The sequence below is a fragment of the Chiloscyllium plagiosum genome, unplaced genomic scaffold (assembly GCF_037043375.1).
Source record: "Chiloscyllium plagiosum isolate Xiang-an unplaced genomic scaffold, Cpla_swu_hap1 HiC_scaffold_45, whole genome shotgun sequence".
Lineage (NCBI taxonomy): Eukaryota > Metazoa > Chordata > Chondrichthyes > Orectolobiformes > Hemiscylliidae > Chiloscyllium > Chiloscyllium plagiosum.
The window spans coordinates 13,745,334-13,878,938 of NW_028270183.1; the positions used below are offsets into that span (position 1 = coordinate 13,745,334).

A 133,605-nucleotide genomic window follows, 5' to 3' on the forward strand; every position below is an offset into this window, starting at 1 on the left:
CTTTTTCCCAGTCTGTGTTAGTCCTTCTCCCACTGTGTGTTATTCCTTCTCCAAGTGTGTGTTTGACGTTCTCCCATTGTGTGTTAGAGCTTCTCTCAATGTGTGGTAGATCTTCTCCCAGGAGAAAGTGAGGACTGCAGATACTGGAGATCAGAGCTGAAAATGTGTTGCTGGAAAAGCACAGCAGGTCAGGCAGCATCCAAGGAGCAGGAGAATTGACGTTAGACCTTCTCTCAGTGTGGGTTAGACCTTCTCCCAATCTGTGCTGGACCTTGTTCGAGTGCGGATTATAGCTTCTCCCAGTGTGTGTTAGACCTTCTCCCAGTGTGTGTTAGTCTTTCTCCCAGTGTGTGTTAGACCTTCTCCCAGTACGGTTAAGACCTTCTCCCAGTGCGAAGTAGACCTTCTCCCAGTGTGTGTTAGACCACCTCCATGTGTGTTTTAGACCTTCTCCCTGTCTGTATTAGAACTTCTCCCAGTGAGTTTTAGACCTTGCCCCTCTGTGTGTTCGATCTACTTCTAGTATGAGTTAGACGTTCGACAGTGCAGTTTAGACCTTCACCCAGTGTGTGCTAGACCTTCTCCCAGTCTGTGTTCAACAATCTCCCAATGTGTGTTCATCCTTCATCCATTGTGTGTGACACCTTCTCCCAATGTGGGTTAGACCTTCTTCCCAGTGTGTGTTAGACCTTCTCCCAGTGTGTGTTCGACCTTCGCCCAGTGTGTGTTCATCCTTCTCCCAGTGCGGGTTAGACCTTATCGAAGTGTGTGTTAGACCCTCTCCCAGTAAGTGGTAGACATTCTCCCAGAGTGGGTTCGACCATCACCCAGTGAGTACTAGATCTTCTCCCAGTCTGTGTTAGACCTTCTCCCACTGTGTGTTATTCCTTCTCACAATGTGTGTTTGTTACAGCTTCTCCCAGGGTGTGTGTTAGACCTTCTCCCAGTGTGTGTTAGACCTTCTCCCAGTGCGAGTTTTACCTTCTCCTTGTGCGGGTTAGACCTTCTCCCCATGTGGGTCAGACCTTCTCCCAGATTGTGGTAGACCTTCTCCCAGTGTGGGTTAGACCTCCTCCCAGTGTGGTTTGACCTTCTTCCAGTGTGTTAGATCTTCTCCCAGTGTGTGTAAGAGCTTCTCCCAGTGTGATTTAGACCATCTCCCAATGTGTGTTAAACCTTCTCCCAATGCGGGTTAGACCTTCTCAAAGAGTGTGTTAGATATTCTCACAGTATGGGTTCAACCATCACCCAGCATGTGTTATTCCTACTCACAGTGTGAGATAGAGCTTCTCCCAGCCTGTGAGTTAGACCATTTCCCCAGTGTGGGCTCGTCCTTCATCCATTGTGTGTGACACCTTCTCCCAGTGTGGGTTAGACCTTCTTCCCAGTGTGCTTTGGACCTTCTCCCAGTGCGTGTTAGACCTTCTCCCAGTGCGGGTTAGACCTTCTCCCAGTGTGTGTTAGACCTTCTCCCAGTGTGTGTTAGAGCTTCTCCCAGTATGTTAGACCTTCTCTGAGTGTGTGTTAGACCTTCTCCCAGTGTGTGTTAGACCTTCTCCCAGTGTGTGTTTGTCCTTCTCCCAGTGTGTGTTCAACATTCTCCCAGTTTGTGTTCATCCTTCATCCATTGTGTGTGACACCTTCTCCCAGTGTGTGTTAAACCTTCTCCCAGTGTGTGTTTGATGTTCACCCAATCTGTTTTAGACCTTCTTCAAGTGCGGATTAGACCTTCTCTCAGTGTGTGTTATAGCCTTTCCCAATGTGTGTTAGACCTTCTCCCAGTGTGTGTTAGACCTTCTCCCAGTGAGTTTTAGACCTTGTCCCTCTGTGTGTTCGATCTACTCCTAGTGTGAGTTAGACGTTACACAGTGCGGTTTAGACCTTCTCCCAGTGTGTATTAGACCTTCTCCCAGTGCGGGTTAGACTTTCTCACAACACGGGTTAGACCTTCCCAGAATGTGTGTTAGACCTTCTCCCAGTGAGTTTTAGACCTTCTCTCAGTGTGTACTAGAGCTTCTCCCAGTGTGTGTTAGACCTTCTCACAACACAGGTTAGACCTTCCCGGAATGCGTGTTTGACATTCTCCCACTGCGGTGTAGACCTTCTCCCAGTGTGTGTTAGACCATCTCCCTTTGTGTGTTAGACCATCTCCCAGTGTGTGTTAGACATTCTCCCGGTGTGTTTTAGACATTCTCCCGGTGTGTGTTAGATTCTCTCCCAGAGTGTGTCAGACCTTCTCCAAGTGCGGGTTAGACCTTCTCACAAATCGGGATAGACCTTCTCAGAATGTGTGCTCGACATTTTCCCAGTGCGGAGTAGACCTTCTCCCACTGTGTGTTAGACCTTCTCCCAGTGTGTGTTAGACCTTTTCTCAGTGTGTGTTAGACCTTCTCCAAGTGAGTTTTAGACCTTGTCCCTCTGTGTGTTCGATCTACTCCTAGTGTGAGTTAGACGTTCAACAGTGTGGTTTAGACCTTCTCCCAGTGTGTGTTTGACCTTCTCCCAATCTGTGTTAGACCTTCTTCCAAAGCGGATTATGCCTTCTCCCAGTGTATGTTAGTCCTTCTCCCAGTGTGTATTAGAGCTTCTCCCAGTGTGTGTCAGACACTTTTCCCAGTGCGGGATAGACCTTCTCCCAATATGTGTTAGGCCTTGTGCCAGTGCGGGTTAGACCTTCTCCAGTGTGTGTTCATCCTTCATCCGGTGTGTGTTCGACTTTCTCCCACTGTGCATTCGACCTTCTCCCACTCTGTGTTGGACCTTCTCCCAGTGTATGTAAGAGCTTCTCCCAGTTTGGGTTAGACCTTTTCCCAGTGTGTTAGATCTTCTCCATGTGTGTAAGAGCTTCTCCCAGTGTGGGTAAGACCATCTCCCAGTGTGTGATAGACCTTCTCCCAGTGCGGGTTAGACCTTATCAGAGTGTGTGTTAGACCTTCTCCCAGTGTGTGATAGACATTCTTCTAGTGTATTTTAGACGTTCTCCCAGTGTGGATTCGACCATCACCCAGTGTGTCAGACCTTCTCGCAGTGTGTGCTAGACATTCTCCCAGTGCGGCTTAGATGTTCTCCCAGTATGTGTTAGACATTCTCCCAGAGTGGGTTCGACCATCACCCAGTGAGTATTAGACCTTCTCCCAGTCTGTGTTATTCCTTCTCACAGAATGGGATAGACCTTCCCAGAATGTGTGCTAGACATTCTCGCAGTGCGGAGTAGACCTTCTCCCAGTGTGTGTTCATCCTTCTCTCAGTCTTTGTTCAATATTCTCCCAGTGTGTGTTCATCCTTCAACCATTGTGTGTGACACCTTCTCCCATTGTGGGTTAGACCTTCTCCAAGTGCGGGTTAGACCATCTACCAGTGTGTGTTAAACATTCTCCCAGTGCGGGTTAGACCTTATCAAAGTGTGTGTTAGACCTCCGCCCAGTGTGTGATAGACCTTCTTTCAGTGTGGGTTCGACCATCACCTAGAGTGTGTTAGACCTTCTCCCAGTGCGGATTAGACCTTCTCCCAGTATGTGTTAGACATTCTTCCAGAGTGGGTTCGACCATCACCCAGTGAGTATTAGAGCTTCTCCCAGTCTGTGTTTGACCTACTCCCACAGTGTGTTATTCCTTCTCACAGTGTGTGTTTGTTACAGCTTTTCCCAGGGTGTGGGTTAGACCATTTCCCAGTGTGTGTTCATCCTTCTCCCAGTGTGTGTTCAACATTCTCCCAGTGTGTGTTCATCCTTCATCCATTGTGTGTGACACCTTCTCCCAGTGTGTGTTAGACTTTCTCCCAGTGCGGGTTTGACCTTCTCCCAGTGCGGGTTAGACCTTCTCCCAGTGTGTGTTTAGCCTTCTCCCAGTGTGTGTTAGAGCTTCTCCCAGTGTGTGTTAGACCTTCTCCCAGTGAGTTTTAGACCTTGTCCCTCTGTGTGTTCGATCTACTCCTAGTGTGAGTTCAACGTTAGACAATGTGGTTTAGAACTTCTCCCAGTGGATGTTAGACCTTCTCTCAATCTCTGTTAGACCTTCTTCCAATGCGGATTATAGCTTCTCCCAGTACAGTTATGACCTTCTCCCAGTGTGTGTTTGACGTTCTCACAGTGCAGGTTTGACCTTCTCCCATTGCGTGTTAGAGTTTCTCTCAGTGTGTGTTAGACCTTCTCCCAGACTGTGTTAGACCTTCTTCCAGTGCGGATTGTACCTTCTCCCAGTGTGTGTTAGAGTTTCTCCCAGTGTGTTTTAGACCATCTCACAACGCAGGTTTGACCTTCCCGGAATGTGTGCTTGACCTTCTACTAGTGTCGGTTAGACCTTCTCCCAGCGACTGTTAGACCTCTTCTCAGTCTGTGTTAGTCCTTCTCCCACTATTTGCTATTCCTTCTCCCAGTGTGTGTTATTCCTTCACCCAGTGTGTATTAGACCTTCTCCCAGTCTGTGTTAGACCTTCTCCCACTGTGGGTTATTCCTTCTTCCGGTGTGTGTTAGAGCTTCTCCCAGGGTGTGTTTGTCTTTCTCCCAGTCTATGTTCAACATTCTACCAGTGTGTGTTCATCATTCATCTATTGTGTGTGACACTTTCTCCCAGTGCTGGTTAGACCTTCTCCCAGAGTGTGCTAGACCCTCTCCCAGTGCAAGTTTGACCTTCTCCCAGTGCGGGTTAGACCTTCTCCCAGTGTATGTTAGACCTTCCCCCAATGTGTGTGAGAGCTTCTCTCAGTGTGGGTTAGACCTTCTCCCAATCTGTGTTAGATCTTCTTCCCATGCGGATTATAGCTTCTCCCAGTGTGTGTTCGACCTTCTCCCAGTACGGTTACGAACTTCTCCCAGTGTGTGTTTGACGTTCTCCCAATGTGTGTTAGAACTTCTCCCAGTGTGCGTTAGACCTTCTCCCAGTGTGCGTTAGACCTTCTCCCAGTGTGCGTTAGACCTTCTCCCAGTGAGTTTTAGACCTCGTCCCTCTGTGTGTTCGATCTACTCCTAGTGTGAGTTAGACGTTCAACAGTGCGGTTTAGACCTTCCCCCAGTGTGTGTTAGACATTCTCCCGGTGTATGTTAGAGCTTCTCCCAGTGTGTTTTAGACCTTCTCACAACTCGGGTTAGACCTTCCCGGAATGTGTGCTAGACCTTCTCCCAGTGCAGGTAAGACCTTCTCACAATGCGGGATAGATGTTCCCAGAATGTGTGCTAGATATTCTTCCAGTGCAGAGTAGACCTTCTGCCACTGTGTGTTCGTCCTTCTCCCAGTCTGTGTTCAACATTCTTCCAGTGTGTGTTCATCCTTCATCCATTGTGTTTGACGCTTTCTCCCAGTGTGGGTTAGGCCTTCTTCCCACTGTGTGTTAGACCATCTCCCACTGTGTGTTAGACCATCTCCCACTGTGTGTTAGACCATCTGCCAGTGTGTGTTAGACCATCTCCCAGTGTGTGTTAGACCTTCTCCCAGTGTGAGTTTGGCCTTCACCCAGTGCGGGTTAGATCTTCTCCCGGTGTGTGTTAGACCTTCACCCAGTGTGTGTTAGATCTTCTCCCAGTGTGGGTTAGACCTTCCCCCAATCTATGTTAGACCTTCTTCCAGTGCTGATTATAGCTTCTCCCAGTGTGTGTTAGTCCTTCTTCCAATGTGTGTGTTAGACCTTCTCCCAGTACGGTTACGACCTTCTCCCAGTGTGTGTTAGACCTTCTCCCAGTGTGTGTTAGACCTTCTCCCTGTGAGTTTTAGACCTCGTCCCTCTGTGTGTTCGATCTACTCCAAGTGTGAGTTAGACGTTTGACAGTGCGGTTTAGACCTTCTCCCAGTGTGTGTTCGAGTCTCTCCCAGTATGTGTTTGAGCCTCTCCCAGTGTGTGTTAGACCTTCTCCCAGTATATGTTAGACCTTCTCCCATTGCGGGATATACCTTTTCCCAGTGTGTGTTAGACCTTCTCCCAGTATATGTTAGACCTTCTCCCATTGCAGGATATACCTTTCCCAGTGTGTATTAGACCTTCTCCCAGTATATGTTAGACCTTCTCCCATTGCGGGATATACCTTTTCCCAGTGTGTGTTAGACCTTCTCCCAGTATATGTTAGACCTTCTCCCATTGCAGGATATACCTTTTCCCAGTGTGTGTTAGACCTTCTCACACTGTGTGTTATTCCTTCTCTCAGTGTGTGTTAGAGCTTCTCCCAGGATGTGTTAGACCATTTCCCAGTGTATGTTCATCCTTCTCCCAGTCTGTGTTCAACATTCTCCCAGTGTGTGTTCATCCTTCATCCATTGTGTGTGACGCATACACCCAGTGTAGGTTAGACCTTCTTCCCAGCGTGTGTTAGACCATTTCCTAGTGTGTGTTAGACCTTCTCCCAGTGCGAGTTTGATCTTCTCCCAGTGCATATTAGACCTTCTCCCAGTGTGTGTTAGACCTTCTCACAGTCTGTGTTAGACCTTCTCCCAGTGTGGGTTAGACCTTCTCCCAGTGTGTGTTAGACCTTCTCCCAGTGTGTGTTAGAGCTTCTCTTTGTGTGTGTTAGAGCTTCTCCCAGTGTGCATTAGTCCTTCACCCAGTGTGTGTTAGTCCTTCACCCAGTGTGTGTTAGAGCCTCTCCCAGTGTGAGTTAGACCTTCTCCCAGTGAGTTTTAGACCTTGTCCCTCTGTGTGTTCGATCTACTCATCGTGTGAGTTTGACGTTCGACAGTGCGGTTTAGACCTTCTCCCAGTGTGTGGTAGACCTTCTCACAATGCGGGTTCGACCTTCCCGGAATGTGTGTTAGACCTTCTCCCAGTGCGGGTTAGCCCTTCTCCTGGTGTGTGTTTGACATTCTCCCAGTGTGTGTTAGTCCTTCTCCCAATATGTGTTAGAGATTCTCCCAGTGTGGGTTAGATCTTCTCCCAGTGTGGGTTAGACCTTCACCCAGTGTGTGTTAGACCTTCACCCAGTGTGTGTTATTCCTTCACCCAGTGTGTGTTAGACCTTCTCACACTGTGTGTTATTCCTTCCCCCAGTGTGTGTGAGAGCTTCTCCCAGGGTTTGTTAGACCATTCCCAGTGTGTGTTCATCCTTCATCCATTGTGTGTGACACCTTCTCCCAATGCGGGTTAGACCGTTTTCCCAGTGTGTGTTAGACCTTCTCCCAGTGTGTTTTAGACCTCCTCCCAGTGAGCTTTAGACCTTGCCCCTCTGTGTGTTCGATCTACTCCTAGTGTGAGTTAGAAGTTCGACAGTGCGGAGTAGGCCTTCTCCCAGTGTGTATTAGACCTTTTCCCAGTCTGTATTAGTCCTTGTCCCACTGTGTGTTATTCCTTCACCCACTGTGTGTTATTCCTTCACCCAGTCTGTGTTAGACCTTCTCCCAGTGTATGTTAGAGCTTCCCCCACTGTGTGTTATTCCTTCTCCCAGTGTGTGTTAGAGCTTCTCCCAGGGTGTGATAGACCTTCTCCCAGTGTGGGTTTGACCTCCTCCCAGTGTGTTAAATCTTTGCCCAGTGTGTGTAAGAGCTTCTCGCAGTGTGGGTTAGACCATCTCCCAGTGTGTGTTAAACATTCTCCCAGTGAGGGTTAGACCTTCTCCCAGTGTATGATAGATCTGGTCCATCTGTGTGTTCGATCTACTCCTAGTGTGAGTTAGATGTTTGACAGTGTGACTTAGATCTTCACCCAGTCTGTGTTCAACATTCTCCCAGTGTGTGTTCATCATTCATCCATTGTGTGTGACAATTTCTCCCAGTGCGGGTTAGACCTTCTTCCCAGTGTGTGTTAGACCTTCTCCCAGTGCGTGTTAAGAGCTTCTCCCAGTGTGTGTTAGACGTTCTCCCAGTGTGTGTTAGACCTTCTCCCAATGAGTTTTAGACCTTGTCCCAGTCTGTGTTAGACCATCTCTCAGTGTGTGTTAGACCTTCTCCCAGTGTGTGTTAGAGACTCCCCCAGTGTGTGTTAGACGTTCTCCCAGTGTGTGTGGTAGACCTTCTCCCAGTGCAGGTTAGACCTTCTCCCAGTGTGTGTTAGAGACTCCCCCAGTGTGGGTTAGACCTTCCCCCAGTGTGTGTTAGAGACTCCCCCAGTGTGTGTTAGACCTTCTCCCAGTGTGTGTTCGACCTTCACCCAGTGTGTGTTATTCCTTCACCCAGTGTGTGTTAGACCTTCTCACACTGTGTGTTATTCCTTCCCCCAGTGTGTGTGAGAGCTTCTCCCAGGGTTTGTTAGACCATTTCCCAGTGTGTGTTCATCCTTCATCCATTGTGTGTGACACCTTCTCCCAATGCGGGTTAGACCGTTTTCCCAGTGTGTGTTAGACCTTCTCCCAGTGTGTTTTAGACCTCCTCCCAGTGAGCTTTAGACCTTGCCCCTCTGTGTGTTCGATCTACTCCTAGTGTGAGTTAGAAGTTCGACAGTGCGGAGTAGGCCTTCTCCCAGTGTGTATTAGACCTTTTCCCAGTCTGTATTAGTCCTTGTCCCACTGTGTGTTATTCCTTCACCCACTGTGTGTTATTCCTTCACCCAGTCTGTGTTAGACCTTCTCCCAGTGTATGTTAGAGCTTCCCCCACTGTGTGTTATTCCTTCTCCCAGTGTGTGTTAGAGCTTCTCCCAGGGTGTGATAGACCTTCTCCCAGTGTGGGTTTGACCTCCTCCCAGTGTGTTAAATCTTTGCCCAGTGTGTGTAAGAGCTTCTCGCAGTGTGGGTTAGACCATCTCCCAGTGTGTGTTAAACATTCTCCCAGTGAGGGTTAGACCTTCTCCCAGTGTATGATAGATCTGGTCCATCTGTGTGTTCGATCTACTCCTAGTGTGAGTTAGATGTTTGACAGTGTGACTTAGATCTTCACCCAGTCTGTGTTCAACATTCTCCCAGTGTGTGTTCATCATTCATCCATTGTGTGTGACAATTTCTCCCAGTGCGGGTTAGACCTTCTTCCCAGTGTGTGTTAGACCTTCTCCCAGTGCGTGTTAAGAGCTTCTCCCAGTGTGTGTTAGACGTTCTCCCAGTGTGTGTTAGACCTTCTCCCAATGAGTTTTAGACCTTGTCCCAGTCTGTGTTAGACCATCTCTCAGTGTGTGTTAGACCTTCTCCCAGTGTGTGTTAGAGACTCCCCCAGTGTGTGTTAGACGTTCTCCCAGTGTGTGTGGTAGACCTTCTCCCAGTGCAGGTTAGACCTTCTCCCAGTGTGTGTTAGAGACTCCCCCAGTGTGGGTTAGACCTTCCCCCAGTGTGTGTTAGAGACTCCCCCAGTGTGTGTTAGACCTTCTCCCAGTGTGTGTTAGACCTTCTCCCAGTGTGTGTTAGACCTTCTCCCAGTGTGTGTTAGACCTTCTCCCAGTGTGTGTTAAGAGCTTCTCCCAGTGTGTGTTAGACCTTCTCCCAGTGTGTGTTAGACCTTCTCCCAGTGAGTTTTAGACCTTGTCCCTCTGTGTGTTCGATCTACTCCCAGTGTGAGTTAGACGTTAGACAGAGTGGTTTAGACCTTCTCCCAGTGTGTGTTAGACCTTCTCACAATGCAGGTTAGACCTTCCCGGAATGTGTGCTAGACATTCTCCCAGTGCGGAGTAGACCTTCTCCCAATGTGTGTTAGACCGTCTCCCAGTGTGTGTTAGACCTTCTCCCAGAGTGTGTCAGACCTTCTCCCAGTGTGGGTTAGACCTCCTCACAACACGGGTTAGACCTTCCCGGAATGTGTGCAAGACATTCTCCCAGTGTGGAGTAGACCTTCTCCCAGTGTGTGTTAGACCTTCTCCCAGTTTGTGTTCGACCACCACCCAATGTGGTGCAGACCTTCTCCCTGTATGGTTATGACATTCTCCCAGTGTGTGTTAGACCTCTTCCCAGTCTGTGTTAGTCTTTCTCCCAATGTGTGTTATTCCTTCTCCCAGTGTGTGTTATTCCTTCTCCCAGTGTATGTTAGAGCTTCTCCCAGTGCGGGTTAAACCTTCTCCTAGTGTGTGTTAGACCATCTCGCAGTGTGGGTTAGATCTTCTCCCAGTGTATGTTAGACTTTCTCCCAGTGTGTGTTAGGCCTTCTCCCAGTGCGAAATTGACCTTCTCCCAGTGCAGGTTAGACCTTCTCCCAGTGTGTGCTAGACCTTCTCCCAGTGTCTGCTAGATCTTTTCCCAGTCTGTGTTAGTCTTTCTTCCACTGTGTGTTATTCCTTCTCCCAGTGCGTGTTAGACCTTCTCCCAGTGCGTGTTAGACCTTCTTCCTGTGCGAATTATAGCTTCTCCCAGTGTGTGTTAGTCCTTCTTCCAGGGTGTGTTAGACCTTCTCCCTTTGAGTTTTAGACCTTGTTCCCTCTGTGTGTTCGATCTACTCCCAGTGTGAGTTAGACGTTAGACAGAGTGGTTTAGACCTTCTCCCAGTGTGTGTTAGACCTTCTCACAATGCAGGTTAGACCTTCCCGGAATGTGTGCTAGACATTCTCCCAGTGCGGAGTAGACCTTCTCCCAATGTGTGTTAGACCGTCTCCCAGTGTGTGTTAGACCTTCTCCCAGAGTGTGTCAGACCTTCTCCCAGTGTGGGTTAGACCTCCTCACAACACGGGTTAGACCTTCCCGGAATGTGTGCAAGACATTCTCCCAGTGTGGAGTAGACCTTCTCCCAGTGTGTGTTAGACCTTCTCCCAGTTTGTGTTCGACCACCACCCAATGTGGTGCAGACCTTCTCCCTGTATGGTTATGACATTCTCCCAGTGTGTGTTAGACCTCTTCCCAGTCTGTGTTAGTCTTTCTCCCAATGTGTGTTATTCCTTCTCCCAGTGTGTGTTATTCCTTCTCCCAGTGTATGTTAGAGCTTCTCCCAGTGCGGGTTAAACCTTCTCCTAGTGTGTGTTAGACCATCTCGCAGTGTGGGTTAGATCTTCTCCCAGTGTATGTTAGACTTTCTCCCAGTGTGTGTTAGGCCTTCTCCCAGTGCGAAATTGACCTTCTCCCAGTGCAGGTTAGACCTTCTCCCAGTGTGTGCTAGACCTTCTCCCAGTGTCTGCTAGATCTTTTCCCAGTCTGTGTTAGTCTTTCTTCCACTGTGTGTTATTCCTTCCCCCAGTGTGTGTTAGAGCTTCTCCCAGGGTGTGTTAGACCATTTCCCAGTGTGTGTTCATCCTTCATCCATTGTGTATGACACCTTCTCCCAGTGTGTGTTCAACCTTCTCACAGTGTGTGCTAGAGCCTCTCCCAGTGTGTGTTAGACCTTCGCCCAGTGAGTTTTAGACCTTGTCCCTCTGTCTGTTCGGTCAACTCCCAGTGTGAGTTAGACGTTCGACAGTGCAACTTAGATCTTCTCCCAGTGTGTGTTAGACATTCTCACAGTGTGTTAGAGCCTCCCCCAGTGTGTATATACCTTTCCCAATCTGTGTTAGACCTTCTCCCAGTGTGTGTTATTCCTTCTCCCAGTCTGTGTTAGACCTTCTCCCACTGTGTGTTATTCTTTCTCCCAGTGTGTGTTAGAGCTTCTCCCAGTGTGTGTTAGACCATTTCCCAGTGTGTGTTCATCCTACATCCATTGTGTGTGACGCCTTCTCCCAGTGCAGGTTTGACCTTCTTTCCAGTGTGTGTTAGACCTTCTCCCAGTGTGTGTTAGACCTTCTCCCAGTCTGTGTTAGACCTTCTCCCAGTGAGTTTTAGACCTTGTCCCTCTGTGTGTTCGATCTACTCCCAGTGTGAGTTAGACGTTAGACAATGCGGTTACGACCTTCTCCCAGTGTGTGTTAGACCTTTTCCAAGTGTGTATTAGAGCTTCTCCCAATGTGTGTTAGACCTTCTCACAACGCGGGTTAGACCTTCCCAGAATGTGTGCTAGACATTCTCCCAGTGCGGAGTAGACCTTCTCCCAGTGTGTGTTAGACCGTCTCTCCCAGTGTGTGTTAGACCTTCTCCCAGAGTGTGTCAGACCTTCTCCCAGTGTGGGTTAGACCTCCTCACAACGCGGGTTAGACCTTCCCGGAATGTGTGCAAGACATTCTCCCAGTGTGGAGTAGACCTTCTCCCAGTGTGTGTTAGACCTTCTCCCAGTTTGTGTTCGACCACCACCCAATGTGGTGCAGACCTTCTCCCTGTATGGTTATGACATTCTCCCAGTGTGTGTTAGACCTCTTCCCAGTCTGTGTTAGTCTTTCTCCCAATGTGTGTTATTCCTTCTCCCAGTGTGTGTTATTCCTTCTCCCAGTGCATGTTAGAGCTTCTCCCAGTGCGGGTTAAACCTTCTCCTACTGTGTGTTAGACCATCTCGCAGTGTGGGTTAGATCTTCTCCCAGTGTATGTTAGACTTTCTCCCAGTGTGTGCTAGACCTTCTCCCAGTGTCTGCTAGATCTTTTCCCAGTCTGTGTTAGTCTTTCTTCCACTGTGTGTTATTCCTTCCCCCAGTGTGTTAGAGCTTCTCCCAGGGTATGTTAGACCATTTCCCAGTGTGTGTTCATCCTTCATCCATTGTGTATGACACCTTCTCCCAGTGTGTGTTAGACCTTCGCCCAGTGAGTTTTAGACCTTGTCCCTCTGTCTGTTCGGTCAACTCCCAGTGTGAGTTAGACGTTCGACAGTGCGACTTAGATCTTCTCCCAGTGTGTGTTAGACATTCTCACAGTGTGTTAGAGCCTCCCCCAGTGTGTATATACCTTTCCCAATCTGTGTTAGTCCTTCTCCCAGTGTGTGTTATTCCTTCTCCCATTCTGTGTTAGACCTTCTCCCACTGTGTGTTATTCTTTCTCCCAGTGTGTGTTAGACCATTTCCCAGTGTGTGTTCATCCTACATCCATTGTGTGTGACGCCTTCTCCCAGTGCAGGTTTGACCTTCTTTCCAGTGTGTGTTAGATCTTCTCCCAGTGTGTGTTAGACCTTCTCCCAGTCTGTGTTAGACCTTCTCCCAGTGAGTTTTAGACCTTGTCCCTCTGTGTGTTCGATCTACTCCCAGTGTGAGTTAGATGTTAGACAGTGCGGTTACGACCTTCTCCCAGTGTGTGTTAGACCTTTTCCAAGTGTGTATTAGAGCTTCTCCCAATGTGTGTTAGACCTTCTCACAATGCGGGTTAGTCCTTCCCAGAATGTGTGCTAGACATTCTCCCAGCGCGGAGTAGACCTTCTCCCAGTGTGTGTTAGACCTTCTCCCAGTGTGTGTTAGACCTTCTCCCACTGTGTGTTAGACCTTCTTCCCAGTGTGTGTTAGACCTTCTCACAGTGTGTGTTAGAGCCTCTCCCAGTGCGGAGTAGACCTTCTCCCAGTGTGTAGTAGACCTTTTCCCAGTCTGTGTTATTCCTTCTCCCAGTGTGTTAGAACTTCTCCCAGGGTGTGTTAGATCATTTCCCAGTGTGTGTTCATCCTTCATCCATTGTGTGTGACGTCTTCTCCCAGTGTGTGTTAGACCTTCTCCCAGTGTGTGTTAGACCTTCTCCCAGTGCGTGTTAGACCTTCTCCCAGTGCGTGTTAGACCTTCTTCCTGTGCGAATTATAGCTTCTCCCAGTGTGTGTTAGTCCTTCTTCCAGGGTGTGTTAGACCTTCTCCCTTTGAGTTTTAGACCTTGTTCCCTCTGTGTGTTCGATCTACTCCCAGTGTGAGTTAGACGTTAGACAGTGCGGAGTAGACCTTCTCCCAGTGTGTGTTAGACCTTTTCACCGTCTGTGTTAGTTCTTCTCCCACTGTGTGTTATTCCTTCTCCCAGTGTGTGTTAGACCTTCTCCCACTGTGTGTTATTCCTTCTCCCAGTGTGTGTTAGAGCTGTTCCCAGGGTGTGGGTTAGACTATTTCCCAGTGTGTGTTTGTCCTTCTCCCTGTGTGTGTTCAACATTCTCCCAGTGTGTGTTCATCCTTCATCCATTGTGTGTGACACCTTCTCCCAGTGCGGGTTTGACCTTCTTTCCAGTGTGTGTTAGACCTTCTCCCAGTGTGTGTTAGAGCTTCTCCCAGGGTGTGTTAGACCTTCTCCCAGTGCGGGTTAGACCTTCTCCCAGTGCGGGTTAGACCTTCTCCCAGTGTGTGTTAGACCTTCTACCAGTGTGTGTTAGAGCTTCTCACAGTGTGGGTTAGACCTTCTCCTAATCTGTGTTCAACCTTCTTCCTGTGTGTGCTTGATGTTCTCCCAGTATATGTTAGACCTCCTCGTAGTGCGGGTTAGACCTTCTCCTAATCTGTGTTAGACCTTCTCCCAGTGTGTGTTAGACCTTCTCCCAGTGCGGGTTAGACCTTCTTCCCAGTGTGTGTCAGACCTTCTCCCAGTGTGTGCTAGACCTTCCCCAGTGCGGTTACGACCTTCTCCCAGTCTGTGTTTGAAGTTTTCCCTGTGCGTGTCAGAGCGTCTACTAGGGTGTGTGGGATAGACCTTCTCCCAATATGTGTTAGACGTTGTGCCAGTGCGGGTCAGACTTCTTCTGGTGTGTGTTAGAGCTTTTCCCAGTCTGTGTTCATCCTTCATCCAGTGTGTGTTACACCTTCTCCCAGTGTGGGTCAGACCTTCTCCTAGTGTGGGTCAGACCTTCTCCCTCTATGTGTTATTCCATCTCCCAGGGTGTGTGTTAGACAATTTCCCAATGTGTGTTCGTCCTTCTCCCAGTCTGTGTTCAACGTTCTTCCAGTGTGTGTTCATCCTTCATCCATTGTGTATGACACCTTCTCCCAGTGTGTGTTCGACCTTCTCCCAGTGTGTGTTAGACCTTCGCCCAGTGAGTTTTAGACCTTGTCCCTCTGTCTGTTCGGTCAACTCCCAGTGTGAGTTAGACGTTCGACAGTGCAACTTAGATCTTCTCCCAGTGTGTGTTAGACATTCTCACAGTGTGTTAGAGCCTCCCCCAGTGTGTATATACCTTTCCCAATCTGTGTTAGACCTTTTCCCAGTGTGTGTTATTCCTTCTCCCAGTCTGTGTTAGACCTTCTCCCACTGTGTGTTATTCTTTCTCCCAGTGTGTGTTAGAGCTTCTCCCAGTGTGTGTTAGACCATTTCCCAGTGTGTGTTCATCCTACATCCATTGTGTGTGACGCCTTCTCCCAGTGCAGGTTTGACCTTCTTTCCAGTGTGTGTTAGACCTTCTCCCAGTGTGTGTTAGACCTTCTCCCAGTCTGTGTTAGACCTTCTCCCAGTGAGTTTTAGACCTTGTCCCTCTGTGTGTTCGATCTACTCCCAGTGTGAGTTAGACGTTAGACAATGCGGTTACGACCTTCTCCCAGTGTGTGTTAGACCTTTTCCAAGTGTGTATTAGAGCTTCTCCCAATGTGTGTTAGACCTTCTCACAACGCGGGTTAGTCCTTCCCAGAATGTGTGCTAGACATTCTCCCAGTGCGGAGTAGACCTTCTCCCAGTGTGTGTTAGACCGTCTCTCCCAGTGTGTGTTAGACCTTCTCCCAGAGTGTGTCAGACCTTCTCCCAGTGTGGGTTAGACCTCCTCACAACGCGGGTTAGACCTTCCCGGAATGTGTGCAAGACATTCTCCCAGTGTGGAGTAGACCTTCTCCCAGTGTGTGTTAGACCTTCTCCCAGTTTGTGTTCGACCACCACCCAATGTGGTGCAGACCTTCTCCCTGTATGGTTATGACATTCTCCCAGTATGTGTTAGACCTCTTCCCAGTCTGTGTTAGTCTTTCTCCCAATGTGTGTTATTCCTTCTCCCAGTGTGTGTTATTCCTTCTCCCAGTGCATGTTAGAGCTTCTCCCAGTGCGGGTTAAACCTTCTCCTACTGTGTGTTAGACCATCTCGCAGTGTGGGTTAGATCTTCTCCCAGTGTATGTTAGACTTTCTCCCAGTGTGTGCTAGACCTTCTCCCAGTGTCTGCTAGATCTTTTCCCAGTCTGTGTTAGTCTTTCTTCCACTGTGTTATTCCTTCCCCCAGTGTGTTAGAGCTTCTCCCAGGGTATGTTAGACCATTTCCCAGTGTGTGTTCATCCTTCATCCATTGTGTATGACACCTTCTCCCAGTGTGTGTTAGACCTTCGCCCAGTGAGTTTTAGACCTTGTCCCTCTGTCTGTTCGGTCAACTCCCAGTGTGAGTTAGACGTTCGACAGTGCGACTTAGATCTTCTCCCAGTGTGTGTTAGACATTCTCACAGTGTGTTAGAGCCTCCCCCAGTGTGTATATACCTTTCCCAATCTGTGTTAGTCCTTCTCCCAGTGTGTGTTATTCCTTCTCCCATTCTGTGTTAGACCTTCTCCCACTGTGTGTTATTCTTTCTCCCAGTGTGTGTTAGACCATTTCCCAGTGTGTGTTCATCCTACATCCATTGTGTGTGACGCCTTCTCCCAGTGCAGGTTTGACCTTCTTTCCAGTGTGTGTTAGATCTTCTCCCAGTGTGTGTTAGACCTTCTCCCAGTCTGTGTTAGACCTTCTCCCCGTGAGTTTTAGACCTTGTCCCTCTGTGTGTTCGATCTACTCCCAGTGTGAGTTAGACGTTAGACAGTGCGGTTACGACCTTCTCCCAGTGTATGTTAGACCTTTTCCAAGTGTGTATTAGAGCTTCTCCCAATGTGTGTTAGACCTTCTCACAATGCGGGTTAGTCCTTCCCAGAATGTGTGCTAGACATTCTCCCAGCGCGGAGTAGACCTTCTCCCAGTGTGTGTTAGACCTTCTCCCAGTGTGTGTTAGACCTTCTCCCACTGTGTGTTAGACCTTCTTCCCAGTGTGTGTTAGACCTTCTCACAGTGTGTGTTAGAGCCTCTCCCAGTGCGGAGTAGACCTTCTCCCAGTGTGTAGTAGACCTTTTCCCAGTCTGTGTTATTCCTTCTCCCAGTGTGTTAGAACTTCTCCCAGGGTGTGTTAGATCATTTCCCAGTGTGTGTTCATCCTTCATCCATTGTGTGTGACGTCTTCTCCCAGTGTGTGTTAGACCTTCTCCCAGTGTGTGTTAGACCTTCTCCCAGTGCGTGTTAGACCTTCTCCCAGTGCGTGTTAGACCTTCTTCCTGTGCGAATTATAGCTTCTCCCAGTGTGTGTTAGTCCTTCTTCCAGGGTGTGTTAGACCTTCTCCCTGTGAGTTTTAGACCTTGTTCCCTCTGTGTGTTCGATCTACTCCCAGTGTGAGTTAGACGTTAGACAGTGCGGAGTAGACCTTCTCCCAGTGTGTGTTAGACCTTTTCACCGTCTGTGTTAGTTCTTCTCCCACTGTGTGTTATTCCTTCTCCCAGTGTGTGTTAGACCTTCTCCCACTGTGTGTTATTCCTTCTCCCAGTGTGTGTTAGAGCTGTTCCCAGGGTGTGGGTTAGACTATTTCCCAGTGTGTGTTTGTCCTTCTCCCTGTGTGTGTTCAACATTCTCCCAGTGTGTGTTCATCCTTCATCCATTGTGTGTGACACCTTCTCCCAGTGCGGGTTTGACCTTCTTTCCAGTGTGTGTTAGACCTTCTCCCAGTGTGTGTTAGAGCTTCTCCCAGGGTGTGTTAGACCTTCTCCCAGTGCGGGTTAGACCTTCTCCCAGTGCGGGTTAGACCTTCTCCCAGTGTGTGTTAGACCTTCTACCAGTGTGTGTTAGAGCTTCTCACAGTGTGGGTTAGACCTTCTCCTAATCTGTGTTCAACCTTCTTCCTGTGTGTGCTTGATGTTCTCCCAGTATATGTTAGACCTCCTCGCAGTGCGGGTTAGACCTTCTCCTAATCTGTGTTAGACCTTCTCCCAGTGTGTGTTAGACCTTCTCCCAGTGCGGGTTAGACCTTCTTCCCAGTGTGTGTCAGACCTTCTCCCAGTGTGTGCTAGACCTTCCCCAGTGCGGTTACGACCTTCTCCCAGTCTGTGTTTGAAGTTTTCCCTGTGCGTGTCAGAGCGTCTACTAGGGTGTGTGGGATAGACCTTCTCCCAATATGTGTTAGACGTTGTGCCAGTGCGGGTCAGACTTCTTCTGGTGTGTGTTAGAGCTTTTCCCAGTCTGTGTTCATCCTTCATCTAGTGTGTGTTACACCTTCTCCCAGTGTGGGTCAGACCTTCTCCTAGTGTGGGTCAGACCTTCTCCCTCTATGTGTTATTCCATCTCCCAGGGTGTGTGTTAGACAATTTCCCAATGTGTGTTCGTCCTTCTCCCAGTCTGTGTTCAACGTTCTTCCAGTGTGTGTTCATCCTTCATCCATGGTGTGTTACACCTTCTCCCAGTGCGGTTTAGACCTTCTCCCAGTGTGTATTAGATTTTCTCCCTCTGTGTGTTTGACCTACTCCCAGTGCAGGTTAGAACTTCTCCCAGTGTGTGTTAGACCTCCTACCAGTGTGTGTTAGGCCTTCTTCCAGTGTGTGTTAGACCTCCTACCAGTGTGTGTTAGGCCTTCTCCCACTGTGGTTTAGACCTTCTCCCAGTGTGTGTTGGAGCTTCTCACAGTATGAGTTAGACCTTCTCCCAGTGTGGGTTAGACCTTTCCACAGTGTTTTAGACCTTCTTCCAGTGCAGGTTAGTGCTTCTTGCAGAATGAGTTAGGCATTCTCCCAGTGTATGTTAGACCTTCACCCAGTGTGTGTTAGACCTTCTCCCACTGTGGGTTTGACCTTCTCCCAATGTGTGTTAGAGCTTCTCCCAGTGTGTGCTAGACCTTGTCCCTCTGTATGTTCGATCCAATCCTACTGTGAGTTAGACCTTCGACAATGCGGTTTAGACCTTCTCCCAATGTGTGTTAGACCTTCTCCCAGTGTGTATTAGAGCTTCTCTCAGTGTGTGTTGAACCTTCTCCCAGTGTGTGTTAGACCTTCTCCCACTGTGGGTTAGACCTTCTCCCAATGTGTGTTAGGCCTTCTCCCACTGTGGGTTAGACCTTCTCCCAATGTGTGTTAGGCCTTCTCCCACTGTGGGTTAGACTGTCTCCCAGTGTGTGTTAGACCGTTGCCCAGTGTGGGCTAGACCTTCTCCCAGTGTGGGTTAGACCTTCTCCCAGTGTGTGTTAGACCTTCTTCTAGTGTGTGTTAGACCTTCTCCCAGTGTGCGTTAGACCTGCTTCCGGTGTGTATTAGAGCTTCTCCCAGTGTGTGTTAGACCGTCGCCCAGTGTGGGCTAGACCTTCTCCCAGTGTGGGTTAGACCTTCTCCCAGTGTGTGTTAGACCTTCTTCTAGTGTGTGTTAGACCTTCTCCCAGTGTGCGTTAGACCTGCTTCCGGTGTGTATTAGAGCTTCTCCCAGTGTGTGTTAGACCGTCGCCCAGTGTGGGCTAGACCTTCTCCCAGTGTGGGTTAGACCGTCACCCAGTCTGTGTTCGATCTTCCCCCAGTTTGTGTTAGATGTTCTCCTAGTTAGGGTTAGTCCTTTTCCCAGTGCCCCCAGTGTTGGAAAAAGACTTAGTTTACCCTTCAACTTGTCCAAGGTACGTTTAGGACATTCCAACGCTGTCCATTCTGTTGACATGCCTGCAATCCTGAGTAGATCAGGTCTGGCAAGATGGTGCATGTTGCTTCTCTCTCACTTTCCAGGTCATACTGTCGCACACATACAGTTCCACCACTGCCTGTGAAGTCCTTACTCCACACTCAGTGTATAAGTATTCAGCTCCTTGGTGATTGTGTATATCTTGAATGTTGTACATCTTTCTCTGTACTCCGTGTACCTGAGTATTTTCCCTCAGTGGGAACTCTTGCTTGTTATTGGAACTTGTTGACTGTTCCATTCCTTCCTTATATTCTTCCATGCAACAGAATAACGTTAAATTTGCAAGAAACCAAATGAAAGAAACCTAGCAATTCAGCAATCAGTTGTGGCCAACCATATCTTAATGTTCTTCTGAGAGCAACTCAGTATTGTGGCCTCCATTTTGTTTTCAGATTCTCCAAAGTGTCCATGTTTATTAAGTAACTGGTAGACACATTGAGGAAATATTGCAAAGAATTTCAAATGAGTAAATGTGTTTCCAATAGTGGCAGGCTGTGCAATCATAGCACATAGACTAAAGTTAACTTGTAACAATTTGGCGCAGTGGGGATTTCCCTGGGTGATGTTTCAGGGACACAGACTCACCTCCCACCATGACAGCAGGTAGAACCTAATTTAAAGCTCATTAAAACTGGAATTGCTAGTCTGGTGACTGGGAGCCTAGCATTGGGAAAACCCATCTGGTTCTCTAATCCACCACCACCAACATCCTGGAGATTACCATTGACCAGAAACTCAACTGGACTCACCACAAAAATGCAGTGGCTGCAAGAGCAGGTCAGAGGCTAGGAATACTGAGGGGAGTAACTCACCTTCTGTCTCCCCAAACCCCATCCACCATCAGCGCAGTCCAAGTCAGGAGTGTGATAGAATACCTGCCCTGGATGGGTGCAGCTCCAACAACACTCAAGAAGCTCGACACCAGCCAGGACAACTCAGCCCGCTTGATTGGCACCACATCCACAAGCATCCACTCCCTCCACCACTGACGCTCAGTAGCAGCAGTGTGTACTATCTACAAGATGCACTGCCGAAATTCACCAACAATCCTCAGACAGCACCTTCCAAACGCACGACCACTTCCATCTAGAAGGACAAGAACAGCAGATATATGGGAACACCACCCCCTGCAAGTTCAGCTCCAAGTCACTCACCATCCCAACTTGGATATGCATCGCCGTTTCTTCACTGTCGCTGGGTCAAAATCCTGGAATTCCCTCCCTAAGGGCATTGTGGATCTACCTGCAGCACATGGACTGTAGTGGTTCAAGAAGGCAGCTCACCCTCATTTTCTCAAGGGGTAACTAGGGATGGGGCAATAAATGCTGGGCCCAGCCAACAATGCCCACATCCCATAAATGAATAAAAAAATGTTTACATCATGTAGAATGTTTCTAATAAACCTGCCTATATTTTAAATTCTTATACAATGAAAATGCGTAACTTTTAATTTCTGGCATGGAGTAATAACTTTTTACGATATTCAATAACAAATTAATACCCAGTTAGTGTCATTTGAGTGAGTTCACCATCTTATCTGATGACATGGGTCCAGTTAAGACACGCAATCTCAGTTCAAAAAAGGATGGACACCAGTTTCCTCTGCCTGCCATGTCGCAAGAGAAATGGTTTGGAATATTTTACATTCATGTTAAATTGAGAATCCAAACTCACTTTTGCAAACTTGGTCAAATGAAACTCAAGTCGCTAATAACACTCCCAGTACCAGGACCTCAAACTTTAATCATGCATTCAAATGAAGATTAAAAAAGTGAAATCATTTTGAAGATCTAAAACCATTTTCATAGACAAATTAAGAATTGACGCGCCTGCTGTGGTCCAGGTAAAGGAGAGAGAATGCTTTTTCACAGAATGAGACATTGAGGATTGAAAAATAAATGCAAGTCACCAATCCATCAACCAATGGGTATCAATGGGACTGGCAGGTCTGCGGTGTCGGTAACCAATGATTGAAGAGTTCAAGTATTTGCATCTGAGTTCGAGGCATTGTGTGCACAGGTGTGGAGCTATCAGTCTTATAGTTCTGACATCTGAATCGCAATTATAAAACATGAGTGGAAGGAGGCTATTCAGCCCTTTGACCCTGCTCCACCATTCAATTATACTGATCTCTCTCTTAATTCCATCGTCCCATCATGGGTCTTATCCTGGACCCACATCACCAGAAAGGATTCTAACTCACCAATAAGTACCCCTGTCCAACAAACGTCCGTCACTCTCAGTTTTGAGATTTTGAATTGCTTTTGGGGGGGGGGGGGGGAGGTGACACTTCCAAATCTTCAATCCCCTTCATGCGAAGATGACTTTCCTAGCATCACCCCTGAACAGCTGTAATTTTCAGGTTACTCCCTCTCAATCAGGGATCTCCTGTTGGAGAGGAGAGCTTCTCGTTCTCTCTCCAGCCTATTGACTCCTCAATTGGTCTTCACTCACCCCTTAATCTTCAGTGCTCCAATGGCAGTAGTGGAGTCAGGAGTAGGTGCAGTCACTTACTTGCTGTAAGGTGACACAGTTATATGGTTTGGATAGCGTGGCCTGCAGAGGCATGGGAGTCTTACAGCACAGAAGGAGATCATTCAGCCCATCCAAGTCTGCACTATCTCTTCAATGAAGCATCATCGCCAAGAACCACAATCCTGTTTTACCCCCCTTTGCATATTATTTATGTCTAACTAAATGTCCATTTCTTGCTTAAATGCAATGAAATTATTTCCTTTTTATAGTGGGGTAAACAATAAGGGGACAAAAATCTCTAAAGTTAGAAGGAGCCCACCCAGGGAGAAGATACTGCTTTCTACAAGATGTCCCCAGGACCTTATCAATAAGTGCATACATCCTGCCCTGATTTGCCTTTCCAAAATTCAGCACCTCATCTTTATCTAAATTAAACTCCATCCATCCCCATTGTACTCTGAGGTAACCTGCTTGGCTGTCCAGTACACCTCTAATTTTGGTGTCATCTGCAAACTTATCAACCAAGGTCTTTTTCTTCTCATGGGGGAATCTAAAACTAGGGGGCATGGGTTTAAGGTGAGAGGGGCAAGATTGAAAAAGGACCTCCGGGGCAACTTTTTCACGCAGAGGGTGGTGCATGTATGGAATGAGCTTCCAGAGGAAGTGGTGGAGGCTGGTACAATGACAGCATTGAAAAGGCATCTGGATGGGTATATGAATAGGAAGGGATATGGGCCAAGTGCTAGCAAATGGAATTAGATCAGATTGGAATATCTAGTCGGCATGGATGAGTGGACTGAAGGGTCTATTTCTGTGCTATAAATCTTGATGATTCTAAGCCCTGGAAAGAGACAATTGGAACTTACAAACTGCAATGGATGAACTATGTTGGGTGATGCTTTTAAGGAATAGTGTGGTACAGCTTTTATTCTGACCTTCCCCGGTCTGCTGGGTTTACCCTGGATATCAGCATTCTGCCTCCGACATCAGCCTGGAACCTTGCAACTCTACTGCGTACCTTGGATGAGGTACACTGTCGCAACTTGCTGAGGTTTCTCCAAGAGCACTGGCTGAGTTGAACATAAATTGACATTTCCTTACTGGCATTCAGTCAAAATTGCAGACCTACCTACCCAATTCCGCACAGGGATAGCATGGACGACAGGGGTTAAAGAAAATCCAGGGGTCCCTGACTCAGGGAGAAACATCTCCTGTAAGTAACCCACACACCTTTGCTGTCAACGTCACTAAGGAGTTGGGAACAACAAATGCTGGAGGTCCCAGCGAATCAGGAGAGAGAGCAAGCTAACATTCCAAGTCTAGTTTGCCTGCCTTGAAGAAGGACTTATGCCCAAAATGTCACTCCTCCTGCTCCGTGGATGCTGTGCTTTTCCAGCACCACACACTCTCGACTCTGATCTCCAGCACCTGCAGTCCTCTCTTTCTCCTCGTTTGCTTGCTTTGTAGATTTTTACTGTTTGCAAAAGTATCACACGCAAATATTAAGTTTAGATTCCCTACAGTGTGCAAACAGGCCCTTCGGCCCAACCAATCCACACCGACCCTGCGAAGAGTAACCCACCCAGACCCATTCCCCTCTGACTCATGCACCCAACACCATGGGCAATTTAGCATGGCCAATCCACCCTAACTCGCACATCTTTGGACTGTGGGAGGAAACCTGAGAACACAGAGGAAAACCACACAGACACAGGAAGAATGTGCAAACTCCACACAGGCAGCTGCCCGAGGCTGGAATCGAACCTGTGGCCCTGGTATGGTGAAGCAACAGTGCTAACCACTGAACCACTGTGCTATCCCTACCTTCCATCTTCGTCACTGCTGACTGACCCTTGATTTATTTCCACAATTTTCTCTTTCTGCTTCAAATTCCCTGCTTTTTGAAACTCTTCCCTAATGTTCCTATCCATTTCTGCACCCCGTGGCCGAGAGCTGGGTATTTAACAGCAATGGCCCTCTTCCTGATCCCAGCAAAGCTGCAAGCTAAATGACAGAGTACTGGTGACTGGATGAGTGCAACAGTGAAGAATTCAACTCCAGAATTCAGTGATAATGTCATGAGGATACCCCTTAAAGGTATCTCTCGCTCTGTTACGAGACATTTCACAGGATAGCCGAGGCATTGGAGAGGTCATCGGATGACTGTTTGAATAGCAATGATGTGTGGGGTTACAGTGAAAGGGCCCTAAGTAATAAGTGAATTCAGAGAGCCAGCCAGTGCTGTCATGATGGGCCAAATGGCATCCTTCTACACTATAGCAATTCCTTCATCAACTCTGAGCCAAACATCCTGGCACTCCCTCCCTCACAGCAATGTGGGTTGACCAACATGACATGAACTGCAAAATTTGCCCAGCAGCTCCTCAAGGGGTGAGCACTTAAATACAGAGACAGCATCTCAAGAATGAGTAAGCAAAGGCTTATTAAACCGTTTGCGTCTCGAACTGATTGCTTCCCAGATCTTCCAAACACTGGGAACACCCTCAGGCCTTTCTTTCCTCACACAATAATCCCCTGGAACTTTGCATGTCACCTCCTGCTCTGCGCCCCACCTGGGTGGAATTGGATAATCTGGCCTTTGGGTTTCCTCAATTTGACGCTAATTGTCGGAGAGGCCTCTCCCAGTAGGCCTCACCTACGAAGACAACAATGAGGCCTTACGGACATCTGCACAAGGACCAAGATGGAGGACTTCACAGAAGTAGTTGGCAAGTTTGTGCTGCCTCTATCTCAGTAGGATCATTGTTTTCCCCCTTTCAATATATCTTGCTGTCTGGCGCACACAAATTCGCCCACTCAGTGAGGGCTAAAGAAAGGATTGTATGCTACAAGAACAATAAATAGTTGGCAGTGAATACAGTGACATTGTTCAATCGCAGGGATCTAGACCATAAATTATTCAAGTTTGCATGATTTACGAGCGCAATTAACTTATTCAGTTACAGTATTGCCATGTTGCTGACTCCACCCATCTATTCAGAATCTCCTGACAGCTATTAATTGTCAAATATGGAACTGAAGTGGTCTTTTGTGACTCACAAGATGAATTCCACTGTCAGTGTATAACGCCCCAGTCGGGACTCACTATTGATCATCTTGCATGAAAAATATTGTAACCAGGTGCCAACTTGGCAAAGCAGGTATGACTTTGCCCAGGCACACCCCCGTGAGTTGAAAGGAGGCGTAGGCTGTTTCTCTTATCATGTGTGGCAAAAGTGAGGTGCATTTTATTAACCACCCTCTGGCAGAGGGGTGCCCACCATGCAGAGTTGCACATGGACCAGCCTAGTGTGTCCTTTCTCTTAAGGGGCATTCATTTGATGATTATGACAAACCCGTGTTTGGTGAACTAGCGAACTGATTTAAAGTAAAGCAGCCTGATGTTATCTTTGAATCCCTACAGTGTGGACGCAGGCCATTCAGCCCATCTAATCTGCACCGATCTCCAGAGAGCTTCCCACCCAGACCCAATTCCCTACCCTATTCCCATAATCCTGCATTTCCCCTGGCTAATCCATCCAGTCTGCATCCCCCTGGACACTATGGGCAATTTAGGATGGCCAATCCACCCTAACCTGCACATCTTTTAAATGAGGGAGGAAACCCACGCAGACACGGAGAGAATGTGCAAACTCCACACAGACAGTCGCCCGTGGCTGGAATCAAACCTGGGTCCCCGGCGCTGTGAGGCTGCAGTGCTAACCACTGAGCCACCCGTGTAACTGCAGCGCTTCCATCTCATACTCATCAGGACAAATGCAAGAATGCTAATTTTCAAACAATCACAAAAACCTATAACACAGGAGAAGAAGGGTGCTGATTGGTTAGCAGGTCGACTCTGATTGGCTCAGAGGATGCCACAGAGAAAGTGACAGGGAATTATAGGCATCCTGGGTAATTCTGGAAAGGTGCAAGATTTGGTATATCCTTTTTATCTGCAGAGAGCAAATCCCTGTGTGTGTGTATGTCATCTCGTAAATGGGTTACGTCACTCGAATGCTGAACTGGTTCTCTCTAACTATCAATGTTCGTTGTGTGTCTGGACCGACACTTGGCTGCCTCTCTGTCCTTTCACCTCTCCATTCTGCTTCAGCACTTCATAGGATTCAGTGTGGGCCCCATTCCACCATTCAATAAGATCCTGACTCCTCTGTAGCCCAGTGCCATCTAGCTCCCTTTGCCCATAACCCTTTAATAATGTTGGTTAACAATCATCAGAAGATTTGTGGTCAGAGAGTCAAACAGCAGGGAAACAGACCCTTCAGCCCAACCAGTCCATGCCGACCATAATCCCAAACTAGATTAGTCCCACCTGCCCGCTCCTGGTCCATATCCCTCCAAACATTCCTTATTCACGCACTTATCCAAATGCCTTTTAAACATTGTAACTATACCCAATTTCCCCCCAAAATGGCAGATGTAAAATTGATCCGAGCATGTGGAAGAAAGTTCTAAACTGCTATCAAAATTTGTACGCTTCCCTGATCTCCTATTTCCACTCTGATTGGCTGGGATTTTTTTCACTGGAGCATAGGAGCTTGAGGGGTCACCTTACAGAGGTTTATAAAACCATGAGGGACATAGATGAGGTGAGTGGCAGGTGTCTTTGCTGTAGGGTGGGGACTGTCAGAACCAGGGGGGCATATGATTAGATTTGATTCCCTATAGTGTGGAAACAGGCCCTTCAGCCCAACAAGTTCACACCAACCCTCAGAAGAGCAACAAATGCTGGAGATCATAACAGATCAGGCAGCACCCACGGAGAGGGAGCAAGCTAACATTCCGAGTCTAGTTTGCCTGCCTTGATGAAGGACTTATGACCAAAATGTCGATCCTCCTGCTCCTTGGATGCTGTACTTTTCCAGCACCAGACACTCTCGCCTCTGATCTCCAGTATCTGCAGTCGTCTCTTTCTCCTTGTTTGCTTGCCTTGTAGATTTTTACTGTTTGCAAAAGCATCATGTGCAAACATTAAGATTAGACGAGATTCACTACAATGTGGAAACAGGTCTTTTGACCCAACCAGTCCACACTGACCCTCCAGAGAGTAATCCACCCATATCCATTCCCCTCTGCACCTAGCGCTATGGGCAATTTAGCATGGCCAATTCACTTGGCCTGCACATCTTTGGACGGTGGGAGGAAACCGAAGCACCCAGAGGAAACCCACACAGACACGGGGAGAATGTGCAAACTCCACCCAGACAGTTGCCTCAGGCTGGAACTGAACCCGGGTCCCTGGTACTCTGAGGCAGCTGTGCTAACCACTGAGCTCACTAAGGTGAGAGGAGAAAGATTTTAAAAAGACATGAGGGACAATTTTTTTTACAGACAGTGGTTCATGTGTGGAATGAACTTCCAGAGGAAGTGGTGGATGGGAGTACAGTTAAAAGACATTTAGATAAATACATAAATAATTAAGGTTTGGAGGGATATGGGCCAAGTGCAGGCAAATGGGACTAGTTTATCTTGGGATTATGGTCGGCATGGACTGGATGGACCGAAGGGTCTGTTTCTGTGCTGTATAACTCTATGATTACTAATCTTTTGATGATTAGTCCTAATCCCTTTCCTTCTCGCTCTAGACTCCCCAAAAAGGTGGAATAGTTTCTCTCTGTCCAAACTAACTGTTTCCCCTTCATACCTTGAAGATTGAAAACTCTCCTTAAAGTCTACTTCCTCACCCCTTTGAACCTTTCCTTTTTTCGACCACCACCCCCGGCCATTTTTCTACATTGAAGGTGCTACATCAATGCAGCTTGTTGGTGGGTTAACACTTACCAATCAAAGTGCATGAAACAAAGCATGCTTTTGCGATATGGGCCTGTACAACAACAGCCACTGTTCCTGAACAGAAAGCCGTTGTCTGAGAAGCAATTTAAGATGTAGCAATGTGACAAGTTGTTTTATAATTCCTTTTTTGGCTCTGAGCCAATAGATAGTGTTTACCTGGGAAACACTGATGGTTCTTCAGCTTTCTAACATTCCCAGTGGGAAAGGCGGAAAACCTTTAGGTGTACTGGCTAATACTTAGGCACATATGCGTTCTGTATCGAAAAATTGCTGGAGAAACACAGCAGGTCTGTAGAGAGAAAGCACATTTCAGTTCCAGTAAGGAAGGGTAGATATTGTAAGCATCAGGACTGTTGAACTTGCATTGAGGCGTCTCAGAGCGGACGATACCTATGAATTTTATTGCACTTTCTGTCATTTTCAAGGCTAATTGTTTTGCACTATACTTTTACAAATTAAATGTCTGAAGTATATCTCTGCATAAACAGGGACATTAATCCTGGCCAACCACACAGCTGGACGAATTAGAGGAATTTACCTATGGGAGTTGTAATCAACTAGTGAGCCCTGCAGATGCTGGAGGTCAGAGTCAAAAGGTTGTGATGCTGGAAAAGCACAGTCGGTCAGGCAACATCCGAGGAGCAGGAGAGTCGACGTTTCGGGCATAAGCTCTTCATTAGGGGCGACAACAGGAGTTGTGTTGGGTTGTGGGGTGTGATTTTGTCATCAGGGCCCAACAACTTTACATGCAGAGCCGTCGGGATTGACTGCCTGTGGCGTTAGCCAGCTCTGATTGTCCTGCCAGAGGCCTGACCGGAAGGCCCGCAACATTGGAAGAGCCGGTCAGTCCCACCACACCAGGAGGGAGGCCAGCCCCATGGTTCACCAGAACGCCTTTAATGAAGGAAGGCCCGAGAGGTGCCCAGCCCACCGGTGTGGAAAGACTGTAGGAGCCTCTCTGGCCTAGCCTAATGGCTGCCGTCCTGCAGAGTAGACTCTCAATGAGGGACTGGCTACCCTGAAAGCCCACAAATGGCACCCAATTGCAACCTAACTCGTATTAATTTATTCATTCACGGGATGAGGTAGTCACTGGTCAGCTTGATCGCCCATCCCTAATTGCCCAGAGGGCGAGCGGGAGTCAATCGCATCAATACATTCAGACAATTACAGGAACAGACTGAGGTTGGGTTGACGTGAGCTGAGCTTGCTACCTACCTGGTGAGTCACATAGCAGGTTAACAACAAATAAAGCACATGCGCAAAGCAGCTCGACATTTCGGACAATGGTTGTCCATTGACCATCAACTCCAGATTCTTTATGGTGGACCTTTGAGCCAGGCCCTCCTTAATAGCCCAGCGATGATATTGGTGCACCATTGCTCCCATCTAAGTGGGGGGTTTTCCCCACAACAATAGCTTCACAGTCACCACTAGGACTCTTAATTCCAGACTTTTACTGAATTCAAATTCCACTATCTGCCTTGGAGAGGATTTGAAGTCAGGGACCCAGGGGCTATGGATTAGCAGCCGAGGGATAATGCCTCTAGGCCACTGCCTTCCAGCTGGTCTCTGGGAAGCAGGCTGAACATTTGAACGGCTATTAGGAAAATCATCCCAAATTAGGGCATCTGTCCCTATGGAGTTTCACTCTGAACTCTAGACTCTCCCCTCCACCCCACCTCCCCTCAGCGTCAGCAATACCTCCAAGCCTTTTCTCCGAACAGTTAGCCCGATGAGCCCAGCAGAGACCAGATGGGCTGAATTGCCTCAACCTCCACAGGTTTGACTCCCAATCAGAGCAAAGCCTTTGTTTAAAGGGCCCTTGGTCTGGAGGCGAGCGTGGAGGTTCGAGCTGTGATCCAACCAGGGTTGAAACAAAATGTGGAGAGTTTATTTTATGGCTGCCGGGGCTGTAAAGGATCCCTTAAAGAAACAAATAAAAAACAAATTCAAGAGGAGCTACCAAAAAGGGATCGGGATAGCGCTTGTAATTGCATGAGCAGGGAGAAGGGGCTAGTAGGAGCCAGCACAGATACAATGGGATGAATGGCCTCTTTCTGTCCTGAGAGATAACACGAGTTGCAAAGGGCTAGCAACAACACAGTTTGATTTCCACATCGCGAGGAAGGAGGGAGGTATATTTGAGGATTGAAAAGGGACACATGCACAGCTCTGTTTACCTTTGAGAAGGAATTGGCAACATTTTCCTTGAGCTGATTCTGTCATCAGGCCACAGAACACAGTGAAACTGTCATTTAAAAATCAAAAACCACTTGACAGCTAATTTTCTCCACAAGTAAATCAGCGGGCAAGCTCAGGTCACGCTAACCCAACCCAAGCCTGTTCCTGCAATTGTCTCAATGTATTGATGGGGTTCAGAAAGGAACACATCAAGAACTTGTCAAGATTTGTTTTTTTTATCAGATTGGCACGAGTTATGATTCTCTGGTACAGATGATCCCATATTTACTACATAGTACCTTTTGTTACTATTGAGGATTTTTCATTCTCTTAAGGCATGAAAGATCATGTGATACTGTTTGGGAGACAATAGTCATTGAATGGATTCACACAAGTCTCGAGTCCAGGCTAGTTGTCTGTGTCAACGGTTCATATCCCACCATGGCAGCTGAATGTATTTAAGTTCAACCTGGCATTGAGCAAACTTGGCACAATGTCACAGTCTCTACCTCTTAGCTAGTAGACCTGGGGTTCAAGTCCCAACTGCTGTAGAGGGGTGTCATGTAATTTTATTCATTCACGGGGATGAGGGTGTCAATGGCCAGGCCCAGCATTTATTGTCCGTCCCTGATTGCCCAGAGGGCAGTTAAGAGTCAACCACATTGTTGTGGTTCTGTTCGCCGAGCTGGGAATTTGTGTTGCAGACGTTTCGTCCCCTGTCTAGGTGACATCCTCAGTGCTTGGGAGCCTCCTGTGAAGCGCAGAATGCCAGAGGAAAGATCACAGAAGCGCTTCACAGGAGGCTCCCAAGCACTGAGGATGTCACCTAGACAGGAGACGAAACGTCTGCAACACAAATTCCCAGCTCGGCGAACACAACCACAACGAGCACCCGAGCTACAAATCTTCGCACAGACTTTGAGTCAACCACATTACTGTGGGTCCGGAGTCACACAGAGGCCAGACCGGGTAAGGATGGCAGCTTCCTTCCCGAAAGAACATTAGTGAACCAGATGGGCTTTTCTGACATTCGGCAATGGATTCATGGTCAGCATTAGACTCTTAATGCCAGATTTCTTGTACATTTATGAACAGTTGATTGCAGATCACCCCCTACAAGACCTCTGAAAGTTCAACTCTCCCTCGACCATCCATCTCCCCCCCCATCCCCCCGATACTCTACCCTTTCCAACCTGCCAAACACCTCTGACACTCTGACACCCCTGAGAGAGTCATAAAGTCATAGAGATGTGCAGCACAGAAACAGACCCTGCGGTCCAACTCCTCCATGCTAACCAGATATCCTAACCTAATCTAGTCCCATTTGCCAGCACTTGGCCCATATCCCTCTAAGCCCTTCCTATTCACATACCCATGCAGGCATCTTTTAAATGTTGTAATTGTACCACCTCAACCACTTCCTCTGACAGCTCATTCCATACACACACCGCCCCCTGCATGAAAAAGCTGCCCCTTAGGTCCCTTTTATATCTTTCCCCTCTCACCATAAACCTATACCTTCTAGTTTTGGACTCCTCCACCCTGGGAAAAAGACATTGGCTATTCACCTTAACCATACCCCTCATGATTTTATAAAGCTCTATAAGGTCACCCCTCCGCCCCCAGTGCTCCAGGGAAAATAGCCCCAGCCTATTCAGCCTCTTCCTGTAGCTCTCCCTATAGCTCTTCTTGAACCCTTTCAAGTTTGACAGAATCTTTCCTATAGCAGGGAGAGCAGAATTGAACACAGTATCCCAAAAGTGGCCTAACCATGGTCTTGTACAGCCATCACATAATACCTGAACACCTACACTCAATGCACTGACAAGCGCACCAATACCTTCTTCATTATCCTGTCTACCAGTGACTCCACTGTCAAGGAACTATGAACCTAAACCCCACGGTCTGTTTGTTTGGCAACACTCCCTTACTATGAAGTGTATAAATCCTGCCCTGATTTGCCTTTCCAAAATGCAGCACCTCACATTCATCTAATTTAAGCTACATCAGCCACTCCTCAGCCCATTTATTCCCCTGATCCTCCAACAACGCCTTGACCCTTAATAAAAAGTACTTTGGTGTTTACAGTGCTCTTCAATGTTTAAATATTCGAGTACGATTTCTATTTCAGACTCAATCAAGGATTTGCATTCAGAATTGCACTGGTTACAAGTCACAATTCAAGCTTCCATTAAACCCCATCTGCAAAATCACCAACGTGAAACTTTCCATGAACCAATGCAGTTGGGCTGTGTAATGGAACGTAATCACCCCATTACCTCTTTTTCCACTAAAACAAAATTCCTTGACTCGTTTCTGAGAGGTAACCAGCATAGTAGGGCGCAGTTGGTACCTGAAAGGGTTAACTGAGCTCAGGAGATGAGCTCCACCTATCAGAACACTTAGACCGACTCCTTGAAGCAGTTAACTAAGTTCTGAAATACGTGCTAACAGTCTTGCATACTTACCCTCAAATATTACCTAAGAGCTTACAAAGGACTTACATGTGACATAGTGAACTGTAACTAGCTATTAAGTACTATGTAATTAACTTACCCTGTTTATCAAGACCTAGTCTCTCTTCTCCTGAATACATCCACTGGGCATCATTTCCCACTTCATAGCAATGATACATAACATAGAATCGCTACAGTACCGAAAGAGGCCATTCAGTCCATCAAGTCTTGCACCAAACCTCCAAAGAGCTGTCCAACAAGCCCCCCCCCCCCCCCAACCAAATCCCTGAACTTCCCTTGGCTCCTCCAGCTAACTGGCCTGCATATCCTTAGACACTGGGAAGCAATTTCGCATGGTCAATCTACTGAACCTGAATGCCCTTGGACTATGGGAGGAAACCCACACAGACGGTCACCTGAGATTGGAATCGAACCTGGGTCCCTGATACTGTGAGGCAGCAGTGCTAACCACTAAGCCAGCATGCAGGAAGGGATATGAAGGAATGATGCAGTGAATCTAGTCAAAATGTATCAAATAGTTCTGGCAGACTTAGCCACAACAAATACTAACCAGCATAGGGTCATGGAGTCGGAGAGTCAGCACAGAGACAGGCCCTTCGGCCCAAACTGGTCCATGCCGACCAAAATGTCTGTCCACACTAACCCCATTCCCCTGCACTTGGCCCATATCCTTCTACTCCTTTCCTATCCATGTATTTGTCCAAATGCCTTTTAAATGTTGTTAATGTACCTGCCTCAACCACTTCCACCGGCAGCTCTGTGTAAAAAAGTTGCCCCTCAGGTTCCCTTTTATTCTTTCCTCTCTGACCTTAAACTGATGCCCTCTAGTCCTCAATTCCCAACCCTGGGAAAAAGACTGAGTGCATACACCCTGGCTGTACCTCTCATGATCTTATACACTTCTATAAGAATCCCCTCAGTCTCCTACACTCGAAAGAAAAGAGTCCTTTTTTGTCCAACCTCTCCCTATAACTCAGACGATTGAGTCCTGGCAACATCCTTGTAAATTTCTTCTGCACTCTTTCCCGTTTAATAACATCCTTCCTATAGCAAGGTGACCAAAACTGAACACAATACTCCAAGTGTGGCCTCACCAATGTCCTGTATAACTGTAACATAACTTCCCAATTTCGATACTCAATGCCCTGACTGATGAGGGCCAGTGTGCCAAAAGCCTTTATCACTGCCCTGTCTACCTGGGATTCTGCTTTCAGAGAACCATGCACCAGAACTCCAACGTCCCTCTGTTCCATGGCACTCCTTAAGGCCCTACCATTCACCATGAAACTCCTATCTTGATTTGACTTTCCAAAATGCAAGACCTCACACTTATCTAGATTAAACTCTATTTGCCATTTCTCAGCCCACTTCCCCAGTTGATCAAGGTCCTGCTGCAATTCCTGAGAACCTTCCTCACTGCCCTTGACACCACCTATTTTAGGGTCATCTGCAAAATTACTAATCATGCTTTGTACATTCTCGTCCAAACTATTGATATCGATAACAAACAGCAATGAGTCCAACACCGACCCCTGAGGCACTTCTCTAGTCACAGGCCTCCAGCCCAACAAACATCCTTCCGCTATTACCTTCTGCTTCCTACCATCAAGCCAATTGTGTATCCTATTTGTGTATCCAATTGTGTATCTGCTCCCCTGGATTCCATGTGATCTAACCTTCCAGAGCAGCCTCCCATGTGGAACCTTATTAAAGGCCTTACTGAAATCCATATAGGCTACCACCCTGCCCTCTTCAACCTTCCTGGTCACTTCATCAAAGAACTCGAACAAATTTGTGAGGCATGATCTCCCATGCACAAAGCCATGCTGACTATTCCTAATCAAACCTTGTCTTTCCAAATACATGTTACTCATATCTGTCAGGGTCTTCTCAAGTAACATATCAACCACAGATGTTAAACCTACTTGTCTGTAGTTCCCAGATTTTTCTTGCAGCCCTTCTTGAATAAAGGTACAAAATTCACTACCCTCCAGTCTTATGGACCTCACCTGGCAAAAATATCAGCCAGGACCCCTGCAATTTCTTCTCTGATCTCTTGCAGTGTTCTTGGATCTATCTGGTCAGGACTAGGAGATTTATCAACTTCACACATTCTAATACATCCAACACCTTCTCTAATGTGGTATAGACTGTCCCCACGATATCATCACTAACTTCCAAAGCTCACAAGCCTTCATGACTTTCTCCACGGTAAACACAGAGGAGAAATATTCATTGAGGACCTCACCCATCTCCTGCGGTTCTACACATACATATCCACTTTGGTCCTCTCTAATTATTCTTTTTCCTTTAATATATTTAAAGAACTTCTTTGGATTCACCCTAATCTTCTTGGCCAAGGCTATGTCGTGCGCCCTGTTAGCCCTCCTGATATTTTCTTGTATTCTCTGGTTACCTCCAGGGATTCCCTTGATCCCAGCTGCCTGTACCTGAGCCACACCTCCTTTTTTCTAGTCAAAGCCTTAATGTCTCTTGTCATCGAGGGTTCCCTATTCCTACTAACCTTGCCCTTCACCCTCACAGGAACATGTCAACCTTGACCTCTAGCTATCTCACTTTTAAAGGCTGGAAGTCCCTTTGCCTGAAAATAAACTACTCCAATCAACCCCTTAAAGCTCCTGTCTAATTCCATCAAAATTCGCCTTGCCCCAGTTTAGAACTTGAACCTGTGGACCAGTTTTGTCCCTCTCCATAACTAATTTAAAATTTGTACAGCTATGGTTACTGGTCCCAAAGTGCTCCCCCACTGTCACCTCTGTCACCTGTCCTGTCCTATTTCCCAAGAGTAGGTTGGGTTTTGCCCATTCCCAAGTAGGCCTCTCTATATACTGCTCGAGGAAACTTTCCTGAACAGACTTCATAAATTCCATCCCATCTAAGTCCTTAATGCTATGGCAGTCCCAATCTATGTTCGGAAAATTAAAATCCCCTACTATGACAACCCTATTGCTCCTGCAAGCCTCCCCAGTCTCCCTGCATATTTGTTCCTCTAATTCCCATTGACTATTTGGGGGCCTATAGTACAACCCCGATAATGTCACCATCCCCTTCTTATTTCTCAACTCCACCCACAAAGCCTCACTGGATCAGTCTTCAGTTATTTCTTCTCTGACTACTGCTGTGATACTCGCCTTAATCAAAAATGCTACTCCCCCACCCCTCTTTCCACCACCTCTGTCCCACTTAAAGCACCTGTACCCTGGCACATTAAGCTGCCTGTCCTGTCCCTCCCTTAGCCATGTTTCTGTAATGTATATAATATCCCAGTCCCACGTATCTATCCACACCCTGAATTCATCGGCCTTACCTGTTAGCCCTCTTGAATTGAAATCGATGCAATTTAATCCAACAGGCACTTTTCGCTCCCTGTCATGTTGCAGCCTGATCTATCTCTTCAACTTACTATTTCTGATTACTATATTTCCTTCCAGCCTCAAACATGCCTCCCTGCTATTATGGACCCCCCCCTCCTGCCAATCTGAAAATATACAACCTGGTGTGATTTTACACAAAATTATATAGAACGTAGAACAGTACAACACAGTGGTTAGCACTGCTGCCTCACAGCGCCAGAGACCTGGGTTCAATTCCCTCCTCAGGCAACTGTCTGTGTGGAGTTTGCACATTCTCGCTGTGTCTGCATGGGTTTCCTCCGGGTGCTCCAGTTTCCTCCCTCAGTCCAAAAATGTGCAGGTTAGGTGAATTAGCTGTGCTAAATTGCCTGTAGTGTTAGGTGAAGGGGTAAATGTAGGGGAATGGGTCTGGGTGGGTTGCTCTTCGGAGGGTCGGTGTGGACTTGTTGGGCCGAAGGGCCTGTTTCCACACTATAATCTAATCTAAAAAAAAGTACAGGCCCTTCAGCCCTCAATGTTATGCCAACCTTTTTATCTTACTCTAAGATCAAACTAACATATGTACCCTCCATTGTACTATCATCCACATGCCAATCCAAGAGTCGCTTAAATGTCCCTAATGTCTTTGACTCTACTACCACAGCTGGCAGTGCATTCCACACACCCACCACTCTCTGAGTAAAGAACCTACCTCTGACATCTCCCTTTTATCTTCCTCCAATCACCCTAAAATTATGTCCCCTTGTGACAGCCATTTCTGCCTTGGGAAAATGTCTTTGACTATCCACTCTATCTCAGCCTCTCATCATCTATATGCCTCTATCAAGTCACCTCTCATCCTTCTTCACTCCAGTGAGAAAAGCCCTAGCTCCCTCAATCTTTCTTCATAAGACATGCCCTCCAGTCCAGGCAGCATCCTGGTAAATCTCCTCTGCACCCTCTCTAATGCTTCCACATTCTTCCTGTATTAAGGTGACCAGAACTGAATGCAATATTCCAAGTGTGATCTAACCAGGACTCTATAGAGCTGCAGCATCACCTCGCTGTTCTTAAACTCAATCCCCCTGCTAATGAAAGCCAACACACCATACACCTTCTTAACAACACTATCAATTTGGATGGCAACTTAGAGGAATCTGTGGATATGGACCCCAAGATCCCGCTGTTCTTCACACTGCCAAGAATCCTGCCTTTAACCCTGTTATCTGCATTCAAATTCGACCTTCCAAAGTGAATCACTTCACACTTTTCCAGGATGAACTCCATCAGCCACTTAACAGCCCAGTTCCTGCATCCTGTCAATAGCTTTTTGCAACCTACAACAGCCCTCCAGTCTATCCACCACTCCACCAACCTTCGTGTCATCGGCAAACTTACTAACCCACCCTTCCACTTCCTCATCCAAGTCATTTACAAACATCACAAAGAGCAGAGGTCCCAGAACAGATCCCTGTGGAACACCACTTGTCACCAAGCTCCAGGCTGAACACTTTCCATCTACTACCACCCTCTGTCTTCTATGGGTCAGCCAATTCTGTATCCAGACTGCCAAGTTTCCCTGTGTCCCATGCCTCCTTACTTTCTGAATGAGCCTACCATGGGGAACCTTACCTAACAGCTTGTTAAAATCCATGTACACCACATCCACTGCTCTACCTTCATCAATGTGTTTTGTCACATCCTCTAAGAATTCATTAAGGCTTGTGAGGCATGACCTGCCCCTCACAAAGCCATGCTGACTATCTCTAACCAAACTATGGTTTGCCAAGTCATCATAAATCCTGTTTCTCAGAATCCTCTCCAATAATTTGCCCACCACAGACATAAGACTGACTGGTGTGTAATTCCCAGGCTTATCACTATTCCCTTTCTTGAACAAAGGAATAACATTTGCTACTCTCCAATCATCTGGCACAACCTCAGTGGACATTGAGAATGCAAAGATTATCACCAAAGGTGCAGCAATCTCTTCCCTCGCTTCCTGTAGTAACCTTGGGTATATCCCGACTGGCCCAGGATACTTATCTGTCCTCATGTTTTTCAAAATTTACAGCACATCTGCCTTCTTCACATCAACCTGTTCGAGCATATCAGCCTGTTTCACTCTGTCCTCACAAACGACAAGGGTCCCACTCATCAGTGAATACTGAAGCAAAGTATTCATTAAGGACCTCTCCTATCTCCTCTAACTCAAGGCACAAGTTCCCTCCACTATCTCTGATTAGCCCCACCCTCACTCTGGCCATTCTCTTGTCCCTCACATAAGTGTAGAATGCCTTAGGGTTTTCCTTAATCCTACCCACTAAAGCTTTTTCATGTTTCCTTCTAGCTCTCCGAAGTCCATTCTTCAGTTCCTTCCTGGCTACCTTGTAACCCTCTCTAGAGTCCTGTCTGATCCTTGCCTCTTCAACCTTATGTAAGCTTCCTTCTTCCTCTTGACTAGATGTTCCACAACCCTTGCCACCCAAGATGCCTTCAACCTACCATCCCTTCCTTGCTTCAGTGGGACAAACCTATCCAACACGATCAGCAAGTACTCCCTAAATAACCTCCACATTTCTGTTGTGCATTTCCCGGAGAACATCTGTTCCCAATTTAGCTGCCCCAGTTCCTGCCAAATAGCATTGTAATTCCCCCTCTCCCAGTTCAATACTTTCCCATACCATCTGCTCCTATCCCTCTCTATGCCTATAGTAAAGGTCAGGGAGTTGTGATTGCTATCACCGAAATGCTCTCCCAGCAAGAGATCTGACACCTGACCTGGTTCGTTGTCAAGCACCAAATCCAATATGGCTTCCCCTCTAGTTGGCCTATCTACATATTGAGTCAGGAATCCTTCCTGGACACACCTGACACAATCTGCTCCATCCAAACTACTTGCACTAAGGAGGTTCCAATCAATACTAGGGAAGTTAAGATCCCCCTTGCCAAAACCCTGTTACTTGTACACCTTTCCAAAATCAGCCTCCCAATCCTCTCCTCTGTGTCTCTGTTGCTATTAGGAGGCGTGTAGAAAACTCCCAATAAAGTGACTGCTCCTTTCCTATTTCTGACTTTCACCCATACTGTAGACAAACCCTACTCGATAAAAGGTAAAAACAATGACTGCAGATGCTGGAAACCAGATTCTGGATTAGTGGTGCTGGAAAAGCACAGCAGTTCAGGCAGCATCCAAGGAGCAGCAAAATCGACGTTTCGGGCAAAAGCCCTTCATCAGGAATACAGGCAGAGAGCCTACTCGATGACCTCTCTTTCTGCAGCTGTGATACTATCTCTGATTAGCAATGTCACAAAGTGTTTCTATTTCAGGAACAAGCCATCCAGCCCAATTGTGATGGTTATTAAATTTTATGTCTACCTTCTTGCTATACACCCACCTACAATTCCTTTGTCTCACTCTCTCAACATATCCCTCTATTCTATCTCCATCACACACTTAGCTAGTTTCCCTTGGTGCAGTTTTACTAGTAACTGAAGCAGAAAGTGCTAGAGAAACTCAGCAGGTCTGGCAGCATCTGTGGCGAGAGAAACAGAGTTACAGTATGACTCTTCTTCGGCTTCCAGGCTGTTGGTCTGGAGTTACGTGTAGGCCAGGCCAAGGAATGTTGGCAGATTTCTGTTCCTCAAGGGCATGAGTGACCCAGGTAGGTTTCTACATCAATCTGGCAGTTTCAGAATCACAGTGAAACAACAACCATGATCACAGCGAGTTTGTGAATCCCATATTTGTTAATCTTGGGATATTCTGGGAATAAGATTCTCGGCGTGTTTTCACAGCCAAAGATGTACTTTTTGCAGTGCTGTTACTGTGGTTCCAACTTGCCTTCAGCAACCTCTCACAAACAGCAACGGGGTAATAAGCAGATCATTACATTCTGGGGTACAGGGCAGAGCAAATACCGGAGAGCAACAACCTGCTGAATACATTTGCCAGGAATCCTGGAAGGGCTGGGTTTTGAAAATGCTGTGGTGGCGATACAAAAGATCTGAATAATGGACATTTACTTCTTGGAGACCAGGCTAAAGGAATAACTGGATGGCTAGTATCACCTCAGAATATCCCAAAGAGCATTAGAGCCAATGAAAAGATTTTTTTGAAGTGATGTGGAAGAAATGATGTATTTTGTTTCCATTTACCCACCTGATATGGCCATCGCTGGCTGGGCCAGCGTTTAATGCCCATTCCTAATCGCCCTTCAGAAGGTGATGGTTAATTTTTTTGAATGACTGCTTTCCTTGCGATACAAAGAGGGGTTTGGTGGGGTGGGGTGAGGGGCTGGGCTGGGGGCTACCTTGCGCCCATAATGCCATTAGGGAGGGAGGTCCAGGATTCCCACCAGCGACAGTGAAGGAACGAAGATATATTTCCAAGTCAGGATGGTGAGGCTTTTGGTGGGAACCTCTCAGTTTGTCATGTATCTGCTGACCGCGTCCTTCCAGGTGACCGCCGTCTGCACACAGCAAGATCCCACAAAGATCAACAGATGGCTGCGCGATGAACACCGTCAAGGGAGAAATATCGGATCAAGACAGATCTGATGAGGAAAGAGTTACAGGGTCAAGTATGCGATGGGGTGGGGGCTAGATAGCAATGGAAAACTGGCAGAAAATCTATTGCAGTGACTCATCCTGAATGACTATACCTTCAGAGACACAATAAAGAGCTGAAAATTGCTCACTCACAATCAACTGTGCTATCTTCCCCCTGGTCAACTTGGCAGTGACTGCAGGGTAGAATATGTTCTCCAAATGCACGCATGGAGAGAGTGTAGCAGATTATAGTTAAAAATAGATTTCGCTTCAAGTGAAGACGCTGCTGGATTCCAGCTTTACTCTTTGGTTTACATGTGTTTTTATTTTTTGGTGAAGTATTCCAACAGCAGGAAATGCCTGAATGTTATGTGTTGCATACGAGACAGAAAAGGTTGCTTTGTGTTCTTTTTTCCATTGCACTCGCACCGAATCTATTCGGTTCAAGTGATTTCTCAGGGAAGGGGTAGGATTGAGTCACAAAGTGAAATTTGTACTTCTCCAAGTGGCCTCTCCCATGTCCAGAACATTCCCCGCCACTCTCTACTGATTGTGGAACGGCTCACTTCGGCTGCTGACTTCTAGATCACTCAGGCAACCACTCAGGCTGGAGATGCGGGTTCGAATCCCACCCCAGCAGATGGTGGAATTTTAATACAACATTTTTTTAATAACCTGGAATTAAGAGTGTAATGATGACTCCATGAATCCATTGTTGATTGTTGGGAAAACTATCAGGTAATGGCCTGCGGACCCAGATTGAATCCCAGGATTTAATGGTGGAATCTGATTTCAATAACAATCCGGAATTAAGAGTCTTGTGACGACCATGAAACTGTTGTCCATTGTCAGGAAAACCCCATCTGCCTCACTGATATCCTTTAGGGAAGGAAATCTGCCATCCTTACCTGGTCTGGCCTACATGTGACTCCTGACCCGCAGCAACGGGTTGACTCTTAACTGCCCTCTGGGGCAATTAGGAATGGGCAAATGTAGGTCCAACCAGTGACACCCGCATCCTGTGAATCAATATTAAAAAAGATCGGGAAGTGCGTAGCTCAAAAGATAGGGACAAGATTTGTTACTGTTGACAAAATGATGTTGAACATGAAACAAAAAAGCTGCAGGAAGTATGGTGTTATGTGGGAACACTAAGTGAGAAAAAACAAACACTAAATTTGATCCAAGTCTGTGAACTGGTTATGTAACTGGATTAATAATTATGGGAATTTGAGCTCAAATCAGGAGCCAGCAATGAAAAAAATGGCTATTTAATTAAAAGCGTTAGCATCTGTGAAACTGACTTCGGAGTTTGTTGTGAAAACTGAGCTCATTCACCAACACCTCTGAAGGGACAAAATCTTACGTCCTGCCCTTTTCTAACCCCTGTGTGCCAGCACCCCTATACCGGGGTGTTTGAATGATAAGTACGACTGAACAAACCATTCAGACTTGCACCAAAATCTGGGCTCTGAGGCGTTCATGGGGTAGCTCAGTGGTTAGCACTGCTGCCTCACAGTGCCAGGGACCTGGGTTTGATTCCAGCCTTAGATGACTGTGTGGAGTTTGCATGTTTTCCCTGGGTTTCACTAACTGCTCCGTTTTGTTCCCGCAGTCTAAAGATATACAGGTTCTGTGGATTAGCTGTGCTAAGTTGTCTCTAGTGACTAAGGATGTAGAGACTAGCTATGGGAAATACAGAGGTGCTCTTCAGAGGGTTGGTGTAGACTCAATGGGCCAAATGGCCTCTTATTGCACTGTAGGTATTCTATGATTCATTTATACCCTAAACCCACAAAACAAAGATCCCATTTATGCTGCCCACATTGGTCCAAAGTCAAAATGTGTGGCATTGGAAAAGGTCAGGCAGCATCCAAGGAGCAGGAAAATTGATGTTTCATGCATAAGCCCTTCATTACCTGATGAAGGAGCGTCGTTCCGAAAGCTAGTGCTTCCAAATAAACCTGTTGGACTATAACCTGGCATTGTGTGATTTTTAACTCTGTCCACCCCAGTCCAACACCGGCTCCTCCACATCACGTCCAGGGATGGGTGGGATATCCTTCACTCCCCATTAAACCTTGCAGCCAGATTGGTATCCAACCCTTCCTCTGTCCAACTGTTCTTCTCTCTCTCTTTGGGCTCTATCTCCACCTATTATCCCTTCCGCCCACCCTAGCTTCTGCATATAAACCAACCTTTTTCCTGAACCACCGTCACTTATAAGGAAAGGTCACTGGACCCCAGACATTAATTTTGATTTCACTCTACAGATGCTGCCAGACGGTCAGAGCTTTTCCAGCAACTTCTGTTTCTGTTACTCTTCAGAGTGGGCTTGATGGGCTGAATGGCCCGTGGCGATACTACGAATAACTGTTGCCTCTAGGAAATCATTCGACCTCAGGGACCTCTGGCGTAAGCCTTGAGGAGGTATAAGGAACTCTTTATAAGGTCAGGCTTAGACTGGGAAACCTTCCAGATCTCCATTGCTGTTTGGGAACGTAGGCCCACCAATGATAAACACACATGACCATGTGGGAACCCTGACCCCTCCCAGTCCACGCGGGGGCTCCCGGTCCTTTTGAACGGAAGCCCGGAGCTGTGTGCAATTGAGTTGGATGGGATCTGTAATGAGGGGACACAGAGGATGGAGTCAAGAGGGCTCTAACTTTATCGAGAAATGTCAGGCAGTGTGGACAAAGCTTAACTGTGCATCTGGCTGCCTTGGGAGAACTTGACGAGTGCCAAAAAAACACGAGGATTTGTTCCATTTCTTAATACTAGGATCCCCACAGTGTGAAAACCAGCCCTCTGACAGGTTGGGTGGTCCAGTCTAGACCATCAGTGTGGAAAGTTGCCTGAATTCGGTGGGGCACGTTTTGAACCCCACCACCTCCCACACTTCCTCCCCAGGGTGGGGCTGGTTTGGGGGAATAGGGCTGCTGCTTTGCCAACCTGTGCCCGTATTCACTGGCTGAGTACCCCATGAAGACAGAGCGGGCGTCTCATCCTGTGGTAAACATTGACTCGACTCACGTGGCTCATTCGGGTTCTTAGCAGTCGGCTAGTCAGGAGGCAAAAGTTATCGCTTCACGCAACATGCAATTAAAAAAAACACTCCTTCAGAAAATCATTAGAGGCACCCAGCAAAGTTGTGCAGCTTGAGTTGACAGCAGCAGCCTGACACGGTCTACCGCACAACATCAGTTAAAGGGTTTGCCAGTTGATGTGTGGAGTTCTAACCACAGGTATCCCCCGCCTCTTGAAAGCTTGCTTTACGCCACTTTGCTTTTACGAAAGGCCTACATTAGTACCTTTTTTTGCTAACCAAAAGAAATCAGAAGAGGATTTTCGCTTTCACGCGAAAAGGTGAAATTTTTCCCATATAATTTAACGCTTCTTCGCCATTTCAGCTTACAAAAGGTTTCGTAGGGGCGCTCTACTTTCGGATGGTGAGGGAATACCTGTATTCATTCTCGACGAACAACACAATGGTGGCTCAGCAGTTAGCATTGCTGCCTCGCAGCGCCATGGACCTGGGTTTGATTCCCCACTCTTCTCCCTCCCCTTGGGTGTGGAGTTTGCAGATTCTCTCTGCGAGTGCAGAGGCCTGCTCTGGTTTCCTCCCACAGTCCAAAGGTGACCTGTAGGTGAGGAGGAGTGGCCGAGCTAAGTTGCCCTAGGGGCGTGCAGGCTAGCTGGGATAGCCGTGGGGAAATGCAGGGATAAGGTAGGGGAGTTGGGTCTGGTTGGGATGCACTTTGGAGGGTGGTATGCCAAATGGCTGGCTTCCATACTGTCAGGATTCTATGAAGGTCCGGGAAGGTAAGCACACACCGATGGTGTGACCTCTCGGTATCACCGCTGGGAATCTGAAAGCTAAACACAACTTAAGCCAGGGCAAAACGTTGACCATATCCAACTGTTGCAGACTGGCACATTTCAGTTCTTTATGTCCCCCTCCACCTCCATTTTGATTTATCCCCTTCCCTTTCTCCCTAACCCTTCCTCATTTTTGATGGTTCACATTACCCATGATGGGCTTTGCTTGCAAATATTTCATTGGCTACACCGATGGTAGCAAAAAGAAAAATAAAACAAAACAAAAGTCACGGTGATTTGGTGGAGGGAAAGTCGTTCAGTTGTGTGGGGTGCTGTGGTAGTGTCTATACCCCTGAGCCAGAAAGGCCTGGGTTTAAGTCCCGCCTACTCCAGAGGTGTGTAAGAATATCCCTGAACAGGTTGATTTAAAAAAATATAGGTTAAGCCATCACAGTCTTATCAGAGTATAGGGCATCTCTCTCATTACAGAGAGGTGACTGGTGATGGTTTAACCCGCGGGTCAAGCGAGGGGAGAGATTGAGAAGGAGAGTCCGTCATTGTAGCCTCAGAGCATGCAAGAATTGAACCTATCACATTGCATTGCAAACCAGTGCATGAGTATACACATACAGGGAGCATTGCAACAATGGGGCTGGGAAGAGCTCTAAGACTGAGTAGTTAATAAACTCTCCCCATGAAGGAAGGTGTCTTTCTGTTTCTGTCTCGCCCATTGACTTCAGGTTGACATAACGAAATGTTTTGGGATGTTCTGTAATGTTAGAGGCATTTGATAAATGGAAGTTGCTCTAGCTGAATATTCAGTTGCCAAAACATGCAAATTGCAAGTTCCAACATGAACAAGTAAAATTCAGCACTCTTGCAGCTGTCCTGGTGAGGGCAAGATGCAAACCTTCACCAACCTTGTCTCTTTATCCAGTCGTACTCAGCCTCTGGCAAAGAAAGCCTGCATCGGTTAAAAACCTTTCATGTTGTGGCTGACTCACAGCTTCAAAGCTGCAGTAATAACTTTTGTTTTTCACCCTCTCCCCCTTGCCCCACCCAAATCCATAACGCTGCACGCTGTCCTTATTCAGTCCGATGGAGAATCTAAAGCAACTTGCCTAAAGGGCAGTGAATCATTGCGCAGGAACACGCTCGCAAATAGTTTTCACATTTCTCACACAGACCGTCCTGGTGAGTGAGTCAGAATGGAAGAGGTGCCTGTACCTAAATAGAAATTTCACAGCAAAGCCTTAAGCTGACACATTCAATTGTAGGCACTGACATGCGGGGATTACTCAGAAACTATTCTATTCTGCAACAGGATAGATTACACCATGAGGAGAGGTGCAGTTTAATATACACACACACAGAGACGCCCCAGCAGGCATTATGTAGGGACAGGAATGGAACCCGGGAGGTATGGAATCAATTATTGACCAGCACTGTGTTGGTAATGACCGAACTTCCGGAGATGCATGATAGCCACACTGCTCCTGCGCATTCTGACTGTGCAGGTAGTTCCTTCAATGAAATATGATTCAAGGTAAGACCAATCTATCAAGACTTGCTTCACTTCATGTATAGGTTTTATAGGTTTAATTTCCTACTATTAATGAGTGGTCACTTTGCACTGGGAAATTCAAATTGGAGCATAAATATTGGTGCAGGAGGATGCTATTTTGTCTCCCCAACCTGCTCCCCCATTTTCCTGGGATATGACTTTTCTTTCACACTATTTTTCCTGCACTATCCCTTGATGTCTGTAAAATGCAGAAATCTATCGGTGTCTGTCTTGAGCGTCCAGAAGCTCCCCAACCTTCCCAGTGCTGCTTCTCCTCCCAAGATGGTCCGCTCACCCAACCATGAATCATGGTTTTAAAGACAAAGCTTACTTTCTTACTTTCTGAAATAGAAGGTACTGCGCATCCATCATGGACCACACAGTTGCAACCCGCCACTTGCAAAAGTCACCCTGCTCCCTCAAAAATGGAGACTTTCACACAACGATTCTCTGGAGTAGAGAATTCTAAAGATCTCCAGATGAAGAGATACCCCTCCTTCATTGAAGTAGCTGGCCCTTTATTCTATGACTATCCCAGAAATTGGCCTTACAGTGACCACACTGTCTTATGTTAACTAAGCTAGTTACTGGTTTTCAGATCTCACTTGATAAATGGATTAAAATACTGATTTACAACAAATATAACCCCACTTTGTGCCAACCTACCTAGTTAATGCAGTTAAAGAGGGAACTCCCTCCTGAACAGCATTGTGTGGACACGTACGGTAAATTGGCTGCAGCAGTTCAAGACACAGGGTTTTTAGGAAGGGAGTTCTGCTTCCAACTCATTTAGCATAAGGTAAAGGGCAGGATGGTGGCTCAGTAGGAAAGGCAGCATGGAAGGCACCTGCTGCCTTCCAGTACCAGGGACCCAGCTTCGATTCCAACCTTGGGCGACTGTCTGTGCAGAGTTTGCACGGTCTCCCTGTGTCTACCTGGGCTTCCTTTAGGTGCTCACACAGTCCAAAGATGCGGATTTAGGTAGATTGACCATGATAAGTTGCCCCAATAGCATCCAAGGGTGTGTAAGCTAGGTCGATTAGCCTTGGTAAATGTGGGGTAACAGGAATAGAGCAGGATGCTCTTCGGTGGGGTATTGCCATCTCAATGGGCCGAATGGTCTCCATTTGCAACTGTAGGGATTCTATAATTATAAGAGCAATGACATGGATGGGAGAGTCAGCTGAAATGGGAATGGAAGAGGGCGTTACCTAATGAGGGTGGTATTAGTAACGTATTCATGAAGAATAGCCATTGGTTGAAGGACCAACGAACACCCTGGGCCAATGGGTTCAAAGTTCAGCCTCCATTGACATCTTCAGGAGATGAGGAATGGACATGTGGTTTATATGAACCACTCAATCTGGGCTGTTGTGGTGCAGTGGTAGTGCCCCTACCTCTGAGTTAGAAAGCCTGGGTTCAGGTCCCACCTGATCCTGTAATAATACACCACGGAACAAGTTGACTTGAAAAGGTCTCAGTATTGCATCTTCTTGTGGCGGAGTGGTGGTGTCCCTAACAGTAAACCGGGGGGGGGGGGGGTCTGGGCTCTGGAGATGTGATGAGGCATATCTGAACAAGTTGATTTTTCGAGAAAGCAAAACAAAATATCAGTCCTCCAGCTCAATGGCATAAACAAAACCTTTTGTGGTGCTTGTTCCTGACCGTTTACTTGTATTTATTAAATCCTCTGTACAAATTGACCATTTCAGGAGGTTTTTTTTGTTGCTCCTTCACAGGCATTGCTGACTGGGGCAGCATTTATTGCCTATCACTAATTGCCCTTGAGAAGGTGGTGATGAGCCAGCTTCGTGAACGGCTGAAGTCCATGTGGATAAGGACCCCCACAGAACACCCATGAAGGGAGTTCCAGGATTTTGACCCAGCGTCTCTGAAGGAATGGTGATGTATTCCTAATTCAAGGTGGTGAGTGTCTCCGTCAGAGTCTTGAAGCTGGTGTTGTTCCCATGTATTTTGCTGCCCTTGTCCTTCTAGATGGCAGAGGTTTCAAGTTTGGAAGGTATTGTCAAAGGAGTCTTGGTGAATTACTGCAGAGCATCTTACAGACTATACACACTTTATAGACTATGCACACTGTTCCAGTGTGTATAGTCTATCAGATATTCTGCAGTAATTCTGTTACCAGTGTGTATAGTCTATAAGATACTTTGCAATAAGTCTGTAACCAGTGTGTATTGGTAGAGGAGGGAGTGAATGATGAATAGGGTGCCAATCAAATGGGCTACTTTGTCCAAATGATATCAAGCTTCTTGAGTGTTGCTGGAGCTGTAGCCTCTTAGACAAATGTGGAGTATTCCCTCACACTCCTGACTTGTACCTTGTAGATGGTGGACAGGCTTTGGGGGAGACAGGAGGTGAGTTATTGGCTGCACAATACCTAGCCTATGGCCAAAGTGAGGCCTGCAGATGCTGGAGATTGGAGTCGAGAGTGTGGTGCTGGAAAAGCACAGCAGGTCAAGCAGCATCTGAGGAGCAGGAGAATTGACGCTTCAGGCAAAAACCTGATGAATGGCTTTTGCCTGAATCATCGACTCTCCTGCTCCTCGGATGCTGCCTGACCTGCTGCACGTTTCCAGCACCATACTCTCGCCTTCCCCGCCTCTGAACTGTTCTTGTAGGCACAGTAATTAATGGAGCTGCAGCAAATATAAACAGGCCCCTTGCCTTGAAACACAGAGTCATAGAGGTCCGCAGCGGGGAAACAGGCCCTTCGGCCCAACTTGCGTATGCTGCCCAGTTTCTGCAATTAAACTAGTCCTATTTGCCTGCGCTTGGTCCATATCCCTCCCCATCCACGTACCTGTCTAAATGTTTCTTAAATTTCTTCACCTGCACCAGTATTTCTGACAGCCGTCCCAGACACTCCCCACTTTCTGTGTGAAAAAATTGCCACTCTGCACCCTTTTGATCTCTCCCTCTCACCTTAAACCTATGCCCTGTAGTTTAAGATTCCCTTACCATGGGGGATAGCTGTTGGCTATCTACCTTGTCTTTATAGCACAATGTCAGTTTGGAACTGGAAACTATTTAATCTTTCTCGAATATTTATCACTTTCTCAGTAATATTTTCCCTCTATCTCTTAAGGACACCAGACATGAGTAAAGAACTCAAGTTAATTTCCAGTTAGCTGTGCAACATAACTTATAATGGACACGTGCAAAATATCAATATATACGGTGAGCATTAGCTCCACACCTCACCCATGAGCCATGAGCTCAATATTGACGGACAAGGTGATGTGTCACACTTTCCCTCTGTCTCCACTATTAGACTATGATTAACATCCCACAGGGTGGATTATGATCTGAAAGCCTTGTCCAAAGTGGGAACAAAAACACTTACAAGTGTTAGGAAATAAAAACAGGAAGTGCTGGATTTTCTCAGGAGGTTTGGCAGCGTCTGTGGAGCGGGAAGCAAGAATTAACATCTCATATCCGTGATCTTTTGTCATCCTCTCAAAACATCCTTTTGTTTCTTTCCTAAGGAATGCCATCAGATAATAAAAGGCGTTTCCAGCATTCCCTGTCTTGATCTCAAATTTCCCACCTTTTTATTTTTTGCCAACAGTGAATCCAGGAATGTTACCTTGCGGTGAGAAAGTGGGACTTGCTGACTACCAAAGTAAGACCATAGGACCATAGGAAGTAGGGACAAGGGAAGGCCATTCAACCCTTCCAGCCTGCTCTGCCATTCAACAGGACCAGGCCTGATCCGACACACCTTGCATCCACTTTCTTGCCTATTCCCTGTCACCCTTGATTCCCTGATGAATTGAGAATCTATCTCTGTCTTAAGTTCAGGGTAGTCCCAATGTGTGAACAACCAACTTAACAAATGTTTGTACTTCCCAAACAGGGGGTTTATCCGCATTAATTTCAAAGATCCGACATCCACCATTTGCTCGTTCTTACAAACAACTATTTTATGTCGTCCTGTATTGTGTTCCAACTTGAGTACAAATTGATTTACAGGCGTGGTCTTGAATCTATTCAGAGCCCTAGCACGAGGAGAAAGCCAGGACTGCAGATGCTGGAGATCAGAGTCGAAGAGTGTGGTGCTGGAAAAGCACAGCAGCTCAGACAGCATCCGAGGAGCAGGAGAACTGAGGAGCAGGATGCTGCCTGACCTGCTGTGCTTTTCCAGCACCACACTCAGAACCCTAGCCACTGCCTGTCTACACAAGGACTCTGCTCCCACAGCATTCTGTGGCAGGGAGTCCTAAAGAGAGAACCCTCTGAGAGAAGATAATCCTCCTCATCTCAGTCTTTACTATGCCCTCTGGTTCTAGACTCTCCCATGAGAGGGAAATATCCTCTCAGCATTTACACTGTCAACCTCTTTTATATTTCAAAGGGTGTGAGAGCACCCGTAGGGAAGCTGAGAGACAACGTGAGGGAGGAGGGGATATTTTGTTATATTATCTCATGGCACATGGGTGTCGCTACCAAGGTCAGCACATGGCGTGAGTTGTCCTTGAACGTGCTAGCTTATTGGGGCCATTTCAGAGTCCACAAGAGTCATTCTGTGTTGAATGAGGTGTAAGGAAGTTAGTGTGGAACGCCAATTACATTGACCAGTGGAGATGAATACCTCACTCTGTGCTGCAAACTCTTTGCAATTATTATTCACAGCATTTCCAGGCTAATTCCTCCTGTTCCATTTCTGTTCTGTCTGGGCATGAAGGCCACTAATACCCAGACAAGACTGAGAGTTTATGGAATTCAAGCCATGCAGCACAGAAACAGACCCTTCGGTCCAACCAGTCCATACCGACCATAATCCCAAACTAAACTCGTCCCAGCTGCCTGCGCTTGGCCCATATCCCTCCAAACCTTCATGTACTTATCTATTTCATGTACTTATCTAAATGTCTTTTAAACATTGCAACTGCACCTGCATCCACCACTTCCTCTGCAAGTACATTCCACACTTGAATCACTCTCTGTTAAAAAAAAAGAAATTTCCCCTCATGTCTTTTTTAAATTTTTCTTCCATCACCTTAAGAAAATATGCCTCCTGGTCTTGAAATCCTCTACCCTAGGTCAAGCCTTATCTGTAGCCCTCATGACTTCATAAACCTCTATAAAGTCATCCTTTGACTTTCTACACTGCAGTGAAAAAAACGTCCCAGCCTCACTTTATAACTCAAACTCTCCATTACTGGCAACATCCTGATAAATCTGTACAGAGTTGTTTTCTGTCGTTTACTTTTGCAAGCGTTAGAAATTTTGCTTCAGACATATGTTCAGTTTCTATGTCATTGCTCAGTCATTTTAGATGCACCCCACATCCACTCCAACCCCACCATGATTTGCAATTGGTTTAAAGTGTTTTGAGACTGTTTTAAATCCTTGTTCTGGAACAGCTCATTAATGTCACAAACTGCCACACAGCAACTGACGTCAAGATCAGAGTGGTGCTGGAAAAGCACAGCAGGTCGGGCAGCATCCGAGGAGCAGGAAAATCGACGTTTTTGGACAAAAGAACTTTCCTGATGCAGGGCTTTTGCCTGAAACGTCGATTTCCCTGCTCCTCGGATGCTGGCCCACCTGCTGTGTTTCTCCAGCACCACTCTAATCTTGACTCTAATCTCCAGCATCTGCAGTAACCCACTTCTACACAGCAACAGAACCTGGTTCTAGACTCAGTAACAGAAATTGGTGGAAAAACTCAGCAAGTCTGGCAGCATCTGTGGAGAGAGAAAGCAGAGTTAATGTTTTGAGTCCGGCGATCCTTTCCAGTTCTGTACAGATGCTGCAGAGTTCCTCAGCAATTTCTGTTTCAGATTTCTAGCAATCTGCAGTGCCTTGCTTTATTCTGGTTCCGGACTGCTGTCTCACCCCTAGAGAGACAAACCAATGAGGCCTTGACTACACCAAGTCATACAGTCATGGAGATGTACAGCACAGCAACAGACCCTTTGATCCAACTCATCCATGCCAACCAGATATCCTAAATTTATCTAAATCCATTTGCCAGCACTTGGCCCATATCCCTTCAACCCATCCAGATGCCTTTTAAATGTTGTCATTGTACCAGCCTCCACCACTTCCTCTGGCAGCTCATTCTATACATGCACCACCCTCTTCGTGAAAAAGCTGTCCCATAAGTTTATTTTAAGTCTTTCCCCTCTCACCTTAAACCTACGCCCTCTAGTTTTGGACTCCCCTACCCTGGCAAAAACACTTTGGCTATTTATTCTATCCATGCCCCTCATGATTTTATAAAGCTCTATAACATCCCCAACCGATCCAGCCTCTCCCTATAGTTTAAACACTCCAGCCCTGGCAACATCCTTGTAAATCTTTTCTGAACCCTTTCAAGTTTCACCTCTTACACTGCAGCCCTGCCTCAGTACTGTCGTAGACTCCCAAGGCAGAAGATGTGCTCACTCCGAATCTGCTGACTGTAGATCTTGTGCTTTTACAGCACAGAAAGAGGCCTTTCAGCCCATCGTTTCTGCAATGGCCCATTCAGCACTTATCCTCTCCAATTCCATTTTCCAGCACTTAGTCCCTAACCCTACAACTTACCAAGTACTCATCTAAACATTCCTTAAATCTTCCCTTCTATTAGACAGTGGGATCCTGCTATGCGCAAATTGAATTCTAGCTGTTTCATAACAGCGGCCCAGCTTGCAGCAGAAAAGTACCTCGTTGGTTGCAAAAGCGCCGCGCGGGGGCGAAGTTTGGGAGGGACGCGATGTTGGCACTAAGATGGTGAAAGGCGCTATCCAAATGCAAATTCGCTCTGACTCCGGCGGCCGCGCAAACAGCGGTATAACTCCGGTCTGAGAGCCCGAACAAGGGCAAACGGTGGTTTCAGGCACCATCATCTCATTTTACTTATAATCCCCAATGTCCATACACACCTTCCTATTGTTAGAAATGAGAGTGGGAGACTGGGTTTTATTTTAAAATCCATGTTAATCCCAACGATATTCCAAATTTATTGAAATTCACCAGTGTTTTCTCCTGTCCAGTGGATGAATACAATTCCCTCAGCTATCCCCTGACCATTTTTTTTGTTACTCACTGCATTAACTAGTCTAAGACCTTACAGCACCAGCTGGGGAGTTGCAGTGATGAAAAACACGCCAGGAATGTAACATTTAAACTGTGTGTAGGAAAGGGATCGAGTACGGGAAAATCGTAAATAAAGAGCGTTACAGTCAAATCTGAAGGTAAACAGTCTCTAGAAAACTGAAAACAAGATTTCACATTTAAAACAAAACATTTGTTTGATTCGACAAGGGAATAAACCTTTTGCTTTCCTCTGAACTGTGAGAACCCTAATTTGTTCACCGTTCTGAATTTTATCTTTCAGAATGTTTATTTAACCGCTTCCATTGGGATTTAGGGTGGGAGATGTTAGAGGGATTGATCGGATCGAGTGTGAAGGTTACGTGTGGTCCCGGATGCATTCGATTTTGTTCTAAATGTTTGAAAATTAGGAATAAAGGGAGAGAGAGAGAGAGAATGTTCGGATCTGTCGGAAGATACAATGGGAAAGGATGGGGTTTAAAAGCAGGCAGACAGACCTAGCTCAGGGTTGGGGTTAGAGGGAAGGAAGGATTGTAACTTTGATTCGAATCAACCCCGTTCATTAAATAATTCGTTCATTCTCCAAACTCTCCTCACCCTCTCAAACAAACATCTTCGACAGCCGGTAACTGTATTAAGAAACCAAATTAAAATTCATGACTCTAATTAGCGGAAGCTGAGCAAATATTAACCCCCAGGATCATTACTCTTTTAATTTGCTTGTTCTAATCCTCCTGATATGTTTAGGGGAGTCTTTTCTTGTTTCTGTTCAGCAATATTTTGCATTAAATCGAATCTAATTTCGCCCGTTTCAAAATATATAAAATCTGCATTTCCTCCTTTCCGAAATATGTTTTAAATCAGAAATATTCCAGTCTAGCGAATGGTGAATTTTATTATAGATTGGGACGTTTTAAATCAGAAATTTTTTCAATCTAGCGAATGATGAACAGAATTGCTGGCATTTTGTTATAGATTTGGATGATTTAAATCAGAAATTTTCCATTCTGGAAAATAGCATTGCTGGCATTTTATTATAGATTGGGATGTTTTAAATCAGAAATTCCAAGTTGAAATCATATTCTCCCCGCCCCCAGCCAATTTTGTTTTTAACAATTGGATTATAAATGTATTTTATAATTTGTCTTCAAATGTTGCGCTGCATCACCCGAGGTTCAGGAAGGAGTTTCACAATGATTACTCCTTTGCATTCTAAAAATCTATTTCATCTGATTTAGTTTCAGTTTCAATAACCACTGTGCTTCCATCGCGTGGGTGAAATATTTTGAAATTTGCTTATTTCGATGACCCACTGTCTTTTGCAAACTGCTTCATTTTATATTTTTAATCTGCTCCCGCAAAAAAAAATTCCCAATTCTTCATGTTTCATTTCTTACATATCGCCTCTCAGTTCTGGCACCCTGAGCATAAACCTAATTTATTTTTCTTTCTGCTTTTGTAAAGCAAACTCCAATAAATTTTTTCAAGTGTTTAATCAAGTGGATTTAATCGAGGCGCGTGGCTCTGTATTCTGTTATTAAGAGCCTGCTCTTCCAATAATATTAAACTCATCAAATGTAAACCAGCATTGAAAAAAAATCCCAATTAGTCTGTGATTATTAACCTCACAAAGCCAACCTCCTGGTATTTATAATCTGAAATTCTGAAGCAGGGTCACTGGAGTGCATAAAATCCTCAGGTACAGCAGCAGAATTGAGATCATCTAGCCTGCTCTGCCATAGCTAAAAGGTTCCTCAAGCCCATTCTCCGGCCATCCGCCCGTTACCGTTGACCCCCTTACTCGAAACGTTCACTCGGCATTCTCTGCACCTGCAGCAGACTGAGTTTCTCCAGCAATTTCTGTTTTTGTTGGATGTTTATATTCCAGAGAGAGGGGGGGGGTGTCTGGTTTACCATTAGCAGCTGCCTTCTGTTTTTCTTTCTCTCCACAGCTGCTACTGCACCTGCTGAGCTTTTCCAGCACTTTCTCTACCAGTTTAATGCCCTCACTACTCCACCCCCCCCCCCCCACTCGCCCCCCCCCCCCCCCCCCCAATCCATCCAGAAATGGCCAGTCACGAATCGCCACAAATCCTGTATTTACAGGATGAGGCCATAAGTTTACCGATTTGACCCAAATATTTTCTGGATCTCTGCTGCTTGCGATATATTAAATTGTACAATATCTAGCTTACAAATTTAAAAAAACACAGAAATTGCTGGAAAAACTCAGCAGGTCTGGCAGCATCTGTGTGCAGAGAACGCAGTATTAACATTTCGGGAGGAATGGCCCTAACTTCAGAACTTTCTGCTGAATTTTCCCAGCAATTTCTTTCACTAAGTTTGTCATCACCTTCCCTAACTTTGCCTGTGTGGAGTTTGCACATTCTCCCTGTGTCTGCGTGGGTTTCCTCTGGGTGCTCCAGTTTCCTCCCACAGACAAAGATGTGCAGGTCAGGGTGAATTGGCCATGCTAAATTGCCCATAGCGTTAGGTGCATTAGTCAGAGGGAAATGGGTCTGGGTGGGTTACTCTTCGGAGGGTCGGTGTGGACTGGTTGGGCCGAAGGGCCTGTTTCCACACTGTAGGGAATCTAATCTAAATCTAAAACCTTGTGTCCCAGGTTAATATTCGATTTCATAATGCGCTGTGCAGTGCGTGTTACTCTGTTAATGTTGTAAATGGTTATTCTACCTATAATGTGCAAATATTGACAGAACTAATGTCCATACGATGTCAAAAATAACACATAACATGAGTAGGGCTGGGTCATTAACTGCAATGAAATACGTTTTGTGAGTTAGATGCATTTTTTAAAACAAACTACGGATGCTGGAAATCAGAAGCAAAATTAAAACCAACAGAAATTGCGGGAAAATCTCAGCAGGTCTGGCAGCATGTGTGTACAGAGAAAGCAGTGTTAAAGTTTCGGGACCAATGACCCTTCTTCAAAATTTCCTGCCGAGTTTTTCCAGCAATTTCTGTTTGTATTTTTTGCTTCTGATTTCCAGTATCCGTAGTGATTTTTTAATGTATCTAACTTAAAATTTATTTCATTGCAGTTAATCACCCAGTTCTTCTCAAATTATGTTTTATTTTTGACATCGTATGGACATTAGTTCTGTTAATATTTGCACACTATAGGTAAAACAATCGTTTACAACATTAACAGAATAACTGGTAACTATCTACTCTGTACCGCAAAAAAAAGTCTGATCCTCCAGAGTTCCAGTTCTTTATTCACTCCTCCCTGTAAATGAGATCAAATTTATTGCAATCATTTGAAAAGCTTTTTTGTTGGATTAAAACTGGGAGATTAAACTGGTACTGAACAGCGTATTATGAAATCGAATATTAAACTGAGACACAAGGTTAGGGAAGGTGATGACAAACTTCGTGAAAGAAGTTGGGTTTGAGAGGCGTCTGAACAGATTGGAGGTGAAGTGGGGATCGAAGAGGTTTTTTTAAGGAGTGGAGTGGGAGGGAAGGAGACGCGTAAACTGAAGACACCGTCAACAATGGCAGAGCGATTCAGAACAAGGGGGCAGCAATCCAGGAAAATTGGATTGTTGGGGGTTTATGGAGTTCAGTCACTCTCCTTCAGAATTTGGGATTATAAATATCTGTTTTGTCAGGAGACTGGCTTCGTGAGGTTAATAACCACAGAGTATCGAAGTCTCAGTGTTTTTAATGCATTTTACTTTAATGGGCTTAATATTAACAATGTGGATGGACCTTAACCCATACAACAAGCGAATCACAAGATAGATAATCCATTTTAGAAATATACTTTATTGAAAGAGTTGAAAATTAGATTAATTAATAAGTGTGTACAAAATAGATCTCTAGCTTTATAATATCATGTTATGATTTATTGCAAGCATACATCCTGCCTTGCATAATATTCGACGAATCCATTCTAATTTCTTGAACAAATTCGATCATTTTGTTTGCATGAGTTTCATTCCCTCGTTTGGCGCAGGGTGATTTCTCTCACCATTTCGAAATTCGATATCTGCGGATTAGCCCTCGATGGCAGCTGATAAATTATAAGAGCTGGGGAAGGGGGAATATCACAGAGTTCATCCGCCCCCCCGGCCCCTTCACACTGAGGACCCCTCTTCAAGCGAGGTAAAATGAAGTCAATACAGAGCCGACGGTGAGAGAGGGAGCACCGGGAAACGTAAAGAGGCCCAATTTAACTCAAGCACGCACACATCGAATCGTCTTCTGTCTTAATTAAGAAATTCTAACAATCGATTACCACAACTTTTTTTTCCCCAATTTAGCGGGACAGAGGTGGGATTGTGTGGGCTCGTTAAATTATCTGTTATCATCAATTTATTTTTTGCGTTCAAACCTGACGATCTGATAACCCCAATTGAACATAACCTCGATTTAGAATAGATAATAGAATCTATCTACTCTGTACCGCAATAAAAAGTCTGATCCTTCAGAGTTCCTTATTCACTGCTCCTTGTAAATGAGATAAAATTTATTGCAATCGTTTGAAAAGCTTTTTTGATGGATTAAAACTGGGAGATTAAACTGGGTTTTTTTCTTTGAAAAACGTGTGCTTGCGAGTTTTTTTTAAAAAATATAGTTTTAATTGGACATTATATCATCATAATTTTTTGACGAGTCATTAAGACTTTTTTTTTAAAATGATCCGTGAGCTGGGCTGTTAATAAATTGTCATTATCTTAAAACGTTGAAGCACTGTTAAAAGCGAAAATCGACAAGAGTTCACCTCCTCTCACGCCAACACAAAAGCAGCTCAAAAACACGCGTCAAAATGCTGGAAGAACAAATTTCAAAGGAAACGTGTCTCTTAAAACATAAACAACCTTTTTCAACGCGAGTTCTGCAAATATTTCCTTTCACCAGAAACATCAACAGATTTTGCTGGGGGAACTCAGCAGGTCTGACAGCGCTTGTGCCGAGAAATCAGAGTTAATGTTTCGAGTCCAGTGACCTTGCTCCAAAAGAGGGGTTATTAGACCGTAAACATCAACTCTGGTTCTCTCTCCATGACCTGCTGAGTTTCTGCAGCAATTGCTGTTTTTGTTTCAGGTTTCCAGCATCCATAGTTCTTTGTAGCAGTTACTTGTAGCAGAATCGATGTAAAATATTTGTTAAACGGCAGACATTTATATACAGTGCTCTTGTCCGTATGGTAGGAAATAGAGGCGGTCATTATTAATCACTTTTGACAGCTACAAGTTGACTTGAAGGCAGTTGTAATCGGTATTGTGAATAGAAGGGTCCCAGAGGTTAAGATAATTATTTGGTCTAAGATTTATAAACAAATGTGTGAATACCCGGACACAATACAGCCACCCTCCGGTTTAAAGATGTTCCTGGTGTCTTGATATAAAGTGTGCTAACCACTAACAGCGAATCGCTGTGTTTTACACTTTAGATCAGAGAGGATGTTAGTTTAATCTCAATGCTCCTGTGATGTCTTCAGAGCGTCCTTGTTCCGCAGATGGAAGAAATTTACCTTCCATCCCCTTCCCAATATTAATCTGAAGCTTTCGTGTACACACAGCGACCCGGAGCTTTACCGGAGTCCCAAAGCGTCAGTGCCTCATTCAGTTAACGCTTCGCTTCCTTGCTGAGTGGGGCTCTCTCTCTCTCACACACACACACACACACACAATCATTCTCTCTCACACATACAAACACACACTCTCTCACACACACACAAACACACACACAAACTTACACGCCCTCACACACACAAACACACCCTCACACATACACACACATTCTCTCCCTCTCACACACTCACGCACACACACCCTCACACATACACACTCTCTCACACACGCCCACACACACACACACACAAACACACCCTCACACATACACACACATTCTCTCACCAATGCCCACTCTCTCTCACACACACACACACTCTCCTGACACCTCCACCCGCTCAGTCTTTGCCTCCTCATCGCCACCACTACCTACCTCCTTCCTCCTGCCACCTTCTGCTTTTTATTTCTCAGTCTCCTCTTCCTTTCCTGACCACCGTCACCTCTTTTCTCATTTGGCATCTTCCTCAGAGATAGCTGCTCCGCTTGGTTTGGGTCCTCAGGTATAGCCCTAAAGTCTTTCAGCGGCGTAACCCTTTAAAAGCACGCCGTTCATTTAACGTTTTACTACATTTTACAAAGAAGCATTATATATGTACATCTTTACGTTATGCATGTCACATTTGTAGCTTATAATTTATATGTAACATGTAGTTCGCAATTGTTATATATAAACAATAACTATACATATAAACGTTAACAATAACTAGTATAGTGTAGCCTACATATTATACTATAAACTATACATACCCTACATTTACATTTATTAACTATAGAGTATTATATAAATATAAAGTAACTGTAAACATATATGTACACAAATAGCTTATATACAGTATGTAACATGTATAATATACCAACTTAAACCAAATAAATTTTATATAATTCACATTTTTGGATCATTTCTCATGTAGAAGTTATAAGGTAATTGACAACAGAATTCAAAGCTGCTCAGGGTAAATGTTTTAACTCGAGTTATGGCTGGAATTCACTCATCCAAAGAAAGTAGGTTCAACTGACACTTTGAAATGATAATTGAATTGATAATTCAAGAGGAAAACTGCAGGGCTGTGGGGAAGAGGCAGAGGGGAGGAATTAATCAGATATTTCTTTGGAAGAGCTCAGGCAATGACCTGATCCTCCTGTGTTTTATATACATTACTGTCCCTGTGGCTGAGTGAGGGGGTGTCTGTGTGTATATATGTGTGTGTGTGTGAGAGACAGTGTTTGTGTGTGTGTGTGACTGTATGTAACTGTGTGAGATATTTTGCGTGTGAGAGAGAATGTCTGTGTGAGAGAGAGTGTAACTGTATGTGTGAGGGAGTGTGACCGTGAGATATTGTGCCTGTATGTGTGTGAGAGAAGGTGTCTGTCAAAGAATGTGTGACTATGTGTCTGTGATGATTTGGAGACGCCGGTGTTGGACTGAGGTGTACAGAGTTAAAAATCACACAACGCCAGGTTATAGAATAACAGGCTGATTTGGAAGCAAGTGAGTTTGTGAGTGTGTGTGTGAGAGAGTGTGTGTGAGAGACAATGTCTGCATGAGATAGCGTGTAGACTAATGTATGAGGAGAGATTGACTAGATTAAATTGTTTTCACTGTACTTTAGACGAGTGAGGGAGGATCTCATAGAGACTTATAAATTCTAACAGGACTAAACAGTGTAGGTGCAGGGAGGATGCTCTCGATGGTGGATGTGTCCAGAACCAGGGGCCACAGTCTGAGGACCGTTTAGAACGGAGATGAGACATTTCTTCACCGGGAGAGTGGGGGGAGCCTGTGGAATTCATTACCACAGGGAGGAGCTGATGCCAAAACATTGAATGTATTCACGAGGCGGCTAGATAGAGCACTTGGGGGCGAACGGGATCAAAGGTCACGGGGAGAAAGCAGGATTAAGCTGTTGGGTTGGAAATCAGCCAATGATGGTGATGATTGGCGGAACAGGCTCAACAGACCAAATGGCTTCCCTCTGTTTCTATTTTCTATGTTTGTGTGAGAGAATGTGACTGCGTGTGCACGTGAGAGAATGTGTGTGTGTGTGTGAGACTGCATGTGAGAGTGTGTGTGACTGCATGAGAGTGTGTGTGTGTGTGACTGCATGTGAGAGTGTGTGTGACTGCATGTGAGTGTGTGTGTGTGTGACTGCATGTGAGAGTGTGTGTGACTGCATGTGAGTATGTGTGTGACTGCATGTGAGAGCGTGTGTGACTGCATGTGAGTATGTGTGTGTGTGACTGCATGTGAGAGTGTGTGTGACTGCATGTGAGTATGTGTGTGACTGCATGTGAGAGTGTGTGTGACTGCACGTGAGTATGTGTGTGACTGCGTGTGAGAGTGTGTGTGACTGCATGTGAGTATGTGTGTGACTGCATGTGAGAGTGTGTGTGACTGCATGTGAGAGTGTGTGTGTGTGACTGCATGTGAGAGTGTGTGTGACTGCATGTGAGTATGTGTGTGTGACTGCATGTGAGAGTTTGTGTGTGTGTGACTGCATGTGAGAGTGTGTGTGCGTGTGTGACTGCATGTGAGAGTGTGTGACTGCATGTGAGTATGTGTGTGTGTGACTGCATGTGAGAGTGTGTGTGTGTGTGACTGCATGTGAGAGTGTGTGTGCGTGTGTGACTGCATGTGAAAGTGTGTGTGACTGCATGTGAGAGTGTGCACGTGAGAGTGTGTGAGTGCATGTGAGAGTGTGTGTGCGTGTGTGTGACTGCATGTGAGTGTGTGCACGTGAGAGTGTGTGACTGCATGTGAGAGTGTGTGTGCGTGTGTGTGACTGCATATGAGAGTGTGTGCACGTGAGAGTGTGTGACTGCATGTGAGAGTGTGTGTGCGTGTGTGACTGCATGTGAGAGTGTGTGTGCGTGTGTGACTGCATGTGAGAGTGTGTGTGCATGTGTGACTGCATGTGAAAGTGTGTGTGACTGCATGTGAGTGTGTGTGCACGTGAGAGTGTGTGTGACTGCATGTGAGTGTGTGCGTGTGTGACTGCATGTGAGTGTGTGCGTGTGTGTGACTGCATGTGAGAGTGCGTGTATGACTACGTGTGCGTGTGTGTGTTACAGGTGCGCATGTGAGAGACTGCATGTGAGTGTGTGCGTGTGTGTGTGACTGCATATGAGTGCGTGTGTGACTGCATGTGTGTGTGAGAGACACTGCATGTGTGTGCGTGCGTGACTGCATGAGAGTGTGTATGTGTGACTACACGTGTGTGCATTTGTGTTACTGCATGTGAGTGTATGCGTGTGAGAGAGATTGCATGTGAGTGCGTGTATGTGTGACTGCATGTGTGTGACTGCATGTGTGTGCATGCGTGTGTGACTGCATGAGTGTGTGACTGCATGTGTGTGAGAGAGAGGCTGCATGTGTGTGCGTGCGTGTGTGACTGCATGAGTGTGTGTGACTGCATGTGCGTGTGAGAGAGAGAGACTGCATGTGTGTGCGTGCGTGTGTGACTGCATGAGAGTGTGTGTGTGTAGTAAGAGAAAGTGTGTGGCATGAGGGTTGCATATGCATGTTATATGTATGTACTCTGTCAATCCAAGTGAATTACATGGCAGCAGTTTCGCTGAGATTTGTTGGGGCTGACAGCATGTTTGAGAGTGGCTGAGGGTGAGAGAAGGGAATATCCCAGTTTGTAAACCTATCCCGAGGAGGAAGCAACAGAAGACAAAGAGAACTATCAAGTATCATATGGGTGTCTCTGTTGATTGTTTATGGAAACGCACTAGACTGTTAATAATGCAGCAATTGTTAAAAACCATTGCATCCCTGGCTGATGGAGGAGGGGGGGGATTCATGTCAAAGGAACTTTGCTAGGACTTGGTTGGAAGAGCTGGATACATCTACCTGTGTAATTGTTACAGGACATTTTGTACAGACTGGCTTTGGGGAGAATATGGCACCTTTCGCCCTTCCAACTATTTCTGAGCCCGTTTTCCCTTGTGACCTGAACTTTATAGGCTGTGCCAACAGAACGCCATCGGCTTCATCATAAAGCAAAACCACCGCAAAGCTGAACCTGTTTATAAAAGACCTGAAGGAAAGCCTACATTTAACGCGCTAGAGGAATAAACACTCCAGATGAAAGCATCAAGCTTTCACATGTTGCAATGTCTTCACCACCCACTCACTCTGCATCACCTCACGCACACTAAAGCCTCTCAGACATCGTTGCCACTGTACAGTTTCTGAGGATTTATGGCAGCCATCAGCGGCCATTGGTTCACCAAAATAAAACCCCAAGCGGCAATCAGTGCATAACTCAAAGGACCTTGAAGAATGAGTGAACTGTATTGTCCTGACTCACAACTTCCTGCACCTCCCCGCCCTCCCAACACCACATTGAGCGGCAACTGGTGGTTTTTCTCTCTCTCGCTCTCACCACATCTTTGAAGAGTAGGCACAGGGTTTGGGAGATGTGCAAACAGGCATAAAAAGCGGGGTTCGCACAGGGCGCCTCTGAAGAGGGGAGGCAGAGGAATGTTGCCCTCTCACACTCACTTTGTGTAAGTCCAATACACTTCACGTTTTCCATCTGCAGAGAAACAGACGGAGTGGAACTAATTGGATAAAAACAAATACTGGGGAAGCTCAGCAGATCTGGCAACGTCTGTACACAGAGAAACCGAGTTAACATTTCAAATCTGGTATGACTTCTTCAGAGTTAAAGGGGACTGCCAGTTGCCTGCCGCAGAGAGACAAAGGAGCCTTTATTTTCATCATCTAGGCAAACATATTTTTCATGAGTTCTGTAAGCATCAACCTCGGAACGTTAACTCTGTTTCGCTCTCTCCACACAGGCTGCCCAGAGTTGCTGAGTCTCGCCAGCGCTTTCTGTGTTTACTTCAGATTTCCAGTATCTGCAGGCTTTTGCTTGTATTATTATGGACTCACTAGCATGGGCGGATAGAGCGAAGAGTCAAGATTAGAGTGGTGCTGGAAAAGCACAGCAGGCCAGGCAGCATCCGAGGAGCAGGAATAATCCTTTTTTTTTTCCTGTCGATTTTCCTGCTCCTCGGATGCTGCCTGACCTGCTGTGCTTTTCCAGCACCACTCGAATCTAGACTCTAATCTCCAGCATCTGCAGTACCCACTTTCGCCTAGATGGAGCAGAGGTTACCCCGGTTCTAAATGATTCTAGCATCTGAGAAAGTATAGGTCAATTGGATACAAATGCTTGTTATTTAATAGTTTGAGACCAATTGGGACTGCAGGACTGTTTTTTTTTCCCAGTAGCGCATTGTTATATGGAAATAGCTGGAAGGAAATCATTTCTGAAGGACTGGGGGAGGTAAATGGGTGAAGACATGTTTTATGATTTCTAATAATGTTAACCTTCAGCAAAAACAGAAAACTTTGGCAGAGAGGGTTTATGAGGATGTTGCCTGGTTTGGAAGGTGCTAGCTATGAAGAGGGGTTGAGTAGGTTAGGTTTGTTTACATTAGGAAAAAGGAGATTGAGGGGTCACCTGATTGAGGTTTACAAAATCATGAAGGGTATAGACAGGGTGGATAGAGATAAGCTTTTTCCCAGGGTGAAGGATTCAATAACGAGAGGTCACACTTTCAATGTGAGAGGTGGAAAGTTTAAGGGGGATATACGCAGCAAGTACTTCACACAGAGGGTGGTGGGCGTCTGGAATGCATTGCCAGCAGAGGTGGTAGAGGCAGGAACAGTAGATTCAATTAATATGTGTCTGGACAGATACATGAGTAGGTGGGGAGCAGAGGGATACAGATGCTTAGGAATTGGGCGACAGGTTTAGACAGTACATTTGGATTGGCTCAGGCTTGGAGGGAGAAGGGCCTGTTCATGGGCTGTAAATTTTCTTTGTTCTTTGTTCTTTTTATCAAGAAAGAAAAGGTTTAGTAGGTGAAGGGGAAGTGCTGGCGTGATGGTATTATCACTGGGCTGTTAATTCAGAGATCTAGGTAATCTGGGGGATGTGGGCTTGAATCATTTTTACAGAGCGGTGTGGAGAGAAGCGTGGGCTGCCAGGAAGGATAAGTGATTGTTTTTTTAAACCCACGACCCCACACCATAGGGTCTCTCTCCCACCCACCTCCTCTAACCTTAATAAGAGTCTGTAAACTTGGTAAGTTCTTCAGGTTTATTCTTTTCCCCTCTTCCTTGTTTGTTTAGTCGTGTGTGGGCTTTCAGAGTAGCAGGGTATGGCTGATAGGGCAGTTGTATGTTCCTCCTGCAGAATGTGGCAGGTGAGAGGTGCGAGACATGTCGCTGCCAACTACATCTGCGGGAAGTGCACCCAACTCCATCTCCTTGAAAACCGAGTTAGGGCAGTGGAGCTGGAGCTGATGAACTACGGATCATCCGGGAGGCTGAGGGGGAGATTGTGAGGATGTACAGGGAGGTGGTCACTTCTCAGATGCAGGATAAGGGCAGTCAGGGGGCGGAAAGGGGACCGACATACAGAGCAGGGATCCCCTGTGGCCATTCCCCTCAGCAATAAGTATAACCATTTTGGATACTGCTGGGGGGTGGGGGTGGGGGGTACAGTCTACCAGGGGAAAGCCATAGTTGTCAGGTCTCTGGCACTGAGCCTGGCACTGTGGCTCGGAAGGGAAGGAGGGAGAATAGAAAACTGCTCGTGGTAGAGGACTCAATAGTTAGACGGATTGACAGGAGATTTTGTGGTCAGGAACGGGACTCCCGGAAGGTATGTTGCCTCCCTGGTGCCAGGATCCGGGATGTTGCTGACCGGGTTTACAGGATTCTGAAGGGAGCAGCCAGAAATCGTGGTACATATTGGCACCAATGACATAGCCAGGAAAGGGATTGAGGATCTGAAAAGTGACTACAGAGAGCTAGGTTGGAAGCTGAAGAGCAGGACGAATATAGTCGTTTTTCAGGTTTGCTACTGGATAGTGAGGTGGGGAACAGTCAGCGACTACAGCTTAACACGTGGCTGCACATCTGATGCAGGAGGGAGGGCTTCAGATACTTAGACCATTGGGATGCCTTCCGGGGAAGGCGGGACCTGTACATGAAGGACGGGTTGCACCTGACCTGGAGGGGCACAAATGTCCTGGGTGGGAGATTTGCTCATGTGGTTCGGGAAGGTTTCAACTAGTTTGCGGGGGGATAGGAACCAGAGCTACACATTGTAGAGGGCGACAGTTGTAGATGGGGCAGTGACAGGATGTAGTGAATATATCGGGAAGGTTTTTCATGTGATGGAACAAAGGGATCTGTTAAAGTGTGTCTGTGTGTCTGTTTTAACGCAAGGAGTGTCAGAAATAAGAGTGATGAACTTAGAGCATGGATGTTGTGGCCATAATAGAGACGTCGGTTTTACAGGGGCAGGAATGGTTGCTAGATGTTCCAGGTTTAGAACATTTAAAAAGATAAAGTGGGGGGTAAACAAAGAGGAGGGGGTGTAGCATTGCTAATCAGAGAGTGCATCACAGCTACAGAAATGAAGGTTTTTGAGGAAAGTTTGTCTGCTGAGTCAGTATGGGTGGAAGTTAGGAACAGCAAGGGAGCAGCCACCTCACTGGGGGTTTTCTACAGATCCTGTAATGGCAGTAGGAAGATTGAAGACCTCATAGGCTGGCAGATTTTGGAAAAATGCAGATGTAGCAGGGTTGTATTTATGGGTGATTTCAACCTTCCCAATATCGACTGGAACCTCCTTAGTGCAGATGGTTTGGATGGAGCTGTTTTTGTCAGGTATGTTCAGGAGGGTTTCCTTACTCAGCATGTAGACAGGCAGATGAGGGGAGAGGCCATTTTGGATTTGGTGCTCGGCAATGAGCCAGGATAGGTATCAAATCTCGCAGTGGGAGAACACTTTGGTGACAGTGACCACAAGTGCCTCACTTTTACCATAGCCGTGGAGAGGGAAAGGAGCAGTTACCATGCGACGAAGGGAAAAGAAAAATTATGACGCTATCAGACAGGATTTGGGAAGTACAGATTGGGAGCAATTGTTCCACAGAAAGGGTACAGCAGACATGTGGAGTCTGTTTAAGGAGCAGTTGTTGTGAGTGATGCACAAATTTGTTCCTCTGAGACAAGCAAGAAGGGGTAAGATGAAGGAGCCTTAGATGACAAGAACAGAGGAGCTTCTTGTTAAAAAGAAGAAGGCAGCTTACGTAAAGTGGAGGAAGCAAGGGTCTAGCACAGCTTTAGAGGATTACAGGCTTGCTAGAAAGGAGCTCAGAAATGGACTGGGGAGAGCCAGGAGGAGCAGGAAAAAGGAAGGATTAGGGAGAACCAAAGGCATTTTACTTATACGTAAGGAATAAGAGAATGATCAGGGAGAAGGTAGGGCCAGTCAGAGATAGGGCAGGGGACTTGAGCGTGGAGTCTGAGCAGATAGGGGAAGCCCTAAGTGAGTCTTTTGCTTCAGTTTTCAGTAAAGAAGGGGAACTTGTTGTGAATGAGAACTTTGAGGAGCCGGGAAACAGGCTTGAACAGATCGAGATTGAGGAAGTGATGTGCTGGAAATCTTGGTAAACATTAAGATTGATAAGTCTCCAAGGCCAGACCAGATTTATCCGAGGTTGCTCTGGGAAGCGAGAAAGGAGATTGCTAAGCTGCTGGTAAAGATCTTTGCATCGTCACTCTCCACGGGAGTCGTACCGGAGGATTGAAGAAGGCGAATGTTGTTTCGCTTTTCAAGAAATAGGGAAATCCCTGGCAATTACAGACCAGGCAGTGTTATGGCAATGGTCAGCAAGGTTTTGGAAAGAATTCTGAGGGATAGGATTTACAATTATTTGGAAAGGCATAGCGTGATTAAAGGCAGTCAGCATGGCCTTGTGAGGGGCAGGTCATGTCTCACAAATCTTATTGAGCTATCTGAGGAGGTGATGAGACAGGTTGACAAAGGTCAGGCAGTGGATGTGGTGTATATGGACCTCAGCAAGACATTTGATAAGGTTCCCCATGGTAGGCTCATTCATAAAGTCAGGAGGTATGGGAGACAGGGAGATTTGACTGTCTGGATTCAGATTTGGTTGGCTGACAGAAGGCAGAGAGTGGTTGTAGATGGTTGTAGATGGAAAGTATTCTGCCTGGAAGTCAGTGGTGAGTGGTGTCCCACAGGGATCTGTTCATGGGTCCCCACTATTTGTAGTTTTTATAAGTGACTTGGATGAGGACGTTATGGGGAGGGTTAGTAAATTTGCTAATGACATAAAGGTTGGAGGTATCATTGATAGTATCAAGGGCAATTGCGGGCTGCAACGCGACATAGACAGGATGCAGAGCTTGGCTGAGAAATGGCAGATGGAGTTCAACCTGCATAAATGCGAAGTGATGCAGTTTGGAAAGTCGAACTCAAATGCTGAATATACGATTAAAGACAGGATTCTTGGCAGTGTGGAGGAACAGCGGGATCTTGGTGTTCAAGTGCATAGATCCCTCAAAGCTGCCACCCAAGTGGATAGGGTTGTTAAGACAGCATATGTTGTATTGGATTTCATTAACAAGGGGATCGAGTTGCAGCTCTACAAAACCATGGTAAGACCACGCTTGGAATATTGTGTCCAGTTCTGGTCACACTACTATAGGAAAGATACAGAGGCTTTGGAGAGGGTGCAAAGAAGATTTACCAGGATGGTGCCTGGACTGGAGGGCTTGTCTTACGAAGAGAAGTTGACTAAGCTTGGACCTTTCTTTCTGGAGAGATGGATGAAGAGAGGTCACCTGACCTAATGTGAGGCATGGATAGAGTCAATAGCCAGAGATGTTTTCCCAGGGCAGGGTTGACTGGCATGAGGAGTCATAGTTTGAAGATATTAGCAGGAAGGTACAGAGGAGATGTCAGAGGTAGAGTTCTTTATGCAGAGAGTTGTGAATGCATGGATTGCGTTGGCAGCTGTGGTGGTGGAAGCAGAGTCATTAGGGACATTTAAGCAACTGCTGGGCATGCACGTGGACAGCAGTAAATTGAGGGGTGCGTAGGTTCGGTTATTTTATTTTAGATTAGGAATAATCCTTGGGACAACATCGTGGGCTTTACTATTCTATGAATCCCTCCAGGCAGATGGTGGAATTTGAATTCAATGAAGGAAAACATCTGAAACAATATGTCATGAATTTACAATTATTGGAAAAGCCCATCAGGTTCACTAATGTCCATTAGGGAGGGAATCTGTCATCCTCACTTGGTCTGGCCTACATGTGACTCCAGACCCACAGCAATGTTGACTCTTAACTACCCTCTGGGCAATTAGGGATGGGCAATAAAGGATGCGTAGCTCACAAAACACCCTCATTCTGTGAATGCATAAAGGAAAAAAAGGTATTTCAACTGATCCAATCTCAAATATGAGGCGACATTTCTCTTGGATGAAAAGTTCGCTTTTGTAGAGCACCACTCTAATCTTGACTCATGCTAAATTGCCCCATAATGTCCAGGGATGTGCAGGCTAGGTGTATTAGCCGTGGGAAATACAGAGTAGTAGGGATAGGGTAGAAGGGATTGAATCTGGATGGGCTGCCTTTGGTGGTTTGGTGTAGACTTGATGGGCCAAATGGCCTGCTTTCACATTGTAGGGATTCCATGTTAGGTCTTCAACAGTTTTTGAAACAGCAGCAATGTTGAAAACTATAAGGGGCTTGATAGAGTCAATATGGATCCAGATTCATTGGCAGCTGGTTGGAGAATCATAGCGTCATACAGCACAGAAACAGACCCTTCAGTCCAACTCGCCCACACTGACCAGATATCCTAACCTAATCTAGTCCCACTTACCAGCACTTGTCCCATACCCTCTAAACTCTTCCCATTCATGTCCCCATCCAGATGCCTTTTAAATGCTGCAATTATACCAGCCTCCACCACTTCCTCTGGCAGCTCATTCCATATACGCACCACCCTCTGTGTGAAAAAGTCCTTTTTAAATCTTTCCCACTCACCTTCAACCTATGCCTTCTAGTTTTGGAATCACCTACCCGAGGAAAAAGTCATTGATTATCCACCATATCCATACCCCTCATGATTTTATCAATCTCTATAAGGTCACCTCTCAGCCTCTGACTCTCCAGGGAAAACAGCCCCAGCCTGATCAGCCTCTCCGTGTAAATTCAAACCTCTAATCTCAGCAACATCCTTGTAAATCTTTTCTGGGCCCTTGCAAGTTTAATAGCATCTTTCCTAAAGCAGGGATACCAGAATTGTTTGCAGTAGTCAAAAAGTCCCTCACCTATGTCCTGTACAACTGCAACATGACCTCCCAACTCCACTACTCAATGCACTAACCAAGGAAGACATGTGTGCCAAATGTCTCCTCCACTACCCTGTCTACCTGGAATTGCACTTTTAAGGAACTATGCACCTGCATCCCCAGGTCTCTTTGTTTGACAACACCCCCCCAGGGCCCTACTATTAACTGTATGCATTCTGCCCTCGTTTACATTAACAAAATGCAACACCTCACAATTATCTAACTTAAATTCCATCTGCTACTCCTCCACCTACTGGCCCATCTAATCAAGATCCTGTTGTACTCTGAGGTAAGCTTTTGCACTGTCCACTACAATTCCAGTTTTGGGATCATTTGCAAACTTACTATCAATTCCCTCCTATATTCACATCCAAATCATTAATAATGAAAAGCAGTGGACCCAGTAGTGATCTTTGTGGCGCACTGCTGGTCACAGCCTTCAGTGTGAAAAACAACCCTCCACCACCACTTCTTGTCTCCTACCTTCAAGCCAATTTTGTATCCAGTGGACTGACTCCACATGGAAGCCATCTGATCTAACCTTGTTAACCAGCCTATCATGTGGAACCTTGTCGAATGCCTTATTGAAGTCATAGAGTCAGACAACACAAAAACAGACCCTACAGTCCAACCAGTCCACACCAACCTTAATCCAAAACTAAACTAGTCCCACCTGCCTGTGCTTGGCCCATATCCCCTCAAACATTTCCTATTCATGTACTTATCCAAATATCTGTTTAATGTTGTGACTGGACCCGCATCCATCACTTTCTCTGGCAATTCATTCCAGACACAAACCACTTTCTGTGTCAAAACGTTGCCGCTTGTGACCTTCTTAAATCTTTCTCCTCTCACTTTAAAAATATGCCCCCTAGTTTTGAACTCCCCCACCCATGGGAAAAGCCTCTTGTCATTCTGTACCCCTCATGAAATTTTATAAACCTCTACAAGGTCACCCCTCTACCTCCTGCGCTTCAGTGAAAAAAAATCCCAGCCTTTTCAATCTCTTTTTATATCTCAAACTCTCCATTCCCAGTAACATCCTGGTAAATCTTTTCTGAACCCTCTCCAGTTTAATAATATCCTTCCTATAACAGGGCGACCAGAACTGGACACAGTACATCCTAATGTGGAGGAGCTGGTGTTGCATTGGGGTGGACAAGCTCAGAAGTCACACAACACCAGGTTATAGTCCAATGGGTTTATCTGAAACCACAAGCTTTTGGACTGCTGTTCCTGTCAGTCCTCACCTGACTTCAGCTGATGAAGGAGTAGTGCTATGATTTCAAATAAACCTGTTGGACTATAACCTGGATGTGGGTTTGTAAGGTTCCAGCTCAGAAAGCAAACCTACATCCAGAATCTCAACCTGAGCTACAAATCTTCTCCAAACTATAACCTGGTGTGGTGTGACCTCTGACACAGTACTCCAGAAGATGCCTCACGAATGTCCTACGCAACCTCCACATGATGTCCCAACTCCTATATTCAAAGGTCTGCACAATGAAGGCAAGCATGCTAAACACCTTCTTAATTTCAAGGAATTGTGTACCAGAACCCCAGTCTCTCTATTTACCAACACTGCCCAGGGCCTTACCATTAATTGTGTAAGTCCTGCCCCTGTTTGTATTACCATAACGCATTGTACTGCCTCCATTGATCTTCTTTGCCACATCTTCAAAAACTCAATCAAGTTTGTGAGACGTGATTTCCCACGCACAAAGCCATGTTGACTATCCCTAATCAGTCCTCGTCTTTCCAAGTACATGTATATCCTGTCCCTCAGGATTCCCTCCAACAGCGTGCCCACCACTGAGGTCAGGCTCACTGGTCCATAGTTCCCTGGCTTTTCCTTTCCACTTTTCTTAAGTAACGACACCACATTAGCCAGCCACCAGTCTTCTGGCACCTCACCCGTGGCTGTCGATGATGCAACTATCTCAACAGGGGGCCCACATATCCCTTCCCTAGTTTCCCACAAAGTTCTGGAATACACCTGATGAGGTCCTGGAGTGGACCAAAGGGCACAGTATATAGATCAATAGCCCAAGAATGAAGGGATGGGAGAATGATTTCATTGTTTCTGTGTGTGTGTGTGTAAGTATGTGTGTCTGAGGGTGAATGTGTGAGTGTGTGTGTGAGTATCTGTGTGTATTTGTGTGTTTCTGTGTGCATGTATGTGTGTGTGTTGTGAGTATGTGTTTGTGTGGGTGTGTGTGTGTGCGTATGTGTGCACACATGCATGTGTGTGTGTATGTGTATGAGTGCATTAGTGTGTAAGTGTGTGTGTATGTATGTGTCTGTGTGTATGCGTGTATGTGTGTCTGAGTGTGTGTCTCTGTATGTGTGTGTGTGAGAGAGAGCGTGTTTGTGTGTGCGTGCGCACGTGTGTGCCTGTGTGTGTGTGAGAGAGAGAGTGTATGTGTGTGAGAGACAGTGTTTGTGTGTGTGTGTATGCATGTGTGTGTGAGTGTGCATGAGTGTGTATGTATGTGAGTGTGTGTGTGTGTGTGTCACTGTTAAACTGATAGAGCATGCATTGGAAGTCGATTAGGCAGGAAATTTCACCAGCATTTAGGATTGAGAGCAGAGTCTGGGAGCATGGGTAATTGGACAGCACTGTCAAGGGGCTGGCACAGAAACAATGGGCCAAATGGTCTCTTTCTGAGCCATAAAATTCTACAATTTATTTCAAACAAAAGAGCTGCAGCCTGATTCTCTGTGCAGCAGTAATTCCTGTAAACCACTCAATTGTAAAGAGAGCTACTAATAGTAAAATCTAAAGTAGGACTCAACCCAATAAATCCAATTAAATAAAACCAAGACAGACTAGAGCTGACAGTTATTACGCATTTTGATGCACTGAACAGAAGGGAATGTGTGCATTCCAGGGCGCTTTGAGTTTCTGGCATTGTGTTGTTGAGGCTACCACTTACTGTCGTGAAAGTGAACTACAATGTGCATTTATGTAGCACCATTATATAACAAACCATCCAAAGTGCACCACAGGAGCATTCCGAAACAACATTTGACACAAAACTATATAGGGGCACAGCCACCATAGAGACATACAGTCATACAGCACTAAAACAGACCCTTCGACCCAACCAGTCTATGCCAACCATAATCCCAAACTAAACTAGTCCTGCCTGCCTACTCCTGGCCCATATCCCTTCAAACCTTTCCTATTCATGTACTTATCCAAATGTTTTTTAAACATTGTAATTGTACTCACAAACACCACTTCCTAAGGAAGTTCATTCTACACATGAACCACCCTCTGTGTAAGAAACTTGCCCCTTGTGTCTTTTTTAAATCTCTCTCCTCTCACCTTAAAAATGTGCCCCCGAGTCTTGAAATCCCCCACCCTAGGGAAAAGACAACTACCATTCACCCTATCTATACTCCTCGTGATTTTATAAAGTTGTGTAAGGTTACCTCTCAACCTCCTACACTCCAGTGAAAAAAGTCCCAGCCTACCCAGCCTTTCAAACCTACCATACCCAGCAACATCCTGGTAAATCTCTTCTAAACCCACTGCAGCTTAATAATATCCTTCCTATAACAGGGCAATCAGTACATAGTATTCTAGAAGAGGCTTCACCAATGCCCTGTACAACCTCAATATGATACCCCAACTCCTGTCCTCTCCGGCCTATCACCACTATCCACACCTTCATCGACCTATCGCATTCCCAGCTACCTTCCCCCAGCCCCAGTCCCCCTCCCATTTATCTCACAGCCCCTTCGGCCTACAAGCCTAATTCCTAATGAAGGGCCAATGCCCGAAATGTCGACTCTCCTGCTCCTTGGATGCTGCCTGACCGGCTGTGCTTTTCCAGCACCACATTCTTCGACCCTGTACTCAACGGACTGAGCAATGAAGGCAAGTGTGCTAAATACCTTCTTAACCGCTCTGTCTCTACGTGAGGGCCATGTGGATGTTCCTCCAGCTCCTTTAACAAACTCTCATTTAGCCCAAGGCCTTTAACTCAGTCTGGTCACCTGGTGCCACCCCAGCGTTAAAACTGGCCCAGACTAATTTCTGGGTTGAGGTGACTCCTTCCAAACCACTTAAGAATCATTCAAATGTTCTTTTCTTAAGAAAACCAATATCCACCATCATGTTTTGGATTAACAGATCAGTGTTCCGATAGGCATGGCAATCTTCCCCGTTGCTTTGTTCTGTAACTTTAATGGAACCTAATCCACATCTTTGGGCTCTTGTTTGTCTGCCAATTTTAACAGCAGTGAGTTTGTTTTTTTTAATTGAGATGAATGCAGTTCATGCAATTTGTGGGGGTGTGCTTAAAACACAAAGAGATAGCGCAACTTACAGTAACAAATCAAGAATATGGGCGGCGAGTAGATAAAAAAATTGACACTTTTTTAATGTGCAGTTCCGTTCTGCATCAAACCAAAACTTGACAGTTATTTTGGATTTTTTGGGTGCAGTTATTCTGGATTTTTTGGGTGCAGTTAAAATTGACTCATTTTCTGTTCTTGCCAAACAGGGATTTTCTTTTACATCAGCATTTTTGAAAAAATTATATTGCTGAAAGAAACATAGTGACAGTGAAAGGAGAAATGGGATTGCCACAGAAGCTTGTAAAAATAGAACTGGGAATCATTGAATGACCTCACATCTATCCATTTAGCTGAAGCATGGATCTTCTTAAAATCAAATTGTGCCCATTCCTATTTACCTTTCAACCACTGTGGTCCATGTGCTGTAGGTACACACATGGCATGTTAGAGTCATAGAGATGTGCAGCACCGAAACAGACCTTTTGGTCCAACCCGTCCATCCCAACCTAATCTTGTTCCATTTTCCAGCATTTGGCCCATATCCCTCAAAACCCCTTCCTATTCATATACCCATCGAGATGCCTTTTAAATGCTGTAATTGTACCATCCTCCACCACTTCCTCTGACAGCTCATTCCATTCACGCACTATCCTCTTAGGTCCCTTGTAAATCTCTTACCCTCTCACCCTAAACCTGTGCCCTCTAGCTCTGGACTCCCCCACCATGGGGAAAATACCTTTGTCTATTACCCTATCCATGCCCCTCATGATTTTATAAACCTCGATAAGGTCACCCCTCAGCCTCCGACACTCCAGGGAAAACAGCCCGAGCCTATTCAGCCTCTCTCTATAGCTCAAACCCTCCAACCTTGGCAACATCCTTGTAAATCTTTTCTGAACCCTTTCATGTTTCACAGCATCCTTCCGATAGGAGGGAGACCAGAACTGCGTGCAGTAGGTAAATGGTTCTAGAATTTTGACCCATCAAGGGGGGAGGATTAATTATCAGTCTTAGGAATTCTGCAGCAAGTAAAACATATCCTGACTTTCAAATAACAGTCTATCATCTACAAGGCACAAGTCAGGAATGTGATGGAATACTCCCCACTTGCCTGGGTGGGTGCAGCGCCAACAACATTCAAGAAGTTTGACACCATCCAGGACAAAGCAGCCCCCTTGACTGGCACCACATCCACAAGCATCCACTCCCTCCACCACCGATACTCAGTAGCAGCAGTGCGTATCATCTACAAGACGCACTGCAGAAATTCACCAAAAGTCCATAGACAGACCTTCCAAACCCACCTCACTTCCATCTAGAAGGACAAGGGCAGCAGGTACTTGGGAACACCAATCCTTGCGAGTTCCCCTCCAAGCCACTCACCATTCTGACTTGGACATATATCGCCGTTCCTTCAGTGTCGCTGGGTCAAAATCCTGGAACCCTCTACCTGATTGCACTGTGGGTGTTCCTATACCACATGGTCTGCAGTGATTCAAGTAGGCAAATGGGCACCAACTTCTAAAGGGCAACTATGGATGGGCAAATTCTGGCTGGTGAGGCCCATATACAATTAAAAAACCTTTTAAAAAGTCACAATATCTGGTAATTGGTGGGGAATGTTCTCTCAAATGGCGTGCCTGAAAATTGAGTTAGGGTTAGGGTTAGTGTTAGGGTTAGAGTTAGGGTTAGCGTTAGGGTTAGCGTTAGGTTTAGGGTTAGGGTTAAGGTTAGGGTTAGCATTAGGGCAAGGGTTAGGGTTAGAGTTAGGGCTAGTGTTAGGGTTATGGTTAGGATTAGGGCTTGGGTTAGGGCTATGGTTAGGGTTAGGGATAGGGTTAGGGTTAGGGTTAAAGCTAGGGTTAATGTTATGGTTAGGATTAGGACTAGGGTTAAGGTTAGTGTTAGACTTAGGTTTACGGTTAGGATTTGGTTTGGGGCTATGTTTAAGGTTAGGAGTAGGACTAGGGTTAAGGTTATGGTTCGGGTTAGGGCTAGGGTTAAGGTTATGGTCAGGTTTAGGGCTAGTGTTAAGGTTAGAGTTAGGGTTAGGGTTCGGGCAAGGGTTAAGGTTAGAGTTAGACTTAGGTTTAGAGTTAGGGTTTGGGTTGGGGCTATGTTTAAGTTTAGGATTAGGACTAGGGTTAAGGTTATGGTTCGGGTTAGGGCTAGGATTAAGTTTAGAGTTAGGGTTAGGTTTATGGTTAGGGTTTGGGTTGGGGCTATGGTTAAAGTTAAGCTTAGGGTTAGGGTTGGGGCTAGGGTTAAGGTTAGATTTAGGGTTAGGGTTAGGGTTACAGTTAAGGTTAGGACTAGGGTTAAGGTTATGGTTAAGGTTAGGTTTATGGTTAGGGTTTGGATTGGTACTAGGGTTTAGGTTAGGGTTAGGGTTTGGACTAGGGTTAGGGTTAGGGTTAGGGATGGGGCTAGGGTTAAGGTTAGGGTTAGGGTTAGGGTTAGGGCTAGGGTTAGGGTTAGGGGTAGGGTTTGGGTTAATGTTAGGGTTAGGGTTAGGGTTTGGTTTAGGATTACAGCTAGGGTTATGGTTAGGGCTAGGGTTAGCGTTAGGGTTAGGTTAAGGGTTAGGGTTCGGGTTAAGGTTAGTGTTGGGGTTAGGTTTATGGTTAGGGTTTGGGCTAGGGCTAATGCCTCAGACGCTTTATATTCGCAGCAAGGATGCCAAAAATCTATACTGCCATTGAACGGGGTGGAATACATTTGAGGGATTCCTGAGATTTTCAGTTTTGACTCAATCTGCCTACACTGTCTTCATCATTTTAATATTTCTTGTTTTAACATGTGTTATACTTCAAGCACAGGACCGTCTTGCAGGTTTATTTTAAGTAAATGTTATTGTCGACATACCAATCAGAGTACAAAGCTCCATGCTCTATCACATGACTAATACGGACCCAGTTACATCACTGCATCCCTATATCCAACGCTGAAATCCCTTGTAAAAAATTATCAAGCTTCGAGATCAGCAATAAATATTTTATTCTCTATTCTGGGCTGGTCCTTAAGGCATTAAAAAGTGGGGAAAACAACAGAAATGATCACAAATCTCTGTCTGTGTTGTACAGAATTCCAAAATAGTTTGCCAAATAGTTCAAACCGAAGTGTTCCCACAATCAACGATTTCCAGAGCTTTCCTACTTACTAATTTAACCAAACAGAAATATTGGGACAAATCCAATGTTCTGGTGGAGTTTATTGAAGGGAAGAATTTTCACATGGCTCATCTTACCCTTGGAGTGGCCATCTCTCCCAGTTGGTCCTGGACCCTTCTACAACTGAAAGGCTACCTCCAGGGAATGGATGGATTTGAGAACAGAGTGCATTTTTCAGCAGTTCTGTTTGTTGAGCATTGACGGTGTGGGTATGAAAGGTTGCTTGACTGGGGTGGGATGGTTGGCAGTGGGACATCGTGAGGTGAACCCTCCTGGATGGCATCCAGTCAGGGTTGACTACCCTCAGTTGGGCTAAAACATCTCTCAGCGTTGCTTATTTTTCTTTCACTGGTGACTATAACTTTATTAATGTGTGAGGATGTAAGTGTATGGATAGACCAGAGCTGAAATGCAGGGGAAATGCAACCAGTTTCCAAAACCATAAACTTGGGTACGTGTTGCCATGAATACCAAGGTGCTCAAGTAAAATGCCTGAAAAATAAGAAATTCTTTTCTACATTCAATTTGATTGATGTATTTTTATGTATATTTTGTTACAAAATACAGCGAGAAGTGTTGTAGAGTGTTGCTGGCTCAAAAATATACCAAAACATTGAATATAAAGGTAGAAAAATGAAAAAATAAAGAAAGTATTCAACTTCAATTGTTAAATGCTCCACCATGGATCAGGTAGCCAGGCCTGAGTACCCTTTGCCATACCACTGCCCGCTGAGGTGAAAGTCTCCCATGTTTTGGCGCCATCTTGCCCTTGCCAATGCATGCACCCCCGATACCGTTGGGTAACGCACAGGCTCAATCTTGCCTCTGTTGCCGCCGTGAGTCCATTTTGGGCCCACCTCACCCTTTCAGTTGATGCCTTCGGATGTGGTACTGGCCCCAAACCCGCTTCCGTCGCAGCAGCCATGAGCCAGCACTAGGACCTCCTCATTGATTTAGAAGTTGCCAGGAACCTGGGGCCCACCTTGGTCGCCGTCCACACAGTGATGGCCTCCCTGAAGTTTGCTTCGTGATTGGAGTTGTGAATTTGCTCCACTAGAATCCCTACAGCAGGCCATTCAGCCCACTGAGTCCACACTAACCAACTCCCCGAAGAGCATCCTGCCAAGACCCAGACTGTCACAGCTTTTCCTATGTCTAACCTACCTAGCCTGCACATCCCTGAACACTATGGGTCAATTTAGTATGTTCAATCCACCCCAGCTCTCACAGCCTCTGCCTCAGAGCTTGTCACCCAACTGGATGCTGAGGCTGTTACCTGAGGCCTACCGCTGTCTGAAGAAGGTTCTGTGAGTGACAATGAGACAGATAACAATGGAGTTAAAGCACACAGGGCAATCCCGACACCTGAGTTTCTCATTATTGGCTCCCACCAACCCCACCTCCCCTCCAACCTCGTATTCATTACCCATTCCCTTTACAATGTGAAAGTGAGAATGCAAGATTGTGTATGTGTGTATATATGTGTGTGTATATGTGTGTGTGTATATATATGTGTGTGTATATGTGTGTGTGTGCATGCGTGCATGTGTGTGTGTGAGACACAGAGAGACAGAGAATGCAGGTGAAACATAGTGCAACTGAGAAAGTGGGAGACAAATTGTGTGAGAGGGAGCATGTGTGAGAGATTGATTGTGCAAGAGGGACAGTGTGTTAGAGTAAGTGTATGTGAGAGATTGTGTAAAAGAGCATGCGTGTGAGATTGTGTTAGAAAACATGTGAGTGATTGGGTAAGAGAGAGCATATGAGACCATGTGTGGTAGAGATTGTGAAAGAGAGAGTTTATGAAAGAGAATATGTGTGAGAGACTGTGTAAGGGAGTGTGTACAAGTGATTGTGTAAGAGAGAGTGTGTGAAAGAGAATATGTGTGAGAGACTGTGTAAGGGAGTGTGTGCAAGTGATTGTGTAAGAGTCTTTGTGTGTGAAAGAGAATATGTGTGAGAGACTGTGTAAGAGTGTGCAAGTGATTGTGTAAGAGCGAGTGTGTGCAAGTGATTGTGTAAGAATGTGTGAAAGAGAATGTGTGTGAGAGACTGTGTAAGAGAGTGTGTGCAAGTGATTGTGTAAGAGAGTGTGTGTGCAAGTGATTGTGTAAGAATGTGTGAAAGAGAATGTGTGTGAGAGACTGTGTAAGAAAGTGTGTGCAAGTGATTGTGAAAGAGTGTGTGAAAGAGAATATGTGTGAGAGACTGTGTAAGAGAGTGTGTGCAAGTGATTGTGTAAGAGAGAGTTTGTGAAAGAGGATGTCTGTGAGAGACTGTGTAAGAGAGTGCAAGTGATTGTGTAAGGGAAAGTGTGTGTGAGACTGTGTGAGAGAGTGTGTGTATGAGAGGCTGTGTGTAAGTGATTGTGTAAGGGAGAGTGTGTGAGAGACTGTAAGAGAGAGAGTGTGTGAAAAAGAATGTGTGGGCATGACTGTGTAACAGACTGTGTGTAAGTGATTGTGGAAGAGAGTGTGTGCGAGAGCACGTGTGTGACAGGGAATGTATTTGAGAGACTGTGTGAGAGAGTGTGATTTTAGAGATTGTGTGTGAGACATTGAAAAAGAGTGTAAGAGAGAGCTCATTTGATACTGAGTGAGAGATTGTGTAAGAGAGTGCAGGTGTGAAACAGTGAGAGTGAAACAAATGAGGGAAGGAAAGAGAATGCGAAGGGAGAGAGTTTAATTCACTCAGAAATTGATCCAGGAAGCTTATTCCTCTGTGACTCAGTTCTGTGGCATAGGTCGATTCAGCTAATTATTTCCAATCGACAGGCACTATCCTACCCAGAGGTTTTATGATCCACAATCCCAACAAAATGATTTAAACAACGTAACAGCCGATAGTTTGTATATTGGTTGCACACAAGGGTGCAACCAATATACTGGGTTTCATAGTGATTGGTGTGGTCCAATATAATGGACATTCCCTCAATTTGAGTGTCGTCGGGCTGAATGATGAGACCCTGGGGAATGGGGAGCGAATTAGACCCAGCTCAGTGTTACAAGATGGATAGCACCCTATTTGAATACAAAATGAACATGGGTGGTCTCATCCTCAACTCCTGGCTGATATTAAATCCACGATGAAACAATCGTGGTTCTGAAGATGAAAGAAAAATGTTTATTTACTGCGGGAGAGCTGTTCTGAGATTAGATCTCAACCTAAAATATTTTTACCCCTTTTCAACATTTAAAAGCAGGGGGAATTGTTCACATATAAGGAGCTTAACCATAGTAGAATATAATGCAGAGTATAGATCCTTCAAATGTGCTCTACACCACAGTAACATAACTAACAGATAATTGGAGCACTGTGGTTATGTTAGTAGAGTAGTAATCCTGCCAAATGAGCTGGAGATATAGGCTGAAATCCCACCCAGAGGGCTGGTGGGATTTAAAATCGGTTCCATAAGTGAATGTTTGAGCGTTGCTTGAAATAAGAAGCAAATTCTCATTTTGCTATCATCAGGACAGAATCGCAAGAGCACCACATTTCAACAATTTAGACTGCATGGGAAAAGGGCTGCTGGTTGGTTGGGTACGTGGACTATGGCTCGATGAGCTATTGCAATGGAGAACACCCACCAGGGAGATGGAGACGTGGTGGTAATTGCACTTGACACAGTTGGTACAAGCAACCCAAAGGTGCAGGTTAATGCTCTGGGGACATGGGTGAACAATCAGAGACTTTTTGCAGGTAGAAAGAACATGTACACAATGCAACAAAGTAGCTGACAGCCATTCACTGGTTCAGTCCTCAAGACAATGCCCACCTGGTTTACAACTTATATAAAGCCTGGTTGTTAACTGTCAATCAACAATCACAGGTGCATTCTCCATGACAATGCCTGCCCCAATTGAAGTCCGCTGACCAAATAATCAGCAGCCCACCCTCATCCCTCACATGCAGTATAAATGTTGGTTTTCACCTTAAATTGGCATTCTTGCAAAATGTCCTGATGAGTCCAAGAGGAAAAGCCCTGGCAAAATGTGCCTTTTGTTCTCATTGGAAAGGTTTATGTTTCTTTTTTAAATAAAGGATATGTTCGGTGTGATGTAATTGAATGAGGTAACATTGCTGAGTTTGTTTTTAAACACATCCTGAGGTCTCCCCCTTGTCAATATTGGAGATTGCATGGAAGGGGACATGCGGTGGAGGGGGGTCAAGAAGGAGGTAGTGGCGTGGGTGAGGGAGGGGAAGAGTAGGGACAAGGCTTGAGGGCCTGTCATTTTTCATCATTAAATGTGGACTGATGTCCCAGTGACAGAAACGGGCAATCCAGCCTCTTGACCTGACCTCCACTTGGCCTCCCATTGCTGCTCCCCCCAGAGGCGGCAGGTGCTACTAAACCCTGACCTCCATTGGACAATAAAGTGATGGACTGCAAGGGGCGAGGGGAGGGGCTGTGCTGTAAAAGGAGCTTTCTGTCCAAACTTGGACACTTGCTCCATATAAATCCAGCTGATAACGTCCGTTGTTAAACAGGAACAGTCAATGATTTCGATTAGATTCCCTACAGAGTGGAAACAGGCCCTTCGGCCCAACCAGTCCACACCGACCCTCTGAAGAGTAAGCCACTTCCCTCTGACTAATGCACCTAGCACTATGGGGCAATTTTGCACAGCCAATTCACCTTAACCGGCACATCTTTGGACTATGGGAGGAAACCAGAGCAGCCAAAGGAAACCCACGCAGACACAGGGAGAACATGCAAACTCCACACCTTGAGGCTGGAATCGAACCTGGGACCCTGGTGCTGTGAGGCAGCAGTGCTAACCACTGAGCCACTGTGCCACCCCGGTATCCACGCACATTTTGTATCGGACCCTACCATTGATTGCTTTGTGTCAAACTGAGGCCCATTAACTCTGGCCAAGTGTGCCTGCACGTGGTGGTCCGAGTGATGTTTGCGTTTAGATTGAGGGGGTGAGGACAATAGAGAAAACAGTTTTCAGCATTAATAAACCCTCCCATTCATCTGTAACAAACACTCCCAGACAGTTGGCAGCAGATGTGTGTCACCTACAGTAAAGGAACAGTTGCCATACACCTACTCTCCCATTTGAGTGAGAGAGAGAGAAGGAGGATTGATGGTGAGTCTAAACTGAGGGTCACCACACCTCAGGTGAAGGGAGAGATTAGAAAGCAGAGGCCTTCATGATAACCTCAACCAGGATAGCAATGGAGCCCAAGTTTATTGACGTCAACTCTCCACCGCAAATAAGAGTTGAAGAGTGGGGTGCTGGAGAAGCACAGCCGGTCAGGCAGCATCCGAGGAGAAAGCTTCTGATGAAAAGCTTATGCCCGAAATGTCGATTCTCCTGCACCTCGGATGCTGCTTGTGCGTTTCCAGCACCACAGCCTTCGACTCTGATCTCCAGCATCTGCTGACCCCACTGTCTCCTTTGCAAATCAGCCAACTGAGCTAACTGACCCAACACCCCCCCCCCCCCCCACCGCCCCCGTATCCAAGATACACTGCAGCAACTCTCCCAGGTTCCTCCAACGGCACCTTCCAAACCTCTCCCATCTGGAAGGACAGGGGCAGCAGATACATGGGAACACCACAGCCCTGTGAGCTTACCCCCCCAAGCCACATGGAAATATATAATCCTTCAGTGGTGCTGGGTCAGGATTAACAGACCGTGGGTGCACCCTTGGACACAATGGACTGCATTGTCATCACCTTCTCAGAGTAAGAAAGGGGATGGGCATCATATACTGACCCAGCCAGCGACGCCCATATCCTGCAATGAAAGGAAAAAACACACACAGGGTTCTGGTCATAACTAAAGGCTTTTATTCCTCTCCAACTGTTTTCAGAATGCCATAAAGTTAGAAAGAGAGAGAAAGAGAGACTTGTTAATGTGTCCAAACACATTTTTTACAGAAACTTTTCCAGATTCCTGAAACATTTATGACTTTCTTCCTGTCATTCTCAATAACAGAAGTTCAATTGCCTCTGAGACCCAGGATATCTTTAAAATTTCTTCATAAACCCCTGCTTGTTTTTCTTTCTTCCAACCCCCCACCCCCCGACCTCACACACACGCAAAAAACAAACCTGTTGGAGAAATGTTATTCAGTAATTGGAGAGTTCTGTCTGTCAGACCATATGGTTCTTTCAAGCAAACTGATTTCTAGTTATATAGAATTCAGTGAATGTAAAACACAACACAGTTCATTCCTGATTTGTTCTGGTGCGTGGCTTATCTCAGGAGCAGTTGTGCCTTTTGAAAATAATTCATCAAAATGCTCTCACCTTTCCTTGGCTTCTGACACACCCTCATTGAAGACAAGTTTCAATAAAAGGATTGGAGGATTTGATCTACGGGGAGAGGTTGAACAGGCTGGGGCTGTTTCCCTGGAGGCTGAGGGGTGACTTTATAGAGCTTTATAAAATCATGAGGGGCATTGATAGGGTAAATAGACAAGGTCTTTTCCCTAGGTTGGGGGAGTCCAGAACTAGAGGACATAGGTTTAGGGTGAGAGGGGAAAGATATAAAAGAGACCTAAGAAGCAACTTTTTCATGCAGAGGGTGGTACGTGTATGGAATGGGCTGCCAGAGGAAGCTGGTACAACACAGCATTTAAAAGGCATCTGGATGGGCATATGAATAGAAAAGGTTCAGAGGAATATGGACCAAGTGCTGGTGGAATGAGTTGCTAGAGGAAGTGGTGGAGGCTGGTACAATTGTAACATTTAAAAGGCATTTGGATGGGTATATGAATAGGAAGGGTTTAGGGGGATATGGGCCAGGTGCTGGCAGGTGGGACTAGATTGGGTTGGAATATCTGGTCAGCATGGACGGGTTGGGACGAAGGGTCTGTTTCCATGCTGTACATCTCTATGACCCTGTGACTCTAACAGCAGTAGGAAACCAGTTTTCAAATGGATGAGACAAGTGCAGGATTATGAGTTTCTCTTCCATGTTCTTCCAGGTCCTAGCTCCCATTCCAACCTGAAGCAAGAAGCAACCATCAAATTGAATTTGTTTCGATTCTGAACCTCCACTTAGTGTCGCCAACTCAAAGAGTTTGGATAATTTTCAGTCCGGTCGCCAAACCTGCCTGAGTGACTTCTACAGAATTAAATCTACTCGGTTTGGAATAATTCTATTTCTGCAATTAGCGGCTGCCTTGCGGATTTTGTTATGTATGTGTTCCTGGCGCCCACCTCCCCGCTCCCCTCCATGCCCCCCCCCCCCCCACCTTTCAGGGCTGTTCCAAATTCGACAGCAAGCTAAGCAAGTCCTGATCCATCTTTTTCCCATCCACCCACAAGTTGCCATCAACAAGAGATTAAAAGGAAAATAAATGAAAAGAACAATTTCTGGAGGTCTCGAGTAAAGCCCAATCAGCATCCAGAATGTATGTTCTGAAACACAGGATATTTCCCTGTGGGTTTCAGTAATAAATGGGTATGAAATGCTGAGGACGCCATTTGAAATTAGACTCAGATCTTTTCCTGGTTCATTTACAGGATGCAGCTTTACATGGACCTACCACCTATCCCCTGACTGCGTATTGGAGGCAGTCCAGAGAAGGCTCACTCGACTGATGGAGGGATTGTCTGATGAGGAGAGATTTGGGCCCTTTTTTTGTCAGGAGAGTTAGAGATGTCACTGGATACTATTGCAGTGCCCTACTCCACCATAAGCATGTTAAATCAGGCCAATACTTACCTCCAGGGCAGGTGGGTCTTAGAGTCCCGCAGCACAGAAACAGACCCTTCTGTCCAACCAACCATAATCCCAAACTAAATTACTCCCACCTGCCTGCTCCTGGCTCATATCCCTCCAAACCTTTCCTATTCACAAACTTATCCAAATGTCTTTTAAGTGTTGCGACTTGCCCACATCCACCAATTCCTCCGCACATTCATTCCACACATCAACCACTCTCTGTGTAATAAAGTTACCCCTCATGTCATTTTTAAATCTCTCTTCTCTCACCTTAAAAATATCTCCCGCTGATTTTGAACCCCCCCCCCCCCGCTCCACCCAGGGAAAAGACCCTTGTCGCTCGCCTTATCAGTTCGCCCTTTGTGATTTCATAAACCTCTATAGGGTCACCTTTCAACTTCCTCAGCTCCGGTGAACAAAAGTCCCATGCTTTTCCAGTCTTACCTTTTTGAGTCTCGAACCTTCTTCCAACCCAGAGGCAGGGACACTGCCACTGCACCACAGGAGCCCTTCCTGCTTCGTTATACCAAACACACGGACTGTTAGAGAGAGAGAGAAGCCATTCGGGCCATTGAGCATTTGACGAGCCTCCAAAGAGCATCCCCAGCGCTGTGAGGCCACACTCGGGCCTCCTGCAGTAGCTCCCCTCTGGAGTCTGCTGTGGTCTTCCACGTTGCCAGGGTAACAAAGTCAGTTGCCTCACCACCACGGGCGTATTCGTGCCCTATTGCACCACATCCATCCCCACCCCTGGCTCACAGCTACTCCCCTTCCACCCCACTACTTTCACTGACCTACAACGCCCTCCCCCCAACCCCTCCAACCAAATTCTAAGCCCCCCCTCCAGGAAAATGGCCCCAGTCCAGGACAGCGTCAGGAAATACTTCACCAAAATGTTGACATGGATGACTCACGACAGATTGACTTAAGATGCCTGTCTACTTAAACAGCAATGCTCAAACCCAGACTCTGAAAAACCATGAAAGCTCTGAACCTGCGCCAATTGTCTGTTTCAATTTATGCTTTCAGTGATAACAAGTGAATGATGGAGTAAACATACTTGCTTTGGGAAGGTAGTTAGCACAGCAATTTTCTTGACACAAACACTCGCTTATTATTGTGAAGTTAGGATTTATGGGAATCTGCAGCCTCACTTATTCCCCCCCACTCCCCTCCGTGTTCCAATCGGCTGCCACGTCATAAAGCAGTCCCGCCAATCGCATCAACTTTATGGCAACAGCCTCATAATTAGCCGTCATTTTATAGAAAGAGCTTTCCCAACAGCAGCCATTTTATAGCTTCACCCGTAACAGCCATTCACAGTCTATAATAGCATTCGCTTTGTACAGAGTCTCCCCAATTGCAGCCACTTTTTAATTGACAGACACTCTCCGCTGTCTTGTGGTTTGATCTTTCTGAGTTGGTAGAAACACAAATAAAAATACCCCCTACCAGGGCAGCACGTTGGCTCAGTGGTTAGCACTGCTGCCTCCCAGTGCCAGGGACACCAGTTCAACTCCCGCCCTCGGGTGACTGTCTGTGTGGAGTTTGCACCTTCACCTCTGTGGGTTTGCTCCCTCAGTTCAAAGATGTGCAGGTTAGGTGGATTGACTATGGGAAATGCAGGGTTATAGCATAGGGTGGTGCGTCGGAATGAGATGCTCTGCAGAGGATGGGTGTGGACTTGATGGGCCGAATGGCCAGCTCCCACACTGTTAGGATTCTATGATCCTTCTCACTGACTTGACTCCCAACTGTGGAAGCAGACTCCATGTTCAGCCAGAAGTAACAGAATTAGATGAGGCGATGGTAATAAGTGAACAAATTACAAGGTTGGTCAAACCTTCGCAAGTTGCCCTATTTTGTTCGCACAGCTTGAAAATTGTCGACAATAATGTGCTTTCTAGACCATCTTCATCTCACAATCTCGTCCCCACTAGGTAAGAATCAGGAATAATTACAACAATATATTTCTGTCTCCTGCCACCATCCCATACTCCCAGCCAGCACCAGATCAGATGGCGCAGGGACAATGGGTTGAATGGTCTCCTTCTACACCAATCGCAAATCATTAATCTGGGTGAGTCCTCTGTCTGTGTGCTGGTTTTGCAAACCCCTGTGGAACCACTGGTGGCAATGCCTTCAGCTACCTAGCCCCCAGGGTGTGGAAATCACTCTCTCCCCCTCACTTTGACATACATCATAAAACTGAGCCATTTCTCCTACCCCTATCACCTTTTGTGGTAAAGATTTTTGTGTTGGAATGCGCCAGTAAAGCACCACAACATACACTTTATTACGTTAAAGGTGTCATATAGATACAAGTCAGTGTTGTTGTAAATTGAGCCGAGCATTTGCCAACATAAAAGTAGTACTTTGAAGGTATTGCACTGACAAATATACAGCTTTAAAGAGGTAAGATCCTTGAGATAGATATTTTCTAATCAACCTGTTCAGAGATTTATTACACATCTCTGGAGCAGGTAAGGCTTGAACCAAGACCTCGTGGACCAGAGGTAGGAACGCTACTACTGTGCCAAAACAGCTCTCAAAGACTGCCAGGGTAGTGTCCTTACTCCAACCATCTTCAGCTGTTTCACCAATGACCTCCCATCACCAGAAGGCCAGAAGGTAGACAACACCAAAATTGGAGGTGTAGTGGACAGTGAAGGAGGTTACCATATATTACAATGGGATGGGCCGAGGAGTGGCAGATGAAGTTCAATTTAGATAAGTGCGAGGTGTTGCATTTTGGAAAGGCAAATCAGGGCATGACTTATACACTTAATGATAAGACCCTGTGAGTGTTGCTGAACAAAGAGAGTGCAGGTTAATAGTTCCTTAAAAGTAGAGTCATAGGTAGATAGGATAGTGAAGAAGGCATTGGGTATACTTGCCTTTATTGGTCACAGCATTGAGCATAGGAGTTGGAAGATCATGTTGTGGCTGTACAGAACATTGGTTAGGCCAGTTTTGGAAGACTGCGTGCAGCTCTGGTCTCCCTGCTATAGGAAGGATGTTGTGAAACTTCTGATTTGGAGATGCCTGTATTGGGCTGGGGTATACAAAGTTACAAAGCACACAACATGAGGTTATAGTCCAACAGGTTTATTTGGAAGCACCAGCTTTCGGAGCACTGCTCCTTCATCAGGTGTCCTTCCTGATGAAGGAGCAGCACTCCGAAAGTTAGTGCTTCCAAATAAACCTGTTGGACTATAACCTGGTGTTGCGTGATTTTTAACATTGTGAAATTTCAAAGGGTTCAGAAAAGATTTTCAAGGATGTTGCCAGGGTTGGAAGGTTTGAGCTCCAGAGAGAGGCTGAATAGACTGGGGCTGTTTTCCCTGGACCATCGGAAGAGCTTATAGAGGTTAATAAAATCGTGAGGGACTCGGGTAGAATAAATAGACAAGGTCTTTTCCCCAGATTGGGGAGGAGTCCAAAACTAGAGGGCATAGGTTTAGGGTGAGAGGAGAAAGATTTAAAAGGGACATAAGGGGCAACTTTTTCACATAGAGGGTGGTACGTGAATGGATTGAGCTGCCAGAGGAAGTGGTGGAGGCTGGTGCAGTTGCAACATTTAAAAGGCATCTGGATAGGAATATGAATAGGGAGGGTTTGGAGGGATATGGACCAAGTGCTGGCAAATGGGAGTAGATTAGGTTAGGATATCTGGTCGGCATGGACGAGTTGGACCGAAGGGTCTGTTTCCATGCTGTGCAGCTCTATGACTCTGTGACTGTAAGTGGGGATGTTCACTAAGGATTGCACAGTGTGCAGCACCATTCTCAGATACTAAAGCAGTCCAAGTCTGAATGCAGCAAGACCTGGAAACTGTCCTGGGTTTGGGCTGAAGGGTGGCAAGTAACATGCACGCCAAGCAAATGGTGGACAATGACCACCTCCAGCAAGAGAAAACCTAACTAGCATCCCCTTGACTTTCAATGGCATTACCATCACCACCGCCATTATGTCAGCTGCCACAGCCTCCCTGGTGGCGGTGTTGAGCAGAAGAGTCAATGGGACTGTCTCAGGGGTCCTGATTCTCGTGTGATGTCTGCTGCACTGCTGGCCTCATCACTGCCTGAGTGGGTCACCACTAATGTGGGTCCCTTGCCAATACCTCCATAAGAGTTGCCCTAAGTCTTCCTTTGCTCATGTTATAGGGAAAACTTTGATCTCTCTTTGTATCCATCCATTTTGATCATGTAGCATTTGACTGAACACAATTCCAAATCTCTGATGCAATCAAAAACCCGGAATATCTTCCAAAACTAACATTGGAAAGATCATTTCGCAGCTGCCTATCTGTAAATATTGTGATGCAGAGTTTGTGAAAAGAAGAGTAAAATGGCACAATGAAATATTCATAAATAAAATTTCCATAATAATGACTTGGATTGATGATGACAATGTCACTTTGTTGCTTTGAATTGTGAGGTTTATTTGAGTGGATGTTAATGTTTAATCATGAGACACTTGCAACGATACAAAATGTTCTTTCACAAGCACAATAGGGTCCATGGATAATGCAAATAGCATGTTGTAAGAGTGAGCACAATATGGTGGAGTTTTTAAAAAAAAACTTTGTCCCTAATCAAGAAAGGCCAGCACAAAGGCACCACAGCACTCAATATGTTCGAGAGCTTTTTGATGGTTAGAAGAGTTAGCAGATATAATTCACAACTAAGTATCTTTAATTCACTTGATACATCTCCGCAGGATAACTTGGCAGCACCAGAACTCAAACTGAGCAACTTTGATAAGTTCCAAGATTATCCCATACAAAGAAAATGGGCTAAAATGAAATTGCAATGATCAATATTTTATTTCTGAAGTGATTAAAAGATTTGCACCGTTGTATAAGGTTCCGAAGGAGTTAATGTTCATCTTATATTTGCTCCACCCATTGTACTGATGCCACACGCATTGGAGACTGGCTGTTCTTCTCCAGCTTTTCAGAGGGAGCACACATATATCTACCATCTCCCTCGTGTCCTAGTCATTATACCTGACCAAATGCAGTTGTAGTTATCGCTGTCATGCAATAACCTTCTTGTTAGCTAAGAATAGCCTGTTCTGTATATACTAGGCAAAAGTGAGGACTGCAGATGCTGGAGATCAGAGTCAAGATTAGAGTGGTGCTGGAAAAGCACAGCAGGTCAGGCAGCATCATCCGAGGAGCAGGAAAATCAACATTTCAGGCAAAAGCCCTTCATCAGGAATGAGGCCTCAGGGGGAAAATACCACAAGGTGCTTGGAATAATCACCAGGAAAAATACAGAGCAACATTTAAGATAGGGAAGTGAAGTTACCTTGTGCTGTCAGATCATAGGGCCTGCTGTTTCAATCAAGAGATAACTCGTGATAGTTTAACTTGATGAATGCAGTCACATTTGATTAGCAATGTTTGCTGTTTCATTCTCTTTAAAAGAAACATGCTCTATTTGTACAACATTGTCAGAAGCCCTGAAGCATTCACAACTAATTAATTTCTTTTGAAGATTTTACAGATACAGTGACAGGTATGTTTTGAAAAACACAGCTCCATAAATGTTCCTTTTCAGTGTATTGGTCGAGTGTTGAACAGCACAGAATCGTAGACCAATTACAGCATGTATTCAATTGGCAATAATCTAAAATTGACGTAAAATACCACTAGAAATGCAAGAAATCTGAAACAAACACGGAAATTGCTGGAGAAATCTCAGCAGGTCTGGCAGCTTCTGTGGAGAGAAATCAGAGTTAATGTGACTGCTCTTCAGAATCTGAAAGCGAAGGTTAATGTAGGGCTTGCAATGGGGTCAGCCAGGTGGACCTCATAGAACGTGAGTTGAAAAGTATGGCGCTGGAAAAGCACAGCAGGTCAGGCAGCATCCGAGGAGCAGGAGGGTCGACATTTCAGGCTTACGTCATTCAACAGGAATTCATCAGGAACATTGACTCTCCTGCTCCTCTCGAATTTTGCCTGAGCTGCTGTGCTTTTTCCAACACCACACCTTTTGTCTCTGGCTCTCCAGCATCTATAGCCCTCACTTTCTCCCTCATAGAATCCGAGTTCCCTGACTGGGGCTGTTAACCTGCTCCAATCCGGGAGCCCTTGCTGACAGATATAAACAGGAGAGTCAGGTTCTGTTCACTCTGAGAGCTGGCTCTGATGCAGCTGGATCAGTGTTATGTGCTGTGCTTGGCTAAGTAAAGGGTGACTTGCTGACAGGATACCAGCCTTCGTAGAGTTATTTCAGTTATTCTCAGTAATAGTGACCGTAAAATTATCATAAAAGCCCACCTGGTTCACTCACTTCCTTTCAGGAAGGAAAATCTACCATCTTTACCCAGTCTGGCCTACATAGACCCACAGCAAGGTGGTTCACCCCTAACTACCCTCTGGGCAATGAATGCTGGCCTAGCCAGTGATCTCGTGAATTTATAATAATAATAAAAACAATTGGCTGTAGAGCTCTCTGTGGTTCCTCAAGAATATGTTCTGTCAATGATGCCCCTCCATAGGGGAGGTTATGGTCTAGTGATATGATGACTAGATGCTTAATCTAAAGATTCAGTTAGTGTTCTGGGGACCTGGTTCTAACACAACCGCTTCAGGCGATTTGAACCAATGTGTCCAGGGAGCGACTGAGGAGTAGCATTACTCACTCATTTCCAATCAGTGACTCTCTTCTTTCTAGTTGACATTGGCACCACTTTCCACCAAACACCAGCTTTTAATATGGCTCTGGGGCTAACAATCTCATCTCTGAGGTTCAGGGTTCAAGTCCAAGAACCCAGGTTGACGCTCCAGCACAGAGCTGAGGGGCTGCTGATCTGTTGGAGATACCGTGGATTTTTAAACTGAAGCCTGTTCTGTTTGTATGAGTGGTTATACTAAACCAGTGGCATCTTCTCCGGCTGAAAAATGTGTTGCTGGAAAAGCGCAGCACGTCAGGCAGCATCCAAGGAGCAGGGGAATCGACGTTTCGGGCATAAACCCTTCTTCATCTTCTCCAAGGACAACACTCCGAACAATATCTGACCCACCCCCCCACTCCCATTCCCGATCAACGTTGACAAAACAGAATTCATATTGCTACTTGTGGGAGCTTGTTCTGTGCAAATTGAATGCTGTGTTCCCTCCATTAAAACACTGACTACAATTTAAAGGCAGTGCAAAGTGTTGGAGAGAGCTAGTGGCTGTGAAAAGCACTACATAAATGTGCATCTTCCTCCTTTGCCTGCTTTTTTCCCACAATGCACCGGCCACAGATCTTAACCTGTCTTTAAATCTGAGTGAACTCTGCTGTTTGAGGCACATGAGTCACAGAATCATACAATGAAGCCCTTCAGAGACAACGAGCAAGGTGCTGGAAAAGCACAGTCGCTCAGGCAGCATCCAAGGAGCAGGAGAGTTGACGTTGCGAGAATATGCTCCTGTTTCCTCCCACAGTCCAAAGATGTGCAGGTTACGGTGAATTGGCCATGCTAAATTCCCCTTAGTGTTAGGTGCATTTGTCAGAGGGAAGTGGGAATGGGTGGGTTACTCTTCGGAGGGTCGGTGTGGACTGTAGGGGATCTAATCTAATCTAATCAGAAATGCTCAAAACTTCAACTCTCCTGATCCTCGGATGCTGCCTGACTGGCTGTGCTTTTCCAGTACCACATTCTTCAACTCTGATCTCCAGCATCCGCAGTCCTCACTTTCTCCTAATGAGGCCCTTCAGCCCATCGGGTCTGCATTGCTGCCTCACAGTGTCAGGGACCTGGGTTTGATTGCAGCCTCGGATGACTGTCTGTGTGGAGTTTGCACATTCTCCCCGTGTCTACAAAGAAAATTACAGCACAGGAAGAGGCCCTTCAGCCCTCCAAGCTTGCACTGATCCAGCTTCTCTATCTAAACCTGTCACCTATTTTCTAAGTATCTGTTTCTCTGTGCTCCCTGCCCATTCATGTATCTGTCTAGATACATCTTCAATGACGCCCACCTCTACCACCTCCACTGGCAACATGTTCCAGACACCCACCGCCCTCTGCGTAAAGAACTTTCCACGCATACTGTGTGGGTTTGCACCAATTTCCTCCCACAGTCCAAAGACGTTAGGGGGATTGGCTGTGCGACATGGTCCCATAGTGTCCAGGGATTTGCAGGCTAGGTGGATTAGCCAAGGGAAGTGCAGGGATAAAGTGGGGTGCTGGGTCTGGCTGGAATACTCTTCAGAGGGTCGGTGTGGACCTGAGGGGCTGAATGGTCTGCTTCCACACTGTTAGGACTCTATTCCCAGTAATCTCACTTCCCAACATCTGGACAGCCTTCAGTGTTTGAACATTTCAAGTGGTCATCCACATACCTCTTAAAGGTTGTGAGGTTTCCACACCTTTACTACCCTTGGCGTTGATTGGCCTGGTTGGCTGGACAGCTGGTTTCCTATGCAGGTTGATCCAATAGTGTGGGTTAAATTCTCACACTGACTGAGGTATTGGAGGGAGTACAATGTAGGTTTACAAGACAGATGGAGTTCAGTTATGAGGAAACGTTGTGTAAATTAAGGGCAGAAACATCGACTCTCCTGCTCCTCAGATGCTGCCTGACCTGCTGTGCTTTTCCAGCCCCACCCTTTCAACTCTGATCTCCAGCATCTGCAGGCCTCACTTCCTCCCATTGTATAAATTAGGCCTGTTTTCCTCAGGTTAATGGGTGATCTGATCAAAGTCTTCAAAACATTAACAGGAGAAGACAGGCTAGGTAAAGATAAACTATTTCTCCAGGTTTGGGATTCTCGAACTAGAGGCATAGTCTGAGAATTAGCTCCAGACAGCTCACACAACGGGTGGGAGAGGTTTGGAACTCTCTCCCGCAGTGGACTCTCGATCAGTTGTTAATTTTAAAAACTGAGATAGACTTATGCTTGTTCAGCAAAGGTATGGGCTAAAGGCAGGGAGTAAGGCCACAGATTGGCCACAATCTCACTGAATGGTTGGAACAGATTCGAGGGGCTGAGCGGTCTCGTCCTGTGTTTCACCTTGAAGGACTCTCCGTCTCAGCCTCTCCCCTTTAGCTGAGGCGTGCTGGCCCTCAGGTTCAAAGCCATCACCATTCCTCGCTCTTTCTCTCGCTGTAATGAAAGAGCAGCCCCATCCGAGGGCCCTCTGGGACTATGGTGACATTAACCTACTCTCCCAGGGGGTTAAAAAAACCCTCCTCAAATCCTCTCTAAACCGTCTGCCTTTAACTTCAAGTGCTGTTCATTCTTGGACGATATAAAGCAACGACAGCTTGCGTTGATATAGTGCCATCGATCTTGTTAAATGACCCATGGCGTTTGGCAGAGGCGTTACCATTGGAACAGTTTCAAAGCATTAACAGGTTGATCAGTATCCTCGGTCGTGTTTGGTTTGCTTTATACTACCATCTCACTGCCAAATACGCAACAAATCGAAGACAGAACGAGTGTTGCTCTGTCGAGTAGCACACGTGGATTTTGGAGATCCATTGTGGTACCAAACGAGTTAACAAGAAACTAGGTATCTCTACATGACATCTCAATTGCTAAATCTGAATTTGATCCCTTTGGATTAATGTTGGGGGGTGGGAGGGGGGATTTATGTGGGGAAGGGGATTACTGCATGAATTGGAGACTGAACTAATCGGCTGTTTTGACTTGGTTAATTCTCTCCAAAGCAGACAGTCACCGTTGAGCTCTGTAGTGTGCACCACACCCATTCACTCAAGAGGTGACTCAGTCCCGGCGGAATGTTATGTAGCCGACATGAAACCAGGAGTTCAGGCCAGGCATACCCGCAAACAGCTTTTACTCGTAATCCAGCTCTCTGCTGAGAAAGAGAGCTATTTCATTTCTGTCTGAGGATTGAAATGTGCCATTGTGGCCGATGCCTCTTCTGTGGCCTACACAGATTAGCCACTCACAGTAGAGCTAGGTGTCATGTGACTGCGCCAAACAATCCCATTTCTCCCAGCATCCTCCTTTGGGCAACAGAGAAACAGAACAAAATTACCAGCACTGGCACTGCCAGTTACTCACAGTCAACAAAGAGAATGAGTGTTTGTTGATAAAATGTGTTGCTTGCTCCATCTCTGATATAGCTCTGGCGCTATCAGCTTCTGGTCAAAGTTCCTTTCGCTGTCAGTACATGCTCAATGTACCTGTCTTCAGGCACTTTCAATTGGTTTCTTCTGCTTCTTGTTCAGCTTCAAGTTTATTGGGTGAGCTCACTCACGGAGTCATACAGCATGGAAACAGATCCTTTGGTTCAACTCGTCCATGTCAACCAGGTTTCCTCACCTGAACTAGTCCCATTGGCCTGCGTTTGGCCCATATCCTTCTAAACCTTTCCTATTCAAATGGCTTTTAAATGTCGTAACTGAACCCATCTCCACCTCTTTCTCTGGCAGCTTGTTCCATACATGCACCACCCACAGCGTGAAAACGTTACCCCTCAGGTCCCTTTTATATCTTTCCCCTCTCACTTAAACTGATATCCTCTAGTTCTGGACTCCTCTAAATTGGGGAAAAGACCTTTGCTACTCACCTTATTTAACAACAAAGAACAAAAGAGTGGTCCAGCACAGGAACAGGCCCTTCGGCCCTCCAAGTCTGTGCCGATCGTCATGCACTAACTAAACTAAAAACAAAGCTTCTGCCCTTATTCAGTCCATATCCCTCTATACCCGCCCAGATATATCTTAGATGTCACCAATGTACCTGCTTTCCCCATCTCTTCTGGCAGTGTGTTCAAAGCTCCTACCACTTACACCAACTTACGGATTGGCCAAGGTGCGACACCAAAGACTAAAACACTTAGGAGAAGACTCATGCCACTCCACCCAAGAATTCCTGAAGACCAAAGACACCAAGACAGAAGAGGATGAAATAATGGTCTCCTTTGACTTTACAGTCTTGTTTACATCCATCAACATCAACCTGGCCAAGGAAACACTGACTACACTATTAGAAGAACCAAAGATACATATACCAGACACCACCAACTTCATCAGCATGGACAATGCTAATGGACCTATGCTTTACCACCCACTTTACCTTCAACAACAAAACCTACAGACAAACCAACAGAACCCCCATGGGATCTCCGATATCAGGGTTCTTAGCAGAGGCAGTAATGCAGAGACTCGAACAAACAGCTGTACCAACCATCCAACCCAAACTTTGGGTCCGCTACGTGGATGACATCTTTGTCATCACTAAACGAAACAAATTAGAGGAAACCATCAAGGCCATCAATAATACCCTCACTGGCATAAAATTCACAATCCACAAATGAAACTGCATTAGAACACAGTTTCAATGAGCTCCCACACACTGCAGCACAGAGGAACTACGCAGAGCCGAGGAAAACCACCTATACAGTGTATTCAAAAAGAATGGGTACCCAACGAACACAGTCCGCCGATTTATCAACAATCAGACAAATTACATCCAACCCTAGCCACTCTGCCCTACATCAAAGATGTCTTAGAAATGACTGCCAGACTACTCAGGCCTCTTGACATCATGGTAGCCCACAAACCCACCAACACACGAAAACAGCAGCTAATGAACTTGAAAGACCCTACACAGACAACAAGCAAAACTAATGTCACTTACAAAATACCTTGCAAGGACTGTAACAAACACTACATTGAACAAACAGGCAGAAAACTAGCCACCAGGATACATGAACATCAACTAGCCACAAATGACATGACCCTCTCTCACTAGTAGCATTACATACAGATAAGGAAGGACACCACTTCGACTGGGACAACACATCCATCCTAGGACAAGCCAAACCGAGACACGCACGAGAATTCCTTGAAGCATGACATTCCAACTGGCACTCTATCAACAAACACATTAACTTGGGCCCCATTTACCACCCCTGAGAAAAATATCAGGAAATGACATAATCACAGGAAATGACATCATCAACCCAAGGAAACCTAAACACATAAATTGAAAGTGGGCACTGCCACCAGTGTTTCATTCGGAGGCTCACTGATGAAGTTACCTAGTAGGGTGACGAAACACCTGAAAATGAACCTTGCAGCTCAGTGAGCAAACCTACATCCAGAACCTCAACCTGAGCTACAAATCTTATTATCTCCTACCTCTCTGTGCATGAAAAACCTCCCTCACATATCTCCCTTAAAACCGTTCCCCCTCTCTCACCTTGAACCTGTGTCCCCTTGTAATTGAAACTTCAACCCTGGGAAAAAGTCTCTGACTATCTTCCACCCTCTGACTATCCACCCTCTCTGTGCCTCTTATAATTGTGTAGGCCTCAATCAGGTCTCCTCCAAGCCACTGCCTTCCCAGTGAAAACAATCCGAGTCTTTTGAACCTTTCCTCATAGCCAACGCCCTCGAGATCAGGCAACATCCTAATGAACCTTCTTTTCACTCTCTCCAAAGCTTCCACATCCTTCCGGTAACATGGCCACCAAAACTGCACACATTATTCCAAATGTGGCCTAGCATAGGCTTTCTATAGCTGCAACATATGTTACAACACGGAGGTGAACCCCTCTGTTAATTAAACCAAACACCCAGAAAAACTCACCTCGCCTCATAATCTGGTGAAATATGAGTGACAGAGAACTCACCAATTTCATGATTTAAAGAAAATAACATCCTTTTTTTAACTCTAATAGTGAACATTAAACAACTAATCACAACTATAAGCACCCCTTTTCCTTAACTGCTTATTATCTGCCTCCAACTCTATAATAATATGCTGTTCCAATAAAAATTATTAAAATTACATTAACTTAACTTCAAAACCACAAAGCCACTGTCTTCTTCTGGCTGAAGATCTCCCTGGGTCATCTTCCATCTTTTTACTGCAATTACGTTTCACATGAAAAGGTACCTTTGATAGAGAGTGCTTCCTAATTTCTTGGAGAGCAAGATATTAAGATGGACAATTAACTCTCCAGTTTCTCCCTCTACAGCAGTTGCTCTCTAACCCATTTTCAAAATGTCTGCATTTTATAGCCCCCCAATATCAGATCGTCTCATTGGTTCGATGTTGTCGAAACCATAAATTCAAACTCGATTGGGATTTAGTATCCTGGGGCAAAATTTAAAATGATTGGTTAAATTTGAATTATTGTTAAAACAGCAACCAAAGTTCAGGTGTCCATTTCACGGCCAAATGTTACATATTTTCAAATTCCCAGTACTCTCTGGGACTGTCATCTGGTCATGTACACAGAACAGCATTCACTCTCTCTTACAGTACACGCCTTCAACTTCATAATACATGGTTTGCCAAATCTTGTACTCCATGCCTCGGCTGAGGAAGGCAAGTATGCACCTCATGATCTTATAAACATCGATAAGATCACCCCTCAGCCTCCTCTGCTCCAGGGAAAAGAGAGTCCCAGCCTCTCCTCTCACTAGCAGTTCAATTCTGATTGTGGTAAGCAATGGCTTCTATGGGTGAGCCTTGGTATTCTTGGACTAGCCAGAACATGGCTTCTCATTCTGTGAGGATCATTGATTCTCTTGTGCTGTCTGTGTTGATGCTCTTCTGAGGCAGTGAATGTGCCAAACAGGGTGTAGGATCTAGTTCGTAAACAGCGGCTTTCGTCCAGTGTAGTAGGCTAGCAGTTGTCCGTCCCTTCATAAATACCATTGCCGTAGCGAACTGCAGCGAGGTCTCTTCAATGTTTGGCCTGGGAGATGAAATCCCTTCAAAGGCTCTGTTGAAATCCTTGTGATTGTTGCACCATCTTAGTCCTTCCAGGTTCTTTCACTCCCATCACTCTGCTCATCCAGGCCATAGGAGGTGTCACGTGATCACTCAAACTCCCCGATCTTATCTTTGAGGCTGGACTTGGGGCAACTGGAAGCCAGTCAGTGCTGAGTTGGTCTCACTCTCTCGTCCACTTTGAGACAGTTTCTTTCTTACTCATTTGTGGGAGGTGGGTGTCACTGGCTGGGCCCAGCATTTATTGCCCGGCCCTAGTTGCCCCCTTGAGAGGATGAGGATGAGCTGCCTTCTTGAACCGCTGCAGTCCTCCTGCTGTGGGTTGACCCACAATGCCCTGGGAGAGGGAATTCCAGAGTGTTGTCCTGGATGAGATCCAAAGACTTCTGGAGCCATCTTCTGCTTTCTCCTAAGATCTGTCGAGCAGTCAAGGGACTGCATAATGCTCCCAATCTCTTCCAGCAGGTTTCTGGTCATGCCCCCAAGCTTTAGACACCTTTCAGCCAAGATAGAGTCCCACAGCATGGAAACAGACCCTTCGGTCCAACCAGTCCATAATCCCAAACTAAATTAGTCCCACCTGCCTGCTCCTGGCCCAAATCCCTCCAAACTTTTCCCATTCATGAACTTATCCAAATGTCTTTTAAACCTGTAACTGTACCCACATCCACCACTTCCTCAGGAAGTTCACTCCACACACGAGCCACCCTCTGTATAAAAAAATTGCCCCTTGTGTCTTTTTTAAATCTCTCTCCTCTCACCTTAAAAATGTGTCCCTGAGGCTTGAAATCCCCCATCCTAGGGAAAAGACAAATACCGTTAATCCTACTTATACCCCTCATTATTTTAGAAACCTCTCAACCTCCTAGGGCTCCAGCCCGAAACATCGATTCTCCTGCTCCTCGGATGCTGCCTGACCGAGCAACACACCCGCAACTCTCAACCTCCTACGCTCCAGTGAAAAAAGTCCCAGCCTGTTCAGCCTTTCTTTAGAATTCAAACCTGAGTGAAGCTCACTCAATAGCTGCCAAATTGAATGATAGACCTTCATCCTTCCTATTGCATTGGACTCTCAGCCTGGGATGGGTATCGTTCCAACCTCTAGCCTTCACTTCACCCTGAAAAGTTTCCTTCTTGTCACCAACTTGACACAGAGCTGTGGAACTTGTGAGATTGCACAAAGCATTGATGCCTGTCTGATACTTTATTAACATGATGCTCCCATTTTGCAATCCTCATTTTTGACAGTCATGTACGTTTTATCAAGTCAGTCTGTTGTACAGTGATTTCTCAGAATTGTCAGCTGATACCTCGCCAGCAGCTATCGGTTTTGGCGCTTGTTTTGCTTCTTTCTAGATATTTTGTTTCTAGCCATTTGTACACAAAGCAATTCAGCTTCTTTCATGAAGTGGGGGTGGCGGTGTTGGACGGGGGTGGACAGAGTTAAAAATCACACAATACCAGGTTACGGTCTAACAGGTTTATTTCTGTTGGGCTGTAACCTGGCCTTATGTGTTTTTTTAACTCTACCTTCTTCCTGTTAGAGCACTGCTTTCCTCACACTGGATATGGGTCCTTTTCGTTCATACAGTGTCCGCAACATCAGCAGAACCTGCACTCCAAGGTCTCTTTGTTCAGCAACACTCCCCACGACCTTACCATTAAGTATATAAGTCCTGCCCTGATTTGCCTTTGCAAAATGCAGCACCTCGCATTTATCTAAATTAAACTCCATCTGCCACTCATCAGCCCATTGGCCGATCTGATCAAGATCCCATTGTACTCTGAGGTAACCTTCTTCGCTTTCCACTACACCTCCAATTTCGGTGTCATCTGCAAACTTACTAACTATACCTCCTATGTTCACATCTAAATCATTTATAAAAATAATAAAAAGCAGTGGACGCAGACTGAAGGGTCTGTTTCCGTGCTGTATATCTCGATGACTCTATGTTGTTGTTTATTCTGCAATGATTTCTTCCTTTTTCCCAGAGTGTTATTTTCATTTGGGTTGGACGTCCCTCTGCGTGGTGCAAAAGTTGATTCGTTTTCCCATAAGTACATGACAGTTTATGATAAACAAGCTTCTGCACGTGTCAATAGCTTTCCTGACAGTAAATTCCTCCCCTCTCAACAAATGTGCTCTCACAGCAGGATTTCTTATGTCAAAGGCCCTGATGAGATCAACATCTAGTTTTCTGAATTTTCAGGAATGAGTTGGATGTTTGGGTGTGGGCACAAACTGATCAATGGCCTCCCTCTCCCCTTGAGCTCTTATTATGAATTAATATCATTCATTAATAACATTAATAAGGGATTTCAAAGTGTGGCTTCAAATCCTGTGATTTCCCACCTGCCTCGCATTTCAGTCCCTCAATGAGTTCTAGGTACAACTTGTGACATTTTTTCCACAGCACTGAAAGCAGAATTGCAAATCTGAGACGGGCAGTTTTCAATCAAAAATCAATTCCCTCGCTATTTCAAGTCGAACAAATTCCAGTTCTATCTTGTCGTTCCATTTACTTCCACAGCAACATGGGGGGTGGAAACACACAGCCATTTTGTTAGTACAGTCATAGAGTCATAGAGGTGTACGGCACAGACGCAGATCCTTTGGCCCAACTCATTCATGCTGAGCAGATATTCTAACCTGATTTAGTCCCATTTGCCAGCACTCGGCCCAGCATAGCCCTCCAAACCCTTCCTATTCATATACCCATCCAGATGCCTTTTAAATGTTGCAACTGTACCAGCATCCACCACTTCCTCTGTCAGCTCATTCCATACACACGCCACTCTCTGCGTGAAACAATTCCTCCTTAGGTCCCCTTTATATCTTTTCCCTCTCACCCTAAACCTATGCCCTCTAGTTCTATTTAGTGTCTATTTATCCTATCCATGCCCCTTATGATTTTATAAACCTCTATAAGGTCACCCCTCAGCCTCCAATGCTCCAGGGAAAACAGCCCCAGCCTATTCAGCCCCTCCCTGTACCTCAAATCCTCCAACCCTGGCATCATCCTTGTAAATCTTTTCTGAACCCTTTCAAGTTTTACAATATCCTTCCGATAGGAAGGAGACCAGAATTGCACACAATATTCCAACAGTGGACTAACCAATGTCCTGTACAGCCGCAACATGACCTCCCAACTCCTATACTCTATACTCTGATCAATAAAGGAAAGCATACCAAACGCCTTCTTCACTATCCTATCTACTTGCAACTCCACTTTCAAGGAGCTATGAACCTGCACTCCAAGGTCTCTTTGTTCAGCAACACTCCCCAGGGCCCTACCAGAAAATTAACTGAAAGTTTTGCTTCTTCCTTCTTTCAGTAGTTGGCTGTCCTTAATGCTCTACTCACTTTCAGCTGCTTCCCCATTATCTACAGTGTGGAAAGGGGCTATTTGGCCCATCAGGTTGGCACCAACCCACCAAAGAGCATCACACCCAGACCCAGTCCCCCAAGCAGTCCCCATAACCCCACATTTCTCGTGGCCATTCCACGTGGAGAATGGAGAATGTGACACAGACAGTCACCCGAGGCTGGAATTGAACCCGGGTCTCTGGTGCTGAGAGGCAGCAGTGCTAACCACTGAGCCACCATGCAGCCCCTATCCAAATGAAATGTGCGTTTATTGACTGTACACAAAGCCACTTAGAGCAGAGATGGATGTTCCCTGACCAGGGTAAATCAGCCAGCACAGTAAGGGTGCAGCTGGGGTACACTTGCCCTGTCAAAGATTAGATTAGATTCCCTACAGTGAGGAAACAGGATCTTCGGCCCAGCAAGTCCACACTGACCCTCCGAACAGCAACCCACCCAGATCCATTTCCCTCTGACTAATTGACCTAACACGATGGGCAATTTAGCATGGCCAATTCACCCTAACCTGCACATCTTTGGATTGTGGGAGAAAACCGGAGCACCCGGAGGAAACCCACACTGACACGGGGAGAATTTGCAAACTCCACACGGACAGCCGCCCAATGCTGGATTCAAACCCGGGTCCCTGGTGCTGTAAGGCAGCAGTGATAACCGCTGAGCCACCGTGCTGTCACTAAAGGTGTGGCAAAACCTACCCGATGAAGGGTTGAACTCTCCATGGTAGTGGCCCAGGAGCTGTGATGATTTTCTTTATCACAGAGAACTTGGATGGCACCTCACGATGCATGCACTGTCCCCTTGCTCCCTTACCTGTCATGGCAACCTCCAGATAAAAATACATGCCGACTCATTAGGAACAGGCTACTCACTCTCTTGAGCCTGCCCCGTCACTCATTATGGATGTTGTCGGCTGCAAAGGGACTTAGATATGATGCAGAGCTGGGCTGAGGAGTGGCAGATGGAGTTCAACCCTGTCAAGTGTGAGGTTGTCCATTTTGGAAGGACAAATAAGAATGCGGAATACAGGGTTAACGGTAGGGTTCTTAGTAAGGTGGAGGAGCAGAGGGATCTTGGGGTCTATGTTCATAGCTCTTTGAAAGTTGCCACTCAGGTGGATAGAGCTTGTAAGAAGGCCTATGGTGTATTAGCGTTCATTAGCAGAGGGATTGTATTCAAGAGTCGTGAGGTGATGTTGCAGCTGTACAGGACCTTGGTAAGGCCACATTTGGATACTGCGTGCAGTTCTGGTCGCCTCATTTTAGGAAAGATGTGGAGGCTTTGGAGAGGGTGCAGAGGAGATTTACCAGGATGTTGCCTGGAATGGAGAATAGGTCGTACGAGGATAGGTTGAGAGTGCTAGGCCTTTTCTCATTGGAACGGCGAAGGATGAGGGGTGACTTGATAGAGGTTTATAAGATGATCAGGGGAATAGATAGAGTAGACAGTCAGAGACTTTTTCCCCGGGTACAACAGAGTGTTACAAGGGGACATAAATTTAAGGTGAAGGGTGGAAGGTATAGGGGGGATGTCAGGGGTAGGTTCTTTACCCAGAGAGTGGTGGGGGCATGGAATGCGCTGCCTGTGGGAGTGGCAGAGTCAGAATCATTGGCGACCTTTAAGCGGCAATTGGATAGGTACATGGATGGGTGCTTAAGCTAGGACAAATGTTTGGCACAACATCGTGGGCCAAAGGGCCTGTTCTGTGCTGTATTGTTCTATGTTCTATGTTCTTTGTTCATTATGGTAATCTGCCAACTCCATGTCCTCATCTATCCCAGATAACCTTTCACTCCCTCGCTCATCAAACATCTATTGACCTCTGATTCAAGGGCTCAGCTTCCTTTCGAGGAGGAGTATTTCAAGGACTTGTGACCTTCCGTGAATTCCTGTTGAGCCCTCCCATTGGTTCTCCAGCTTGAAGAGCCCACCCTCTATCTTTATTTGGTCAAGTGGGCACATTCCCTGGCCACCAATTGTCCAGTCCTGCCAAACAAGGACCATGTCAGGTGACTGCACTGTCTGAGGTTTGTGGACTGCATTGGATTTCAGTAAGAAGGCACCAGTCTTAAATGTAAAGTCCTGTCAGTAGGCTCCACAGATGTAAGTTCTCTCCTTTCCACTCAATGGTCTTTGACCTCCGTATTAATGTCGTGCTTTTCCCCATTAACAACTGAGAGCGCAAACAGATTGCCCTCCATTGCCAATCTGATAACATGGAGATTAGCAGGACATTCAGAGAAATATATCATTGCAGTGACAAGAGAGCTCACAAAAAGGTAGGAAAACAAAGATCATGATGTCCTCCTGATTATTTGGACAGTGATTTCTAACAACATTTGAACTGGTAGATGTTAGATTTCAAATGTCTGTGCTGACCTCACCTCCAATCCACAGTGATCTCACCTCTAGTCCATTCTGACCTTACTTCTAATCCGCGCTGACCTCACATCCACTTTGTGCTGACCTCACATCCAGTCCGTGCTGACCTCACCTGCAGTCCAATGATGTCGTAAGTGGTGAGCTTGTAAACTTTGCATTGCACTCATGTGACAATAAACTGATTCTAATTCCAATAGCTGACTTGCACACATATCCCACTGCTGTTCATTGGAACTGGGTTCCCTGTATTACAACATCATCGCAAACGGGCATTTTAAGTAGTGAAGTGTTTTGGATCATTCTGAGGGTATGAAGTTTGCTCCGTATTTACAAGCTCCTTCGTTTCCCTTCAATCATCAAATAGAAGGTCATAGACGCCCCTGATTAGATGACACTGAATAACTTTGATCAGTTCTGGGCTCCACACATGAGGAAGGATACGTAGGCATTGAAGGGAGCACAGTTTCGAGTTAGTGCTGGTGGGAATAAAAGATGAGATTGTGCTCCTTTGAACTCCCAAGTGACTTGGTTAAAGTTTTCAAGCTTTAATGTGAACTGATAGAGTCGATAGTGGAAACGTATTTCTGCTGATTACGGAAGCAAGGAGTAGAGGTCGTACTCTAACCTGAATTGAACGCAGACAAAGTATGATAGAAATCTGAAACTGTTCTACAAACAAATCTAAGAATGATTGATTTCTGTTAGCCAAAGGTATTAAAGGATACAGGGCAAATACAGAGTTAGCTCAGTGGTCAGTATTGTGTTGACATACAGAACAGATATACGCAGGTGAATGGACAACTCCTGTTCCTAATTTCCTTTCACAGGTGACACTGCTTATTAATATTCTTTAAATATTCCACATCGAGCTAACATCATCTACTTCCAGGAGATAGCAAAATAGAGCAGTAATTGTGCTTGCTTTCACAATTGCACCAAGCGAAAGGCCAACCCATTCATCAAGCTTTTCGTTGTCTGCAAACAAATTACTCACAAAGCCCAAAACTTCTCACAGTTACTCTGCATCCCCTTCTGGCAGGATCTGGGAATCCAATTTATTAAGTTGCAATAATTCCCTTGACCACTAGGGGATGCTGAGGCCTGTTGTAATGCATTCTGGGAAGCTTGGCCATCAGGAGGCCAGTTTCCAAACTGCTTTATTAGTCTGTTAAAAGAATATTTCGTTATCATCTATAAAATGTATATGATAGACTGAATGAGGGGAAATAAGAGACCAAAGGTAGAAATAAGCCAGCGTGCAAAGTCCACATTTCCCTTCAGCCTTTTAGATTATTGGTCATACCTACCCAGTAATTGCTTCAAGATTTTTGTACACAATTCTCCAATTTTCTCCCTTCCCACCTACCTACTCCTTCATGACATTTAACACATCAGGATCTTGGTTCAATGGATGTCAATGGATCAACACATCGATGTCTTAGTCCAACACTACACCATGGCTACCCAAATATTTCTCCCTCCAATTTTACATGACTGAAGTCCATAGGACAGTGTTGAATATTTGATCCATCCCATTCCCTCACAGATCTGCGTATATCTGAAACTGGCAGTTCTATTTAGCCCTAATGTGCACTTACATTAACTCTGTACACTGTCCCAAGCAACATCAAAACATCATTCTCAAAGAGTTGACACCAAGCTAGATCATAAAACAGCAAGAAAGCAGTTTTGCCTTGGTTTGAAGAATGAGATCAGATAGAGGCAAAGAAATTTAGTGACAGAATACCAGAGTTTGAAACCATGGCAAAGTCACCAATGATAGAGAGATGGAAATTGAGAATGTGCGAGAGGACAGAATCATAGAATTCCTATAGTGAAGAAGAAGGCTATTTGGTCCATCCACACTGACCCTATCCCCATAACTCTGCACTTCGCACAACTAATCTACAAGTGTCGTTTTTGACCAGGAATCTCTCTCTCGCTCATACTCCGTGGCATTGGCATACATTGGAAGATTTGATACTCAACCTGTTTGGGCGTGGGATAAATACACACTTCTAAAACATCAAGTCCCAAAGTGAGACCCAAGGCTTCTGGCGTAGAGCCAGAGTCACTACCCATTCCAGCACAAGACCTCCTAAAGATGGCATTAATATACAATAATGGAATTATTTTATTCTTCCATTGAACATGGGTGATTTTGGCTAGAATCATAGAACTCTACAGGGTGGAGTCAGCCCACTGACCCTACACTGACTCTCTGAAGAGCATCCTATCCAGACCCATCTCCCTACCCTATCCCTGTATACCTGCATTTCTCAGGCCCAGCCACTCTAACCTGCACATCCCTGAACACTATGGGTAATTTAGCATGGCCAATCCACCCTAACCTGCACATCCCTGAACACCATGGGCAATTTAGCATGGTCAATCCACCCTAGCCTGCACATCCCTGAGCTCTATGGGTAATTTAGCATGGCCAATCCACCCTAACCTGCACGTCCCTGGATACTATGGGTAACTTAGCGTGGCCAATCCACCCTAACCTGCACATCCCTGAACACCATGGGCAATCCACCCTAATCTGCATATCCCTAAACACTATGGGTAATTTAGCATGGCCAATCCACACTAACCTGCATATCTTTGGACTGTGGGAGGAAACCAGAGCACATGGAGGGAACCCCATGCAGACATGGGGAGAATGTATAAATTCTACACAGATAGTCACCTGAGGCTGGAATCGAACCCGGGTCCCTGGCACTGAGAGGCAGCAGTTCTATTTATTGCCCACCCCTAACTACCTTTAAGAAGGTGGTGTTGAGCTTCCATCTTGAATAAAACTGAGTTGCCATGGCATCTTAGAGTGAAGGTAAGAATCAATCCTCTGGAAGTGTATAAAGAACATAATAGCGGATTTTCTTTACCAAAGGACAATGTGAGTTTTTTTAACGATCATGTAGTGTCTGTCACCAGTACCGATAACAGCTTATTTTTAATTCCAGATTTATTTTATGAAGTGAATTTGAATTCCCTCAGCTGCCGTGATTGAATTTAATCTCAGATCTCTGGAATATTGGCCTGGTTACTAGTCATATAACATCCTCAAATTCAATCTAAACACGGTGGGGGGGGGGGGGGGGCTTCCCTCATTTAAAAACGTCTGACATACAAACACTCATACTTACAAACTGGATCCCATACAGAGTTGAAAGTGTTGACGATGAAGGAGGCCCAGGATCTGCATGGGGGAGTTGAAGTGTTCAGCCACAGGGCGGTGGGATTAGTTGGTGCGGATGTATTCTGAAATGATCTGCAAGTTGACATCCTGTACAAGGATGTATTAATATTAATTAAGGATCCACCACGTGAGTGCTTGCTCACACTTAGGAACATTTTTCACTTATTTTATAGAGTACTGTGTTGTATTCCAACTTTCATGCAAATCGACTTACAATTGTACTAACGAGTGGAATCAGTTGTAAGCCGGGAACTGCCTGTAGCACGTTACACTGCAAGTATTCAGTAAAAGTCAGCTGACCAACAATTGTAGTTATAATCTCCCAGCTTCTCTCTCTCTCTCTCTCTGTCACGTCTGTCCTGAAGGTGTCATCTTCCATAGGGGATGCCTCAGAAATGTCCCACTATTTCCTCAATCCAAGATTCCCTGCCACTGTGCCCTCAGCCATCTCCCACATTCTGACCTCAGCACAATGATGATAGGTTCCTCTAGTCCTCACTTACCACCCCCCTCAACATCTGCATCCAAAGGGATTGGAAGCCGTTATTTTGTTTGGATGCCAATACCAGACGGATCTCCCCCTCCCCTCCCCTGTCAACATTCCACAGGGACCATTCCCTCCCGGGCACCCTGGTCCACTCCTCCTCCATTCCCAACAGCTCCCAAACACTTGCCCATCCAATCACAGTTTGTAAACCCTGTCTGTTTAGTTCCCCCTCCCTCCTCTGTATCCAAAGGCCCTGACACACCTTCCAGGTGAAGCAACCCTTTACCTACCCTTCACTCAGTCCAGTCGACTGCATTCATTGCTCACAATGCGCTATCCTCCACACTGGGGAGATGAAACGCTGACTGGGTGATTGCTTGGCAGAACACCTAAATTCTGTCCTTGAAAATACAGCCCTGGACTTGGGGCTGTCTGGCATTTCAACACCACGCCTGTTCCCTGGCCAACATCCCTGTCTTGGGCTTGCTGCAGTGCTCCAGCGAAGCTCAGTGCAAGCTGGAAGAACAGCCACTCCATTTTCCGCTTGGGGACCCTGCAGCCCTTCTGGATTCAACACTGAGTTCAATGACGTTCCACCCTGATTCCATTCTTCCATGCGTTTTTCCCACTCTTACACCCAGTCCTGCTGTTGAGCACAGGCACATATTCCCAAGTACTCCTGGGGCCATTATCACGTGATATTATTCACATTCTGAGGAAGGGTTACTGGATCATAAACATTAACTCTGCTTTCTCTCTTTCCAGATCTGCTGAACTTTTCCAATCTCTGGTTGTTCCTTTATATTATGTGGGCTGCTTTCAGCCATTCTCTCCTGTGCTTAGCTTTTGCTATCACTTACTCAGCTTTTCCGCTGTCCTGGCCTGCTATGTATTACCTCCTGGTTTACCTACTCCTTTTATAACTCTCTCAGTCTGTTTTCCCTGTTCACCTCTCTGCTCACCTCTTTCCCCACTGCCCCCTATTCAGTATCAACACTGTGATGCTGCTGCTCCTTTAACAGGGTTACGTTGGCCTTGGTCTTTGTTTTTCAGAGTGGTCGTAAAGACACAGGTTCCCAGATGTCTAGGTTTGAAGGGTTTTAGGACTTCAGGTAAAAGCTTTTTAAAAAAAAACACCTGTACAATGAAAGAGGAGTGGCCAGCCCTCCCAGTTCAGCTTTTCTCTGGTTTGGTTTTTAGCAAGCAGTCAGTTTCTTGAGACTGCTCTTCAAAGAAACAGCTACATGGGAGAAGGTGCTCTATCCTGAGCCCCTCTGCCATCTCTCTCTCTCTCTCCTGTAAGACCTTGGGTTTGATTTTACCTTTTGTGCCAAGGGGTGGTTATGGGGATTATTGCAGGAATTTGGAACAGCATCGTTAAGTTGGGATGATCTGTTGGGTTTTGGGAGAGGTTAAGTCTGTTCTCCTTTGTTTCATTCGGTAATCTTGCAAATAAATTCTGTTTAGTTTAAAACGGAATGGTTGGGCCAGCTGCTGGAATATCCACTTTACACCTGCTTAAGACAACGAGCAAAGTTAGGATCTGGGCTACTTTCTTGAAATGTTTTGAAGGCCTCTGGATTGGTCCATAACAATACCATTCCTTTCCTGACTCCACTGTTCTGATGGAACATTCAGTCTACCTTCTTCCCATGGATGCTGCCAGACGTGCTGAGTTTTGCCGGCAATTTCTGCTAGTTGCGTTAGCTCTGCCGTCTGTTTCGGTCATGTGGACCGAGGGATGAAGGGCAGCCGGGACACTGAGGATTTCTACCCCTGAGGAGGTGGGTTCCTTGTACCCCACCTGAGCAAGGCAAGATCTCATTGGAAATGGTATTTCCAATGATGCAGCAGACCCCCTGGAGAGTCTGACTTGATTTAAGCTTTGGGTGTTTGAGTCCCAGCACAGGACTTGAACCCACAACCTGATTCAGATCAACTGTGCCACAGGGTCAAGCTGTCGCTATTGTCGCCTCATTCTTTGCAAACAATTGACATGTGGGATCTGCCGGTGCACACCTCTCGGGCTGATTCACGCCGCAGCGGCCCCCTGGCACTGTGCCTTAATTCTAAGGAAAGTATGCAGGCGACGCAGAGAGAGAACAGGGTGTAGCCGAAAGAAAAACACATCTCTACTTCCTGAGCAGTCTGAGTCACCGCGCAATTAAACTTTCTTATATCTTTGTCCCGTGTTCGACTTTGCCGCAACAGTTTTCAAATTTCTTTCACTGATGTTTCGATTCACTGAGGCTTGAATGGTCCAGGTTTTGTGCTTTAGCTGACTGCCAATTAGTTTAATTGGAAATGAAGAGGGCCAATTTAGCAGCAGGCACTCTGAACAGAGTCGAGACTCTAGACCGAGCTCCAGCTGACTTTAGCAAAGGGTGTAGGCCAACAGATTTGTTTGAAAGCACTAGCTTTCGGAGCGCTGTCACAATCACCTGATGAAGGAGCAGCGCTCTGAAAGCTAGGGCTTCCACTTAAACCTGTTGGACTATAACCTGGTATTGTGTGATTTTTAACTTTGTACCCCCCCCAATGCAACACTGGCTCCTCCAAATCATGTTTAGAAAAGGGGTTTCTCAACTGCCTATACCATTTCCTATTCCCTCTCTGTAAAATAAGGCTTTTTAAAGCACCTATTTTTCCTGGTATTGAGTGAATCCAACCTTACCCTCACATTTTGCCTTCTCTCAATATAATATATTGGTTGGTGGTGTGCACTGAACTTCATAGAGAAATCATAGAATCCCTACAGTGCCATTCAGCCCATCGAATCCACACCAACCTTCTGAAGAGCATCCCACACAGACCCACCCCGTCAATCCTATCCCGCTAACCCTGCATTCCCCATGGCTAACCTCACCCAGTCTGTACATCCCTGAACACTACGTGCAATTTAGCACGACCAATCCACCCTAACCTGCACATCTTTGGACTGTGGGAGGAAACCCACGCAGACACAGGGAGAATGTGCAAACTCCACACAGAAAGTCATCCGAGGCTGGAATTGAACCCGGGTCCCTAGTGCTGCAAGGCAGCAGTGTTAACCACTGAGCCACCGTGCTGTGCCGTAGAACACAAAGTTCCGACTTCCAAATCCGTGCTCCAGGCGGGATTGTGTCCACAATCAAGGCCGGGGTGCCAGTCCGATACTGGGTGTGTAGACTTACTATCAGAGGCCCAGTCTTTCAGATGGGAGTGTTAGACGGAAAAACCATTGGTCTGTCAGGGAATAGACTCTGCACTCTTTCACAGGACGGCTGTCTCCCTGATATTCTACGTATTTAATGTCTGCATTTCAACATCACCACAAAATGGAGCATCATAAGTGTGGAAATTCACGAGAATGTGAACTGAATTGATCCCTGTGCACAGAAGCCCAACATAACGAAAGTCCAGAGACAGTATGTTCCTGTCATGGTGAAAGGCAAGGCAGTAGCTGTAGGGAATGCTGGATGAAGAGAGAAATTGAGGTTTTGATCAAGGAAAAGAAGGAAGCCTGTGTCAGGTATAGACAGCGGAGGTCGAGTCAATCCTTAGAAGAGTATAAAGGCAGTCGGAGCCTACTTAAGAGGGAATTCAGGAGGACAAAAAGGGGACATGAGATAGCTTTGGCAAATGGGGTTAAGGATAATCCAAAGGGATTTTATAAATACATGAAAGACAAAAGGGTAGCTAGGGAGAGAGTAGGACCCCTTCTATGATCACCAAGGCAGCCTACGTGTAGAACCGCAAGAGATGGGGGAGATACTAAACATGTATTTTGCATTAGTGTTTAATTTCGAGAAGGACATGGAAGATGTAGAATGTGAGGAGATAGATGGTGATATCTTGAGAAATGTCCATATTACAGAGGAGGAAGTGCTGGATGTTTTAATATGCAGAAAGGCAGAGAAATTCCCAGCACCTGATCAGGTGTACCCCAGAGCTCTATGGGAAGCTAGAGAAGTGATTGCTGGGCCCCTCGCTGAGATATTTGTATCACCAATAGTCACAGGTGAGGTGCCGGAAAACTGGAGGTTGGCAAACGCGGTGCCACTGTTTAAGAAAGATGGTAAGGAAAAGCTAGGGAATTATAGACCAGTGAGCCTGACATCGGTGGTGGGCAAGTTGTTGGAGGGAATCCTGAGGGACTGGTTTTACATGTATTTGGAAAGGCAAGGACTGATTAGGGATAATCAACATGGCTTTATGCATGGGAAATCATGTCTTACAAACTTGATTGAGTTTTTTGAAGAAGTAACAAAGAGGATTGATAAGGGGAGAGTGGTGGATGTGCTTTATATGGACTTCAATAAGGCGTTCGACAAGGTTCCTCATGGGAGACTGGTTAGCAAGGTTAGATCACATGGAATACAGGGAGAAATAACCATTTGGATATAGAATTGGCTCGAAGGTAGAAGACGGAGGGTTGTTTTTCAGAATGGAGGCCTGTGACCAGTGGAGTGTCACAAGGATCGGTGCTGGGTCCACTACTTTTCGTAATTTATATAAACGATTTGGATATGAAAATAGGAGGTATAGTTAGTAAGTTTGCAGATGATACCAAAATTGGAGGTGTCGTGGACAGTGAAGAAGTACAATGGGAGCTTGATCAGACTGGCGAATGAACTGAGAAGTGGCAGATAGAGTTTAATTTAGATAAATGTCAGGCGCTGCATTTTGGAAAGGCAATTCAGGGCAGGACTTATACACTTAATGGTAAGGTCCGAGGGAGTGTTGTTGAACAAAGAGACCTTGGAGTGCAGGTTCATAGCTCCTTGAAAGCAGAGTCACAGGTAGATAGGATAGTGAAGAAGGTGTTTGGTATGCTTTCCTTTATTGGTCAGAGTATTGAGGACAGGAATTGAGAGGTCACATTGCCACTGTACAGGACATCAGTTAGGCCACTTTTGGAATACTGCATTCAATTCTGATCTCCCTACTATAGGAAGGATATTGTGAAACGTGAAAGGGTTCAGAAACGATTTACAAGGATGTTGCCAAGGTTGGAGAGTTTGAGCTATAGGGAGAGGCTGAATAGGCTGGGGCTGTTTTCCCTGGAGTGTCGGAGGCTGAGGGGTGACCTTATAGAGGTTTACAAAATCATGAGGGGCATAGTTGGGTTAATAGATAAGGTATTTTCTCTGGGGTAGGGGAGTCCAGAACTAGAGAGCATAGGTTTAGGGTGAGAGGGGAAAAATGTAAAAGAGACCTAAGGGGCAACTTTTTCACACAGAGGGTGGTGCGTGTATGGAATGAGCTGCCAGAGGAAGTGGTGGAGGCTGGTACAATTATATCATTTAAAATGCACCTGGATGGGTATATGAGTAGGAAAGGTTTGGAGAGATATGGGCTGGGTGCTACAAATGGGACTAGATTTATCTCGGATATTTGGTTGGCATGGATGCATTGGACTGAAGGGTCTGTTTCTCCCTGTATGTCTATTACCATCTGGGACAAAGCAGCTCGCTTGATTGGCACCGCATCCACAAACATCCACTCCCTCCACCACCGACGCTCAGTAGCAGCAGTGTGTACTACCTGCATGATGCACTGCAGACACTCACCAAAGATGTAGGGAGTCTCATTCCTACTGTTGTGAGAGGTTGATGGAGAGTGGGGGAGAGATTGAGTGAGAGGGGAAACGAAGAGAGAGGCAGAGATTGAGTGAAGGGGGGGGACTGAGAGAGGAGAGATTGAGTGAGAGAGGTCAGGGAACGAGAGAGGGAGAGATTGCGTGAGAGAGGGACAGAGAGAAGGGGAGAGATTTAGTGAGGGGGCATGGAGAGGGGGAGAGATTGAATGAGAGGGGGATGGAGAAAGGGAGTGATTGAGTGAGGGGGACGGAGAAAAGGAGTGATTGAGTGAGGGGGATGGAAAGAGGAGTGATTGAGTGAGAGGGGGATGGAGAGAGGACTGATTGAGTTAATGCAAGCAGGAGATGACATAAAGACGGTTATCTTGCTTTCATTTCCAGACGTTTATTTTGAACGCTCTAGCTTGGCAGGAAACCATCCTGGCATTGATTTGACGTCAAGCACAGGATGGTGAGGGAACAAAAAGCTGCTGGCACAGGAAATTACTTAAGTTCCCTCATCACCTGTCTAATTTCCTCAGCCACAAGTCAACTGAGGAGATGCAGTGCGTGAAATCGATAAGAGAGGTTGTTTCCCTTTGTTTCAGGGCTTCCTCATGAGTTTGTCTTGAGCCTGCAACAGTTCCGATAATGGGAACGTACAATCACTTGTATCCGCTGTGAGGTGACGGGTTCCAGCGCTCCTAAGAGAACAATGGAGCTATCTATCCACTGGGGCTGAACGTCCTCCTGTACTATCCCACTGTCAACAAAATGCCAGTAAAATGGCCCCTCACGGTGCCTTTGACTGGAGGGAATAGCAGCTGCTCCCAGCTCCTGGGAGGAGTCTACCCTCTCTGCTTCAGGTCTTACCTTCAGCAAAACGCCTCACTGGTGGCACCATCTATTTAAGACACACGTCACGGTTTTCCTCTGTGGCCTTCCACTCAGAAGCTGCACTCTGTCCATGCTCAGTGACCGCGTTAATGAAAACGTCAACTGACGTTCCTTGATTATGTCCATAAGACGTCAGAACAGAAATTAGGCCGTTTGGCCCATCGAGTCTGCTCCACCATTCAATCATGGCTAATAAGGTTCTCAACCCCATTCTCCCGCTTTCTCTCCATAACTTTGGATTCCCTTGACAATGGAAATCCTATCTATCTCCGTCTTAAATATACTCAACGATCTGGCCTACATGGGCATTGGATTCCACAGGTTCACCGCCGTCTGGCTGGTGAAGTTTCTCTTCATCTCCATCCTAAAGGCTCTTCCCTTCACTCTCAGGCTGTGCCCTTGGATCCCCATCTCTCCTAACAATGGAAACATCTTCCCAACATCCACTCCATGCTTTGAGGAGATGCAGATTAAGGCTTAGGGAAAGGTTCTCCAGTTCTAACTGTGCTTAGAGGGGTAGGATTGGGAGTTGGATTAGTGAAGGAACCATATTGGGGTGTGTACGGTTGGTGTTATTAATGGTCAGGCCTGATCACTTTATGGCCTTGGTGTATGGCATTGCTTAGAAATATCGGCTTGATACTTAATTAGCAAGCTAGCATCCAGACTCTGTTCCTCCACTTTGGAGGCGATGACAAATTGGCAATAAGACCAACAAGGAGACACTGGTGATAGCTTGTGTGTAATTGCTTGTAACAAAGTAAGCAGTCTGTAATTAAATTTTCTCAAGTTTCACAAGATTGTAACATCAGAACCTAGTCAACCTTGCCTTTTCTTCCTGGAGAGTTACTCCCCAGGAGTTACTGGATATGAGACAATCATCAGGGAGCAAAAATAAAAGTCACTGGAGAGATCAAGAAGAATTAAGAAAATACTCAGATATTATTGGAAAAGGGCACATTTTTGTCCGAGATATCCATCTTGCACTCAACAAGACAATTTGCATGAATACCAGCTGGAGGAGGATACCAGCATTTATACTGTTTGAGGTCAGAGTGCCAATGGGTTGACTCTGACTGGTAGAGGCATTGCCATGGAGAGTGCACCGACTGACGACGATCGACAGTTAACTGCCAAGTTTCATTCAAGCCCTAAATGAGGGCAGGTTGACTCTGATTGGCCGGGATGTGGTCCTGAAAATTGAATAAGTGAAATGAGTGTCACCTGTCCCGTGAAAACAGGTGCAGTGCATGTCCATGTTCTATCAACACATGTCAGAATCTGTGCAGTCTGTGGTACATGCATGAGCATGACTGACACACCTGAAATATGTGCCGTGACTGAACCCAGAGAAGGGAATGGCCAGGTAAGAGAGGAAATTGCCCCTCACCTCCATTTTACATGGTACACAATTGCTGTTCAGGACATGACACTATACCTTCGGCTAAAGGAAGTTGATGCTATTAACACCTGCCATTTTGCGTAAACACTAATCATCTTGCTGTTTAACTGTTGCACTGAGCAAGGTAAAGCCAGCTTTCGACTCGGGCCTACATGCCAAGGGTGTGTCGTTGGATTGTCAACTTGGCTGGCCTGCCACATCATTTATCACTGTCAACACGCTCATCAAAGCTGTCACCTTCTTCCACAGCTGTTTCTTTCACACATGTGTCATGATTTTAAGGTGTTGGGCGTTTGAAATTGATACCCTCTCACAAATTGACAACACTTAAATGCCTCAGTCATCTCTGGAACTGTCAGTGGATCAGAGAATATTCTGCCCTTCCTGACTCAGACTGACTGGGTTTGTTGTCAAAGTACACACAGGATTCAGAATATGATACACAGAGGGATTGCCTCATGTGTAAATGGCACATTGTTCCTTACCCATTGAGCAACTGAACCCCACTGGCTGAAAAACTTCAATAGCACGTTTTGTTTATTTATCTCCAATGCATCACTAGATTATTTTTTCTCTCTCGACAAAGAAAGTTTTGGATTATTACCAGGACCTAAGAATAGGTCAAATGACTTTGCACCCAAAGGGTACTTCTGTCTTCGAGTGTAGCCGTTGTTATCATGTGGGAAATGGGGCAGATGAGAGTTGCATAGCAAGATTCCACCAAAAAAACGTTGACACTGGCCCGCACTGTTTTCGCAGCTGACTCAGTCTTTCAGGCCCACTGAAGTACTTTGGTACAACATTCACTTTTGTATTGTCACAAAGGCAGGGGCCAATCGATGCACACTGACACCATGATGTCCAAACAGCGTCATGGAGATGTAGAGCATGGAAACACACCCTTCGGTCCAACCCGATGATGCTGACCAGATATCTCAACCCAATCTAGTCCCGCCTGCCAGCACCCGGCCCATATCCCTCCAAACCCTTCCTATTCATATACCCATCCAAATGCCTCTTAAATGTTGCAATTGGACCAGCCCCCACCACTTCCTCTGACAGCTCATTCCATACACGTACCACTCTCTGCGTGAAAAAGTTGCCCCTTAGGTCTCTTTTATATCTTTCCCCTCTCACCCTAAACTCATGCCCTCTAGTTCGGGACTGCCCCACCCCAGGGAAAAGACTTTGTCTATTTTATCCTATCCATGCCCCCTTATGATTTTATAAACCTCTATAAGGTCACCCCTCAGCTTCCAGGGAAAACAGCCCCAGCCTATTCAGCCTCTCGCTATAGCTCAAATGATCTGCTTTTGCGACAGAAACTGTGACCACTGGAGAGAGGGAGCACAGGGTTAGTGTTTCGATTCTGACGCCCTTTATTCAGAACTCAAAAAAGGTTAACCCGGTTTCTCTCTCCTCAGATGCTGCCCGACCTGCGGAGTTAAAAGGAAAAAGCTGCACTTTGTGAACGGTCTGGTTCCACATTTATTGCTTTCCAAGGGGCCAGATTCTCCAAGCGGTTGCTCCAGCATGAATGTGGATCATTTAATGTTTCATATTCAGCACATAGCCTTTTCCTGTCAGGATGCCACAGAAAATTCTGAAACAAAATTAAACCTTAATTGGGGAAGAAAAAGGTTAATCATGAGGCTTTGTTTTATGGTTTCAAATGATTTTGTTTTAATGGAGGGCACCGAGGGGCAGCAATGATAGCATCATTTAAGATCTATCTAGACAGATACATGTATGGGCAGGGAGCAGAGGGATACAGACGCTAAGAAAATAGGCAGCAGGTTTCGGTGGAGGATCTGGATCAGCGCAGACTTGGAGGGCAGAAGGGCCTGTTCCTGTGCTGTAATTTTCTTTGTTCTTCTGCTCCAGAGAAACCTGTTTGGGTGATACAGCTACAGCAACGGTTAAAGCAAGTCCCCTCATATTTGTGAACACCTTTGACCCCAATGTTGTTGAGACAATGAGCCATTCTGTGTGATTAGAAGCTGGTTTGATCGTAAAATTGGTCGCTGGAGAAAAATGATTTGATTTGATTTGTCATCACATGTACCTAAGTACAGTGGAAAGTTTTGTTTTACAAGCAGTGCAGGCAGATCATAGCAAACAAGGAGATACAGATCATCGGGTGCTCAGACAGAGTGAGGTATACAGGGTACACTGCATAGGAGGTTTGCAAAACAAGATCAACATTAGATTTGAGATCTGAGAGGACCGTTCATCAGTTTAATAATGGCAGGAAAGAAATAATTCTTAAACCTGCTAGTGTGTCTGTTCAAGCTTTTGTATCTTCAGCCTGATGGAGGAGATTGTAGAAGACATTACCAGGGTGAGATGGGTCATTGATGATGTTGGCAGCGTTTCCACAGCAACAAGCCACATAAATGGAGTACATCGGTGGGAGGTTGGCTTCCGTGATGGTCTGGACTGTGCACACAATTTTCTGCAGTTTCTTACTGTCCCGGGCAGAGCAGTTGCCACACCAGGCCATTATGCACCTGGACAGTTTGCTTTATGTTGGTGTATCTGTAGAAGATGGTGAGGGGCCTTATGGACATGCTGTACTCCCTCAGCCGCCTGAGAAAGAAGAGGCGTTGTCACCATTTCCAAAGACAAGATTTACTCTAAAAGAGTCATAAAGATCTGGAGTACCTTTGGCCCAATGATTCTGTGTTGCTCAAAAACAGCCAGCTAATCATCCTCATCCCGTTTTCCCAACCCTTGGCCCAGAGCCTTGTGTGCCTTGGCATCGCAAGTGCACCTAAATATGTCTCAAGGCTTTCTGCCTCTCCCACCCTTACAGATTCCCAGAACCCTTTGGGTGAAAGTGTTTCCCTCACATCCCCATCTAACACTCTTGTCCCTTTCCTTAAATCCACACCCTCCTCAGTCATTGATCACTCCACCAAGGGGAAACGTTCCTTCCTATCTACTCTCTCTATGCCCCTCATCATATTATACGTCTCAGTGATATCCCCCATTGCTCTAAGGAAAACAGTCCCAACCTGTCCAATCTCTTCATCACTGACACTCCCCGGCACATGCTTTGCTGACAAAATTGTAGTGAGCAAAAGTCAAAAAAAGTAAATGCAGAGCTATTTTGATTTCACGTTTCTTCCATTGATAAATAAATCCAATCTATATGTTTCGCTATCATAGAATCCCTACAATGTGGAAACAGGCCCTTCGGCCCAACAGGTCCGCACTGACCCTCTGAAGAGTAATCCACCCAGACCCATTGCCCTAACCTTATTACCCTATATTTACCCCTGACAAATGCACCTAACTGACACATCCCTGGGCACTATGGGCAATTTAGCATTGCTAATCCGCCCTAACCTATACAACCCTGGACTCTATGGGTAATTTAGCATGGCCAAACCACCCTAACCTGCACAATCCTGGACACTACAGATAATTTAGCATGGCCAATCCACCCTAACCTGCACAACCCTGGACACTACAGGTAATTAGCATTGTCAATCCACCCTAACCTGTACACTACAGGTAATTAGCATGGCCAATCCACCCTAACCTGCACAACCCTGGACACTACAGGTAATTTAGCATGGCCAATCCACCCTAACCTGCACAACCCTGGACACTACAGGTAATTTAGCATGGCCAATCCACCCTAACCTGTACATTACTGGTAATTAGCATGGCCAATCCACCCTAACCTGCACAACCCTGGACATGACAGGTAATTTAGCATGGCCAATCCACCCTAACCTGTACACTACAGGTAATTTAGCATGGCCAAACCACCCTAACCTGCACAACCCTGGACACTACAGATAATTTAGTATGGCCAATCCACCCTAACCTGCACAACCCTGGACACTACAGATAATTTACCATGGCCAAACCACCCTAACCTGCACAACCCTGGACACTACAGATAATTTAGTATGGCCAATTCACCCTAACCTGCACAACCCTGGACACTATGGGCAATTTTGCATGGCCAATCCACCCTCACCTGCACATCTTTGGACTGTGGGAGGAAATGCACACAGACACTCACCCGAGGCTGGAATCAAACCCGGTTCCCTGGTGCTGTGAGGCAGCAGTGCTAACCATTGAACCACCGTGCTGTTAATTATGCATACTACAGTAAAGACTTGGCAATTTACGTTTAGAATTGTGTGGATGCCAAGTTTTTATTTTAGTTAGATTCGTTTTAAGAAACTATATATATTTTCTTGCCCCTTGGTAGAGATATTTTCTAATCAATCTCTTCCAAGATGTTATTAATCACCCCTGGAGTAGGTCAGACTTGAATCCAAGCTTCATGACTCATGTAGGTATGTATCAGGAGAGAGATGATAAACAAGCAATTGGTGCTAGCCTGATATTGTTCTTGTCTTAAAGTTTCCATTCACCACTCTGATTCCCATGACCAACCCCTTCAATTCCCTTTACTTTGTTCAGATTTTCCTGCATCAACTTCCTGCTCAAGACCCTGTATACCAATCTGTTCTGTGTAAGAGTCACGCGACCTGAAACATTAACTGTGATTTCTCTCCGCAGATGTTGCCAGACCTGCTGAGCTTTTCCAGTAATTTGCGTTTTTTGTTGCTATAATCCAGGTTGGTCGAGTCTCTGAATCCTCACACTCCAATGAGTCAGTGTTGGACTTTCTCCCAGGATAGAACACCTTTCTGTATTATTGCCCCAAATTGAATATAACACTGTCCCTGACTCTGGTTTGAATACTTTATTCATCATGTTCATGGGGTGGCACGGTGACTCAGTCATTAGCACTGCTGCCTCACAGCGCCAGGGACCCAGGTTCGATTCCAGCCTCGGGTGACTGCCTATGTGGGGTTTGCACATTCTCCTCTTGTCTGAGTGGGTTTCCTCCAGGTGCTCTAGTATCCAAAGATGTGCAGGCTAGGGTGGATTGGCCATGCTAAATTGTCCAGGGATGTGTAGGTTAGGTGCATTAGTCAGGGGTAAATGTAGAGCAATAGAGGAGGGGAATCGGTTTGGGTAGGGTTGGCGTGGGCTTCTGCATTGTAGCGATTCTGATTTGTAAAATCTATTTCAGAAACCTTTCAATTTGATACCACCATTGGAGTATTGTGCACAACTTTGGTCTCACTGCCATAGAGGGAGTGCAGGGGTAGTTCTCTTGGTGGTAGCAGAGTTGGCTGGGCTGTCATAGAATCCCTACAGCGTGGAAACAGACCATTCGGCCCAACAAGTCCACACTGACCCTCCGAAGAGCATCACGCTCCCTTTCTCCATCCCTGTAACCCTGCTTTTCCTATGGCTAATCCATCTAACCTACGCATCCCTGGATGCTACGGGCAATTTAGCGTGGCCAATCCACCCAACCTGCATATTTTTGGACTGTGGGAGGAAACCGGAGCACCCGGAGGAAACCCACGCAGACACAGGGAGAATGTGCCAACTCCACACAGACAATCGCCCTGTCCTTTGAGGAGAGATTGGTATGACTGGGCCTGTATTCACTGGAAGGATGAGAGTGGAATCTGATTGAAACGTGAAGAATTCCAAGACAGCTGGACAGACATGGGTGCAGGAAAGATGCTTCCTTTGGTTGGAGAGTCTAGTACCAGGGAATTAGGAATTAGGTTTTATTGCCACATGGACTCGAGTACAGGAGTACACTGAAAAGTCAGCAGTCCCACAGCCATCTTGGATACAAAAGTACAAAATCTTAGAAACAAAGTAGAGAAACGAAGAAATAAGTTAAAAGTTCAACATTACAGTTCTTCGCATTATAAAGCAGTAAACAAAGAAATTAGGTTAAGTTCAAAATTACTGTCCTTCTTCAGTGATGGCTTACTCCTGCTCATAGTTTCTTGAATCTTACAGATGTCGCAAAGATAACTAGGGACAGGCAACAAAATCGCTGACAGCCAGCAACACTCATGTCCCGCAAATGAATTTTATAACACTCGTTCCAAGACAGTACTCAGGGCCTGATCGTAATGCACTTAATCTTGACAAAATGTATTCCACAGCTGCTTACAACCCAAAGGGCAAAAGAATGTCAAATTGGAAATTGTACTGGCATTGTGTTTAGGGATGGGCAGCTATATCACAACATCCATGAGGGGCCAACGGTGTTTAAAGGCTTCTAGGGTGAATCCTAGAGGGCTGCTTTAGCCATGAAGAGATAATGGCAAACACGACCACTTACAGAGACAGAGCAAGTATTGAAAATTGAGATCACTTGGTGTTCAGACCCTTAATTATAGCTCTTTAAGGTACTGAGTTGCCCTGAACAATTAGAACTGGCGGATTTAGAAAATTATTAGCAGAGAGGTACTTTGGCTGAGCTTCCAATTTAGTGGAACCCGATTTTGGAGCAATTTCCCCAAATTTGCTTTGTAGCTTGAGCTCTTTTGGAAAAATGAAAGACAAATTGTGTTTGCCTTGAGGGCAGGTGGTTTGCTTCTCTCTGCTGAATGAAGCCTCCATCTTCACAAACATCAACACGTCCTTTGGTTTCGGCGTAAAGTTATAATCGCAGCCCCTGTTGTCCTGGAGGAAGGAACTGATGTTGATTAAGTCGGTGTAGCGTGCGAGAGGTGGTCACGCCCTTCTGAGTAAATCAATGTGCTCATTGTCAGGCAGATAAAGCCACAACTATCCTTGGCAACAGATGAAAAGCATCAGTTACTGCACATGCTCAGATGCCAACCACTTCGGGCTCCTGTGTAATCATGTGGTTTGTGATTGGTTAAGGCGGTTTGTTTCATCGTGTGAGACCGACAAAACTGTCTTCCCCCCCCCCCCCCCCCACCCCCATCCTCACGCAAACCCAAGAGGGCTCCGTTGAAAATCAAAAGGTAGCCGCAACTTTTGCGGATCCCAATTAATCGTGGACGCAAATTAAAACTATGGGTAAGGGCCTCGAAAGGAACGGTTCAAAATGGCTCCCCATCTTGATGGGGAGGTAGTGGGGTACTGGGAAGGTCACGTATTTCCGGGGATGTGGGTTCAAATCTCACAATGGTCGATGATGAATTTTGAATTCTATAAAATCTGGAATTGAAATCTAAGTCTAATAATTGTCACAAAAGCCCATCTGGGGTCATTAGGGAAGGAAATCTGCTGTCCTTACTTAGCCATCCATGTGATTCCTGACGCCTAGGTGCGAATGGCTCTTGACTGCCCTCTGAACTGGCCATGCGAGCCCCTCAGTTCAACAGCATTGAGGAGCATTAACAAACTCTGGCCTTGCCGACGATGACAACATCCCAAACAAGAATAAAAAAAACAAGATGGCTGCCTATGCGTGGAACCTGTTGGTGCCATTTTGAATACTGAAACAAATTTCTAGAAGTGTGCCACTCAAGTGAAGTTGGGAAATAGGAGATAGTGAGGACTATAGATGCTGGAGAGTCAGAGTCGATGAAGTGTTGGGAAATAGGTCAGTTGTGTGTAGTTTGTAAGTTGCAAATGGTTCTGCATCAAGAGGATTATGCGTTAAAGTACCACTGCAGAAATGTCACCACATACTTCAGTACAAAAGAACATGATGTACAGTCAGTTTTCTGACTCTGAATTGAATTCTCCTGCCCTCACAGATGAACGTAAAAGATTCCATTGCACTCTGAGAAACAGCAGATAGGTCTTGACCAATATTTGCTCCCCAACTAGATATAGGACAAAACTGAAGTATGGCTTCATAGACTCCCTACAGTGTGGAAATAGGTCCTTCAGCCCAACAGGTCCATACCAACCCTCCGAAGTGTAACCACCCAGACCCATTCCCCTACCCTATATTTACCAACGCCCCTAACCTACACAAAGCTGAACACAATAAGCAACTTAGCATGACCAATCCACCCTAACCTCCACATCTTTGGATTGTGGGAGGAAACCGGAGCACCTGGAGGAAACCCATGCAGACAAGGGAAGAATGTGCGAACTCCACACAGGCAGTCACCCAAGGCTAGGATCGAACCCGGGTCCCTGGCACTATTGAGTCAGCAGTGCCAACCACTGAGCCACTGAGCCCCTTTGGATAGACAGGGCACTGGGGAGACTACATTGGGGGTATTGTACACAGTATTGGTTGCCTTATTTACAAATAAGTTGGAAGCATTTCAGAGATGGTTTACCAGCCTAGCACCTGGAGCGGGTGCCTTATGAGAAACTGGACTTTCCAAAAGTAAATCGCAACTTGACCGAAATATATGCAAGTGTTGACAGCAAGGGTGAGGAGACGATGTTCCTGTAGTGGAAGATTCTAGAACTCGGGTTGCTATTTCAGAATAAAGGGTTGCACGTTGCAGACTGAGGTGAGGAGAATTGTTTTATCCCACAGCAGGTCAAGAGACATTAGAACCATCTTCCTGGAATAGCGTCAGAACCACAGAGTCCTTGAATCTTTGTAAAGCCAAGCAAGGGAGATTCTCGATAAGTCGGGGTGAGGGGTTGGCGGTAAAGGGAAGGTGGAGTAATCGGACCAGCCCCGATCGAACCAAATGGCAGAGTGAGGCAGCAGGGGCCTACTTTGCCTCTGGACTTGGATGCCTGCCCGGACTTGTACAATGGCGTGTCGGGTGGAAACTGGCCTCCTTCCCTCACCGCCGCGGTGAGAAAGTGCAGTGAAACACCTTGGCGCTCCGAGTGGCGCTGCCACAATTTAAAATGGCCTCCTGCTGTGCTCTGGCCTCACCCCTAAAGCAAAACAGATGGAAGTGTTGTGCACAGCAGCAGCTGGAACCCATCAGAAGATGTATCACTCCAGACCAGAGCCAGAAAGTGCAGTGGAAAACTTTCCCATACGTTTCTCCTGCTCAACAACTCCAGCAATTATACTTGGGGTGTTTACTCGCGAGAGTATCAGGTCAGATTTCTCAAGGCCTCGGGCTTCCTGCAGAGACTGGATCTCTTGGTCACAGTACTCGTGACTCTCAGTTAAGGAAACTTAAGATGAAGAGTCACTCAGAATGTGCCCTATCTATGGCCAGGTCAAAAACAGAGGGGGGAAAGGGTCTCTCAGCACCCTCTATCGCACGTCAGCTCAGTGGTTAGCACTGCTGCCTCACAGCACCAGGGACCCGGGTTTGATTCCACCTTCGGGTGACTGTCTGTGTGGCGTTTGCATGTTCTCCCCGTGTCTGCGTGGGTTTCCTCCCACAATCCAAAGATGTGCAGGTTAGGGTGGATTGGCCATGCTCAATTTCCTCACAGTGTCCAGGGATGGGTGGGTTAGCCATTGGAAATGCAGAGTTATGAAGATTGGGTAGCAGAGTGGGTCTAGGTGCGATGTTCTTCGGAGGGTCAGTATCGATGTGATGGGCTGAATGGCCTACTTCCACAGTGGTGAGACTCCTAAGGCATGGGCTTCTATATTCTGCAAACAATTTCAAGCCTCCCCAGGGAGCTCCTGATTCCTTTTAGATGAGGCTGCACACATTGTCCTTACTGACAGCGAGTGGTACCAGATCAGTGAATGACTGGGGAGGTGGGGGGGGGGGGGGGGGGTAAGACACTGGCAGATTCCACATGTGGTTCCAAGCTTCAAGCTGCTGAAAGGGGGTGTACGGGCGGTAGGGTGATGGACCAGTTACACTCTCCCTCCACCACACAGAAACACACAACAAAGGGCAATGTGAAAAGGGTAGGGGAGTGGAAGAGATTGGATAGCTCTGAGCTAGCACACACGCAATGGGTTAAATGGCCTCCGTTGGAGGATCGATGATACTCTAATGGGCGTGGAGCCTGCACTCTCAATGTGAAAGACAAGTGAGGTGCTACACAGATCCAGATGCCACCAAATAAAAGATGGCACTTTTGAAGACAAAGCTCTATCTCTATGAAGATCTTTTAAACCCTGCGGAGCAGATGCTGCAAGGAATAGGGAAAGCCAGTACAATTATATCATTTATTACCAGGGGAGGCTATACTTCAGTTATACACTGTTTATGATGACGTAGAACAGATTTGGTAAGGTTGGTCCAAATAAACTATGTTCTCAGGGTGAGGGTGTCGCTGGCTCGGCCAACATTTATTAGCCCGAGGGCAGCAAAGAGTCAACCACGTTGCCGTGGGTCCAGAGTCAGGTCGGCCAGACCAGGTAAGAAGAGCAGTCCTGTCCTAAAAGAACCAGATGGGTTTTTCTCACAATCGATTCATTTAGACTCTTAATTCCAGAATTAAATTCAAATTCAATAAACCCGCTGTGTCAAATTCAATGAATCAGTAAATCACAAAATCTGCCATGGCAGGATTCAAACACAGGTCCCCAGAACTTGCCCTTGGTCTCTGATTTAACAGTCCAGCAATAACACCACTAGGCCAACACCTCACCCACCAATTGAACAACGAAGCAGACTCGAGCTCCCTCCTCTGTGAAATTGTAGAGGTTGTTTTAGGAGAAAGGTTATTGATTCTGACTCCTTTGACCATGGGAATGGCATACCCCTTAAAGACCCAAACTAACTCCAAACAGTTGTTGCCATGTTTTTTTATTCATTTTCCCAACAGCTTGCCATCCAACACCTCGTCTCTGGCAACGCGGTGACTCCTGGCAGACATGTCGCCCTCTTGTGGAGCAGTCGGTAGGGCCCCAAAACCTCAAGGAGAAAGTGAGGTCTGCAGATCCCCAAAACCTCAAGAAAAGCTTACTGGAGGGCAATCCGGTCCCAACTAGACGATGATCAGTGGCAGGGTTAAAACGTTTGGAGCTTTTGTGAAGTAAACATGTTCTTTTTTAAAGACCAAATCCTCCAATTGGAACTGGGGGAGGGGAGTTAATAGGGAGTGGGTGGTGTTTGTTTTATCTAAAGACCTACAATTACAGTCAGTCACCATTGCCACAGAGTGAGTAAGATCAGGAAGCATTTATATAGACAAAAACTGTTGGCAAAGATTGAGGGAAAAGGTTGGCCAAGCATCGATGTAAAGTGGACCAAATGACAAGAAAACTCTCATTGCCTTCTGAGAAAATCAGATCTTTCTTGGCACATTTATCCAGAGAATGTGTGTCACTCCAGTTCCAGGTTTCACCAACTTTTTCTCCTAAAGCTCTGCATGGATAGCACTCAAGTCCAAACTGCGCTGGGTCAATTCTTGCTCAGTAAGATTGTTGAGGGGCCAAGATGGGTAAATACAGTTACTGATATGGATGACAGAATAGGCTTGAAGGGATGAACGGCCTGGTCTGGTGGCCCATGTTCCTGTCACACACATGCCCCAGCTTCTAGATGTCCCACAGCTTCTCCCTGACCGGAGGGGGGGCGGGGAGCACGCTATAGGTGGCAGCCAATTTAATGAAGCCCCTACTCCTGGCAGTGGGTAGGGAGTGAGGAGTAGAAACCCACCCCCCTCCAAACAGCTCATCGCCACCCTCCCCACCCTCCTGGTCGCCACCAGATCAGTGATTCCATCCTCTATGTGAGATAGGATTAATTATGCACCTCCAGCAATCTTAAATGATCGAATTTTACATTCAGTGTGAGGGAGAGAAGAATGGATCTAAGATGAGTGTTTTAAACTTAATTAAGGACCAGTATCAGGGCCTGAAAGCAAAACTGGCTGAAATGTAGTGAAGAAGGTTAAGGGGGGTTAGACCAATCTAGATATGGTGGCAGACATTTAAGGCGATATTTCAGAAGACACAAAACAGATCCATTCCAATGGAAAAGAAAAGACGAGGGCCCTTCCCAGCTCAGATACTGGATGCTTCAGTTCCTGGCGAGTATATGAATAGGGACTCCCACTTCCACAATGTCCACTCCAGACCCTGATCCCATGTTTGGCACACATCATTGATGAGTTGGCCACTTGGCCCCCCCGAAGCCTGCTCTCCCAGTTCATAAGATCACGGCTGTTCTCGCTGAAAACCTGCCCCCACATTCCCACCCACCTCGACAACCTTTCATCCCTTTGCTCACCAGGGTTCTATCCAGACCTGCCTTTAAAACAATATTCCACTACAGCGATTCCAAACCTTACAAGATAGACAGGAAGGAGGCTGGAAGAACACAGCAGGCCAGGCAGCATCGGGAGGTGGAGAAGTCGATGTTTTGTGTGTAACCCTTCTTCAGGACAAATATCCACTCCAAACCTTACAAGTCAAACATTTGCAATCCTTTTAGAGAAAAAAAACTTTCCTAATTTCATCTTAAATGGGTGACCCGGTCCTTTATTAAACAATAATCCTAAATTCCACATTCTCCCATAGGAGTAAACATCCACCCTGTCAGCACCATTCAGGATCCTGCACATGTCAATTAAGTCACCGCCCCCTTCATTAATTGTTCAGTCATTTTTTTTAAGTCATGCCAATCTTCTGACCTGCCACCTACACTTGTGAAATTATATACTTTTCCTTTAAGTTTAACACTGGCTTTAACATTTTTAGTTTAGCGGGGATAGTGGGGCCTCCCCTTAAAAGTTTTCCTTTCTCATTGGAATGGATTTGTTTCGTGGATTCTGAAATACTTCCTCAAATATCTGCCACTGTACCTCAATTGATCTAACCCCGAAACCGAGTTGACTTCAGCCAGTTTTGCTTTCATTACCTCATATTTGTCCTAGACCCAATCTTCCCTCCCTCACACTGAATGTAAAATCTGATAATTTACAATTGCTGATACCTAGAGGAGCTGAATTAATCCTGTTTCGTTGCACAATATCGGATCTATTGCAGGCTTTTCTCCGGTCAGCCCCAAAAAGTGATGCTCTAAGAAACAACCCTGAAAACATTCTGTGAACTTCTCTTAAGAGTTATAGAGTCCTACAGCACAGAAACTGATCCTTCGGTCCAACTAGTCCATGCCGAACATAATCCCAAACTAAACTAGTCCCATCTGCCTGCTCCTGGCCCATATCCCTCCAAAGCTTATCCAAATGTCTTTTAAACATTGTAACTGTCCCCACATCCATAACTTTCTCTGGCAGTTCATTCCACACATGAACCACCCTCTGTAAAACATTTGCCTCTTATCTCTTTTTAAAATCTCTCTCCTCTCACCTTAAAAATGTGCCCCTTAATCTTGAAATTCTCCATCTTAGAGAAGAGACAACTCCCATGACGCCTGTGATTTTATAAACCTCTATGAGGCCGCCTCTCAACCTCCTACGCTCCAGTGAAAAAGGAGTGTATAACTCAAACCTTCCTTACCTGGCAACATCCTGGTAAATCTCTTCAGTTTAATAATATCCTTATGTCGATTCTAGGTTGCATTGACTCATTTGATGTTTAGAGTCTATATGTAGATTAAAATCCTCCATAATCATTGCCTTAGCTTTCTAATACGCTCCCACTGTGTCTTCCTTTATACTGCCCCCTAGTGAATTATTTTCTCTTCTGGATCCAATGGCTTCTACTTCATAATTTTCTCAAAGTAGGTCATCCCTTTCTATTGCGCTAACACTATAATTAATTAACAGAGCCACCCCTCCACATTCTCCTCACTTCCTGTCATAACTAAATGTCCTGTAGCCTTCAATATTAAAGTCCCATTTTATCAACCTACAGTGAGGACTTTGTCACAGCTATCAGATCATTCACAGAGTCATTTAGAGGTACAGCACGGAAACAGACCCTTCGGTCCAACTCGTCCATGCAGACCAGATATCCCAACCTAATCTACTCCCATTTGCCAGCACTTGGCCCGTATCCCTCCAAACCCCTCCTATTCATGTACCCATCCAGATGCCTTTTAAAAATTGCAATTGTACCAGTTTCTGCCACTTCCTCTGGCAGCTCATTCATACACGCACCACCCTCTGTGTGAAAACGTTGCCCCTTCAGTCCCTTTTAAATGTTTTCCCTCTCACCTTAAACCTATTCCCTCTAGTTTTGGACTCTCCTACCCTGAGGAAAAAGGTCTTGGCTATTTACCCTATCCATGCCCCTCATAAATCTCTATAAGGTCACCCTTCAGCCTCCAACACTCCAGGGAAAACAGCCCCGGCCTATTCAGCCTCTCCCTACAGCTCAAACCCTCCAACCCGGGCAACATCCTTATTTCAATTTGGGTTTAGTTAATCTGCTTTTGTCCGGATGCCATGAGTTTTCAGATACAGAGACTTCAGATTTTTCCTTTTATGGGTTTATTTAACCTCTAGCATTATCTATTGATACACTCATGGATTTGTACTCTCCATCCTTCTCTGTTGTGGTCTTTTTTATCATTTCCCATATTAGCATCTTCCTCTTTTGCTTTATTGACCAAATCCTCCCAAATTTGATCCCTTGCCTCCACTACATCTCTATATCTTTCGTTGTCCAGCTCAGTAATGGATAGATGCATGAGTAGGTGGGGAGCAGAGGGATACAGATACTTAGGAATTGGGCAATAGGTTTAGACAGTGGATTTGGATCAGCTTGGGCTTGGAGGGCCGAAGGGCCTGATCTTGGGCTGTAAATTTTCTTTGTTCTTGTTCTTAGTAGAGCAGCGGACCCAGGTGTAGATCCATCCCAATGGTACCAAATCCACATGCCCCCCCAGTCCTGGTGCCACAGACTGGACCCAATCTCTCCCACACCGGTGTTTCAGCCAATCACTCATTGCTCAGGCCTTATTTGGTCTACAATTTGCATGTGGCTCAGGAACTAATCCTGAGAGTATAACTTTTTGGGTTCCTCCTTTTTAAAAAACATTTGGCACCTAGGTCTCCTTACTGCCTGGGCAGAGCGTCTCTCCTTGCCCCACGTGGACCATTATGACCTGATCCTTCCCCCCCCCACTGAACGTTCCCCTCCAGCTGTGACAGAGTGGGGGTCCTAGAACTGGACAGGTTACATGGATTCTCTTTGCTGTGCAGAATGATGTCTATCCCTTCAGTATACTGCCACCTAATGGAAACACATTTGTTTTCACTCAGCCCTCTCGCACCAAGTGACCATGGTCACTTCACTCATCCTCCCCTTAGACCTCACATGCATCCAAACAGGCTTACCTTGTGGGCATCACTGGCTGGGCCAGCATTCATTGCCCAGAGGGCTGTTAAGAGTCAACCATGTTGTTGTGGGTCTGGAGTCACATGTAGGCCAGAATAGGTAAGGATGGCAGTTTCCTTCCCTGACGGGCATTAGTGAACCAGACGGGGTCTTCCCTAACAATGGTCGGCGTCCAATTCTTAATTCCAGATTTTTATTGAATTCAAATTTCACCAAATGCCGTGATGGGATTGAACCCAGGTTCTCAGAACATTAGCTGAGTGTCTGGATTAATAGGATGTAGCAATAATACCACGAGGCCACTGCCTCCCAAGGCTGTGAAAACCTCAAACCTAGCTTTCAATTGCAAAGGCCCAGGCTTCATGTACTCCCACCACCTGAGTTCCTTCACTCGCTTCACTCTCTGTCACTGTCCCCGATGATGGATCAGATCAGAACTCCAGGTGCTCTGGTTTCCTCCCACAATCCAAAGATGTGCAGGCTAGGTGAATTGGCCATGCTAAATTGGCCGTAGTGTTAGGTGTAGGGGAATGGGTCTGGGTGGGTTTGTGCTTCGGCGGGTCGGTGTGAACTTTTTGGGCCGAAGGGCCTGTTTCCACACTGTAAGTAATCTAATCTAAAGACCCTATAGTAAGGGGTGTGACTACAGCCCCTCCCCGGTAACCTTTCCCCATCCACAAAATGTCGCGATGCCTGTAGCTCAGTCTGCTGTTCATAAACCCTGACATTTGAAAACAAATGTTTACTGCAGGCATGTCTGCCCCCATCACATTGGCATCAGAGAGCACCCACATGCTGCAGTCATGACACATTACCATGTCTCGCCATCCTTAATGTACGATCATTAGATTAGATTCCCTACAGTATAGAAACAGGCCCTTCGACCCAACAAGTCCACACCGACCCTCCGAAGAGAAACCCACCCAGACCTATACCCCTACCCCTACCCTATATTCACCTCTGACTAATGCACCTGACCTGCACATCTTTGGACTGTGGGAGGAAACTGGAGCACCCGGAGGAAACTCACGCAGACACGGGGAGAACGTGCAAACTCCACACAGACAGTCGCCGGAGGGTGGAATCGAACCCGGGTCCCTGGTGCTATGAGGCAGCAGTGCTAACCACTGAGCCACCGTGCCAACTCACTTGATTATTTTATTCCTTTTTATTTCATGTGTTTTTGTTCTCTTCAATATATTTTATTAACTTTACCACCACTTCCCAAACTATTGAACACATCAGTAATAGAATAGACCACTTCACAGATACTCAGCAAACAGTTTGTTTCTTTCATTCCCCCACCCCACCCCGGAGTGGAATGACAACTAGTTCCTGTAGGTTAGAAGCTAAGAAACACTTCTTTCCCCCTCAACACCGAACTCCCCTAATTCCCAAACTCTGGGCACTCTGCACATAGCCACACTCTCCACTAAATGCCTGACTTCATACATGTCTGAAGCAATCCAATTAGTTGACTCTGGTAACCGTTTCCACATCATTCCTGAATAACCTAATTTCAGCTCCTGTTCCAGTGAGGACCTGGTACTGCCCTGCCTAAGGCTGGGAGATTTACAATTGAAACAGTAGAAGCAATCCCTCACTCACTGATTGCCAATAGAACTGGGCCTATCTCTTTTCACTGGGTGCTCCGTCAATCCCACATAGCAGAGGTATCGCAACGAAATTCTCCACCCTGTCACACTGAGGGATGATAGAATGTTCCTTTAATTCGGCACAGAGGGAGGCCATTTGGCCTAGCATTTCTGTACCGGCTCTCTGAATGAGCAATTCACCTGGTGCCAATCTCCCTGCAGCCCTGCCTGTAGTTGCTGGTTAGAGAGTAGACTAATTCCCTCTTGAGCACCTCCATTGAATCTACCTCCACCACACTCTCAGGTGATACATTGCAGCTCCTCTGCACAAAGGCCGTTCAGCGATGTGGTCAATGCTTCTTTTGCAAATTAAATCTGTGCTTTCAGCCCTTTCACCAGCTTGTTTTCCTCCCAGGGCACCTTGCTCAAACCTTCCCTCAACCTCATCCTCTGCAAAGAGCATTTCCAATCTGACTAAAGTGTATTCTGTTTGCTATAGTTGGTATTCCCCGCGATCCGAAAGCAGGGCGTTCCTATGAAACCTCTCACAAGCCAAAACGGTGCAAAGCGAAGAAGTGTCAACTTATTTGGGAAAAGGTTCGCCTTTTCTTGTAAGAGCGAAAATCCTCTATGTATTTTTGTTTTGGTTAGTGAAAGCAGTTACTAACATAGGTCTTTCGTAAAAGCCAAGAGGCGTAAAGCGAACTTTTGAAAAGCAGAGGGATTTTTTTTAGATTTAGATTAGATTAGATTACATTACAGTGTGGAAACAGGCCCTTCGGCCCAACAAGTCCACACCAACCCGCCGAAGCGCAACCCACCCATACCCCTACATTTACCCCTTACCTAACACTACGGGCAGTTTAGCATGGCCAATTCACCTGACCTGCACATCTTTGGATACCTGCATTTAATTCCTCCCTTCCTCTTGTCTCAGGTAACAGCCTCAACTCTGTGCACGGACCATCCCCTCTCTGTCAGAAGATTAGAGGTTCAATTTCCGCTTGAAAGATGACACCCTGGCAGCCAAGGTCAGTGCAGTACTGGGGGAGTGTAGCACTGTCAGAGGTACCATCTTTCAGATGAGACACTAAACGTTATGACAACTGGACGGTTTGAGCTATGAGGAGAGGCTGGATATGCTGGGACTTTTTTGACTGGAGCATACAAGGTTGAGGTGTGAGCTTTGATTTGATTTGATTTATTATTGTCACATGTACCTGTGTACAGTGAAAGGTTTTGCATTACAAGCAGGTCATACCGTACAAAGCGCATTAGTGTAATAGAACAGAGCAAGGAACACAAAGGTATGGCTGCAGAGAAGGTGAACAGAGAGTGAGATCAACATTAAATGTAAAATTTGAAAGTTCCAGAGGTTTATAAAATCATGAGGGGCGCAGATAAGGTGAATAGCAAAGATCTTCTCCCTGGGATAGAGGAGTTCAAAACTACAGGGTGTAGGTTTAAGGTGAGAGGAGTGAGATTTAAAAGGGACCCGAGGGGCAACGTAGAAGGTGGTTTGTA

The 133,605-nt window shown here is 45.9% G+C and overlaps 1 long non-coding RNA gene across 2 annotated transcripts; it reads left to right on the forward strand.

Moving 5' to 3' along the window:
- Positions 1-45,253: 45,253 nt before the first annotated feature.
- On the forward strand, positions 45,254-117,579 carry LOC148136394 (uncharacterized). 2 transcript variants are annotated; one of them, XR_015754386.1, is made up of 3 exons: positions 45,254-45,482; positions 47,240-47,426; positions 116,994-117,579. It is a non-coding gene; the product is annotated as an uncharacterized LOC148136394 (long non-coding RNA). The 2 variants fall into 2 exon arrangements; XR_015754385.1 differs by lacking the exon at positions 116,994-117,579 and adding an exon at positions 83,794-87,630.
- The last annotated feature ends 16,026 nt before the right edge of the window (positions 117,580-133,605 follow it).